Raw genomic sequence first — 142525 nt, forward strand, 5'->3', positions numbered from 1 at the left:
AAATGGTAACTCAGGGCAACATGAGACCCCACCTGGGTGTGGTCCTGGTGGGGGACAACCCGGCCAGTCGGACATATGTGAAGAACAAGACGCGAGCTGCCAGCATCTTGGGTCAGACATCACACATTACTGTGTCATAAATGTGTCTCAGAAAAGACAGATGTGTAAAAGTATGACACACACACACGCGCTCACACGTCTTTGTTTTGACGAGTCGTGTGCGATGTGCATGTGCTCCTCAGGCATTTCCAGCGACACGGTGGTGCGGCCGAGCAACGTGTCCCAGGAAGAGTTGCTCGAGCTGATTGACAAGATGAACCGTGATTGGAGGGTTAGTGGTCTCCTGGTGCAGCTACCGCTTCCTGGTAAGGAAAGACTCCACAGCTGGAGCACATCACTATTCTCTGGCTGTTTTTTAGTGCTCACTTTTTTCAATACATGATTTCCCTCACGGCAGGAGGAACAGAATGAATGGATATGACATTTTCCTTAAATTTCAACTGAAAATAAATAGAAACAGCACAAATAAATGTCTATTCTCTTAACAGTTTCACCAAATTTGAAGCTTTCTAATGAAATTACCTCGAACTAAATGTACAAATACGATATATGAATACGGAAAAAACAAGAGATTTTAAAGCACACATTTTCATCTAACCATTTTTTATCTAACCATTTTTTTAAATGGTTAGATAAAGCATAAATTATACCTAGTATTTATTACTAAGTGTATGTTTTTATTGAAATGATCTGTCTACAGTCTACTCTGGGACTGTTCATCACATTAAAACACGTCCAAACTTTATTCCCTTTTCTTTTACTCATTTCCCTCACCCTGACCGCACAGTCTGTGAATAACTCATTTTATGTGTCTGAGGTGTATTATGTCTGAATAACTTCATTAAATACAACTGTGATAATAATTTTATAATATATCAAGAACTGTAAATGTACCGGTATATGTTTTTGTCACTTTCCCGCTCCAGACCACATCAATGAGCGCGCCGTGTGCAACGCCATCGCTCCAGAGAAAGATGTCGATGGCTTTCATATCGTTAATATTGGGAAACTGTGCCTGGACCAGAGATCCATGGTACCGGCCACGCCTGCAGCTGTGTGGGAGATCATCAAAAGAGCAGGTAACGCCCCGTGTCATCAGATCTGTTCTTTAGATTTGATTTCAGCTTTTTAGGTGCTGCTCACCTGTTGTCCACTAGAGGGTGTTAAAGAGCTAGCTGGATGTAATGTACCTGTAGATCAGGGCTTCTCTAACTTTTTTGGATCCAGGAAGCTCCTTATAGGGGAGAAACACTTTCCAGTACCCCCTTATAATTCTCACGCTTATTAAATACTGCCATTTGTAGCCCTAAATGTGTGGAATAATGTATTGTTTTCACGCTTTAACTTAAATAATTCTGATCTTTGTACTAGAAAAGAACTTAAAGCATACCTGTACTAGAACTGTATATAAACATACAATGTGTTTAATGTTTTACCAATAAACTAAATGTCAATATGTATTTAAAACATTTTTTAAAATACTCTTTTTGCATGATTTTATATCCATTGAGACAGACATCACACTTCACATTAACATATGGAGAGAAAATTGTCTTTTTTTAATGCAATCAAACAAAAAATTGGTTTTGAAATAAAAAAAAAAAAAATTTTAAACAAAATAATGCATTTGAAATTTAAAAAAAAAGATTTGTAAACAAAAATAATGGATTTGTAATAAAAAAAAAATTGTAAACAAAACTGTCATTAATATTTTATTTTTATTTTTATTTTTTAATGCTGGTTTTATTCATAAATTAAGTATTAGCTTTAACGAGACTGCGTTTCCTGAAGTCTTGATTGTGTTTGAACTCCAAGATTGTGGGCGGAGCCTCCTCCGGACGATGTTAGAAGTCTTTTTCACACCGTCGTTCGAAACTGACCCATAAAAAGACTTATGGCCCGGGGGCCAAATCATTGTGTAAATGAAACTCAATAATATTTGCAGGTTCTCAGTTTTCCTGGTGCTTATATCACATGATTAGTCATTTTTAATGTTAAACAGTTTAAAAAAACAAAGCAAATTCTTACAAATTCCTTCAATTTTACTTGTTTAAATATAAATTGCATCAGTTATTGCTTGATATGGTCAGTTTCTAACATATTTAGTATTTTATGTACACGTAGAAGTGCAAACTAGGGAACAATAATGTTGAAATAACTTGTTTTCCCGCATAAAATCTGTGGCCCACTTGAGATCAAACTGCTCGGTATTTGGCCCCTGAACAAGAATGTGTTTGACAGCCTGAGTTAGAGGGAAAAATGTGTATGAAGGTGTTCTCTTCATGGCATCGTTCAAGTTCTTGCTTGTCTCAGTTGTGGAGTAAGAAATCTTATCAAACATGATTGTTTTTTTAAAAACAAACTTCTCCCTCTGGGAAATGTGTCCATCCAGGCATTGAAACTGTGGGAAAAAACGTGTTGGTCGCTGGACGCTCCAAAAATGTCGGAATGCCCATCGCAATGTTGCTGCACACGGATCGCCAGCATGAACGCCCCGGAGGTAAATCTGAGAGTGAGCATGTCAGCTTATTTGTGCAGTCGGTGAGTCAGCGCTGTGAAATGACTGGCTTGTGCACTTCCTCCTAAAGGTAAATGATGTTGCAACATCTTGGCTTTTCCTCAAAATACAAAGCGTTGCTTTGTTGCTCTATCGAAGATGCAAATCAGATGAAATCTTTCTGGACTCATTAACTGTCAATAAACAAAAACATGCTGCAGGAGAAAAAAAAGAAAAAAGCAGGGAGTGTGGAGGGAAAACACTATGTTACAGCAGCGCGTGGTGCTGGTGAACGGATGGACTCCTTATAAGGAGCAGGTAGATGGATGTGGGCAGTTGTTGGTATTAAATGTTAAGATGAAGCAATGACATGAAAGCACTGAGGAAGTGCAGGGTAGGTCAGCACTGACGATAAATGCATGAAAAGAATGTAAATGAAATGGATGAATCATTAAATGAAAATCCTTCAACAAAAATCTAAATTAAAACCAACTTTATTCATTTTAGCAGATGTTTTTGGATCATCTAAAGAGATACGGATCCTTAAAAAGTTTTAAAAGGCATAAAATTAATGAATTCTTCATTGTTTTTACAAACGTGGCCTAAAACCTTTGAAATGTCCTTGTTAGAAGATCTATGCCTAACGAAACACATTATTTTGTACCATATTTGTTTTATTAACTTTAAAAATGGGACTACTTTACCGTTTTCGAGTCTGTGCGCCGCCATGTTGAAACGACGTCATAGATGACACGATTCACCCTTTTCATTCCATTGAGTTCTATATGAGGTGAAGCATTCAGGATCATTTAGCAGCTTTTTCAGTCAAAATGACAACTTGTGCTGCTTTGGGTTGCTCTAAAAATCAGTAAAAGTTAAAAAAAAGTCGGTGAAAACCTCGTGTTTACCGAAATTTGATAAACAAAATCCACGACCCGAAAAAATCTGTGACCGCAGGGGGCGACAGTTACAACTCTGCTGTAAAAACAGTGGTTGATCCCTTTAATTGTCATTAAAATGTCTTAAATCAATGTTTCAAAAGTAGTTTTAACACATAATTATGATTTTATGATTGTAATTAAGCTCACATTTAAAAATAAGTGGTAACATTCATTTTTCTTAAAAAAATTATAATTTACCTTAACATTGCGCAATCATGACAGCGGACTAAGGTGACGTGGTTGCAGCGGGACTCGAAAGTTGCCTGTTCAACGAACACGATTTTTCTTGTGTGATTTTCATTATTTTAGTCTGGTTTTTTTTGGTGTAATTTACTCTCATTTTGTGTATTTTTGTTTTTTTACTTTGGGGATCACCAGTTGCACGTCTGCACTAGACACTGGAAAAAGTGCTTCCTAATCCTATGCGATTGATGTGGCATATTTTTCCTGAAGTTGGTCTTAAATTTTATTTCAAATGGCAATAAAAAAAGTCTTAAAGATTTGATTTAATTTGACTGAACCCAGAGTTAGACTGTTTTCTGTGTGAATGTTATTTGTATGTCCTATTTTATCTGTTTGTTGTCCTTAGGAATGGCCATGCATATATACTATAGTCTGTGATGTGGACCGCAGGAAAACTACTGCTTTAGCAGTATGGCTAATGGGGATGTACATAAAAACAAACAAACTCACTAAAGTCAGGCTCAGCGTTTGTGATGATTATGAAGAGGAAAAGCTGATGTTTTAAAAATTTCTACCATGACTCGCTAAACTTCATGTGCAAGAGACAAAAACTGAAATCCACTTATTCATGAACATTTTGTTGAAACTGCAAATATGTGGGCGAAGTTTTTATTTTCACACAGTAAATCCTAATTTGGACAGTATAAATAATTAAATAAATAAAATTAACACAGATCTGTGTTAAAAGTATGAATCAACCAATCATTTTAATGATTATCAAACAATTAATATATAACTCTGTTTTCCTTGCATCATATACTCACAACCTAAAAAATGGAATCTGAAAAAGCTCAAATATTACGTTAAGCATCTTTTTTTTTTTTTTTAAATCACATCGGATAAAACATAATAATTTTTTTTTTTTTTTTTTCTGTTACATCTTTACTCAAAACAATAGTCATAATGTTTAAATACACAATGTGCAAAAACTTTACTCTTGTTTTTTATGAGGCAGATACAGACTTGATTTGCACAGAAGGCATTTCCTTTTTTTTGGTACAACCTTTCTTTGTTTGTTTTATTCCCTACCTCGAAATAAATAAAGGAATAATTTAAAAAAAAATTAAAATATATATATGTATGTATATATATTCTAAAATGGTATTTTTCTGTAGTTTACAATCCATCCATGTTGTGTAAACAGTTCTTTCAAACCTAAGGCAATATCATAAGTTATCATATTAGTAATCCTCTTTGATTGTAATAAAAAAGTATTTTATTGTATATAAACATCTCTGTTCAGAGTTTTAAAACTGGCAAAACTATAAAGTAGAGGAAATGCAACCTCGTGTTTTTTTAAAGGAAGTCACATATCAAAGACTGGAGATATGATGCCGTGAGTAATCAGAGTACACACCTTCACCTTGCATCAGGTATGAGAGCTGCAGGTTCTCTACGTGCTGGGACTCGCCTTTCCCGTCCTATCCTTCTTGTTCTCCTGTAATGCATTTTTATGTGGTGGACTTTTCATCCAAAGAATGAAGATCTTATCACTGATGTGTGGGACCTTTATTGTGCAAAAATTCAGTTGTAGTTATTACACATTTCACCTGCTTCTTGGTCAACCTTAAACGGTTTTTGAAAAGCTGTGATGCAACAGGACCATCAACAGAGATCCACTCTGACTCTGTGCCTGAGAGGTTTGCATGTTCTCTCTGAGTGCAGCCCTGTTTCTTTAATAGAACACATGAGAATATGTGATTGTGTGATTTTCCATAGAGCGTGTGTTGGCTCAGTGTTTCCTGTTAATGGGATGGGTTCAATCATAAAAATAAGACGGTTTAAATGAATCATAAGAAAATGGCAGAAATCCCAATAATCACCTGCTCGAAAGGATCAGCCTCTAATGTTAGATGTAATGATTCTGATTCTGATGATACAATGATCTCTTTAGGGCAGAAAACATTGACCATCTCTTGATTGTTTTTTGGAAGTTATGAATTGTTTGCAGCAGATCCATAAATGAATATTTGTCTTAGTAAAACTTAACTTTGCTCTCAGAAAGATCAGTGTGTTTGTAACATGACAGAATTTAGAATAAAGGCCATCTTAAGCATTAACACAGGAAAGAATAAAGGGTTTGTGTCATTTTTTAAAAATTATTTCTGTTATTTTGGATAATTTTATCTTATTTAATGTGTTTTTGGAGTCGTTTTTGTTGTCATTTTCTGTATTTTTATCATAATTTTGTTTATTTTCTCATTTAATGTGTTTTTGGAATAATTTTCATGTGTTTTTGTTGTCATTTTGTGGATTTTTATTGTCATTTTGTATAATTTCTCTCATTTAATGTGATTTCTTTGGTTGTTTTGTGTATTTTTGTTGTCATTTAAAATAATTTTCTCATTTAATATGCTTTTGTTGTCTTTTTTGTGTGTTTTTGTTGTCATTTTGTGGATTTTTATTGTAATTTTGAATAATTGTTGTCATTTTGCATATTTTTGTTGTCAATTAAAATCATTTTCTCATTTAATATGCTTTTGTTGTCTGTTTTGCATGTTTTTGTTTTAAGTTATCTATTTTTATTGTCATTTTGGAAAAAAAATTTCATTTAATGTGCTTTTGTTGTCATTTCATGTATTTCTGTTGTCATTTTGGATAACTTACTCTCCTTTAATGTGTTTTTGGAGTCATTTTGTGTTGTTTTCTCTCATATTAAGTGTTTTTTAATAGTTATTTTGTGTTTTTAGAGTTTTGTGGTTTTTTTTGTTGTCATTTGGAGTCATTTTGTTCGTTCATTTAGGGGGCCACACAAAACTAGACTGAGAGCCCTATGTGTGGTCTAAATGATTACCATTTAGGTGACAGATGGAATTTAAAGCATTTGGACGTCGAGCTCCCTTTAGCTTTGATGTTACTTTGCTTTTATTCACACAAACAATCCACTCCTCCCACCACGACTAATGAATTGCACTTTCAATCATGCCTAAGTTTAAACCTACAACTTAAGGACATGCACGTTACGTGCACAAAGTAGTAATTAGAGGTTACTATGTGCAGTCGTGCACTGAGCCGCCTCTAAGAAGGAACTGTTTTCTAAACATTGAAGTGTCTTGTGTCCCAGCCTGTACGTGCCTGGATTTGTTTGTGAAAATAAGTCTGCTCATCTTTTCAGGTGACGCCACAGTGACCATCGCACACAGATGTACACCAAGGGAAAAACTGAAAGAGCTCACCAGCCTGGCTGACATCATTATTGCAGCAGCAGGTAATTCAGCCATGTCTTCAAAACAAGCACCGATCAGCGTCAACCCTGCAGTTTTGGATCCACACTATTATCAGTAGTTTAAAGTCCGTGTTGGATGTTTTTCTCATGCAGAAAATTCTATATTTAATGATTTAATTGAATCGGTTGTAACTTTCTTGCCGTGTTCGCTCCATTTGTGGCAACAGATTACAGCTTTAAAGGGATCCTCCACTGTTTTTACAAATGTGACCAAAAATCTTTGAAATGTCCTTATTAGAAGATCTATGCCTAACAAAACACAGTATTTTGCACCATATTTGTTTTATTAACTTTTAAATATGGGACTACTTCACTGTGTTAAAGCTTGTGTTCACCCATCTTGAAATCATGTGGTTAATGACGTCACATGTCCCCATTTGCCTGTAAACATCCCATTGTTTTCTATAACATTTGGCCTGCTGTCTAGATCATTGAGAAGCTTTTCCTGAGCGCTTGTGGAAATCTACCAAACTCGAGGTCCACAGGCTGCATCTAAGAGACTTCATCTCTTCCTTGAATAATCTGATTAAAGAGACAAGATCAAAATACTTTAACCAGCTAAAGGTGGTATTTGACACTATAAATTATCTGGTGTCCAGTATCCTACCTGCTTCTTCTGTCCCTTGTAAAGCAAATAGCAATGACTTAATGAGCTTTTTTTCTTGAAAAGATCAGAGACATTAAAGGTAAAACCCCAGCACCCTCTTGTTATGGCCCAGCCATCGCTAAACTGCCCCCACAAGTCTGGACTTACAGCTAAAATGAGTCCCACCTCTGCTTGGTTGATGTTCTCCCTTCTCAGCTTTTTGTAAACATTGATTTGATTGAGCCATGGGTCACTAAAATGTGCAATCTGTCTCTTTCTTCTGGGGTGTTTCTCATTTTGTCTCTCATAGTTGAGGTATACTTTTGATGAAAATTACAGGCCCTTCTCATCTTTTTAAGTGGGAGAACTTGCACAATTGGTGCCTGACTAAATACGTTTTTGCCCCACTGTACTGCTTGTTTAAGATCTCAGAAGTCCACAAACTTACCTCTTTAATGGACTTCCTCTCCCATGTAAAAGCAGTGGCTGAGTGAGAACAGTTTCCAATTAAGCTCAGAGAAAACTGAGACACTCATTGTTGCTCGTGACATTGCCATCCCTGGTATTAAGCAACTCCTGGGAGACCTGTCTTTGATAAAGACATGTCTCTAGTGCAGCATTCAAAACGTTATTTAATAACTGATTTTGCAATTGCATAATATTGCCAAGCTGTGTGGTTGGACTATTGTAACGGTCTGTTCACCTGCCTAAATAAGTAGGAACTGACCCGCCTACAGTATGTTAAAAACACTGCAGCGAGGCTCCTGACTTGCACCAACAGGAGATACCATATTACTCCTGTTCTGAAGTCTCTCCATTGGCTTCCTGTTGTCTTCAGAGTGAAATAAATTCTGGTTCTGACTTTCAGGGCACTTAGCGGACAGGCTCCAGATTATTACACTGATCTGATCCAGCCCTACACTTCAGCACAGAGTCTGAGGTCTTCAGGCCAATGGTCCCTCGAACCAGTCACAAAACCCAAGGAGACGGGTCTTTTGAAGCCGTTGTGCCTCGTCTCTGGAATGAACTTCCTCTGTCCTTGTGAAGACTTTCTTTTTAAACTAGCTTTCCAGAGCTAGTGGAGCTGCTTTCATGATTGTGTATTTTGTTGTTTTGAATTTCATTGTGCTATATGAATAAAGTTTACCTAATTACTTTTTGTTCAAAATGCCAACTTGTGCTGCTTTTGGTTGCTCTAAATAAGCGAACTGCATTTTAGTTGAACTAGATTAATATTTGACAAAGTGAAAGTATAGAAATATAGTTGCTTAAGATTGTTTTAATTTAAAAAAAAAAAAAAATACAAATAACATTAAAAAAAATCTAACCCATAACTCTACGCGATCCCTCATGGGGTCCCGACCTCAAGGTTGAAAAATACTGATTTAGTGGCTCCTGAATAGATTATTTCTATAGTTTTTATCATTTCTGGTCATCTCATGCCTCACACCAAGACTGACAATTTATTTGTACATTTTCCATTTCGTGTCTCTCAAGTACCCCTTGTCGTGCCATTGCGTACCCCCATTTGATAAACACTGCTCTAAATAATCAGTAAATGTTAAAGATGCCAATGTAAATCTCTTTAGTTTACCGAAATAGAGTAAAAACAGTTATTACCCGAAAAACATCTGTGACCACAGGGGGCGACAGTTCTAACTCTGTTGTGTGGTAGTAGACAATGAAGCAGAGAAGAAGAGCTCACCTAAGGGGCCTTTACAGTGCACTGACGCACTCTGATGGCTGAAGTTTAGAGCAACTAAAAGTAGCACAAATTGGCATTTTGACCCAAAAAAGCTACTAAATGATCTAAAAAGCAGGCTCCTCTCCAATAGTAAACAATGGGATGTTTACAGGCAGTGGGGCCATGTGACATCAATCACATGATTTTGTGTTGCAGCCACGGTATAATGAAACTGACTAAAGCAGGTCTTTGGGAAGGGCCTGTGACTTTCTTCTACTCCTTTTATCATGTTTCAGTTTCGATGATGACACACTGCTTTTGCACGTTACCATGTAAATACAAATCACTCCACCCTGCACTGTGGAGCTCAGGGTTAAACTGAGCGTTAAATTCATTATTCATCACATTGTCTGCATCCTTGTTAAGTACCACTATGGAGTATCTTAATGGTTCTTGCATTTTTGATGGATAAGATTGGTGTCAAACTCGAGGCCTGTAGGCTGAAGATGGCCCAGACAAATCTTTGACCTGCAGGCAGATTTTTGAAAATTTTTTTTTTTAGAAAATAACAACCAAAGCATGAATTATTGTATAAATCAACATGTGTTTTAGGTCCAGATATCTCAGTCCCTCCAAATTCAAGAAAAATAAAAACAGTGACACTCCCCAATATCTACTGTTTATAGTTACATGATTTGTCGTTTTTACTGGAATCATGTCATTTGAATCGTTTGCGAGAACTCTCACTGTAAAAGAAAACTTGCAAATTCTTAAAGATTATTTTTGAAATTACACTAAAGCATCCTGAAATTACTAATATCTGTGACTTCATGCTTTAACTTTACACCTATGATATATAAGTGAATTATAGACATTTTGTTAAACCAAAAATCCAAACTTAAGTACAAAATGTTAAAATTGCTTGTTTCTCTCCCAAAAAAAATCTGAATTTTTTTGCTCTGCCCCACCTGAGATTAAATGAGGTTGTACGTGTATGTGGCCCCTGAAGTAAAATGAGTTTGACACCCCTGTTTTGAATGATTTTTTTCGAGATTACAGCAAATAATTTTGATGTTTTTTAAAACTTATGTGTTTTGCTGCTGTTTACAGGCGTTCCTGGTCTGATCACTGCAGATATGATCAAAGAAGGGGCCGCAGTCATTGACGTGGGCATCAATCGCATCCCGGACCCAAACACGGGTAAATTACGACTCATCGGTGATGTCGACTTTGAAGGTAAGTAATCAATATGAATATAAACTTGATTTTAATGCATTAAAGCTGCTTAAACACGTATCTAACTTTTTTTTAAGCTCAACTTAATTCATAAAAACAACAGAAATGTCACTTTAGTAGAGTTTCATTTTTGTGGTGAAGTAGATTTATCTGTTGTTCCACAGAACAGAAATTTGAGGAATACATAAATAAGGAATAAATATTGATTTTTAGTGTTTCCATGAACTGTTGGTTGTAGGAGTGAAGACGAAGGCAGGCTTCATCACACCTGTTCCTGGAGGGGTGGGGCCAATGACAGTCGCCATGCTGATGAAGAACACTGTGACTGCTGCTAGAAACGCTCTGATGCATTAAAACACACACACACGCATTTACACTTTAATTTATACATTCATTGCCTCAAGACTCAATACCTGCTGGAAAATCTACTTGATATGTTTATACTGTTTAATTAACTTATTATTTTTTATTTATTTATTTTGAAATTCACTATTTAAGAGGACTATTTTTTCTACTGATGTCAGCCGGGTTACATATTCCAGATTCACTGGAAAAGGACTAAGAAATAAAAAAGTATTCTGTGCCATTAATGCAATCTGATCGTGTTTTTTTTTTTTTTTTTTGCATTCATTTTGACATTATTTTATTGGATGTTCAACACCAAAGACTTACTCATCGGTTGGAATATATTCAGTGAAAGTACAATTTATTGATTTGTTTTAGAGTAAAGCTTTCCTGAACATTAAAAAAAAGTGGTATGGGGACTTCCCTGCAATGGAATGGCACACAGGGCATACCCCCACCTTGGGCTCGCTAAGAGCTGGAGATAAAAACAGATCCTCCACCGGCCAGTCAGGATTGGCAGATTGAAATAAATGCTTCTGAGGAATGCAGACAGAGGTTGCATCCCACAGTGAGACATCTCACTCATATTACTCATAGAACCGGGTTATATACATAACCTAAAGTTTTGTCAGTAGCACAATGGATGGTCTCTGAAAATCTCCAAAATGTCGGGATGAAATGAGTTTCTGTGAATTTTATGGATCAAATGAGCACATGTTGATGTTGTACTTGGTCACATTCTCACTTAAAATGCTTTCAGAACTTTCAAAGGTGGAGAATCAACAGATATTTAGCATTAGTGTTCTTTTGGTTTTTGTCGTAAGTTTGAAATACATCTTAAGAAACTTGGAAGTATACTTCAGTGGGAATGGTCAACATCCCCCATATAGTAGACAGTGCAGTTATTGAGTTTGTAGTGCATAGTACAGAGTGTTTCATTTCAAACAAAGCCTAATGTAAATACCCCCTAATTAGCATAAAGGCCTACTTGTATAACTAGTAACAATTTTTGCTTCACCAGTAAAGTGTACTTGTCCACTAGTTAACAACATTTAAGTTCACTTAGTAGAGCTGAACAATGGTTGATATCACTGATTTATGCTCAAACGGCTTTCTACCGATAGCAGAATTCACCCACATTCACCAATGGGTGCCTAAGACACTTTGAAAGCTCTCGTCGTCCATTGGGAGCAACTTGGTGTTCGGTGTCTTGCTCAAGGACACTTAAGCACATATTCAATCCTCGTCTGATTGAATCAGTAGTTTATAGACCCTGAAATACTTGCAGAAAGCCTTGATTCATAGACGTCTAAGAATGGTGTTGACATATTTCAATGTAATACAGAATAATTACCAAAAGAATTTCATCAAATCATGAGAATGAACTTGTATGACTACCGCTGAGACCTGGCTGAAAGATAAAGAAATGGTATCAACCCCCCCTGGCTGTGGCACTGGGGGCAGGTAGAGGAGTGGCACTAGGTTGTCATCTTCCATTCACTCCTAAAGCCAAACAAATCTACACTTCATGGGAAAACCTGACACTGAGCCTCAATAATCCCAAACCTAAAAAAAACAAAAACATTCTGTTAGTCATAGTAGTCCTGCCCCTTATAATGAGTTTCTGTCTGACTTCTTAGACTTTCTGTCTGATTAACTTATTATAGTCCAATGCTGATTTCGCTTACTTTTTTAATTTTTAATTTTATACAATTGAATATATACTTCCACTGAGCCAAACCATCTTTACATTTTCACCTTTACACAGACGATACGCAGACCTGACATCAGGTTGTCTTGCCTTTAAGACTTAGTCTGGATAAGCTGAAACTTTGTGTTTTGAATGCTGGATTAAAAAAACAAGTTATTTATATGTGGCTTGAAATATCAAAAGGGAATTAAGTTTTTTGAATGCCATAGTCGGCTACTACAGTAACAAACTAAAGAGTTTCAATAATCAAATCTGGCAAACGGCCTTCTTCCACTTACATAATATGTCTAAGATCTTGGCTCAGTGTGACACAGAAAAACAAATCCTGGCACTTTTTAAATTAAAACTAAATTAATATTCTTCACTGTCACGATCAGCATCTCATTAAAAAGTCTCCTCTTGTTCCAAAATAATCTAACAGGCACGAACAAGAGAGAGCATATTTCTCCAGTTTATTGGCTTCCTTTACTGCTGGCCGCCTCAAATTTAAGATTCTTCTTGTTACCAAACTTCAAAACTATTTTACCAGCAGGACACTTTAGAACCACAGCACTGGAAGTTCCTTATCCTATATATACTGTACATTTTCTGATGCATCAATCAGTTCTCTTTGCTTTACTTTCTTTTTGCTAAAATGTAAATGTGTCCGACTCTCTTGCAGGCAATGCTTTCTATCTTTTTACCTCTTACTTTTTTTCCAGACAATTGTTCCTTAGGAAATCCACTTTGATCTCCTGTCATGTTTTGACTGACAACTCCTAGTCTTCATCAAAGGCGTCTGCTGATCACTTTGATGTTTCCTTTGAAGTTTCCTTGACTTCCGTGTAGTAATACCAGCAAAATTCTTTTTTTGTCTTATTTTTTAATGATATGAATAACCGGTCAGGATATCAAAGTAGATTTCCTAAGGAACAGTTGTCTGAATAAATGAAACCTTAAATTATTATTTAAAAATAATCTTGCTGGAATTTTTTTCTTACACAATCGTGGCTTTAGATTTGACTGTTGCTGATCTGTGGTTTCCAGTCATGCCAACTTTGGGATGATTAGTGTGATGTCATCCCTCTAGCCTGTTGTTCCTTTTGCTGCAGAATCACTTTAATCGTTTCAAAATATTTTAGCCGCTGTAGGATTTGTTCACCTGGAAAGTCTGCTTTGTTTGTTCTGGTGTGAACACGCAAGCGAAGTCTAGAGTGAATAAGGAAAGTGAATTGTATGAGTTTTTTTTTTTTGGTCAGACAATTCAATTCACACACCTAAAATAAAGTAAGAATTAAAAAAAAAAGACACCAAAAAATAAAAACAACGGCCAAATGTGTGAAAGTCCCTTTCAAAAAACAGAAAAAAACTTATGTTGCTTAAAATAACCAAATTATCTGCTAACACTATAGCAAAATTAGGCTTAACAGGTTTAACAGAAAAATACTCTTTTGCACAAAAACTATCTGATAGGAAGAAATATATTATTGTTGAAAAATAAGCACTCATACCCTATTTTCAGGTATTTCATCTGATTAAGATGTGACTTTTTGCAGTGAATAGAGGCTGGCATGTGTGGGTGTTTGAAAGAAATCCAAGGAAAAAACCAGGTTTGACCATTTTCAGGGCAGATGACGTTGCTAAGTTTTCCCTGAGCGCTGCCTGCAGGGAGAACAGGATGTGACACACTCAGGAGAAGAGAGTGATTGAGTCACTGATGTGCTTTACCTTCACCCTGTTCTTTTCTCCAGTTAATGTTACGTTATGTTTAGAGTTATAGTTCTGACAATAACTGACAATGTTTTCTCTGTCATTCTGAAATTAATCAAAAAGACTTTGAGCCAAATCCAGGCGATAGAATAATCAGGAGTGAAAACAGTTTGACTCCAACGGTCGAGGCAAATGATCTCACCCTTAAGTCTGGTTTTACTGGAGGTTTCTGTCCGTTAAAGGGATTGCCCAATACTAGCTTTGTGGAATTTTTTTCATTGAAATATAACTCTCTTTTTTTTGTTAGTTTAACTTCTATTGGGCAATAGATCATCCATTTCAGCAAATGATGAAACCGATGTTTAGTAATTGAACCAGTGTGTTGAATTTTGATGGATTAATCAGTAAAAAAGTAATAAACGTACAAAAGTATTGCTGTGAAAATGGTAGTTAGTGATAGAAACTTATGAGAATAGTAGATTTTCTTTAACAGAAGTGTGTGTGTGTGTGTGTGTGTGTTTGGTCCAATGGGAATTTAAAGTCGCAAGTTACACCAACTCACATGTAGTTTAGGTTTTTTTTTTTTTTTTGGGGGGGGGGGGGGGTGGGGGGAGTGGGGGGGGGGGGGGGGGGGGGGCGACAGAAAAATATCCTTGTTAGTAGTGTAGTAGTCGAGACCGGTCTTGGTCTCGAGACCAAATTTTAAAGGTCTCGGACTCGGTCTTGTCTCGGACTCGGGCTGCCCAGACTCGGGATTTTCCCTCAAGACCGTTCGAGACCAGCACTAATTCCTGCTATTTTTACACTTTATTATAATGTGATAATTACAAGGAGAAGACCGGGATAAAACAATCCTTTATTCATTCTTTAATCCACCCCGTATAATGACCGCAACCTTCCTTAATGTGACTGAGTGACGTGTGCGTGTGTGCGCGGTTTCAGTTTGGACTGTGGAGCGGAAGGGAGATAGAAACTAATCACCCGGAAAAATCCCAGTGAAACTCCGGAAAACAATCACCATGAATAAATATTATCTCCCTGGTAAAGACATGAGCTCTAACAACAGGTAAAATGATAAAATGGTGATATTACAGCCTGTGAATGCAGTACGGGGAGGCATTCACTCCGCCTCTGGGTCCTAGTGCCTGCCGTCCATTTACCGAGGTCCGTGTGTGTTTAATAAGTCCGTGTGTGTCTGTGTGAAAGTCTGCATGTTTATGCCTCTGTCCATCCACTCTTTTCATTATATCCATGTCTTTTAAGGCTTTTATTACATAGTGTCGGCTGTAGTCCAGGTCGCCGCCATCTTGGATTATGTTGTCACCAGCGCGTCATCGCCGCAAGTCGTGCAAGCGCAGAATGATTCAAATAACTGTAAAGAGGTCTAATATTAATCTATTTTCTTTTTAAAATGGGGTTTTAAATTACATTTATGAATATAATATGTTCCCTACAATATGAACAGGTTCACAATATAATTGTTTTTATAGTTTCTGTTTCCACTGTATCCAGAATAATAATAATCTTTCTCAACAAGAACTGTTGATTGATTTGTCACATGACTGTTCCAGGGTTTGAGTTTGTTTTATTTACTTTCACCATGTTATTTCTTGGCAGAAATACTTTTAAACACTTGCTGTACATTCAGCTGACATAAAAATCTTGTTTTCAAATATGTACAATAATTGTGAATTTATCAGTAGCAGTAGTAGTTTTAATATTTTAGTTAATTTTTTGCAGGCAACTTTTTTCTCTGTCAAATGTATTTAAAATTAACTAAAATAAACCTTTTTAGCGATATTTGAGTGCTTTTTTCAAAATTCAGGTGTTTCCATTACTCGTTTTTATGGTGCTAATTAGATTTTGCGCATTTCCAAGGGTAATGGAAACGCACCTATTCATAGTTACGCTAAGTAGGATAATTGATCTTTTGCGCAGAGAACAAACAAAAAAAAAGTATCCTGCATTATTAACAAGTTATTACAGATTTTATACATTAAATTAGTTTGTGTGACCACTGCTTGGTTTTTAGATATTAAAGACCAGGAAATGTCAAACCCCAAATTAATCTCCTTCGTCTGCAAAACAAATCTCTGGCTTTCACAACACCTGTAATTACCAGCGAGCCAACATGATGAAATTAAACGAATAAAGTGAAACTCTGGCAAGTGGCCGACGTGGCTTCCTTTTGTGGAATAAAACCGATTTAAACCTCGAGGCAATCACATGACCTCCCCAACACCCTAATCGCTGATCAGACTCTGTCCTTACACGCAGGGAGGTGACGGACATAAAAGTAATGATGCAGGCCTGGAAGGAAATTCTTTCTATTTGAAAAAATAAAAAAAAATTCTGCTTTCTGATTGGCTGAGGAGATGTGGAGTGAACTATATAAGCAGGTGTGCTGCTCGTGGTTGGTCACACTCAGCAGAAGACGAGATGGTTACACAGACACAGAAGCATCTACGAAAGGGTGAGTTAAGAATTTATTCTACACTTTAGAAAAAACAGAACTCACTAGTTGATTGTTCCATGCACTTTTTTTTTAAAAAAAAAATGGTGTTTTGCTGCTTTAAAGTTTGGATGTAATCTAATGGAAGGATTTTCGTATGTTTTCCAGCTCTCCTCTCAGCTGTGGTGGGCTTGTGTCTCCTAATCAATACAGGACAATCTGCAGTACTTACGTCTGCTTCTCCTCTCCAAAATGCAATTTTGACCACGCAGACAAGTGACAGTGAGATATATTTATTCTTACTTTTTAATCTGTTTCCAGTTTTTGCAGAGAAAGAGATACTTCACATCGAGATAGTCACCAATCGTCCTAATACCAACTATTTCCAAATGTCTTATTTAGAGCTTTTCACTTATGTAACAAATTGAAAATTTCTTCTTCTGTTCTTACGTGTACTAGAATCTTGATTATTTATTTTTTTATATGGACCTCAGGAAGATTAGCAACCACCACAGTGGAAGCTAATGGGGATCCAATGAATAAATACACAAATAAACAATCAGAGGCCATTTTAAGTGGATTTGATTGTAATCAACTGTGATTTTCAGATACAACCGGGCAGCTCCGAACTCTGCACTCAAACAGGTCATGCAGAGAAGAACACAAATATTTCTGTGCCAACGGCGCCATATGCAGGTACCCCCAAGACAGCGAGAAACCCTTCTGCATGTAAGCGCACCAACACCGACACCGCTGCCTGCTTCAGTGGCGTTTCCTCACATTTCTCCACATGTTGGATCGCGTTCACCTGTGGAATGCATTAACATACTGTTCGTTTTGTGTTTTGCAGCTGCACGTCCTTGTATCAAGGCCTGCGTTGCATGGTTCCTGTCATCCCCCACTCCTCTCGCACGCTGCCGGAGTCGCAGCAAGTGATCGCCATTAGCATTGGGATTATCATCTTCCTCATTCTTCTGGCTATTGGCATTTACATTTGTGTCTCTAAAAAGTGAGTGAAAAAATGAGGGCTTTCAGGGGGTGCAATACAAAAAAAGGAATATGTTTGTGTAATATAGCTGGTCAATAGGTCTGAGTTTGCATGACTTGTGTTTTTAGATGTTTGTGGAAAAAAGTTGTACTTTGGTTGTTAATGTTTTTTTGTTTTTGTTTTTTTGTCTTCAGGTGTGTAAAGTCATCCCCGCTGATTAAATCAGCACCATCTGAGACTTCAGTTTAATCTCTGCATCATCATCATCATCATCATCATCATCATCATATACACAAATATTTACACCAATCCAGTTTCCAATAACTTTCTTTTATGCTGTGAAAGCCACCGCCTTGTGGCTTTAAAACTGCTGCATATGAAATGTTTCACATTATAACAATTAAGTCTTGTCGAACCATGAAATAGAATCTCCTGATTGCAGTTTTAACTTGGAAAAAAAAGGTCAAATACGAATAATTTAATTGCTTCTTCTTCCTGTCGATGAGTATTTATTGTAATATTAAACTATTTAATTTATTTCGTTTACAATGTATTTAATTTTCTAATAAAATGAGTTTAAAAGAGAGCTGTTCTGATGTTCTGTGAGTAGAAACACACACACACACACACACACACACACACATACACACACACACACACACACAATACCTTGGAGTATTATTGTCAACATATCTATTCATTAGGGGATTTAACAAGAAGTTTTGTAATGATGGGAGTTGGATTGTAAAATTAAGATTGCATCAAGTGGCACCCCTAGCGAACATATACTGTATGGACGAATTGGCCGGGGGCCACATGTGGCTCTTGGTCTAATTGTGTAGGGCCCCAAGAAGTAAATACACAAAATGACGACAAAAACAAACAATTTGACAGAAAAATACACATGCTGATAAAGAAATACACAAACATAACTTAACAAAATACAACACATACTGTACTAACAACAACAAAAAAACACAAACATGTCAAAAAATAAACTGAATCAAGCCAAAAACACACGAAACGACAACACACAACACGAGAGAATTTAAAAAAAAATGATACCAACAACACTCAAACGAAACCAAAAATAGGAATGATATAAACACCAAATGAAATGAAAAACACACAAAATGACTGTAAGAACACAATAAAAAAAAAAGACACACACAAATGACAACAGAAACCCACAACGTGATAGAAAAATGTACTAAATGACAACAGAAACACAGTAAAAACCACAAAAACACCCAAATATGACCAAAAAGTTCTGAATGAAGCCAAAAACACACAAAAACAACAACAAAAACACACAACATCAGAGAAAAATGTACTAAATGATACCAACAACACACAAACAACAAAATACACTGAACAAAAATATAAATGCAACACTTGTTTTTGCTCACTAACACAGATTTGTGAACAATATTTGAGAAAAATTGGTCTTTTGTGTGTTTTAGATCTTGGCCCTTTTCTATGAATCTCGATAATTATATCCTGGATTAATCTCCTTTAGCGGGCTTCAACTAACCAAACATTCCCTTGTCAGAGAGAAGCTGTCTTACGAACAAAAACATTAAATCAACAACAACAACATGATTACAAATCTCCCTCTCAGTCATACGCAGTCAAGAAAAAGAGTGCCTTTAACTTGGATTTAAAAATTGGATTCTAGATAAAGACGCATTCACAGATTTATGCACCAGCAGCAGAACTCGTCTATTCTGAGGCTGACTGGAAGCCAGTGTAAAGTGTAAAGCATTCTGAAGCAGCTGTAGCTGTTTGACCATTACAATAGTCCAGTCTGCTAGAGATAAAAGCATGGACCAGCTTCTCCTGATCTTTCTGAGTCATAAAACATTTCACTCTGAAGATCTTCTTCAGGTGGTAGAACCTGATTTTGTAATGGATTTAATCTGACTGCTGAATGTCAGATCTGAGTCAATCAGAACACCAAGGTTTGGGACTTGGTCTTGAGATCAAGACTCACTTACCTAGCAGTGTACCTTTTCTAAGCAATCACACCTCAATGGGACCATAGTCATCTGGGTTCTGTGATAGATATAGTTGTGTGTCGTCTACTTAGCTCTGATAGTCAACCTTACGGTTCTGTAAAATGTGTCGTAAAGGAAGCATGTAAAGGCCAAACAGAAGGAGTCCAAGAACAGAGCCCTGAGGAACCCCACAGGACATTGGTAATCTGTCGGTTTCAAAGTTTCCAATGTTTACAAAATAACCACGCTCCTCCAAGTATAACTTAAACCAGTGCAGTACTTTTTAGTCCAACCCATGTTTGCAATGTGTGCTACCTTATGTCATTTAGCACTTTGATGGGGTACCCAATGCTGCAATGACTTTTTTTAGTGAGCGGATGTTTAGGAGGTTTAATGCCTGAAAGTATTTAGAAGAGGAAGAGGATTGTATTTTTGTGCTTAGTCATGTTCACACCTTTCTATCTTTATCCTTCTGCAACGACAGCCTTGGATACAGGTTGTACAGTAGAAACCAACCTGTGGTTTTAGCTCATGTTGAATGTAATAACAGTATAAACCATCATAAATATGTCATCTACAGTCATCTCCTTCTAATTTACTTTAGAAAGAGCTGCAGTCCTTGTGATTAATTACATAATAGCTGCAATGTGTCACGTGAGAAATGATGCCAATAATTACTGTATATCCTTCGTGGCTCCAGAAAATTGTGTCATATAAGTTTTTTACCAGCTTCTCTTTGTAGATTCTGTTCATTCATGTGTGCTCTTCAAGCTGTGAACTGATCTGTCACCACACCCAATGCACAGGATGAGCGTACGGTGTGCATGTCTTATCTCCGCCCATCTTTTACCTGGTTGCGTCTCCAAACTGGCTCATTTCTGCGCACACTCCGGCTCTCCTGGCTGCAGAAATGGGAACCAGCAGACCTTTGGCTCTCCTGCCACTCATTGGTAATGTTTGTGCTTGTGTGTTTGTTTTTGTCAGAGATGTAGATTGATGTGTAGATAGTAGGCGGTTAGTCTGTCAGCTTTGAAAACGTGGGTAGGCGACTGCAAACCTGCAATTACTCAACTGTAAACTCTTTTATGGACATAAGAAGTTTACTGAAGCTGTTTTTTTTTACTTTTTCTCCGACACTTTAAGTTGCTGTAAAAACCTTCTCAGTTTAATGGATTCTAATGTTTTCATTTCTTTTCTAAAACATTTAATAATCTCCCCGTATGACAATGTGTGTCAAACATTAAATGTCTCCTGTTGACCTTGACAACATGTCTTTTTATTTAGCACAAATATGAACTAAGGTTTTCCTTTTGAAACCACAAATACTCAAAGGTGACTTGATATTTTTTTATTTTACTTTTATTATTTTATTGGAAATAAGAAAATCTACTCTCCCCACTGACAAGCCAGATCTGGTATGTTTGACACCATTTTAGTGTTTATTGGATTTAATACGTGTACAAGGGTTTCTGGAAATAAGCAGCTCAGCCTCAAATGACAGAAATGGTGTTTGTTATGTTGATAACTGGTGCTTTCCCGTTTTGCTGCAATAGCTGAAATCAAGTGTGAGCAATAAGTGATGACAAGTCTTTAGCATTGCTGTGAAGCAATTTTTTGCAGAATGGTTTTAACTCAGCCATATTTGAGTCTTTTTGAGCATGAACTGCCTGTTTACTGTCACATTGCACCGTCTTCATTGGATAGAATTCCAGACTTTGATCTGGCCTCTTCAAAAACGTCATTTGGTTTTATTTGAGCCATTCAAAGTGCATTTGCTGGTATGTTTTGGTTCATTTTCCTGCTGCACAACCCAAGAGCGCTTGAGCTTTAAGGTACAAACTGATGGCTGGATGTTCACCTTCAGGATTTTCTAGTAGATTGCATAATAAGTTGTTTTAGTGGTCCAGGTCTTCAAACAGTGAAGCAGCTCTATTATCACACTGCCACCACCATGCTTCATTGTTCGTATGATGTTCTTTTTCTGAAATGCTGTTATTTTTACACCAGATGTAATGATTTTTGCGTCATTGCTCCATGTTTCTTGGCTAATGTGAGATGATTCTTTTTTGTCAGCAGTGGTTTTCACATCGGAACTCTCCCGTGGATGTCATTTTTGCCCCGTGTCTTTCCTACGGTTGAGTAGTAACACTGAGCTAAACTGAGGCCAGTGAGACCTGCCTTTCTTTGGATGTCGTTATGGGATCATTGGTGACCTCCTTCATGGTTGGTCAACCACTTTTAGGAAAGTTCACCACTGTTCCCAGTTTTCTCCATTTGTAGATAATGGCTCTAAACGTGGTTGGCTGTAGTCCCAAAGCATCGGAAATGGCTTTGTAAACTAGATTTCAATTACTTTGTTTCTCATCTGTTCTGAAACTTCTTTGGATTCTGTTTCCAATATTACAATTGGTGATTTAAACGTGATAAATATGAAAAAAATCAGGAATCAGGATGGGGGCAAATACTTTTTTACGACACTGTATACGCAGTAGAGTAAAACGTATACAGAAGTGTATATATTAAAAAGTACACAAAGTGATAAATATGAAAAAGAAAAATTAAACACTGCATAATACAAAACAGGATATAATTTCTGCTTTACAATGATAGGAAAAGCTGATACCAAAGGATCAAAAAGCGATGTTTGTAGGCTACTAGGCGCTAACCAGGTTAGCTTGTTACCAGATGTGAAATTAGCCAAATCACTGCTACTGTGCAAAGATATTTATTTATTTAAAGGTTCATTTAGAAGTGACAGAACAATACTCATTATTACAACAACATATGGACAAGTGATCAATTATTCATTGGTCTTATAGCTCCATGCTAGGCTACACATGGAGAAGACAATGAAATACACACATATAGCTTTATATATCTACACAAAATTGTGCAACTTACTGATACATTTCATGATTAAAATAGTCGTTTTTGTATAAAGAATCACATAATATCTAATATCTTTTTATCTTATATAAATATATTAGTTTCATAGTAACACACATTGAGAGACTTTTCCTTATTGATTTATTATTGTTTTAAAAGAAGTAAACATCTTTAAATGTATGTATTTAATTCATATGCAGCTTACAGTCAGTCAGTCTTGTCTTGAATTTTCTCATTTGAGATTAAGCTTTGAAAGCTGGCTCAAAACAACACTTTGATTAATGAGCTGATGCTCATTCTGAGCCCAGTGCCTGCAGGGTTGTGAAGGATGTAGGAAATAAAAGCTTGAAAATATTTTTAGAAAAAAACCCCAACTGTAATCCGTTATTAATTTGTCTTACTGCTTTTGCTCATGTAAAAAATTTGGTAGGTGTCGTTTCCGTATTTTACATTTTTATTTATTTTTATTCATTTGTTTCGAGCTAGACAATAATACAAACACATAAAAAGGTAGTACAAAAAAAAAGAGATATATTCTCTGCAAATCATGTCAGTATCTGGCTCATGAAACAAGATACTAAAATAAAACATGTCCAAAATGGAGTGGGATGAAGTAAAAGTTATAGCTTTGCTTTTTAGCGAAACTAAGAGAAAACTGTGAAAATGATCTTTGATTCAAATTAATTATTGGCGAAATATATAATTTAACTGATTAAATAGTTCTGTATTGTAGTAAAGATGTGTTTATGAGCTACGTCAGAAACAACCCCTAACCTGGGTGGAGATTAAAAACAGAAGTAAATATATTTGCAGCCATGACAACCCACAGAAACAAAGTGAGGTGCAATGACCAGCTTTTACAACCAGACTCTGAACCAGTCGTAGCCTGAACGTGTTCTGCATCCTTTAGCTTCATGTGTTCACTGTCCCTTCACTGGAATGTGGGCGTCTGTGCAGACAAAGCTGGGCAGGCTGCGACAGGAAAGGCCTGTGATGCAGGCGATGCATAGGAACATTCACAGGTCACCTATTTAACACTTCCTAATGGATATGAATGACTTTTTAAAAGAAAAAAAAGTCATGTATGTGCATGTGAGGATGAAAACAGGGGTGAGGAGTCATGTGTGGGATTTCATGCTTTACTTAAAGATCTGACAGTAAGAATGTTCCAGGTTCAAATCCTCTGGCTAATGAGGCCTGGTTGTCTGCATTATTTCCTTTTTCTGTCAGTTTCCCACAAATATATTGTATATGTGAATTTACGTATTGGAATGTGTTTGGCCTTTGAATAGGACATTGTACAGAGGGTAGGGACTGATTTTGGTCACATTCAGCTTTGCTCATTTTAGATGTGCAGTGTTGGGCTGGATACTGAAAAATTGTAACTACCAGGCTAGGTAATTCCAGCAAGTTCATTTTGTCTTCTTTTTTTAATTACTTTGAAGGGAGAACTCAGAAATAACACATGAAAGCGATCAGTAGATGCCTCTGAGGAAGACTGACAATTGGCAGTTGCAACATTTCAAGGAGATCAAAGCAAATTTCAAAGCAAATTGCCTCAAAAAAAAGTTGTCTGAATAAATGAAACCTTAACATATTACTAAGATAGGTATTGGTGTCAGTTTCATCACTAAAGTAATTCAGTTACTTTTCTAAATAGCAATTATTATATTAAAAAGTAATGCGCACTTATACAACATAATAGCCACTTTGCAAAGAAAAACGTTCCAATATTTCAACACTTGTCCTTATGGCCTTCATTTCACTACTGTTACTCTATGTGAAGGAACCCGTTAAAGGTGGGATGATATATATCTTGCAACAGTATATTGCGATAAACGAGTAGTATCACGATATTACTAAAGAATAGAATAGAATATGAAAAGAATAAGACTTTATAGTCATTGCAGAAAAACAATGAAATTGCACATGCCCCTCCTAACAACATTCACTTTAAAAAGTTAATCAGTATAAAAATGCACGAGTACAAGTGCATGAGAATAAAATATTAAAAAAATAAGAGACAAATTAAAAAAGAAAATAAAACATCTCTACTACATCTGTCTTAAGTTCGTGTATTTGCAGGAAACACAGTCAATATCCAAAGGTCTGAATTGTTGCCATTAAATGTAGACATGCTGACATTGTTGGAAAAGAACATGTCTGTATTATAAATATGGGCTGTGTAGATTGTTCTACTTAAATGTTTTTTAAAACCTGTTATGCAAATGTACAGGTTTTAATTAATGCACAGATAAATATTTTTTGAAAAATGTCATAATAATGATAGTTTAATTTTAGACTGGCATGAACTTGCAGTCTTTATTTTTGCATTCTATTTGCAGAGTGGAACTTTTTGCACTTTGAATAGTTTAAAAAAAAAACAAGTCTTATTCAAAAAAAGAAGAAAAAGAATGTTTATAGTGAGTTTAAAATGTCATACCTAAGTAAGTATGTCCAGTGTAAAAGTTCAATAAATGCAGTTATTTTTCCAAGAACAAGGTTTTTGGTCCTTTTTCCCTTTTCAAAACATTGCATCGTATCGTGAACTCTGTGTATCGTCCCACCCCGAGTATTGGATAACTCCATATTTATTTCTATAAATAACTTGCACTGCAGATGAAGTAACTCCTAACAGTCTAATACTTAATGTTTACACATTTGTCATGTTTTTTTCTGCTCCTCAGGTGTTGCACTGATCTGGCCGTGTGTTTTCACTAAAAGTTTCTCTCCCAGACTTCACGCTGCAGACGGCAGCTCTTTATCTGCAGGTAGTCACTATTATTTATGATCACACATGATAACTAAGATGCTTCTGTGATTTCACTATCATACATTTTCCACATGAGGTAAACAAAACAATATTTCATTCTTTGGAACTGAAAAATGTATGTGTAAAAACCTCTGTAATAGGTTAAATATCAAGTTGTGAAGTAAAACTTTCAGTTAAATTTGTGAGAATGTTTTTTTAATTAAAGCCTTTAGTTTAAGTGGATTTGCAATAAAGAAATGTTTTTCTAAACATCAGTTTGCATCTGGTCTTGAAGTGCAGAGTGAAGAGCGCCACCATGTGGTGAAGCGGTCATCTCAACCCTGCAGCGACTCCTTTGACAAATACTGTCTGAACAAAGGCCAGTGCATGTTTTTAGTGGAGGTCAATGAACATCACTGCAAGTAAGTAAGTGTGTATGTGTGTGTGTAAGTATGTGTGTTATGATTAAAATGTGTGATGTGTGTGTATTACAGATGTGAGAGGGGTCACTACGGCCCCAGATGTGAGACTCTAGAACTCGTTGTTCAGCCAATGGGGGAAGAGCAAACTATTGCTATTATCTTCTGTGTGTGTCTCCTGATTGTTGGCGTGGCAGGAGCGTTGTACTTCTGCTGTAAATGGTAAGAATTTACACCTAACGTCTTTGTTTTAGATGCTGATTAACTGTTCTTACAGGTAATGAACACACAATAATGTTAAATAACATCCAGATACTGGAAGTTCAGGTTATCTTGGAAAAATGGGCAAAAGCACTCACTTCTTGAAGGTTTTTTGACAATCCAAAGGCCGTAAAATCTAAATAAATCAAAGCGGCAAAGTTATGTGTCAACAGGCTCTCTTAAACTGATGTAAAATCCTGCAAGTACAAAACAACATTCACAAACTATTGCATTTTGTTTTGCATTTAAGAAAAAACACATATCAACCAGATACAGCATATTTTACACATATGAAGAAACACATCTTAAATTTAAAAGAAAATCCTTAAAGTACAAAAAAATCTATTCTACAACAACAATTAACTGTCATATCACTTTTGGCTCTAATTTTCCGCCTTGCGCATCCACACACAAATGCCAATAAACTGTTTAAAAAATGTCCTATTTTTTAATTTGAAGATTTTTTTTTTTTTGTAATTTAAGACATTCTTTGTATGTGTAAAACACGTTGCATTTGTTTGATAGGTATGTTTCTTATTTGCCAAACAAAATGAATCACTTTGTGAATGATGTTTTGTATTTGTAAGCCACACTGAGTTGTTTGTGTCTCGTTGGGTGTGAGTAAAACATGTTTAATGTATTTGTGAGGCATCCATATTTAACTCTTTAAACTCTGAATGTGTTTTTTAAAAAAAAAAAAAAAGGAAAGAAGTCTACTGTTGTGTTGAGTTTTTGGCATTTTGCAAAACATGTATAAACGCATTGTTTTGTCCTTGCAGGTGTAAGAAGAAAAAGTTCCCAGTTCAGTCGAAGCGTCATGGTTACAAAGGAGTCCAGACAGCTTAGAAAACTCAACCTACCTGGATTGTTTCTGCTTTTTTTTTATATAAAAAAAAAATCCATCAACATTTCATGCTTTTTCCACAGTAGTTTCTTCAGTGATTTAATTCTCATCACAGCAATGACCACAAACATTCGTACTAGTTTTGAAGTTAACAATATTCCCTTATTACAGGTCTAACTCACAGTGATACATAATCACAAAAATGTACATGTGCTCATATGGTGAATATAGAAAGATAAGCCAACCTAACAAACGTATGTCATGTAAACCAAACTAATGTCGATGAGCAGTAAGGATGGGTCCAACTTTAAATTACACATATACCAATCTTTAAAGATGTAAATCAGACATGCATGAGCAAAAGTAAAGGCACAAAATGACCCAAAATATACAAAAATACAGGAAAATGCACAAAAGGACAAAAATACGCAAAAAATATTCCAAAAACATCAAATGACAACAAAAAATACACAAAATGACTCATATTACACACAAAAACAAGAAATGATACAAAATTACTTCATAAGATATTAAACAATAACAACAAAAACACACAAAAAGACAGAAGAATATACAAAATTATAATTAAAAAAAAAAAAAAAACACAAACCCTTTGTTGTTTCCTGTATTTAATTCTCAGATTGTTCATTATTCTAAATGCTGAAAATAACTGTTGATAAAGGATCAGAAAATCACATTTTGTGGCTCTCATGTGAAAAACCCATCTCTGATGTACACCTTGAGATTTAAAACAAGTTGCAATTCATTTTAAGCTTCCATTATTCAACTGCTCACTTTTAACCTGACATCATTTTACACATAGAATTTCTAGCAACATCAATTCATATCAGCCTTTCCACTCATTGAGAAGATTTTCCAAGCATTTAATTGTCTATGAATCGTGAGCAACGATTAGAGTTGAGGGTTGTTTTACTTTGCATTGTGATGTGTTTTTGAGGAAACATTTCATTCAGGTGTTTTACAAAGAAAATTAATGAAAAACCTTTTCTGTCTGTGTTATGAAAACCAAATCTTTAATTTCCATATGAGGCGACGACTGAAAGTGTAGCTGTGATGTAAACACTGTGAGATTTTATATTTAAAATGTTTAAAAGTCTGACAAAGTATTCCTAATCGCATAATTTATTTCAAAGTATTAAGAATTCATATGTAATGTATTTGTTATGGAAATCCTCCTAAAAAAGCAGAAAAAACAGGAGTGGATTTTTTTTTCTTGCCTGTTTTGATGCTTTTCATTACTCAATAATGTGATAAGGAGGGAACTGAAAGTCTTCTAGTTTTTCACATTCCTCACATTTTTCTGCTTTTTTTTGTTTTTCATTAAAAAAAAGAAAAAAAACCTCATATATTGTTTGTTTATTTATTTGAGCAACATAAAAGACACATTTTATGTACAATACATAACACGTATTGAAAGGAGAAAGTGCTCAGAAGAACATACACACACACACACACACACACCCGCACACAAACAGACTGACCAACAATAATTCCAAAAACCGTTTTCATTTTGGAACAGTGTCTCCGTGGAGACGTACGGATCCGATCGACTGTTTTTGAAAGTCGAGCCTGGGTTAATTGAATTTTTTCTTTGTCTGCACATGCTGTCGAAGGTCAACACTACAAGAAGTACAAACTTTTAAAGACAGCAATGCATGTTTTGTTATTGTAATTAAATAAATGAGTTTATATTATTGTATAATTGTGACCATCACCAGCCCTCCCTAAGGAAGGGTAAGAAACACTTTATTATAGGGAGGTTATAAAAAGAGAAGGCAGTGTTACACCAAGGTGAGGGGAAGGGAACCGGGGAGAGGGAGTCAGGGTAGGAAATGGAAAGAGTGGAGAAGAGTTTACTGCTTTTTAGTGAAAGTGAGATTTGATGTTAGGCACATAGGACACAACCATCCTATGTTCAGGTAAAGACATTAAAACTCAAATAGAAACGACGAATGAGGAACTATCAAAAATCCAAACATGGCTCAATGTAAATAAACTAGCCCTAAACGTCAGCAAAACAAAATTCATCAGTTTTGGAAATAAAAAAATAACAGAAAAAATTAGACTGAAACTAGACACGGACATAATTGAACAAGTAAAAGAATATAGAGCACTAGGAGTGTGGATAGATGAGAAACTGACCTGGAAAAAGCACATACAAGTAGTCAAAAACAAAAGTTGCCAAAAGCAGCTACTGTACATCCTATGGAAATTACAACAAATACTACATACCAAATCACTGAAGACAATCTATTCTTCCCTTATTGGGTCACATTTAAATTACTGCTCTGAAATCTGGGGAAACACCTACAAAACGTATCTTGAACCTTTATTTAAACTTAAAAAAAAAAGCAATTAGAATTCTATACAAAGCACCACATAACGCACACACAAACGAACTATTTGAAAAGGCCAAATACCTAAAACTGCCAGAAATAATACACTACAATACACAAATTCTCGCATTTAGGGCCTCACTTAAAATACTCCCATATCAAATACAAAAACGTTTCACATACAAACAAACTGCTTATGTCCTAGTAATGTGTTTATACAAGAAAGGATTAAATCTAACATTGGAAAACACAGCGCTGTAAATAGAGCTATTAACAGCTGGAATAACCTTGATGCAGAGACAAAACAAGCTGCAAACTTGACTTGATATAAAGAAAAAACTCGAACACATTCTTACGCAAATACGAGATCAACACATCAACGAGATGGAACTTATCAACTGGTCGATGAACGCAATCGACTCAATCTTCACGAACAGAAGATCACAACAACACGAATCTGAACATAACAAGGAACTTCGAAAGAAGATGAACTCTTATTTTGAACTGGAGGAACTCCTTTGCTGGGGGTCAGAAGGGACGTGCAACCCGGCCTGTGAGGCGTCGCCTGTCCGGCCCGACCTCGGTCGCCGCGCAGTGGGAGAGCGCCACCAACGCGGTGAGGAAGGCCGAGCGCCAGGACTCCAGCGGCGGTGCCGGCGGCTCCTCTAGACCATACTCCAGCTCATAGACTGCAGCCACGGCGCGAGCCCAGGCCTTAGGGCCCATCCTTATCTCAAAGTTATAGGTCAACTACTGTCTGCATACATAATCAAAAAACGAAGGGAGGCGGGCCCGACTGACTGTCTGTTGATTTTTGCGACAATGCTGCGGCGCTTGTGGCCGCTAGGGGCGCTTACGTGAATGTTACCGGTCTAGCGCCTTTAGTCGCCAAAAGTTACACAGTGTGCCTTTAAGGCTCTAATTTTAGAGAATTTAATGCAAATTCTAAGCTTATTTGGTTTTCGTGGTTATTTTAATGATAAGTGTGTGTGTATCAATACACCTTGATGGTTTCAAGATGATGTTGCTTTGTCTTTGGTTCTTCTTCCACTTCTTGCCGTAAAGATGACATTTAAAATAAAACAAAACAAGAGCACTCAGAGAGAGCAAACCTCCACTAAGTGCATGCAAAACGTGCTCTTAGCCAGGTATATATCTGGATCATTGATTCTGATCATGACACCATGATCATTTACACTTTAAAGACTTGGACTAAATGTATATCTTCATTAATAATGATACAGTAGGTCCAAATGAATATGGGCACCCCCAATTTTAATTGGTATTTGAGGAACCAACCTGACATAACTGAGTCAAATGTTATCATAATATTTCCTATTAAAAAAAATTTTCATCAATCAAAACAAAAATAGTTAAAATATTTCCTTTCAAAATGATCTCATCAATTCAGAAAAGTAAGAAAAATGTTTATTTACTGATTTGTTATTTCAGCAATTCATAAAAACCAAAAAACATTTAAAACAAAAAAGAGGGACATTTTGTTTTATTTATTTATATTTATCTCATTCAGAAAAAAACTTCCCCTTCAGTGAATGCAATAAGCTTCCGTAAAACAACGTCCTGTAGCACAGTTTAACACTCTGTACTCTAATGTGTGACTCACTCAAAGTCAATGAGGCGTTCTAGCGGCTAACTTTAGTGTCTTAGCATGCTCTTTATGCTAATGACCAACAGTGATGAGGGATAAACATTAACTCAGCCTCAGACATGTCCGTCTTAAGGCGTACTTAAAAACACATAAACATGCACCTGCACACCAACACACCCCATCAGTGATGTCCATTGAGTTCTAAATATAAAAACTATTGCATAAATGTGCCGGAAATGTTCCGACCGCAGCACTGTGTTCATTCATCTAAAGCGTGTTTACCTAATTATTGCATAAGTAATAGTAGGCTGCTCGTGGTGAGTAATTTTGCACGTGATAAGCTGCATATCCATCCACATGTAGCGTACAGACAACAAGTAGTTGGACTGAACCAGTGATGGATGTTTGGCAGCCACGGCAACAAAAATACAAATATATGGATTCATTTGGGCTGTTAGAGAAATGAATGAAGGATGCCACATATAAGGCCATCACATACGGGTTTTTACCACGTCAGGCACAATGTATATGTATGTGTAAAATATATCAAACTAAATAATGTTCAATGCTATTGCTGTGCAGTGTTACTGGTAGTGAATAAACGCTCCGACCATAGGCGGAGTTTGAGATTCTCACCAAGGGGGGCAAAAAATATAACTAAATATGTAGACCGCCTCAAGATTGGTGCCAACCACAATGTGTGTAACATATACTCTACAATAATGCAAAAATTATTAGTAACATAATTGATAATGTTGGCAACAAAAGTTTGCGTCAATGTGTCGTTCAATGTTGTAAATTCATGGTAAAATCTGCTTTCATTTTTGCTGCATTATCACACATGAAATGCTGGCCGCAGTGTCGCTTCACTATTTACATTATGAAGAAGAATTACACAGTAGAAGAAGAACCAACCTAAAGTCTCAAAAGTTTGGGATCATTTCACTGAAAGCTTATACTAGTATTTTTAAAATTACAAGAAATGAATTCATATACATTTTGTACTGTCACTGTGTTTTATGGCACTTAAATATTTGTATCTTATTTACAATATATTAAGAATTGTATTTTTTTGAATGAATTTGCCAAAACTGTAATGAAATTTTTTGACTTCTGGGGGCTCCTCATGCTCCCGCGAACTCAGCGTATGGCTCCGACATGAAATCCCTGAAGGCACCATATTTATTTAATTAGGAATTATTGACATTGTGAAAAGAAACATTGTTACATACGGTTTGTATAAGGAAAATGTGGACTGAACCAATTAAACTCAATCAAGAGGAAGGGCTTAAGCGGGGTACACACTTAAGGGTTTTCTAAATCTGAGGAGATCTGTTACAGAGTCCACACATGAAGATAGAAAATCTTCCTCCAAGCCAAAAATATCACTTGATCCAACGCGATCTAACAACGCAATCTAACAGCGTGATCTATTGCAACTCAGGAATTTTCTGACCTCCAACATGAAAAAGTGACTCCAAACTCCCTGAAGTTGGAGCACCTACTCCGTAAAGTCGGGAAAATAGCGGTCAGCCATGTTTGAGATGTTCCGACGTGCTGCTGCTTGACTCGGAGATTGGATTTTTTTAACTTGGAAATGCAGATTTCCAGGTTGCCTGAAACGCAGCATTACGTGTTTCTCAGTCAAATTGTTTCTTGAGCGGCCACCTTCCTTCCACTCACAAATCACAGGGTTTTCCACACACACAAGAGGAGTTTTGGTTTTGAATATTCAACAAGTTTAATATTTACTATTGTCAGCCAATGATTGGGACAAATTCACTCTTAATAATCTGGTGTTTTGCCATCCTTGGTTGGGAAGGTGGAATCAGGACTAAAACAGCCCCGCTTCAGTAAGGGGTTTCACCTTCACTGAATAAGTGTGTAAACAGGGAGGTCACAGGAACAGGTGATTAGCTGTATTAGTCTGCAATTTAACCTTTCAAGCTTCTTTGGAAAAACAGAAGCTTGAAATGGATGATGATTTCTACTTTTTCAAGATCATTTTATTGATATTTAACTGCAAAATATTGCCTTCTTTCACCAGCTTCAACAATGAGCGTCTTCGTGGTAGTTTTGTGAAATAAAATGTTTTTTCTAAGTCAGCTTTAGGCTTGACTCAGGGAAGAGAACACCCCTGCCTTGCATAGACCCGTGGGCTGCACCAATGACACAACCAGGCTTCTCATGATTGGGCATGGGACAGGTGTGCACCAGTGGCTAGGAAAAAAATAACTTCGCTTTGTGGTACAACCACAGAGAACTCCAAAGAAAGAGATCAAAGAACAGACACATCCTTGGGAGAAAAAGGTAGGGCAAAGATGTAGAAGTAATTAAGTGTTAAGTGGCCCAAAGCTGCAGATAGGAGAGAGTGGGAAACAGTGATGGGATGCAAGCTCAGGCTTGATCACCCTGTAGCTGGCCACCTTTGATGAGGATGCCTAGTGTTAAAAGCCCAAAATACCCCCTGATTCAGAATCAGAATAGACGTTATTGTCATTAATGTACAGCTACATACACAAATTTTGTTCTCTGCATTTAACCCATCCCTGAGGGGAGCAGTTAGGGTTAAGGTACTTGTTCAACATTCCACAGTGATGGCCCAGGTGAGATTCAAACCAGTGACCTTAAACACTATGCCACCACTGCCCCGTTCAAAGGAGCACGACTGATGATGCGTCCCAACATTGACATCCTTCTCATATCTGAGACACAGCTCCCACGCCACTCTCAAATGGCACAAAAGACAGTTAAACATCACGTCCCATGTTTTCATTATTGCTGGTTTGCTCACATACTTGTTTTAGAGTTGAAATCAAAGGAAAAACATTGCAATAGGGGAAACATGCAAACTCCACGTGTACTGGCAATGGCCACTGGAGCTCCAAACACTTTGCTTTAAATTTCCTAGGTGAAAAACATAATGGAAGTGGTTCATTGTTAATACGCAGACAAACTTTTACTTGAATGCAGTTACAGTAGCTACATATATGTTTCTTTCTTAACCCACTGTGTTTCTTGCAGTGAATGACTGTGATCAGGAGCTTCTATCCAGGCTTAAGTCCCACGTGTGGATGTCACGCACTCCTGACGCCATTACCTACAAACCAAACTATTTTTTCCCAGGGCCACCGTAAACAAAACACAGCAGCAGCAAGCTCCACGTTGTTGTTGTTGAAGCGCTGCAGTAAGATAGCAAAGTTCCCAGCATTCCTAGCAAGTTTTCGCCAGATTCTGCCTGAAGACAAAGGAGGAGGACGAGTTGTTTCTGCAGACACAACAGACACCAACACACCCTCACCCTGAGCTCACTTCTGGGTTAAAAAAAACTACAACAGCAATAGAATAAATCTTACGAAGACACATTAACCATTTAAAAATGATCTATCTCTATAAAACACATTTTTTGTAACTTTAAAAATTTCTGTAAAAATTTAAACGTAATACCTTTAATGAATGACACGATTATTAATGACACTTTATGAGACTTATTAGGCTTCAATAGTGACTCTGTTTGTTATTGTTACCAAGAGGATGTGTGCATGTTTGTATCTGTTGGAGATGAACTAACTTTATCACACATTTTCTTCATTCATGACCAATCTGAGCATTAATACAGAAAAGACCAAAGTGTTTCGTGTGTTTTCAAACATTTTTTGTTCTTATTTTGTGTATTTTTCTGTAATTTTATGTGTTTATGTTATCATTTTGTCTGTTTTTGTGATCATTTTGTGTATTTCTCTGTAATGTTGTGATTTTTGTTGTTATTTTGTGTATTTTTCTGTAATTTGTGTTTTGTTATTTTGTGTATTTTTCCGTAACTTTGCATGTTCTTGTTATCATTTTGTGTATTTGCCTGTAATTTTGTGTGTACGTGTTGTCATCTTGTATGTTCTGGAGTCATTTGATGTAATTTGGTGGTTTTTGGATGGAGCCTGTGTGCTTTTTTTAATTTATTTTTTTAAATTTAATTATTTATTGTCACATGTGGTCTCTAGGCAGCCAGTTTCCCACGTTTGGCATGAACTCAAGTATCCTGACCACTTTATTGCACACTGGTTCACAAAGCAACACCTTTATTGACCTAAATGAGTAAAACTCGTCATCCAACATCAATAAAATGCATTCCTGAAGGAATGTCACATAAATCATCACAAAGAAGTCAAAGCCTTCTCATAAAAAATCAAAGCTAAAACCTAAAAATCAAGTTCATGTATGTAGCAGAGGTTGATTGCAAAATGTTTTTGGCAATATTGCAAAATTTCAGACAAAAAATCAAGGTCTTTATTTGATTATTTTCAAAATAAAATAATTAACAGATTATTTTTATTTTTTATTTTTATATAGTTAAAACCAATCTTATTTCCTGAAAGAGACGTGCGGAATCAGTAACAGTCCCAGAGGAGTGAGGATTAATCTAATGTCCTAATGGTTAACAAGTGTGCAGTAATCCACCTGCTTTGTACCCAAATGAATTCAGATTTATCCACTCCAAACAGAAACATCACCGTAGGTAAGAACATGAGGTGCACAATGTGTAGCCCAAGGCAGGTTAATCATTACACACACACACACACACACACACACCCTGTATTCTCCCAGGCACAGGCAGGCGTGGGTCTATAAAAGCTGCACCCATAGCAGCTGTATAGAGAGAACCACATATCTGTCAGGGGACAAACACACACTGACACACACACACACACACACACAAACTCAGAATCGTGCACATAGTCACGTACACACACATCTCTCCCTGGGATATGAACCCTCTCGTCCTCACCTGTCTCCTCCTGTGCTTTGGTAAGTCTGGATTTGTTACTTCACATCTTTTGAATGCAGATTGTTGAAATCCGTGAAATGAGGAGGAGAGGAAAGGCAGAGTTTAGGACAAGTGGAGAAGAGAAGAAGAAGAAGAAGTTTCCAGAAAGCTGTAAACCTGCATGTGAGGGCACGTCAGACCCTGAGGGAGGAATTCTGGTGTTTATGAGATAATAAAAAAAAATGTATGTCAGAAGTTTTAAAGTTTGGTTTGTGTTGCTCGTGTCACAACGAATTATGGACCAGGCTTTGGGATGGATCCACAGGTTTTACTGTAAATACCTCGATGTGCTTTGACTAATTCATATTCCACTCAGGTGCAATAGAGTAGTAAATGGAGTGCAATTGTACAGTGTTAACTTCCTGACGAGAAGTTTTCATCAACAAAGTATTTTTAAGTGACTATAACAACAATTTAAAAAAAAAAAGAAAATACTTGTGGACAAAAACTATGATAAAATGTATCCAGTTATGTGTCAACTTTCATCAACAACTCCTCAACAGCTGATAGAACTGAACATGCTTCACCTTCAGCTCCATTCATACTCCCACTGGCACAATACACTTTATAGATAGATTTTTTGATCTACAGTTACTGTATGTACATATATATTTTAATTACATTTTCAGTCATTATCAATTTTGTTTTTATATTTTTCTTTTCCTTGGCTTGTAATCTTTGTGGTATCCAGTGTGGCCAATGGAGTAAGAATTTCATTTTACAGAGAATCATGTTTCCTTGCTGTGCACATGAAACTAAGCACTTTGAAATGAATTGAATTAATAAAAACAAAACTATAATTTTGTCACATGGGACAAAATCCAATCAGAATTCATGTGACTTATTACATCAATTATGTCTAATCCAATATGAGGTTGATCAATGCTGATTTCATCGATACAAAATGTATCAACTATTGTTCTTTATACTCTAGTCGATCTGTAACAAATGCAGTTGACTAGACTAAACGTAACTGAAAAAAGTCATGATGACTAAATCTTGACCTAAACCAAGTTGCGTTTCAATCAGACGACTTTGACTAAAACAAAAGCTAAATTTTGTGTCACATTAACACTGGTGCTGTAGGTGTGATGAAGAGTATGTGGGTCAGTAAGTCTGAATGGCTTCCAGTTAAAACCACCTTAGAGTTATCTCAGATGGCCTCAGTTTGTATAACATTTTTCCGGTTATGAATGTGCATTTCTGATCATTTCCTTCTGTAATGTTCTGTCCCAGTCGTCTGCAGTGCTGCAGGTGCTCAGAAAGCAGAGGCCACAGGTTCCAGTGTAACCACCAACGCAGTGACGGCGGGTCCAGCCTCTGGGGATGGCCTACAGGGTTCTATGAGTGACGATGATGAGCAGGGGGTTGATGAAGAGCCTTCAGGAGGTGACCACGAAAATTTCAGCCTCTACGGTAAGAAAACCAGACAAAGATAGAAGCATATCATCATTCTGTTAGTGTTACTGAAGTAGAAATGAATCGTGCTTCTCAAACAGGGGTCCTAGAACATCAACCACAACCAGAAGCTGTACTCGCTGTGCAGCTTCTGCTAAAGATCCGACAAGAACAGACGATAAATATTTATATTTGTTCATTTTACCAAACTATGTAAAGTCAAAATTCTATTTTAGGAACTTTTAAGTTTAAACTACGACTGCATTTCAGTAAGGCACTCTTTAGTCAAATAGCTTTATTTAGCATGCATTTAGATTTGGTGGTAAGGCTCTGTTCTGTGTGAATATTGTTTTATTTTATATTTAGTATCTAAATCCTTTCGGGGGAAAATGTTGCAAAAATATGGGAAAGGATTATACTCTCAACATGCGATCCCTTTTAAAAATTGATCTTCTGATGATAACTACAGACTACAGATGAAAAATACCCTCCTTGGCTAATTCTGGCTTTTTTATTCATGTTTAATCATGTGTTTTATTAAATTGCACTGTCCCCAATTGAAATAAACTAAACTGAAACTGAAACTTATATCTGAAGCTAATCTCTCCTTCTAAATGTAGCAGCACGTGACTGTTGTTCTCTCTCCATCCAAACAGAGTTGCATTCCACTAAAGATGAGAAGAAGAAGAGAAAAGGCAAAGGCAAGAAGAAAAACAGACACAGGAACAAAAGCACGACTCCCCTCAACACTGCACACCACACAGGCTTCACCAACGGATACACGTCGTCTTTCAACACCACCCAGGACCCCTGCACCTCCGCCTACCTGGGTTACTGCATCCACGGCTACTGCAAGTACATCGAGGGGCTGCAGGAGCCAGTGTGCATGTGAGTCTCAATAGCAAACACCGCAAACTATACTGCTGATACCAGAGTGCTGCTTTTTTGTTTCAAAAACGAAACATGTTATAGTTCCATTTTTTCCAACTAGTGTTTTTCAGGAAAGTTTCCTTTGATCTCCTTGCATGTTTTAACTGTCAACTGCCAGTCTTCTTTGGCGGTATCTGCCGATCGCTTTGATGTGTCCTTGACTTCCGCGTAATAATTCCAGCAAGTTATTTTTGTCTTTCTTTTTTAATAATATGTTCAGGTTTTATTTATATCAGGAAATTGACTTTGATCTCCTCACATTTTTTGAATAGTAAATAGTAAATTTCCTGAAAAACTCGTTGTCTGAATAACAAAAAAAACAACCACATATTATTCAAAAAGAACTTGCTGGAATTATTACGTGGAAGTCAAGGACACATCAAAGCAATCCGCCGATGCCTCTGAGGAAGACTGGCAGTTGACAGTTGAAACATGTCAGGAAATCAAAGTAAATTTCCTGAAAAACTGTTGTGTGAATAAAAGAAAAATATCACATATTATGAAAAAGAACTTTCTGGAATTATTACGCGGAAGTCAAGGACATATCAAAGCGATCGGCAGACGCCTCTGAAGACGACTGCCAGTTGACAGTTGAAACATGTCAGGAAATCAAAGTAAATTTCCTGAAAAATTGTTGTCTGAAATAAAAAAAAAAACCCAAACATATTATTCAAAAAGAACTTGCTGGAATTATTACGCAGAAGTCAAGGACATATCAAAGCAATCAGCAGACGCCTCTGAAGAAGACTGGCAGTTGACAGGAGATTAAAGTGAATTTCCTGAAAAACTGTTGTGTGAATAAAAGACAAATATAACATATTATTCAAAAAGAAGACAAAAAGAACTTGCTCGAATTATTGCTAAATCTTTGTTTGAATCTTCAGATGCATGAAGGGATATGACGGAGAGCGCTGTGGGATCCAAACCCTGGAGACAATTAAAACTCAACCCAACCCAGGAAGCAACACTCAACTGGTGCAAACCATCCTGGTGATCATTGCCGTGGTTCTGTCCGTCATCAGCTGCTCTGCTATCCTGATGATGACCTGCGCTCAGTGAGTCTGACAGATCCAACATTTTTTTAAGAGTGTGATATCAAATCTAAGCAACTATGGGATTATCTTTCTTTCTTTGATGATCTTGTGATATGAAGCAAAGTCATTCACAGATCACACTTTCTTATCAATATGTAACCGAGTGAATGTTGGCCAAAGTCGACAGTCCACACCTCACGGAATAAATCAGTGCAGCCACAAGTCAAACAAAATGTCTAAAGATAAAACAAGTAAAGGAAAGTGAATCTTTTAGGAAGAAGCTGAAACTGTGTCACGTACATCCAAAGGGTTGGGGTTATATTATGGTTAACTTGAATAAAAAAAGAGTTAAACCTTGGAGAGATTACATAGTGGAGCAGATAACACTACATTTATTAATTCATTTCAGAGGAATCTTTCAAATTGTGATACAAGAACAAAAATTGGCACAAATACTCATTAGACCTTACTCTTTTCAAAAAATTCTTGAACTTTAAATTCAAAATGACTGCCATATGCAGTACCAAAATTGTTTTGCAATAAATATGAACAGACTTGGCCAATATGGATGATTCTGACATCAATACCTGACATGGAACCGTGCTAGAAATGGTAGAAAGAAGCCGAGAAGAAGAGTGTTAAGAGTTGAAGTTTTAGCTTTCCCATACACAAAAACCTACTTTTAGACACCAAGAAACAAATTGATCAAAGTGCTGAGATTATGTGTAAAGGGTTTAATGGCATGTAGAGTTGTAGCTACAGATATAGTTTACCTCTGATAGTATGGTTGTGCTGTCATTAGTCAATTGTATGATCAGAACTTGATACTGATGCTTAGCAAAACATACAATGTGCTCGTTTATGGGAGCTAACCTATGCCTTTTGTTTATGTTGGGTGTTGTTTCTATAGTTACAGGTCTCATAAAAACTTCATGGCATCATATCTTGGAACTGGATCAGAGCAGGAGAAGCTACAGAAAACTGTTGAAGGTGTTGTTGTGTGAGGTGGGTGGAGCAAGGACTTTGACCTACTTTTTTATTTATCCATATTTGTTTTTATCAAAGAGTTTACAGCACTTTATGCAGCACCGGATCAAAAGTTATTTTGAGGCCAGAAATTTTCTCTATATACGTTTTACGGGTAATTTAAAACTGATATGTGGAGTTTCTGAGAAACGTCTCGATGTCCAGCCCTAAACCGCTCCACTTCCTCCTACTGCCTCTGCCAATCTACCAGAAGCCACGCCTCGACCTTTCTGCACGCGCATCGTGGAACATAACAAGGTCGCATCGGGTTGCATTGATATAGGTCTATGGGTCAGGTAAGAGCCTAAATCATATTTACGTGTTTGCTGTTGTGACATGTGGCCTAGTTTTCGTGCACAGTTCCACATTCACTTTGATTGACAGTCTCAAAAAACAGGAAGTCGAAGCCTATTGGCTGGGCGATCATGGCGCTCGTTTCCATTTGCATAGGGGTCTGTAGGACGAAGGAGGGACTTATATACATTAATGTTTATGAATGACCACAGGCAGTAGACCATAGTAAAAGACTAGTTAGGTTTTTTTATGCATTTCAAAAAAATGATACATAAACATAGATTTCTCAGAAACTCCAGATATCAGCTTTAAAAAAGCAACAATCAGGTAAAAAGTGGCATTACTTACTTATTACATACTTAGTGATAAGACAGTCCAAAAATCTTACATACAATTCATAGTTTTTAAGGCAACTACATTTCTTACAAATAAAGCAACACAATTTTGTCTCTGAAACACTTTTTCTAACAATCTTGAAACAGACACTGAAGACAGTTTTGCTGTAAAACGATAGCCTCTCAAACCAGATTCATATTTCTACCTCTTGAGCACACAGGACTTCACCAAAACTCAAATATATCACAGTGCATACAATGTTATTATAAACTAGATCATTCAAAGAGAACTGAATATACTCTTGTATCTGGATCAGTGAACATTATCCACTCCAGAATGTAATGGAAACTTCCATGGCTGACAGACAATAAAAACAAATAAATAAACACCAGTGGAAAAATTCTCTCCTGTACGGAGGGAGTTATGAACACGTCATTTAACTTCTTCCTCACGTGGTTCTGAATCCAAACAGGAAGGTGACGGCACAGTTGTTGATAATGCACTCGGTTGCATCACGTGATGTAGAATTCCTAATGGAGGAATTCTTTGGGATTAGCGTTTCCTAATGGTGTGTGTGTGGACACACACACACACACACACACACACACACACACACACACACACACACACACACACACACACACACACACCATCCCCATCCATTCACCTGCATGTCCAAACCAACCCAGCACTGACACAGATCGTACACGTGACGCCTTCACTGTAAGCCCTTAATGAGCTGTGGTTGGATCTCACTGACTGTGTCATTCACAAATGTGTGCAAACATAATGTTAATGTGCATCGAGATGTTCCCTTCTGGGATTCCCCTTGTGTACTGTGTAAAAGTTGGAGGCAAGCAGGGGTTCTCAACCTCGGGGTCAGGACCCCATTTTGGGTTGCAAGACACTGGCCTTCAAGCCTTTAAGAAACTAAGAACATTTTATGGACAATTTGTGCCCCTTTTTACTTATTTTTACCCTTTTTCTGCACTTACACCAAACATGCCATATTTTAACCTATTTTCATCACTTTTTCTCACCATATTTTTGCTCCTTTTAATGCATTTTTGCTACATTACTCCCATTTCTGCCACTTCTCCATCAAATTTCAATATCTTGTCTGCAGATTTCTTTCAACTTTAAAGACATTTTTCAGCACCATTTCCAACCTAATGTTGCGCATGTTGACACAATATTGTCACTTTTTTTACCTTTTTTCACCACATTTTAAGTTTATTTTTGCCAATTTAACCACATTTATGATTTTCCTGTTTAAATTAATTTTCGCTACATTTTTAAATTCCACGACCCACACTTTGCAACTTTTAAACAGTATCCGTGTATTCTAAAATCCCATTTCACCACCTTTTCTGCCATTTTTGGTCACTTTTAACACATTTTCTTACTGATTAAAACAAGGATTTATATCTTTAAGATGACTATATACTCTGGCGCAACTAATAATAAACTTCCGGGATAACAGTGGATATTATTCAGATAAATAAATAAATGTGGTTTTCACAGATTCATAGAACAATGGACCATCATTTTGCTGACTTTATGGATGGACCCCAAGACTCTCTCCCCTTTATTCCCACTTATAGATGGCCCTGTGTCTCCACATGACTGTTGTTTAATGTTCATGTCTGTGTTTAACCACCTTCAGGTACAGTGGGGGTCCCTGATCTATGGAACCTTTATTTTAGCTATGGCGTAGAGTAGGGGTGTCAAACTCATTCTAATTATTAATTATTAAGTTATTTCAACATTATTGTGCCCTATTTTATATTTCCACCTGCAACTAATATGATAAGTATGCAAGACACCGACAAAATACACGCAATAAGTGACAGAAATCAGTCCCTGTAGGATCTTCACTTAAACTTCCTTCATTTTGTGACCAATTTTAATTTAATTTGGGGAAATTTTGTTGAATAATTTCAGACGAAATTGTAGGATTTTGAAAAATTTTAGTTCTTGCACCAATTTATGATTGAAAATGACTGCCGTCATGTGATATAAGCTTGGGAAGTATTGTGGAGTTTTGTTTAATTTATGTATTTGGAAAGGCTGAGAAATCTACAACTGAATTATTTGGTGATTTACACAATTATCCATTTTTTCCCCCCACGTGATTTTTAGTATACACGACTTTTGTTTTTGTTTGTCCGCAGGGGGCTGCATCATCATCATCATCATCATCATCATCATCATCATCATCATCATCATCATCATCTACAGACTACAGGCAGAGAAGAAAAAGATGACATCAACACACGCCGTATAAAAGCACTTATTAGAACCGTAATTTATTTAGATTACACTTATTTATTACCTTTTCTGTGTTGTAATGCTATGATATAAGCTTTGTGCGAACGTTGAGCGTTCGTCCTATTGATGCTCCCTAAGTTTAGTTGTATTTATTGCACTGCTTTGTTATAGGTCAGAGACAGAAGCATCACCTCACTGTGTGAAAAGAGATTAAATTTCTTTAACAATGAAGTATCTCTGTGTTATGTGAAGGTTTCTTTTTTTGTTGTTGTTTACATTCTTGCCTCAGCTCCACTTTGTTTAGGTATCTACTCACTGATTAAACAGATAGTGACTGTTTGTGAGACAAATTTCTTTGGAATTTTGAAGCTTTAGAATAGTTTTCGTGCATGTGTGGCTTCACATTTATGGCATTACAACCTCGATCCGATTACTCACGTTAACCTTTCAGGTTCTACTTTGAGCACTCACGTGACACATTGTTCCACAGTTTGATGAGGTCAATAAATAAGGGTGTAGTTGTTTTGTATGAGATATTTTTAGAATGTTTGAGTCAAACAGCTCAAACAAAAGACCTGAACACAAAGAAGTCTAAACTTAGACTGTCTAGAACAGTGTTATCAACCTAGGGGTCGGAATCTCACGTGGGGTCACTTGGAATTAAAATGGGGTCGCCTGAAATGTCTAGTAAATGGTGTGAAAAAAAAAAAAAATGATTAAAATGTTAACATTTTTTTAATAATTATTCTTTTTCAAATGCATCACACACAATATATACCCTAACCTTTCTCAAATATAACATTTCTGAGGTGGCTATTGTTTGTAACACACTTTAATAAACTTGATCGAAAACTAATTCTAAGAGAAAAAAAAAAGTCTCTATATCAAAATGGGGTCATGACCCAAAAAAGGTTTGGAACCTCTGGTTTAGAAGCATAGGTCAGCATATAGTGAGACTCTGGTGTCAGTTGTTCCTACCTTTATTCTTACTTTATGTTTTATCACAAAAATCAAATGAACAACTTGAAAAAATATCTTTAAACAAGTATGTTCAAAGGCTGAGTCACCATTAATCTGCATACAAACCTGCCTTGGTTTCACCCTCACCTTAAAAAGTTTATTGTACAAACGTGATTATATTGTAGTGTCTTCAGGACAGTTCATAGGAACGATGCAGTAATAACGCCACTTTATCCGCTGTCATAATTATAATGTTATGTAATACTTGTTCCCGTTTGACCCTGATACATGCAGTTCAAAGTTGTGTCATTAGATGCCATTACATTAAACAAGGCTGGCACAGATTATTCCAAACATGATTGATGTTTGTGACAGATATGGAGGCTCACCTTGCTCTTACTCACATGTTTTTCTCCAGTCCTGCTTGGGTGAATTTTTGGAGAGTTGATTTTGATACAATGTCCAAGGTATCGTCAAAAACCGTTGTTATCGCGGCACACATTGGTATTTTTGGTCATTTGCTATTTTGCTAAGTAATAGCCTTCACCTCTGTCAGAATCAGAATCAGAAAAAAAGTTTATTACTCCCTGAGAGGTAATTAGAAATTCTAAATATGGTTGTTAAATGTCAACTTTTTATTAACTGAAAACCTGTCACGGCTGCTTCCAGTACACAGTGGATTAATGAGGTTATGTACTGTTTATAGGATATTGAAGAAGGGGAAATGTTAAGAAATTCTACAATGAATGGCAAAGGTTTATGGATTTAAAAAAATGTATTTATGCAGCAATATTTTTTATTTTATTTTATTTTTTGTTCTTTTTCTTTGTTTCTCTTCTTTTTCTTCTTTTTTGTTTCTTTCTTTTCAATTTCCTTCTCTTTTTTTTGTTTTTCTTTTTTTTCTAAAAATGAAAAAAATTAAAGAATTATGCATCAATATAACCGCCTTTGCCCCCCTCCCTCTTTTTTTTTTTTATTTAAATAATGTATCTAATATTTTTTATTTTTTATTAATATTTGTTTTTGGTGTACGGTATTTGTTTCTTTAAGTATTCTAACATCTAACATCTAAACTGGATGGTGTGTCCATTAAAAGATCTAAACAAATGCCTTGTTTCTCTTGTGTACGCTTCAATAAAAAATCTGCATATCATGCTTCTGTGTATGATCCATTTTTATTTAGAAAGTGTTTATTTGTACGGTTGCCTTACGTACAACCCCCGGTGCTATAGGTACGGTTACCGAAGTACAACTATGTAGCGTCTTAGGGTTAGGTTTAGGTTTAGGGTTAGGGTTAGGGTTAGGGTTAGGTTATAACCCAATATCGCAACACTTTTTAGGGTTAGGGTTAGGTTTAGGGTTAGGGTTAGGGTTAGGTTTAGGGTTAGGATTAGGTTTAGGGTTAGGTTTAGGGTAAAGTCTAAATTGACCAATGACTGACCTGACACAGATAGCCACTGCCTTTTTATTTGCACAAAGTATCCCTTTAACATCACTCATTAAGAGCAATAACTGCTGATATACACTGATAGAGCTTTTGCTCCATTAGTCGTCAATCAATCAGAAAAGACTCGTGAATCCTGATGTTTACGTATTTCCTTCCTCAGTTTCTGGTTTCCTGAGAACAAAGACGACCTCATGTGGAAAAGGATGTTTATTAATCAGCCTCGTACGTCTCTGACTCACAGTCAGATACAATAGATAAGTCTTCAAGAACTCATTCACACGTTTCATTCTGGGTTTGTGATATCAACGTTGCGTCATCGCAGACGGAAAGGTGAGGCAAGGTGGGAGGGTCATCATAGTTCGGGTAAACATTGACTGCCTTGCTGTTTGAACGCTGCGTAACCCATTCATCAACACAAGTCTATTCATCTGATGGACTAAATCAGTTTATATGGGTGTGGTGAGGGTTGATAGTTTCGCTGCGACAAAGGTATGTCCTTTAGCTTTTGTGGGTGACCATGGTAACGGAGTAAACACACAGTCAGATGCTGGTCAGCTCAAATAAAGGACATGTTGGAATTTCATGGGTGTGGAGACATGATTTATTTGTTTATGTTTTATTTTACCTTCACAAGGCAGTCGGGTCATAGCCAAGCAAAGCTATTTTTATTTTCTTTGGTTTTTATGTGTCATTTATAACTTTAAGACCTTCATCAAGAATCATTTATATGTTAAGTGTTTGAAAATATGCGATTTGATGCAGGGCCAGCAGAATATTAAAATAAAATAAATATAAATATGGGCAGAAGATTAGCAGGTATAGTTACAGATTTGTAATATTAATATTCAGTTAAGACAAAACATGTAGAGTGATTGTAAAGGGTGTGTTTCACGTTTATTATACCTTTTTTATTATGAAAAATATCAAAAATTCCACATTTTAAGACGTGAGTTTACAAGTTGATCATTTCTGATACTGTTTCAGAGTGAAAACAACAACAGCAACAATAACAGACATTGTTTGCAATGCATTTTCCTTGTTAAAGAAGAAAAAAATGCAGACATTATAGTTACTGTATTGGAACAATATTGATTTTCCATTTTCCATCATTCATTTTTCTCTTACTTTAACATTTAATCAATTCCGTTTGTGGGTAATTCTTTCTCTTTTCTTACAAATCAGTGGAAATCATGGTGGTGTGTATCCAACGGAGCTGTTTTTCTGTAAGAAAAGAGTAAACTCCAGGTTTTTTCGTGTAACCGCATGTGCCACCAAAAGCTGTGACGCCGACTAAACCTCCGTTGCACAGCAGCGGCCCTCCAGAATCCCCCTTTAGAGTAAACAACACAATATTAGTTACTTTCAGGTGCAATCACCCTAGTTAGGTTGGTGAAATAAGTGAATGGCAAAGTCTCTCCATGCTTACTCTGCAGGTGTCGGCTGATATGATGCCATGAGAAAAAGAACCAGCACAGACCAGGCTACGGCCAATGAAGGGTTTCCACTTGTATAGCATGTTGCACTTCATTCTGTCCATCACAGTCACGTTGACAGAACGTAGAACGTCAGACATTTTAAACACCGTAGGATTCTTGGTGGTTTCTCCCCATCCAGCAACCAGACAAGAGGTACCAGGTAGAGGATCTTCAACGGCTCTCCCCAGTCTGAGACACTCCACTGTACTGGTTTGCATTGCTGGTTTGTTAAGCTACAATTTACAAACAAACAAGGATTCAGCATAAATATATATATATAAATAAAAATATACAAAGTGCAAATTATATGCAAAGGATACATCTAACTTAGTCATAGGTGTCAAACTACAGGCCTGTGGGCCAAATTTGGTCTGCAAGAATATCTATTCCGGCCTGCGAGTGAAAATTACAACAAACACTACTCTTTATAAATCACCAAAAAAAGTTGTCGACGTAGTTATAGTTCATTTCAATAAAACTCAACCAAAATACAATGTGGCTTTATTAGTAAATTGACTCCACAGCAACATCATTCATCCGAGAGAGACAAAAAAGGCCCAGCCATCCGCCTACCAAACCAGAAGCTGGACAGCTAGCCATGGCCCAGGATTGGAAGATGCTGGTCGATATAGCATCCATTTCCCTCAGGCCAGACTTGGTACTCTGGCCCCCCTCACTGAAGACTGTTTACCTCATGGAACTTACAGTACCATGGGAGATCTTGGCTGAAGAATTGTGGTACACAGAATTGGCAGCAGACGCTCAACAACGAGGATGGAACGCAAAAGTCTATCAAGTTGAAGTGGGATGCAGAGGTTTTGTGGTTTCCACCACCAGTAGGCTGCTGAAAGCCCTTTGCATACATGGTCGAGCTCTGCAACATGTAATTAAATCAGCCTCTGATGTGAACAGAAGAAGCAGCCAGTGGATATGGACCAAGCAGAGGGACACGAGCTGGGCTCAAAGACCATCATGTCAAGGTATGCGGTCAGCTTTAGGCTTGACTCAGGGAAGAGGACGCCCCTGCCTTGCATAGTCCTGTGGGCTGCGCCAATGAAGCAACCAGGCTTCTCATAATTAGGAATGGAACAGGTGTGCACCAGTCGGTGAGGGAATGACATCACTTAGGAGGCAGATCAAACAGCAGCTAAAGAGAACTCCAAAAGAATAGGGCACAGACCGAGAGTGAAGTGTAGCAGAAAGCTGCAAATTGGAGAGCATGGGAAACAGTTGTGGGACGCAAGCTCAGGCTTGATCGCCCTGTAGCTGACCACCTTTGATGAGGATGTCGAGTGTTAAAAAAGCCAAAACACCCCTTTATTCAAAGGAACACAACTGATGATATGTCCCAAATTACATCCCTCCCATATCTGAGACACCACTCCCACGCCACTCTCAAATGGTAAACCTCATGAGACTAGCATCTTTTGGCACAAAGGACAGTTTAACTCACGTCACATGTTTAATGTTTCTGATTTTTAGCAGTAATATGGAATCACAAACCCAGAAAATTCTAGTAAATTATCCAACAGAATTCTGGCAAATTACATTGCACATTTTGAGTGAATTAGTTGCTTATTCAAGGATCTCTGAGCATTTGCTTGACTTCTAGGCAAGGCAAGGCAAGGCAAATGTATTTGTATAGCACATTTCATACACAAGGCAACTCAATGTGCGTTACATGATCAAAAATTGCAACAGAGAACAGCTTAAAATGAATAAGAACATTTAAAATCATCAGTAAAATCAATTAAAATCATCAACAAACACATTACATCAACATGATCAAAAATCTCCCTCTCAGTCATAAGCAGGAGAGAAAAAGAGTGCTTTTAACTTCAATATTCTAGAATATTGAAGTATCTTACAATATTTCTTATAAGTGAAAGAGCAAACTGGAGAACCACATTTTTTAGTTTTTGCATTTTTTCCATCACAAAAAACATGGATTTTTCTGATTCATTACTGAGTTAAAATGTATTAGATTATAATCACGCTATGAAATGAGCAAAAAAAATAGGTTGATGTTATTACTGTTTTTCCTCCTGTTATTATTACCTTGCTGCTCACTTTTAAATCCCTTCTCTGGTTATTAATACTTTTTTTTAATGTTATTTTTAATGGTATAATAACAATTAGTATTTTAGGCAGAAAAAAATGTATACATATCATTTATATACTTTAGGTCATTTACCTGATTCTCAGACTATACTCTTTACAATGTCATTGTTTCTAGACACAAAGTGATCCTGAGTACATATTTTCTTTTCATGCGTAATAAATAAAGCAAAGAAAGCGATGTTTAATCTGTGAGCACTTTAATCTCACATACCTTCAACAGCATGAGGTCGTTGACCCGTTCAACGTCATCATAACAAGGATGAGGAACACTTTTTACTACTTTTCTTAGCTGCCACTCCTTTTCCTTCATTTTAGTATTGTGCACTCCCAGCACCACATTCAGTCTGCTGCAGAGAAAAAAAAACAGAACAGAATTTTAAGACAATTTGACAATTATTTCTGTGCTGTCGCTACTAATACTAATCTAATAAGAGCACTCAGAGAGCACAGACCTGCACCAAGTGCCAAAAACTGACGAAACTAAGTCAGATTGAGTTGCTTGGCGGAGGTCTGAGCTCTTCGAGTGCTTTTCTTGTTCTGTATATTTTTCTCTTATTTTGCATAATATGGTTGTCGTTTTTGTGTGTTGTTGGTATTATTTCAATTATTCTATCTCAGTGTGCGTGTTTTTGGTGTCATTTGGTTGTTTCTTATGTCGTTTAGTATGTTGCTGGTAATATTCAGTAATATTATAATTTTTAAACTCCATAAAAACTCTCAAGTAGTGCTATCGTGTACCCCAAGGACAGGGGTCTACAACCTGTGGCTCTGGAGTCTAATGTGGTTCTTTGATTCTTATGCAATGTCTCCTTATAAACCGGCCAATAAGGGGCGCTGTGTATGGATAGAATGTCGGTATATTGATACAGCAACCGTACGGATTGCCACTGTATAGAATTTATTACAATGTATTGTCTTCATTGAGAAGGTATTTTCCGGCGAGATGAGGCAAAATGGCTCCTTTGAGAGTAAAGGTTGCAGACCCCTGCCCTAGGAGTACACATACCCCCATTTGAAAAACACTGGTTCAGAGAATAATCTGAGCTACAATCATGTGCTTTAGGTTCTTCTTACTCAGAACAATGGGCCGCGGTCAGAACCCATAGTGGATCGATCAGAATCCCACCACAGTCCGGTTCAAGAAAAGCCATGAAACGCAACGTGTGAGATTCCACTTCTTCTCCACCAAAGATGTCAGAACCATGACCTGAATCAACACGGAATGAAGCCAGTGTTTCTGTCAACAACTGATGAAGTTATACACTGTGTAATCATGTGTAGGTATTGTAAGTGTTACTCACCAAAGCCAACAAGGAAAAGAACACAGAAGCTCTTCAAGCAGGACATTTTTCATGTGAGCAGATGTTAGTGAAGAAAGAGTGTAGCAGCTCTCTGTTATAAAGGCCCATTTAAAGGATGTGGTCTGGTCTGACCACAAACTGTCTCAACTAAACTGAGTATGAAAAAAATCATTTTTCTAATGGTTATGACTGAGAGGGAGATTTTTAATAATTTAATTGTTGATTCAAACACCGGTTAATAATGTTCTCACTGATTTTTTTTTTTTTAACCCTGATTAATGTTTCCTTGTACCTTCATATAAAGCACTATCCCAAGAAGTAATAATTCAATACACACTGTATTTTTTTTTTAAAGTTTGATCAGATAAATACTTGCATGCAGTTATGGGACAATGAAAAGAGTAAAAAAAAAAAGAAAAGCATTTTTTCCGATTTTAAAAGACTGACAACCAGGAACCACTGCATATATGCAACGAATCATTAGTGACATGAACAGTTTATGTACACACTGTAGCTTAAAGCTGATCAAATTACAGAAAGCTGAGACATATACAAAGTTGTTTACTGAAGGCCCAAACATGTTGGAGCCGGAAAACCCGACCAACTTTTTTCCAATTTTAAGGGGCTAGCGTGTCCACCATGTACTGTATAGGAGATCTATTTGTAAATTCTGAGTCTGAGAGAGTAGGTGGAACTGTACTACTATACCAAATGTCAATTTTCTTTGTGGTGTAATTTCTTAGATATTGGAAGCTGAAAAATTAAGAAAAACAAGGATGCACGAAAATGGACACATACCCCCCACACACCAAAATGTCCATATCTCGAAAAGTTTTCATCCAATTAAATTAAAAATGTACAGTGTGCCTATTGAATAATCACGGAACAATTTGTAAAAACTAAAAAAAAAATTAGTCTGAGGTGTGTGGGCCTTTTGTGAAATGTCATGGAATGAGCCATAGGAAAATTTGCCATGACTTTACAGTTTTTTTTTTTCCACCGTACTTGAGTCTGAATGGAAATTCTCTGGTTTGTATCATATCACATATGCAGAACGTTTTGACACATTTGAATTTTGACTACTGTGAATGACTGAATACCGGAGATGGGCACCAGCAGACCCCTACAAAAGTGATGAATTTTAGTTATTCGTAATAACGTTTATTAAATTAATAAATGATAAATGTGCATGAAGGCTTTAGTATTTTATTTAATGAATCAAGAAAACTGCTTACATTTTACTTACAGAAACAGCCGATTTATCAAAAACATTTCACATTAATTAACACTAGTACAGTGCCCGTCGGAAGTATGTATTGCGATAGAAAAGTGGGAGGGTAAGCAGCTTTTTCATGGATGGCCAAATGAGGTTATAGAGAGCTACCACTGTAGAGAGCTAGGACTGATGGCATCATCACTGAGTCCGTTGACTCAGGAAGTGGGGTGGTTGCACTCCCCGTGAACCAAGCAGCAGCCATGTTGAAACTCTCAGGTCAGTTTCATCCTGATCCGCAGTGATATTTGAGGAACACACACACAGACAGAGACTCCTTGTTTTTATAGAGATATATTAGAGCTCAACATACTGAGTGAAGATGAGGGTCCAGATCTCTTGCAGCACCCAACCAAGTTATTACCATTGTATTTATATTCAAAGCATCATTGAATAAAAATGTGACAATACACATTATTTCTAAATTAATTTCCCAAGTTAATCACAGAAAAAGCATATACCATATACAAGCATATACAAGTTATACTTTAGCAATTGACACATTTCATATGCTGGCCTATTTCTGAATACAATGTGATATTCAACAAGTTTTTTAGGCTTAAAAAAATTCATATAAATCAAACAAACAAAAAAAAGGTGCAACACTGCACTGATACGAGAATACAATTTAATCAAAACAAGTCTAACATTTCAGGCACAAAATAAAAAATAAAAAAAACTAAAAACTAAAAAAACATGGATCTAAAGGAAAACTATTTACTCAAACCAATATTGACGTCAATATTTAATTTGAAGTCTAAAAGAAGTTATATATATATACAATAAGCTTCTTGGAGCATATAACAAAAAACAGCTCTTATTAACAATTACACAGGGTCAATCCACAATATGGTTCAATACATTGAGGATTATTTAATTGTCTTTTTGATCCATGTGAGTGTTTTAGCTGAAAGAAAAGCGTAAACTCCAGGTTTATCGATTATGCCACATTTTCGCCCAAAAGAAGTAATTCCGACCAAGGCGTTGTTGCACAGTAACGGCCCTCCTGAATCCCCCTACAGAGAAAAAGACACACCATCCATTTATATATGACAGTGGATGAATCATGATTGAAATGTTAAAGTTCTTCTACGGACTAACCTGACACGTATCGCCTATGTTTTTACCATCACCTCCGGCACACACCATGTCAGAGGTGATGACTGGGCGATGATTGTAGAAATCAGGAGAGTTGCATTTTTTTCTGTCCACCACAGTCACTTTCGTCGACATTAGGACGTCTGACCATTCCGTGGAATCGCTGGCGGTTTTCCCCCATCCAGCCACCACACATCTGGTCCTCGCGACTGGATCTTTGATGGTCTTACCAAGGGGCAACCAATTCACTGCCTTGGTTTTGTTGGCCGGTTTATCCAGCTTAATATATAAACAAAAATAAATAGATAAATAAAAGGAAAGCATAGATAATCATTAATCAGCCATATTTTTTCTGTGAAAAATTTATTTTTTATTTCCAATGGGCACGCCCATTCTCTATTGCAACAACGCATCATCAATAGGGTAAAACTAACCTTTATAAAACTAATTTAAATCCACTCTACAAACTTCAGAAAAAAACCTTAAGATTTGTTCATATTGTAGGATTTAGGGATCAAACAAATGCGCTGTTTTCAACATCTCACTCAATGAAAATTCAAGAATTTAAATAAATTTAAAAATCTTGTTGGGGTTCTAATGGAATCTTCCAAGGTATAAAGTCAATATTTGGTTAAAAAAAATTGTCAAAATTTGCTAACTATTTCTGATGTAATAAATAAAAAAAAAAAGATAAACGCCAATGAAAATATTACCTTTGTCACTACCTTACTTTAAAGCCAAAAGTTATTTTTGCATTGGTGAAGGGTCCTGATGAATGTAGTTAGAGTTACTCATGCTTGGTATAGGTACAGATAAACATCACAAGCAACTTCTATGCTGCCACACACGAGCGGTTGAAGCTTCACTGTTTAAATTGGACGGTGATTATGGTTACCATGAGGAGGGTGCAGACAGCCAACATCGGGGGCAGCCAAGTGGCTGCAGGGATCCTCAGGTAAAAACGGGAGCATCCGAGCAAATCGCCGGTCATAAATAGACAGTGCAGCGGCCGATGTATGTGTTTCTCAGTTTTGCAGATAAAAAAGAAAACACGTGCGCACCTGGGAGCCCCTTTTGTGTCCAAGTGTTAAACAACTATTACAACGGTACTGATTAAAAAAGGAAAAAAACTACAGAAAAGCCCCCTACACTGGTTGAAACACAGCGTAGGGGGCAACATCACACCGTAGGGAAATCAAAATCACAACATTGCAGGTCCCTACGCTCAACACCGCTGGCAAAAACCCTGGTCTGCGTTTCATTCCTACTAAGAAGCTTTTCCCAGATTTTCAAAATCCGTTATTTACCTTAAGCAACATGAAGTCATTGACTTCTTTTTAGCATCGTACGAGGGATGAGGAACTCGCTTTTTCACACTTATCTTCTGTCTGAAGTTCTCCTCTTTACTGATGGAATGTACCCCGAGAAGCACCTCCTGATGCTGAGAGAGAAAAATCACGCCACACTTTATCACAGTTCACATACTGGGTGTGAAATAGAGCATATTATGTTGTTAAGAGAGGATGTGGTAACAAGGCACTCGGTTGGTTTCAGTAGTAACACATGAGTTAAAATACTGCTCTGACTTAGAGGTGAACATTAAAGATCATTTAAAGTTGTTGTAAATCTGCTAAATACTGGACACTTGTATTACTGTACTCCTTCAAAAAGAAATCACCAATAGATTATATTCCAATAATAAATAAGATGTTTGATAATTAGTCTACTATTATTTTAACCCATCAGGGTTAGGGAAAACATGCAAACTCCACTGAGACCATGGCCTTAGTTGTAGTCTTTTGACTAAAATGCAACTTAGTTTTAGTCAAAATGTATTCATCAACACCATTTCAGTTATCGTCTAGTTTTAGTCAACTAAATGACATTAAGATTTTAGACTAAACATGTTACAGATATAGTTGACGAAAATATAAAGCACGAGTGTTTAAGCAATTTTTGAAGATTCAACAACCATTGATCAACCTGATATTTGATGGTATTAATGTTTGTAAAAACACACAGATTCAATGCAAATCATTACGTAAAACCACATCACGATCATGAGTTCTGATCTGATTCCGTCCCATGTCACAAATATAGTGTCTTTTTTTACTAGTCGACAAAAATATAATTATATTTTGATATAGTTTTCGTACACATGTTGTCTCTTTAATTAGTCCATAGTCTAGTTATTGTGAATTAAAAAATAAAAGTGTTTATTTGTACGGACAACCCCTGGTGCTATTGGTACGGTTACCGAAGTACAAGTACATAGCTTCTTAGGGTTAGGGTTAAGGTTAGGTTATAACCCAATATCACCACAATTTTTAGGATTAGGGTAGGTTTAGGGTAAGATTTAGTATTAGTCACGTGACCTGAACTGGCCAAATAGGGGGGACTGCGTACCGATAGAACGTTGGTATGTTGATACGGCAACCCTACGGATAGCCACTGCCTAAAAAATATTTATTCCATAAAAATTAGGCCGGACATTTTTAGTCAATATAATTAACATTAGCTTAGCTTCAGGGCAATGAACTTACAATCTCTTTCTTACGCTCGCCTCTATTCTAACCACCGACCAATTTCCAGATGTGAATTACAGTACTCCCGTTACTGTAATTGACTTGCTTTTATGGGTATTTTTTGAGTATATTCTAAATCTGTAATTTTACTTGTACGTTTTAAATAAGTAAAGTAATTCATTACATATATATATATATATATAGTCACATTGAACGTAATCCATATGTTCTTATGTGCCATTTTTGATCAAGCCCAGCCACTTTTTTTTCATTCAGGTTGTGGTTTCTACCTATGTTCCTTTCACAGTGGGCAGCAGTCAGCACCCATCTTGGATCAATCAGAAACGCCCCCACAGACGGGTTCTCTGGTCACCAGTAGAGCCATGTATGGCAGCGAGTGAGCTTTCACTTCATTTTCCTCCAATTATCTCTGATCCATGGCCTGAAACAAAACCAAGACACATAAGACATAGAGTGGACCCCTTGTTTTATCAAACAAAAAAATGATTCTTTAACAAGTGTCTCACTTGAGTGGAGCAGCAGAAGAAGCCCCATGAGAGGAAAGCCTTCACATCTTTAAGACAAGTCATCTTGTCTTCTTAGATCTAATGAACAATTGTTATGACACCTTTGATGAACACAGATGCTTATATTCTGTCCGACGGCCTCAGAGGATGTGGTCTACCATGGAATTGCATAAGTGCAGCAAATTGTCTACAGATAACACATGAACGGATGAATGCATTTCTCTGAAGACTGTGGTGACATTACAAGCATTCGTGAGAATGTGGCTGTGCAGACGAGTTTTTTTTTCCACAACAAAATTCACATTATGACAGGATTAGGTAGAATTAACTTTAAGGGTGGGAGTTTAATTCATTTCATTAGTGACACATTCAGGACAGTACATGAGCAAAGGGAAAAGCGTCGTCAACAAAACATGAGAATCAAAACGACTGTGCAATGTATTCTACAATAAAGGCAAACATAACTTCTTTTAATATGGGGGGCCGATTGTAAAGTTGTGCATGCTAAAATAAAGTGCAAACTGTTAGCAACGAACCACGTTTAAAAAACATAGGTGATTTTTTTTTTATGTTACATTTGACCAGATTTACAGAAGTATTTGTGAAATTTGTAATATTCATTTTTCTTGTAAAAATATGTCAATGTTAATGTACATTTTAAATGTTGAATCAAACATTTAAACATTTACATTTAAGATTTATATTCAACAATTCGACATCTTGAAATTTATACTGAACATCTAACATTTAACTACAAAGTGATGTGTTACACTGCCCTCTCTTTTTATATCCTTCCCTGAATAAAGTCTAGCTTATGTGACGGTTAAAGTTATGCAACATAATAAATGTATTTATTATTTATTTTTTCAACAATGAAAGAGGCACAGTTGTTGCAAAAATCGCAAGATCGTGTTAACCTATGACAGCATATGCAGACATGGTGAAAAAACAAACACACAAAAAAAAACTACAAAGTGCATAAAACATTGAGGAATGACATTCTTTCACTTTGCCAACACTAATAATAAAAACTATTGAGGAAAAGATAAACGACAACTAGGTCACACATGCAGAAAATGTTTAAACAATCATAGAATGCACAGAAAATCACATTAAAAACTATTTAAAAAAATACTGTATTTAACTTTATTTAAAGTCCTGCAATATGAAAAACAGCTTACATCAAGATCACTTTTTAAATGAAGAAAGAAAAAAAAAAAACAAACAAACATGAAGCATTCAACCACAACCAATCGTCCTAAAGTGTGAAGAATAAGAAGGCTAGTTTGTCAGAGGAATGTTTTTATTGTGAAAACATGTCAACATACTAAATGTAAGAAAATATACAATAGGTTGAGCATGATGAAGTAAATTACTCCTAAAAGAAAGACACGATGATGAGCAATAAGATTAGATTTTTCACAATTCATGTATGACTGATCAGTGCAACTCAGAAATTCTGCTTTATTTTCAGTTTTCATACCAGGGAAACAGGTCAGCGAATAGCGTGCATGACAGGAGGTAAGAAATCGTTGGTTTTGTCTTTTGGTGAGAACGACTGCAGTGAGGTCAGAAGAAGTATATACTGTGTGTGATTCTCAAGAATCAGACAACCACAGTGTGAAATATACACATGTAGAAACACACACACACGCACACACACACACACACAGAAGGGTGAGACCAAATGTGCTTCGAGATTACCGTCAACACAAACTACAAGTCCCAAATGTGAAAGCACTGGTCTGCTCCCACTGAGTAGATTTGATCCTTGTTCTGATTTACAGCCACATGGAGGACCCGCTGAGAATGACCTGGAACACAAAAACCCTTCTTAAATCATTTCAGAGCTTTATTTTTAATAAAAGGAATAGCACTGGGAGGTACAACTAAACTAAGCAACCTCTGCATAAGTTTAACAAGGATTATTGCGCTAAATTCCTACAATAACTATGTTAAACACTCACTGAAAAAGTCATAAAAGTTTAAATATTGTTAAGAATTTATTTATGATAATTTCATCACAATTCATAAGTTTTGTGTTAGTTCAAGAGTACAATTTAAGGATATGTACATGGCAAAAACTTTGTTATGACGTCACCGCTAACTCATTACTAAAGAACTGCATTTAGGTGTTTATAAGATACTAGTACAGTGCCCGTCGGAAGTATGCATTCATATAGTGGTAGGAGTAGAGTTGTCAATTATGGCCCAAATGAGTATGTGTTTGAAGGTTGGATGTACAAAGACGTGTACATACTCAGTACTCTGTAGTGTTATAAAGGGGTATATTTGCGGGTGCAAAATAAAATAGCGTGTGCTATTTCCCTGGTTTAAATCGATGGGACATGCGGATGATAAATGTGTTTGTTTGGTTTTTTTTTTACTCATTTCTATATTTTTGTCATTCGGTGTATTTTTCTGTAATGTATGTTTTTTGGAGTCATTATGTGTATTTTTGTATCTTTCTGTTGTCTTTTGTGCATTTTTTGGACATTTGTTTTTTGTTGTCATTTTAGTGTGATTCTGGAGTCATTTTGTGTATTTTTGTTTCTTTTTTGGTGTAGTTTTGTGCATTTCTGTTGTCATTTTTGTCTATTTTTGAATAAATGTTTAGGTTTTTTTGTTTTATTTTACTAATTTAGTATATTTTTTATTATAAACAGATTTGTGGTGAGGGCGTGTTTTGAGATGTATGTGTGTCCGTGTATGTGTGTGTACCTTCCTGTAGCGCCACACACACGGGAGAGGTGAAGACGAAAGTAATGTGAGTGAGATTTTTGTTACTTATGCTCATCACTATTAACTCATAATACAAGCTAAAATACATTACCTTGTAGAGGCTCCAACTCCTCCTCCACAGCTCAGAGGCCCCTCCCCTCTCTCATGTCCCATCCCGTCGAACCCGCCAAAATAAAATGAAAACGTTTTGAAACATAATCACCAAATAATCACTAAAATAATGGATGCACACACTCGGGCTATGGGCAAGCTGCGCTCCACACATACACATGCACACAGAAGTTTTCTTGCGTTTATAGATATATGGACACCTTTATACATTGAAAACAAATCTAGTGGTTACGTACACTCCTTTGCAACCTTAATGGACAACTTCTTGCCCCCATATGAAATGAGAGGATTATTTATATTTGTAAAAGATGATGAATGTTATTCCACAGACGAGCCCGATGATATTTATCACCTTGGCGTTCCTCGATGCATATTGTACATTAATGCTGCTAGGTAGGAATATAGCCACTCCCAGGCTCATTTTTAAGATGTGTCAACAATAAAGTATCAATAGAATATTGTTTACCTAATCAGCTTTATCTCATTAACTGTTTAAAGTATGTAAATACCAAACTCACACAGCGTCCAAGGTAGAGATTTTATTTTGGAGGGGTCATAGAAGAGAAAAACAACACTGTAAACAACACAGCCAGTTCATAATATTTTGTGAGATGTCTCACTATGGGATGCACATTATAGTGATTGAGGCATCTCACTCATATTACTCATAGAATTGGGGTTATGTAAATAACCTAAAGTTTTCTCCTGAAACATTTCACACGTATGTTTTGAGTTTTACCATTTGAATCTCTGGGTGCCCCTCAGGCCCTGATTGGAGGAGTTGCACAAACGCACATGGACATGTGGGGGTGAAAATAGTAACAAAAGCTTTGACGAGATTCCAGTGTCTCCTCTGCCTATCGTGTTGGCACCTGGGATCACTGAGTAGCGGTGACAGCAATGTAAATGATGATGAATGTTATTCCACAGACGAGCCCGATGATATTTATCACCTTGGCGTTCCTCGATGCATCTTCTGCGCTTGTTGAGTCTCCAACAGCATTGGCATTCTCTGCCTGTAAGAGAGTTATTAAAAATAAATGTACACTATAATGCTTCTTCATGCACAAGAGGAAACAACATTTGTACCGTGTTGATAAATCACAAGGGTATTGTTTTAAAACTTTAAAAGAAATGTAAATGCATTTAAAATGAAACATAGACGAGGTGGCAGAAATAATGTGGAATCAAAATCCTACATCGAAGTAATCTAGTTATTTGTATGTTCATAATACCATTTGTTGTTATTTAGAAAATATGTTGCATATAAAAACAAGAAATAGGTCTTGAATGCTTTCTTGTAATTGGGTGTGGCCTGAATGCATACAGCAAGAGGTTTTGTAAAACAATGAGATTGCTAGAGTAGCTCAAAATACTTAAATAAGTGACTTACTCTGCAGGAGCAAACAAGGGCTGCAATCCCGAGAGGAAGACAGCAACAAAATGTGGTGAAGATGGACCAAAGGAGGTGCGATGGGGCAGCTGAACGAGTCCTGACCTGCTTCCATAATGTCACTGAGTCCTGCTTCTTGTGAAGTCTGGCTTTTAGGGCAGTGACGGGTATCTTTACGCTCACTTGTATTCTTCGAGGGGGTGGTTTCAATCTGTCCAACAACAGGAAGAGTTTCCAACTTCAAAGGCAATCATGACTGTTTTCTGTTCCTTTTTTGACACTACTAGTGCAGTTCCCATAGCATGTATGTTGCTATAGAAAGTGGGAGGTTAAGTAGCTTTATCATGGATGGTTTACATTAGAGCTTTAATTCCTCTTTAATTCAGAAGTAAAGCTAAATCCTCTTTAAACTGGCCTTGTAAACACTCAATTCCTAATGCAAATATAATTCTGAATTACACTCACACACACACACACACACACGTACGATTTTTAAACGTATCCTGAGTTACCCATGACTACCTGTCAACATTGAGCTGTTCTGCAAAGCTTCATTTCATATAATAATTCATGAACGGTATCATTGCAGTCCAAACAAAGTCCATGTTGCATACCCTTGAACCAAGCAACAACCATGTTGAAGGTCTCAAGTCAGTCTGATCCTTGAGGAAACACACACACAGACAGACACACAGACAGACAGACAGAGGTTATTTGTTTTATAGATAGAAGATAGATGTTAAGGTTTCATTTATTCAGGCAAGTTCTTTTCAGGAGGTTTACTTTGATCTCCAGACATGTTTCGACTGCTGAACTGCAGTCTTCCTCAGAGGCGTCTGCTGATTGCTTTGATGTATCCTCCATTCCAATTATTGTTGCATTGTCCCAGTCTGTGACGTGATTCTACATTTCTTGCAGTTTATCACTATTGTAGGCATGCATGAGTTGGTTAAGGAAATGTGTTGAAATACATCCAAACAAAACAGAACGGATGCTGTTTGGTGCCTTTTGGTGACTTCTTTTTTACTATTTTTCCAAGTGTGTGGTGGATGGGGTATGAAAGATGATGGTGAAATATACAAACCAGTGAGGCTGTGGACAGAGCTGAGGGAGGGACAGTCCCAGTTCCAGTGGGTCAGCTGGTGATGAGGACTTCCATGTCCTGTAATCAGACATCTCTTCTTTTCAACCCATCGTAGGGCGCAAATCTGCAAAAGGGGAGTCTCCATGAGAGGCCGACCCTGTGTTGTGTCCTCATTATGAATATCTCACTGGTTGTTACAAACACCTGAGAATTTGTGTTGACAGAATTCACACAACGACCTGATTGTGTTTCCCAGACTCTCAGCTCTCCATCCTGCCACCCTCCTCCTGTGGCGACTACCGTACGCTGCCACGGACACCATCCCATCGCCTGAGAACAAAAATAACGAAACTTTCACATGATTGAAATTTTCAAGATTATCCATGCCTTTTTTTTTTTTATATCACTTTAGTATTTCAGCAGTTGTTGAATTAAATCAGAGTATAGAGCAGGGGTCACCAACATGGTGCCCACGTCACCAATGAGCTCCAATTAAAATCTGATTTACTGGCCAGGCTTCAAACCCACAAAGATAAAAACAGATGACAGATGTCGGTCCCTTAGTACATACTGATGCATTTTATACGTTTTTGTATTAAATTAACATCTTTTAATTTGGTATATGGGTTGTGATATGTGTTTAAATAATAACGCAAAGTGGATCTTCGAAAAACATTACATAATGGTGGTTAAACGCACAACATGTTTTACGATTATTTAAAATGGTTAGTGGCTAGTGAAATAGGAACATGAGTATTTTCTGTGAAATGTAATGAAAATGAAAACAATTGCATAAATTAGGAGAAATTAAACTTAAAGTGAAAACATGAAATGTATTGTTTAATAAGTGCTTTTTAAACTGGTAGCCATTTGGACTATTCAATAGCTTTGAAGTAGCTCGCAGTTTCAGAAAAGTTGGTGACTCCACAGCTTAGAGTGAGTTTTAATTCAGGTTTCTGCTTTAGATAAGACAGTCTACAGCCTGCTAGTGGTTTCCCCGTGATGCGTTCTGATGTCAAGTGTCTCAGCTTTCTTTAGAATTTCTCTTTGGTATAAAGTGGTGTGTTGATTGATTATTGTCCAACTCTTGACATTTAAGTCAAAGTATTTGGCGTAATTTGACTGCCCTCCATGGAATGAAATGCAGCTATTAAATCGAATTTTGCTTACTTGTCACCAGACTGGCTTGACTACGCAACACAATAAGCACAATATACACAACTATAACATCACATCTCACTATCACTTCAAAACAGTCAACTCTTCCCCACCCCTTCCATTTCCTACCCTGACTCCCTCTTCCCTATTCCCTCCCCCCTCAGCTAGATGTAACACTGCCCTCTCCTTTTATATCCTCCCTTTAATAAAGTGTTTCTTACCCTTCCTTGGGGAGGGCTGGTGATGGTCACAATCATACAATAAATAAATTCAATTATTTAATTGCAATAACAAAACATGAATTGCTTGTCTTAAAAAGATTGCACTTCATGTAGTGGTGACCTTCGACAGCATGTGCAGACAAAAAAAATAAATACATTTGCTATTGGCTGACATTTTGGTGGCTTCTTATGTCACAAACAACCACTGTAAGCCCCACCCCTCTTATCAAAAATAGTGCAGTCTGTTGGGAGCAGGTGTGATTGAGATAATTTAGAATAGACAGGTATAGTGAGTGTTGAGTAGGTAGCATAGATTGATCTTTGGAGATTTTATAGTAAAGGCTGGGTGTATTTTAACTGGTCCAGAATCCCATTTTTTGAACATCCAGCCTAGACGCACTCAGCCAAAACCTCAGGATTCTGTTACTCTTTAAATCTTTCTTATTAAATTAATTTCTGATACACTCAAGTTCACGTGAAGGCTTTTTTAATGCGTTTTTCATAAGAAGACTTGACGATTCCACCAACCTTAACAGCGCTGGGCTGTTTCATGGAGGCGATTGGTTGTTGCGGCCGCGTCAACCCTGTGATGTTACCATCCCAGATATGAAGGAAAGCCATCTGCGGAGCCACTGGCCAGCCTTTCCTCTCCTGGGGACCACTGCAGGCTGCAGATCCCCTCCTTTTGGACACTGGCAGCGACCAAAGGTTGAGAAGCACGAGGATCCACGTGGTGGATGTGTCCCAAGAACAGAACCGCTGTGAGACACGGGTTCAATTACATTTTAATTACTATTACATCTTCAATTATCCATGTTCAATTACAACTCAATTTTGATTACGGTGACCGGCAATTCCAACTCCAAAATTTCCAAAATTTATTACAATTACGTTCTCAATTACTAAAGTCCAAATTCAATTAATCACAATTACCAAACCTGAAATAAATGAGCCTATAAAACGTAACCTTCCTCTGTGTTAGCTTTCTGTTAGCATCTCTTGTGATAACGGGTTAGTTTTGATCCGTGTCTTAAATCAGCTGTAAAATACACAAAAAAATATAATAAATTTTGTTTTTCATCTCTTGGTTGTCTTGCTAGGCTTCCTTATCAATGAAAAGATTAGTATTAATATTCTTGGTGTGGGCTCTGAGCCTTTTTTGTCTCAGTATACCCCAGAGTTCAATTTTTTTTTTTAATGGTAGAATTATCCTGAAGACAACTGACAGGTAGAAAATTGATATGAAACATATTTTAATAATTGTTAACTACATATGTGCAAGTCATGGAACTGTAACATGGTTCCAAAGGTTTGCATTTAATTAAATGTAATTGACAGTTTATACAGAATTTCCATGTCAATTCCAAGTACAAAGTCAATTATACAACTCAATTACAATTCAATTACGATTAAAACAGTAACAGATTATTTTTCAATTACAATTACAATTATAATCATAATTGTGAATAATTAGAAGATTTGTAGATTAAAATTCAAATTGACCCCAACCCTGAGACAGGGACCACCATTAACTCTATAAACACTGCAGTTAGATAGACTTTAGGTGACAGAAAATGTTTAAGTTGTTCACATTCAGGCAGTTTTTTCAACATGGGGGCAGGATCCCATGTGGGGTCGCCTGAAATTTCTGAAAAATGAACAAAAAAAATTCTTAAACAACTGTATTTCTATGCTTTCACTTTGTGAAATATAAATCTAGTTCAACTAAAAATGGAGTAAAGAAAAAAAAAAAAAGACTCAAACATGATTGAAAGCAAATTCTAGAAATAAAAGTCTTTGCGGTCGGTTGATGTCAAAATTGGGTCTTGACCCAAAAAAATGTGTAGAAGCACTGCTTTAAGGGAAACTTTTGTCAGGTGAGATCTTAAAAAAAAGAGGTTTTCGCTTTAGTACCTGCTGAATAGTTGCTGTTTGCAGGAAACGGCCCCGACCACAGACCAGTGTGAAGGTATATGTCTCATATTCTGCTGGTATTCAACATCCCACAACTGAAGTTTCAAAAAACAAAAGACCCCACAAACCGTCATCCTCCAGTGTCACAAGTTTACACTTCCTCTCGTCGACCACAAGCTGTGGTACACATTTTCCATCTTTTGTACTGATTTATAATAAGTTCACTATACCTGAACTTCCCCTTGTCTGGTCCCAATGCAGAGTGCTGTGCCGTCCCTGCTCCAGCACAGGCACGTGATGGAGTGCATGTGATGGCGTTGCAAACCTGGATGTGGATCCAAATGCCCCTCCAGGGTACGGGTTTCTGAATTCCAAAGATACACAGACGAGCCCAATGCTAGAGCAACCGTACCATTACAACTGCAGTCCAGGAGATTGGTGTCTGAAAAATAAAAAAGATGACAAAATACAGGACGATTCAGGCACTGTATTATTGATCATGTTTAAATAAACAGACTCAGATCAAGAAATAAAAATGACATGAGTGTTGTTTGTTCCTACAGACTAAATATGTTTATCCTCCACACAATTGAGAATGCAATAAACTCACAGTAGTCATTCAGCAACCTTCCCTGGAGACATAAAGCGCTTTTATTCAGAGCTTCAAATGGCAGAGAATCACATCTTCTCTCTTCATAAGCTGCAATGACACAAACACATAAACACCACAGAACTGTGCACTTAATAGTAAAAAATAAAGTTCAATTAATTACAAAATGTGTAGATTGGAGTTATACAGTAAAAGTTAAATATATCAATTGTTCAAAATGCTAAAAAAAACAATCAGAAAAGACATTAGTCTGCTGTTCAGAAGAGCAAAGCCTGTGTTTTACCTGCCTGTATTGTTCCTGCTGCAGTTTTCCCACACCCATCTCTGCAAAAAAGTGATTTAAAAATGTATATATATTATAATTTTATAATCAACCCTTGATTAATAATAGCAACCTAGTAAAATCAACCCTTAAATCCTCGTCATGGTAAAATTACTGTACATCCTGCTAAGTGAGAAATCTAAATGTACAAGGACAGGTTACGATATGGATTAATGCAGGGGTTCTCAACCTTAGGGTCATGACCCCATTTGGGGTCACAAGACATGAGGAGGGGGTCGCCAGATGCCTTCAAGAATCTATGAATATTTTTTGAACAATTTGAGACAATTTTTGCTTATTATTTATCATTTCTCTGCCACTACACCAAACTTGCCATATTTTAACCTATTTTCATCACTTTTTCTTGCCATATTTTTGCTTCTTTTAAAACATTTTTGCTACATTACTCTTATTTCTGCCACTTCTTCATAAAATTTCAATGCCTTTTCTGCACATTTTTTCACTTCAAGACATTTTCAGCACTTATAACCCCATTTCACCACTTTTCCCACCTAATGTTGCATATGTTGAGCCATTGTTGTCACTTTTAACCTTTTTTTCCCCCATATTTCATGCTTATTTTTGACAATTTAACATTTACCATTTTTCATGCCCATTATAAACCAGTATATCCAATATATTACCTCTTTTTCTGTCTTTTTTGGCCACTCTTGCAACTTTTAACCAATTTCTGTGGTTTTTAAAATCACAATTTTGCCACATATTCCATAATTCTTGGTCACTTTTAACCAATTTTATTTCTGATTAAAACAAATATTACAGCTTTACAATAACTATATACTATGGCGCAATGATCATGAACTTCCTGGATAACAATGGATATTATTCAGATAAATAAATAAATGGGCTTTCCACAGATTCATAGAACAATGAACCATCATTTTGCTGACTTTATGGATGGACCCCAAAAATCTCTCCCATGTATCCCCCTTATAGATGGCCCTGTCTCCACATGACTATTCTTCATAGTTCATGTCTGTGTTCATCCACCTTCAGGTACAGTGGGGGTCCCTGATCCTTTATTTTGGGGGCCGTGGGCTGAAAAGGTTGAGAACCACTGGTCTAATGAATAAAGAAGATCACGTTTAGCTCAGTTTTTGAAGCTTGGACCCCCACATTCCTGAACAACTTTTGTTAACATGATTCACTTCTTGAGTGGGGGTGTGATGTGGTGAGGTGGGCAAAATGTTTATGAACCAACCTGTTCACCTGTCGCATTGTCACTGGGAGCCACTGGGCTCAGTGGTTCGAGCGGCTCATGGTGGTTTCCTGATAACGACAAGCCTGAATAAGAATAATGCTTTACGCTCATGTGCTTCAGTGATGACAAGTTTGAACCAATAATACACAATGTTATATTTTGTTGTAATGTCCAGTATTTGTGCATGCCTACTGTATTTCTGATGCTGAACTATGTTATTAAATATAATGTATAACGTAGTAAAAGTTAAAAAAAAAAAAAAGCAGCAGCTTACTGAGTGTATCTCCTGCAGGACCTGCTGAGGTTCTTCATGGGGACTGGGTGGTGGTGAGTCCAGATCCAGCCTCTGACAAACAGAGTCAAACTCAAAGCTGGGCTCACACTGCCATCCAGGGCCACTGCAGGGACCGGTGTACTGGCAGCAGCAGGGGCCCCCCTTATGCTCTGCTTAATGATCCATCTCCTGAAACGTTTGTAAGTCACTTGGAAGGTGTTGATTTCTCCCTGAGAAAATCATAGCAAATAATTGAAACATTTCAAATGTACCTCAAAGAAGGCATTTTTTAATGCATTTGATTAAAAAAAAAATAGAATAAAAAATAAAGTTCAATGAAAACACATTTGTCAAATTAGCTATAAACTTATTACTGTATATTATTTTAAAGAAGCACTTTTGAAGAGTCAAATTTTTCTGTAAAGCGTGGTTTGGAAATCAGTCACATAGACTTGTACATACATTTATTTCACCATAACCAAATGCTAATTCTTGTAACTATCAAAAAGTTTGAGGTCAGTTTTGTTTGCAGAGCTCCAAGTTATGTTACCATGTAGTTACTAGGTCATCCTGTGTGTTAATGACTAACTGTGAGTAGTTACTATGGCGCTAATGTGGGGCGGTTACCATTGTTTGTTTCTTCATTGTGAGGGACAATAGCACAAGTAATACGATATCTATAGGTTGTCTTTTTACTGCCAAAGAAAACACTAATGCATCTACTTTTTGTCTTGCTGTACAATTGTATTAATGTTTGGATTTTATTTTACCAGGAAGTCTGTTGAGATTTAATTTCTTTTGTGAGGGAGACCAAGGTCAATAAATAGGCTGAACACAGGAATTAAACACATTTGAGCAGAAATGAAATACTTAATCATTACTATCATTTTCAACTGAATGCCTTGCTCTAGATGATGCTCTAATAGTAATAAAATAATAAATTTTATTTTTTTCACGGCATACCCAAGTTCACCAAAGAAGAATTGTTAAACAAGTTAAAAACAAAAAAACATACAATAAATAAATAAATACCATTCACAATGAAAATGAGCTGAATAATAATAATAATAATTATTATTATTATTATTATTATTATTATTATTATTATTATTATTATTATTATTATATGATAATGATAGAAGAAGAAAGAAAGAAGAAGAAGAAGAAGAGAAGAAGAAAGAAGAAGAAGAAGAAGAAGAAAGAAGAAGAAGAAAAGAAGAAGAAAGAAGAAGAGAAGAAGAAGAGAAGAAGACGAAAGAAAGAAAAGACGAAGAAAGAAGAAAGAAAAAAGAAGAAAAGAAGAAAAGAAGAGAAGAGAAGAAGAGAAGAAGAGAGAGAGAGAAGAAGAAGAGAGAAGAAGTTAAGCACACTAATTATTATCAATATTTTTCATATTAGGGGTAACAAAAATACTAAATAGGAAATTGGGCATTAATTAACATTAAATAATTATAAAACTAGTTTATAAACATTGTTCTCGATTCAGCATTTCTAACCAACAATCAAAGCACCTTCAATTAAAAAATACCAAAAAAAAGTGTTAGATTAAGGAATAAAAATACTTGAATATTTCTTTTTAAAAACTAAAACTAAAATCATGTTATTGTTTTAATCTGAAACCTGTAGTGTGTTGGATTTATTTTGTTTAATTTTTGAAGCCCCTCCTCAAACTTCCGGTGTAACGGTTACCAAACGCTCCTCCAACATGGAGGCCTAGGGGGCTACCCCAGCAAGTCCTCCCAACCCGAAGGTGAAAAAGTTGGGGGTCCTGTTGAGTATGACGGTGGGTGTTGGCTGTTTGTTCCTGCTACAGACCCAGATGATTAAACCCAGGAAACCAAAGGACTTTTATTCATACGAGGTCAAAGACGCGAAGGGCAGGATTCAGTCTCTGGAGAAGTACCGAGGAAAAGTAAGTAACCATCTCCAACGCTGCTTTAATGCTTAGTAAATCTGTTCAGGATGTGTTCATACCATCCCGTATGAGTAGTGTGTGTTTAAATCTGAGCTTTAACAGCTTGTTCTGAGCTGTTTTTTCTCACATTAAAGGCGTCCCTGGTTGTAAACGTGGCGAGTCACAGCGAGCGGACGGAGGAGAACTACAGGTTCCTGCAGGACCTGCACCGGGAACTGGGCACGTCCCACTTCAACGTGCTGGCCTTCCCCTGCGGACAGTTCGGGGACACGGAGAGAGGGGACAGCCGGGACATCGAGGCTTTCGCTAAGGCCACTTACAGCATCACCTTCCCCTTCTTCAGCAAGATCAAAATAATGGGAACAGAAGCTGAGCCTGCCTTCAAATTCATCACAGGTTAGCACAGGGGTTTTCAACCTTGGGGTCTTGACCCCATGTGGGGTCGCCTGGAATGTCTAGTAAATAATTGATTCAAAACATATTTCTAAAAAAAGTCAGTTAATAAATTATGGTATTATTATCTATTAATCTATATATGTTTTTTAAATCTTTTAGTGCTACAAGATGACTATTGTTGTAATTAGCACTATATAAATAAAATTGAATTGAATAATTTTTCAATTATTTTTACAATTTTATTTTTTTTATTTATTTATTCAGTTTATTTCCGACAATAAAAATACAACACACACCTGAAAACAACTGTGTTCTATACTTTCACTTTCCCAAATATAAATTCGGAAATTGTAGACAATAATTTCGGGCATATCAAGAATAAGCCGAAATGACGAGATTAAAGTCGAAAAGACAAGGTTAAAGTCAAGATTTCAAAAATAAACTCAAAATGAATTGTGATAAAGCTGGAAGCTGACGAGGGGCTGATTCATATACTGTATATACTGTATGACACCAAACAGTAGATCGTGGCTGTCTACAAAATGCTGTGTATCGATTAATGCGTTAAACTATACTTCAAAGTTGGGTTTAGTAACAAAGAGATTCTTTGACTTTCATTTCATAAACACGGTTTTGTAATGTCTTTAAGGACAGACATTGAAAAGATATTGCCAAAAAACGTATTCTGTTCAAAAGGAACAAGTTCTGATGAACTGCGGCCGGGCCCGCAAAACGTCTTCGCGCCGAATAGCACGTACCACCTTCCCAAGAATTCAGTAGGACGTGGGCCCCCTGACCCCATACACTATTTCAAAAGGTGCCCCCGTGACACATACGGCATAATTGGTCCCATTTATATATTGGTATGTGCCAATGATTCAGTACCACTACCCGTTGTAATATTTGACTCGCAAATAAATGAGAAATTGACTGGGTTTTTTTTTCTTTTCAAAAATTGGGCTCTGAGCGTTGATGCGCACATATCCATGGATTATAGCTACCAAATTTCAGCCTGATCCATTCACGAATAAAAGAGGAGTAGCGATTTTAACTAGTGTACACAACAAGAAGAAGAAAACAAAGTGAGTGGCGTTTTAAGTCTGGTAGCCTGGCCTAAAAACCGGTAAAGTTTGGAAGAAGTGGCCACAACTGTACGGAAACAGATTAGAGCCAGTTTTGATTAACCACATTCACGATTTTTCATGCTCATTTGGCAGTTTAAACTAATTGTTCCGACTACTGGTAATTTTCCCAATATTGAAACTTTAAACCCTTTTTTACACTTTTTTCTGTCGGCCACTCTAATTTGCAACTTTTAACCAATTTCTGTGGTTTTTAAAATCCCATTTCACCACCTTTTCCACCATTTTTTGTCACTTTTAACCCCATTTATTTCTGATTAAAACAAGGATTTACATCTTTGAGATGACGATATACTGTGGCGCAAATAATAACAAACGGTCCTGGATAACAGTGGATATTATTCAGATAGATAAATAAATAAATGTGGTTATCACAGATTCATAGAACAATGGACCATCATTTTGCTGACTTTATGGACGGACCCCAAAAAACTCTCCCCTTTATTCCCCCTTATACAGTAAATGACCCTGTCTCCAAATGACTGTTCTTCAATGTTCATGTCTGTGTTCAAACACCTTCAGGTACAGTGGGGGTCTCTAGTCTCTGGAACCTTTATTTTTGGGGGTCACAGGCTGAAAAAGGTTGAGAACCACTGGTTTACTGCATTTGACTTTACTGGCTATTAAACTTCCTGAAATCACCAATTAAATAGGATGAACTGCTGTTATTAATTTTACGTTTTATATGCATCAGATGATTTACAAAATAGGGATGGTTACGCTGAAATCCTGCAAGGTTGCGACGTTTGCCACACTAGACTCTCAGCCACCTGTTTAACGTGAAAAAATACCATGGAAATACATATATATATACTGTATATTTGACTTTTAGCCTGCCTCTTACTTTCCTTTTGTTCATAAAGCAAATAAATAAACAAAGGTTTTGTAGAAGTAAACAACAGTCTGCTGATTTTCTGTTTTTAGATTCTGTACAGAAACTCCCAAAGTGGAACTTCTGGAAGTTTCTGGTGAACCCTGAAGGAAAAGTGGTTCGATTCTGGCGAACGAACGAGTCCATGGAGAATGTCCGACAGGAAGTCACTGCCCTGGTGCGAGAAATCATCATAAAGAAGAGGATGGAGCTTTGATGGCGTTGTGTCGATAGATTACAGAATAAACTCTGTAAATCAGCAGTGACTGAACTATTGGGACGCCCTAAAGGAGAACCATGTATGTGTGTGTGTGTGTGTGTGTTGGGACCATCCTGTGGATATGAACCTGTTCTTTGTAACATCTTTTTTTTATGTTTACTGTACATTCCTTTTTAATTAAATGAAGCAAACAATATCAGACCTTTGTGACTGCTCATTAACACATGATGGATTGTAGAGTTATTTAGACAAGACTAATGTTTGATAGCTCTGTTGTTGAGTTATTCATTTTTATTGTCTTCCATCCATTTTCTACTTTCGTATCCTCTTCAGATGCTTGAATCTATTTCCAGCAAAGGGTAAAAAGCAAAGAAACATTTATTTCTGTTTCGAGACTCCTCATTAAGCTTTTGGAACATTGATTATCTTCATATACTGTACCTCTTAAGAGGTCACTCGGATATCATTTGGCATGTATTTTAAGAAATCTCCGGTAATATTTTTGTTTCTACAGGTTCACATCCTAGTTTATTCATGGTGTTATATATTTTACTTAGAAAAGATTAAATGGGTCAATGACACGATATCTAAGTATTCTGTCCAATTGCATTTCTTTCAGTTAAAAAAAGGTTTAAAAAATATAAAAAGATACAAAATATGTAGTAACTTAGTATATATGCACTCAACTTTGATTTTTTTTTTTTATGTTTACTTAATTACCTTTTGTAATATATTCCTTTTAATCAAAGTGTCAAAAATATCATGTGGTGCGACTGTCTGCCATGACTGCTGTTTTGGAAAAAAATCTTAAAATTATTAAATCTATAAAAAATAATTTTCTGCCCTATTTTAGTTGTATTATAGTCCTCTATAAGATTTTAAATTTGTATTTCTATCATAATATTCATTGCCCGATGATGCCCTTTTTATGAATACCATGCATGGAAATCCTTATACTTTAAGTTTAAATGCATAAAACGATACGAAACATGTAACTTAATATACAGTATGTGCTCCCCTTGATTTTTGTATTTTTTTAAAAAATGTTGATACTAAAATACTTTTTTAATATATTCAAAAGTTATTCAAAGTGTCAAAATATCATGTGGTTGTCACGGTCTGGCCATGACTGCTGTTTGGAAAAAATCTTTAAAGGATTCTAAATGTATTCCAATTTATTTTCTACCCTGTTTTAGTTGTATTTTAGTCTGTATAAGATTTCAAAGTATTTCTATTTTTTATTTTCCATGATAATATTCATGCAAACCTTGCATATGATGCTCATTTTATGGAATATCATGCGTCATTAACCCATATAACAACCTCAGCACAAAAATATAACTGCATGAATATCAAGAGAAATAAGTAGCATATGTTTGTGTGCAATAAGTGAACAGTCAGAGGGCAGCAGCAGGTAAGCTGGTACATGAAGAGCCAATCAGCTAACAAGACACTGCCTCCCAGCCATTCAGTAGAAACCAGTTCGAAACCATCCCTGTATTGATATTTACTCTATGAATTAGCTTGATTTGTGTATTAACCTATTGGTTATACTTGAATATTGATCATGTACCCGTGCATGAGTGGATGCGGTAAAGTGTAACTGTTAAGGTAGCAGAGAAGTGTGAGCTGGCACAAACAGCACGTCAGCTAACATTACACTGCCTCCTGACCAGTTACAGATAATATTATTAAGCACAAGCTGCGAAGCAGAGATTCACATGAGCATATGAGGATGTCTCCTCTTACCTGAACATGACGGTTGTCTTCTCTTTCCAAGAAAATCTGTCTGCATCTTCCTGACTGTGTGGGATAAAAACAGCTCATCATAATGATCAATGACAGAAGTGCCATTTCTGCAACTCAATTTTATATTATAACAGTATTGTAGGGGACCATTCTTATTGCTTTTTTAAGCCATTCCCCGATGGTCCATTGATCCTTCTAATCCTCAAAATCTGATTTTTTCACGTGATGAAGGTAAAATGATACAGATAAAATGTTTAACTTTAATGAGGTCTGTATACCGGGATTTTGTCCAAATAAATTACTAAAGCATAATTTAACATATCTATTTAGAATTTCATTTAATTAGAGGTGGGAGAAATAATCTATGCATCATCATTCAGACATTATTCAATGCATATACATTTCCAATATTTATTCATTTAAATGCTGTTACACTAAAGGATATTATCATGCATTAATTGATGTTTTAAAAGCACTAGAAATGTTGCTGTTTATTTAGTTTATTATATATAATGAATTGAATATGATATCATTTAGAACAGTTCTTTTTGTTCCTTGTCAAAGGTAAAAGGTAAATGTGTCACATGTCTAAATGGAATTGCTTTGTTAATAGCAATTCATCAAACAAAAGAAATGCTGTGAAAAAAGTGCATCGAGATGCGTCGATTCATAATTAAATCGCAGTCCTGATAATCGTATTTTCGAATCGTGAGATCCTGTATTTGACACGTAATTCTGTCTTTTTGTCTATTTTTGTTTTGTTTTTATGGTTTTCTGCTCATTCTCTCTGGATCTGAAAAGTTACATTCCTGTTTTTTTATTGAAAAATTGAAAGAAAAGAAAGAGAAAAGGGGGAAAATATAGCCAATAACTGCCCGGGGATGTTATTGTATTTTTTCTTCTGTGTATGTTTATATATAGAAAAATATTATTTGACATCAGTGTGGAAAGGAAAAATTATCTATTTCTTGCAATAGGTTTATTCTTAGTGCAGGAGATGATCTGTATATATAGTTATTGTCTGTAATGCATTTCTGCATCTACCCAAAAAAAAAAGAAAGATTATATATATCCTTGGAAACAAAGAGGAATTTTGTTTAGTGTAAAGAAGGTTCCATGGCAGCAGCAGATCATAAACATTACCCTAAACTATCTGGGTAAATATTGCCTAATTTCAGAGGTGTTAAGAGTACTGATATATCCTACTCAAGTAGAAGTACTGTTACTTGAATAAAATTGTATTCAAGTACAAGTACAAGTAAGTCATACATAAAATACACAAGTACAAGTAGAAAGTAGCTCAACTAAATAGTATTCAAAGTAAAAGTTACTAGTTACTTTCACCACATATACGTTTATTTTTGGTAATAAATCTTGCCATGGTTCCCTTGCATACAGTAAACATATCATGTATAAAATTAAAAAGGAAGAGACCAAATCTTGCACAATTGGAACTAAATATATTTTCCCAAAAGGCACCTGTATAAATAAAAGGTTTGTCAAAAAGGTACAATGGTTTTTTTAAATAAAAGTCAAATCTATAAAATAAATAAATAAAAAAAACCTCAGGCTTTCAGTATAGTTCATTTATCAACCTTAAAACAGTGCCAACAAGAACATATGGATTATGTTCAATGTGCCTTCATAAACTGCTGACCTGTCAGTACAGTAGTACTGTGGTTTAAGGTACCAATTTATTTATTTTTTTTTTTATTTTTTTTTTATTTATAATATACTCAGTAACGGTTGGATGTACAAATGTAATACTTTACTTCTTTTAAAACGTACTTAAGCACATGTAAAATGAGTTGTTTAATAAGCACTCAGACAAGCACAAATACCCATAAAATCTACTCAGTTACAGTAACTTGAGTACTTCTCTGCCTATTTTAAAAAGTAATAATATCAATGTTGGGATACTGACCTGTTAGTTAGTGTGTCCTATGGGGAGGTTGCACATCTCTCCATGTCTGCTGCACCTGTCCTCTCCCCTAAATAGTGTCCCCTGGGCGGCCAGCAGAGCGGGAAGCCCCGTCCCCTGCGTCTCCATTGGATCCTGTGTTTGTTTAAGGAGGCTTTAGACCATGAGTGCTTCTGTCTGCGTCCCAGTTTCTACTGGAAACACATGCACAAAGTGTGAGAGGCGCTAAAGAGTGAAAGATGGAGGCGGCAGATCCAACATCGACTCACCTCTGAACAGTCAGTTGTTCACCATGTCAGTTTGTCCAGCTGTATACAGACAGTCTGTGGTCTGAACGCTCCTTTTACAGTCAGAAGATGATTGTCAGTTGATTTTCCCACCAAGCGATTATGAGCAAAGTTTTGTTGACAGGAGCATTTATTTAATAGTTGCGCAAAAAGTAAATGTATGCTGTAATGTATGGCGATAGATTTTATTGTTCAATTAAAAACAAAAAAACAAAAAAAAACACTTCAATCAAAAAAAAAAAAAAAAACTTTTAGCCAAATTTTTTTATACTTCAATCAAAAATAAATGTTTCCAATCATAAAAAAAAAAAAAAAAAAAAAAAAAAAAAAAAAAGGGTTCAATGCAATTATTTGGGATCAAATGATTGAATAATAAAGCGTAAGAACACAAATCTATCTCCATAGTATGGGGAATTCATGAAAGCGTAAGAAAAACATCAGAAAGCCTATTGTAATATTATTTTTGCATCACAAGGCTATGATACTATTATTCTATTATTATTATTATTATTATTATTATTATTATTATTATTATATTATTATTAGTTATATATTATTAATTATTATTATTCTGTTGTTATTCTTATTCTTATTCTTATTCTTATTCTTATTCTTATTATAAAATATCTCCACAATAAATATTTTAAAAAAGACACTCCCTCGCTGCAGCTGACAGGACCTTCGGAGTGTATTTTTTTTCTTCTTCTTTTTTTATTTAATTTCAATGACCTTTGGTGTGTAACAAATTATGACCTCGTCCTTCATCCTTATGACGTCACTGAGCACCGGGTCGTAGTGGCGCTAAACGGGCGGAGCGGCGGGAGCTGCACCTGCCACCTCCATCTGTGTCCACGCCCTTAACTGTGGGACATGTGCTTCATCACCACCACCACCACCACCATCATCATCATCATCATCATCACCATCAGCATGAGCTAAGCGGGGTGTGCAGACCTCACAGTCCTGCTGATGCTTTATTAATAACATGAGGCTTTTCAAACAGGCCCGAGGCCTAATCCAGGTTGTAAGAAAGAAAGAAAAAATCACAGAAAGTGTGAAGTCATTCATTGTAATCTTGTCTTTTAAAGCCCATGTGTTATCGAATGACTCTCTATTCATCGGCCTCTATAATAAACGACTCTGATTATTGTATCTTTCATTTTAGACATTTAAAAAATAACAATAAATAATAACAAAGCTATAAAAATAAAATGAAATCCAAAGAATTAAATACATCCACATTAATCTTTTTTAAGTTTGTAAAATTAACTGTAAAATTAGCCCGAGCATATAGTCTGACAAACATTTCAAATGTTCTCTACAAACCACAAGCTACAGTGGAAAAAATATAAAAACACAAACCACCGCTTTTTTTTATTTTATTTTGACAAACACCTCATTTCCAGTTCCTGCTCCCCAGAGATTCCCGCTGCTCTCCGTCTGGTTCGCATCTACCTCCAGGTTTGCCTTTGGTCTCCATAGAAACTCATTGTCTTTTATTTTTTTCTTTCCCCCTCGTTCTGTCAGGTTGGCGGTAATTTCACCTTTAATAAAACCAGCTCAAACAAAGCTCGGGTTGTTGCTGCTTGTCCCTAAAAGTTACTAATATTGACCTTTATCTGAATCACAGGTTACTTTATCTGCTAAAAAATAAAAAAAACACCAAAGGACAAGTAAAAATATGAAGGCACACCAATTCTGTGAAATAGAATTTACAACACGTGTTATCACTCTTATTATATAACTGTAAATGTGCAGAATTATTTTCTAATGCCAAAGAAAACTATATTACTCGTGAAATATTTAATAACAAAATATTTCAAAAAAATGTTTTAGGTATAGAGTTTGCCTTTGTATTATGAAATTAGTTCATACAAAGTAGTATTTTTGTGTAATTGTATACTGTATGTGTTGTATAATTGTATAAATAAATGTATGGTTGTCACTAAACAGCGCAGTAGCTATTGTATTTCATATACTAAATAGGCTAATCAAAACATTAACATATGAGCTGTCAAAAGACAACCTTCAAAATATGCTATTAATTAAATTAACATTTCCACATCATGGTGTATGTAGAATTATTTTATTAATATTATGATATTATTATATCATTTTTGTGTTGTCTGACATCTTCACTTATAACATTACCTCCACAAGGAGGTACTATTTTACTATTTGTTTGTTTGTTTGTCTGTCAAGCAGGATTAGGTCAAAAGTACAGGTTTTGACCCAAATTTGAACCAAATATAGATGTTACGTCATGAAAGATTCCATTGAATTTTGGAGGGGATCCGGATCAATATAATGATTCTGGCTCCAGTTAGAAAAATTTAAAAATCCCCATCTCTCATTTATTTATTAAAAATAATTAAATCCATATCTTGATTTGTAGTTGACTGCTGTCTGGTTGTTTGCCGAGTATCATCCGGATTGGTTTCTGATTGTGCATTTAATCAAGATTTATTTCTTATTTTATATTGGTGCCCATACATTTGGACCTTTATGGTTATTAATGGGGATAGACGTTTTTTTTCCTCACTATAGTGTCAATGATCATGGTGCCATGATCAGAATTATGATCCAGATAACTGAATATCTGGAAAAGAGGACATTTGGGCCCTTGATCGGGGTTTGCTTTCTCTGAATTTGCTTGTTTTATACAAGTTTATATCTTTTTTTCCCTAATCAAGCTTTTATTGTCGCTGATTTTGAGGATATTTACATTTTTAATCTTGTTTAATTATTGAATTGTTGTTTTGAACAGGGTTAACCTCAATTTTGCAATCCTGACAAATGGGGAAAAAAAAAACATTTAAATTTCCAAAAAGGATGCAAACAAGGATGTTAGCTGCAGTTTTTCCGCAGACCACATAGTCATTCAGAAGGAGACAAAAGGAAAGGAAGTCATGCTTCTCAATACGGGTCAGGGGGTTACATTTGTTTCACTGCTCAAACAAAGAAAGTTCACACTGGAATTAGTTTTTGTTACCCTTTAGTTCAAACAAGCACATTTAGGTTCAAAAACAACACCTCCAAATTAGCGGTAATCCACAATTCATGTTGTTGTAAAATATCTTTATTTTCATTTCTTATAAAATGCATTCATTTCATGACAATAATGCGACCTCTTAAAGTCTGTAAACAGAAACAAAATGTAAACAACTCGGGCAGTATTATTTCCTCCCACGCTACCTGAGGATTCTGTAATAATTTACCGCTATCCACACAGATTATTGGTTAAGCATTAACAGTCACTGCCCACCCACTATAGTCCTTCCAGACTTGAACATGGCACCTTATCATTCATTAGAACCAACAAATCACTTAAAATTCATAATTTATAATCACTGATTGGAGACGTGGTTGGGAACCCAGCGAAAGCGATATCCTCCTTCTTGAGTCCTTGAGGTAAAGGCATGTCCATGAGGAAACACCTGAGTCCTGATGGTGCAGTGCTCTTTAATGGGGGTTATAAAGGATGAGACGCTCTCCCCGGTCTCAGACCTGAATTCAGACTTCTGCAGACCATGGAAGGAGCCGTGCATCTTTATAGTTTCTGCTTGTTGTTGTTGTGTTCCAGCAGTGCGGCTCTGCAGGACTGCATTACAGCGTGTGCTTATGTCCCTCAGTATGTCCTCTACTGATTCAGAGCCCTCTGTTTCATATCCTTCATCCAGTCGTTGCCGCTTACAGGAGCTTAGTGATGTTTTCACTGTACTGTGCAACTCAGATACTCTTAGGTTTGGCTCTTTGTCCGTCATCAGTTTCTGTGAGACATAAACAGAGAGAAATAGAAATTATCACTTGAAAAGAAATGGTTTAAAGCCACAGGTGACAATTTATTTTATTAGATAATGACATAGTGTAGGCTTCATAGATCAATACACAAAAGATCATTTTTAAAAGGTTGAAATTGACGCTTGAAAGTTTGGTTTTGGTCTCCACTTCAAACACTCTTATTGACATTGTCAGAAAAGTTTTGCGCATTGCATTGTGGGATGTGGAGTCCTGTAAACGGATGCATAGAAGTAGCTTTACTTCATTCTTACAGTGATTTATTGTGTTTCTTCACCAGACAAGTAACACAGTGATTTGCGTGACATTCATTTTCGGCTTTTTTTTACACAGACCAGATCGGTCTGTGTAAAAAAAAGCATCCGCCAGTGCTTTTCAGTATCTTTTTGTGAAAATCCCAAAAATGTGTTTGGATGTCACTTTGGCAGAGTTTGTGGGGGCAGACACAAGAAATCACAAAGATGCGTTCACACCAACTAGATTACATTCAAAATCAATGTAAATGATGCGACGTCAAGCAACGCGACTCGTGAGATTCCAGTGACTCAATAACGCAATCTGAGTCACTGGAAGTCGCTCAAATTTTGAACTTTTCAAGGAACTTTGAGTGACGTTGTGTCGTGACATCCAGTCGGCAATGAGTTTCTCCCCCTGGCCGTCACGTCACTTGGGTACATGAAGCGAGCAAAAAGCGCGACTATGTTCGGCAACTCATGGGCGATTTAAGCAACTACCGTCACTGAAGTCACGTTTGGTGTGAACGCACCTTCAGAATGAAGTAAAAACACTTCCATGGGACTCCACATCCCACAATGCAATGCACGAAGCTTTCCCAACAAAGTCAATAAACCGAGATCAAAACAAACTTTTGAGCGGAAAATGCAATTATGTGTTTAAATGTAACTCAGAAATTATGTTTGTTTTTGTAATTGTGGCATCCATCCTGTACTTACTTCAAGCACTGAGGCCAAGTGTTTTGCCTGACTAGCAAGTTGTCTAAGGTGATGGTTTTTCTCTTCCAGAGAGTTGATTTCTTCCTGTTGTCTGTGCAACGTGTTATGGATCTGCAGAGTTAAAAATGTACAAAAACAAACCTTTTCATTCTTTTCTACACCAGTTTAACTTTGGCAGCATCAAACCAGGTGGGAGACAGACAGGGTTCAATCTCTGTCATCTATTCAAAGTGTTAGTAAAAACATGTATCATTACAATCTGCATTTTAGATTTAAATTCTAACACTTTTGAAAATACACAAGTTGGTTTGACATCTTGTGGTAGTCTACATCAGGTAACCACTGAGGTATCAATACATGTGATCATAATCCTGAGACTCTACCTGGTTGTTGACATCTATTGAATGACCCAAGGCCCATCTTTGACAGTCCGCCAGCTCAGCCCAGGCAGCTTCATTTTGGGCTGGTGGGTTGCTTGTTTCCGTAGAGGAGTCCACCATGCTGATGTCCTCTGGAAAAATGTCCCGGTTTGGGGTGAGAGGAGGAATGACACATCCCTGAAAAGGGACCAGCTCGATCGGAGACAGCCTGCTCTCCATTGTGGAGGAGAAATCTGACAGAGGAGAAGATTTCAGCTTCGTCAGGACTGTGATGCCAATATACATGGTGACATTGGAGATGTTGTGTCACAGCATGTCTCCTACTCACCTGATATGAAATCAAAACCATAATTTCCAAAGTCTGCTTCCTCTCCATTGGATCCATTCTGTGGGAATAAAGAGAATTAGCACAAGAAGAAGTGATACAAGTTGATCATCAGCTGATGGAAATGAATAAATCTAACCACCTGAGGAGCCAAGCAGGACCAAAAATGGCAGTAAGCCTGCGTCATTTCACTATCAAAACCCTGCTGTGCGTAAAGAGCGCGCGGTGATGTGCATGTGCCAAAACCGGAGAAAACCTGTGAGGTCTGACCAATTAGCGGTCTTTGTGACATAAGGGAACTACTACACACCGCTATTTGTGGAGGAATCCGGCAGCGTGTCAAACATTAACAGAGTGATGCAAACATGCTGATCAGCACACGTGCTACCAAAAAGCCCTACCTGAGAGTCGAGGTCGTCCCGTCCAGCCTCTGATTCCCTCTCCTCCAGATCATCCCATGCAATTGTTGAAAATGCTGCACAGAAACGCGTTAGATTGCATGCATTGGTATGAATTATAAGTTTTGACTCACCTTGTTCTGTAATAGAAGGGAGTTCAACGTACACGGTTACAGGGCTGCTGCTCCTCGGCACCAACGCTTTATCCTGCAGAATCAGATGGAGCCTTTAGTTTAACACATTGACATTTATTGTCCAAAACTGTAGGGAAAGGTTGCCCTTACTTTATTGTAGAACACAGTTTTCATTGCTCCACTTCCCATTTGGTTAGTAAGTAATTTAATATCTCTCTGCATCACTTCTTCAGCTCGGTGTGCAAAGCAGGAAAAGAAAAGTGGCAGGGCTTTGATATACTGGACATTCTCCCGGTCTGAGTCTCTCCATGCCGCGGTTTTTAACATCTAACCCAATCAAATGCATTTGTTGGGTCTCCAGGGAGGAACGGCGTCCTGTGGGATTAACCTCGTGCAGTTTAACGGTTTTTCTGGTGTGAAGTGGCTGAAGTGGGGCCGCGCGTAACGGCGCATTTACAGCGGGTGCGCTTGATCTTCCACACGCCCTCCCCGCACCTGCTGCAGTGCGAATTTTATCCTTGTATCATTACCCTTTACACTACAAGACTAAACTGTCCAAAATATGACTGGAGTTTTTTTACGGTAACATTCTTTTTTTTTTTTTTTTTTTTGTAATTTTATGGTGATATGTCCTCCTAAATCAATCATGATCACATTTATTTAACGCAAGTGGGGAAAAGGCTTATTACAGCAGACAGCTCAGTAAACAAAGTGGGGAGAAGTGGGGCCGCGCGTAAAAGCGCATTTACAGCGGGTGCGCTTTATCCATCCATGCGCCCTCCCTGCACCTGCTGCAGTGCCAAATATTCCTGTATCACTATCCTTTAAACTAAAAGATACTCTAAAAGACTAAACTGTCCAAAATACGAATGGAGTTTTTTTTTTTTTGTTTTGTTTTTTTTACAGTAACATTTTATTCTAATTTTATGGTGATATGTCCTCCTAAATCAAACCTTATCACATGCATTTAATGCAAGTGAAAAAGGAAAAAAAGGAAAAGGCTCATTACAGCAGACAGCTCAGTAAACACATCGTGACAAATGCCTGTGGTAAACAAACACAAGTACTTGAATGCACATGTGTGGTCGACACTGTGTCAGCAGGGCGAGCTGCCACGCGTAATGGATTATCAGATAACGATCCTCAATGGGCCAGACTGTGTTGGCACAGTTCGGTTCCACTTAATAATACAACCAACCGTCGACAAAAGGCGTGGATAAAGTGACCTTGAGGCATCCGGGCACAATAAGGGGAACTACTTTGGGAAACGTATTTACTTCAGTTGTCATCCGGTGGGACGTAAAGTCTCATTTACAGCATCCTAAAGCCCCTTAGAGTTAATTATTCCACTCATATGAATGTTCTTACAACCTGATACTAACACAAAACTATCTAGTAAAAACAAGCAATATATGAGGAAAAAGCTTTAATTCAGTTTGTATTTAAGTCCCTCTACCTATTTTCCAGGTTCACCTGGTGTCAAACCCGAGGCCCGCGGGCAAAATCCAGCCCACACGAGCATCCATTTCAGCCCCCAGGAGTATTTTGCTCAAAGTGAAAATTACATTCAAAACATTATTTTTGAAGTGGTAAACTCGTGTTTATGTCAAAAGCAACATTCAACCAAGTCTGAAATCAAATGGACCAAACAAGATGAATACAAGTATTTTTCATTTGCAAGGAAATAACAATAATTTTACCAGAATCGTGCCTACATTGTCAGTAATTATTATAAATGACAATACTTAAACATTAAAAAATACATACGTACTTTTTTCATTCAGGATTTTACTTCATAATTACTGTTTTCCAAGTCATTTTCTCTTTCAAATTAACAAACTTAGATGCTATGATGGGTAAAAAATGGAGGCAGGCTTTGATTATGAGACGTGCGTTAGTCATTTGGTAAATTAACATGAAGCTTAGGTCCAAATATATTTAACTGCATTCACCTTAAGAAATGTTTATTGAGTTTTTTCAGTCCTGGTTTGGCCCACTTTAGCCTGAGTTTGACACCCCTGGTCTATAACACACAGGGTTAGACAATGCTGGCCAAGATGTGTCAGTATCTTATTTATTGTCTTGTATTATTGCCATAATTTAAAAAATGAATAAATAAATAAATAAATAAATGTACCTCAACACTCCCAATCATAAACCACCACAAAAAACACATTTGGCATCATTCATTTCATTTATTTTTCCAAAAACAATCATTACATTTGAGCAGTATTTATCAGAAATCTTTCATTCATATACAAAAAGGTGACATACATGTAGCATTGCGCATATTGTACAAATACGATCCACAGATAAGGTGTAAGAAAAGTTAGATAAATCTATTTCAAGTTTTGTTTTAATTTTGAGTGACATTGCAGCAGAAAAACACAATCAACAATACAAGGTTAAAAATAACAATAGCTTGATTTATTATGACAATAAATAAGGTATAAACAGGGTCAAAAACTGAGCTCAAATCAACTTCATCTTGTATTAACAGAATCAAATATTTCCCTTTGAGTAAACTTTATACAGTTACAAGGACCATGGACGCAAGTTTTTTTTTTAGTGTGTTTGTAAAATTTAGTTTAACCCTCCTATTGAAATATGACCAACACATTTGACTCTTGGGGTCAATTTGACCCCAGACATATTTGCCTCCAGAAATATATTTTCAAAAAATAGTTGAACAGCTTTTTGTGTCAGACACTTTTTTTTATTTGTTGAATACATAAATAACCCTTTGATAATGAAACCTTGACCTGTTCTCCTGCGCCACCATCAGGCCAAACTTTTAAATTATGTCATGAATCAACTCAAAAATGTGCACACATTGACAACTTTTACACAGCTAAAACAGCTTGGGGTCAAATTGACCCCAGAGGAACACCAATGTGTGCAATATGTGTTCAGCACATTGGAAAAAATGTAATCATAATATTTTCATGCTTAATCAATTGCACCCATCAAATTAGGAAAAGTTGTGAAACTATTATTTTTTGAATGATAAACATTGAATGGGGTCAAATTGACCCCAAGGATAATATGAGGGTTTAAAAATAAATAATGTAAACTTTATGGCACTTTGCTGAGTCTCACAAACATGATAATTATTTTACCGATTTAATTAAAAAATTAAAAATATTACAAACATTATATAACACCCCCCTCGACTGACAGCTCATATATTACTACTAAGTTCTAATGTCTCCAGGTTAAGTGACACCAATAACTTCAGGTCTTTTTTGCAATCTTGAGCCAAATTGTGTTTGTAGGAGTCGTACGCTGCCTGAGAAAACTGTGGGCTGCTACTTCTGCTGCTGCTAGTGTGACCAAACCCTGGTTGTGGAAACGGTTCAGTGAGGAAACTGTCCCATTGCTCCTCCAACCGCCCAACTCTATGCAGAGAAAACTCCGTCTTTTGCAACTCACTTGACAACGTGAGTGCACAGCAGGCAGTGAGTGACGGTGCGTATTTGTTGAACGCATAGTCAGCAAGAGTCAACTCACATATTCTTTGTGCAAGCTTTGTGCACTGACTGGGCTTTTTAGTGTTTGATTTCACTGTTGATAACGTGTCACAGTTGGTACTTTCTTCAGATTCAAGACAGTTGGAGTAGAAGTCTAGAAAAAAGGCCAAAGTCGGTGCAGCGAGACGGAAGTTGAGACGGACGAGGATGAGACACTCGAGGTTGCAAAGTTGCTCCTTTGAAAAAGCATCGCAGCATAAAGACAGAAGGTGAGAAATAGATGGTGAACACACCTCGACCTGCAGGAGAAACAAAAGACAAGAACATATTCAGACAATATATTAATAATAACACAAAGTGACTGATTCACAAATTTAGTGTAGGCTAGTAATCCTCCTATTATCCTTGGGGTCAATTTCACCCCATTCCATGTTAACATTATCATTTTTTGCTTCATATTTCATGACTTTTTCTAATTTGATGGGTACAATTGATAAAGCCTAAAATTATCATGATGTGATGAACACACATTGGTGTTTCTCTGGGGTCAATTTGACCCCAAGCTGTTTTAGCAGCATAGGTAAAACTTGTCTGTGTGAGACCTATGAGGTGTGGCCTTACATCCCCACACCTGCAGGTGCAGAGTGGATACCTTTGAGTCGATACATCAATCAATGTGGTTCATTCATGAACGTTCACCCCAAATTAGAAAATGAATGATAGATTTTTAAAATACACTAAAGCAAAAACTGAAAGTTTGATCAAATGGTGGCGCTGCAGGAAAGGTCATATCATCACCACAAACAATACAAGGTTCATACTGTTATGGTCATTAATGTTGTCAGTACATTTGAGAAGATTTGGATGAAAGCTATTCAAGATAAATTAATTGTAATTTAAAAGTTTGACCTGGTGGTGGCGCTAGAGAACAGGTCACGGTTTCTTTATCAAGGGGTTATTTACTGTATGTATTCAAGAAAAAAAAAAAACAAAAAAAAACTTGTCTGACACAAAAACTTGCTCAACAATTTTCTGAAAATCATTTTCTGGAGGCAAATATCCATGGGGTCAGATTGACCCCATGGGTAAAATGTGTGATGTTTAAGGATAATATAGGGTTAAATCTGGACCTGTTTAGTGGCCAGGAGGAGTGCAGAGATTCCCAGGAGCTGGAAGCAATCAGCAGCGACTGGTGTGGAGGCCAGAAACCTGTCCATGATGTTCACAGCCAGGCAGCAGCACTCGAAGGACACGCGTAAGTGCTTGTGCACGGAAATGAGCCAGCTGACCAGTTCACACCGTGCCTCTGCAGACAGCTGAAAAGAAAACACATCCATATGAACATGAAGTCTATGCACCCCATGGATCAAACATTGTCTGCTGAACCAAAAACAAAGGCAGTGTGAGGGTGGGAATAGAAAATGACCTGCTTTTCTTTTATTTTTGTTGTTACATAGATATTGTCAATTTTTTTTTAAATAAAATAGTTATTAATGTAATCATCTACCACACACACACACACACACACACTTAATGCCTTTTTACATCTTGGCCAGGGGACTACAGATGAAAAATAGCCTCCTGGCTAATTCTGGCTTTTTTTAACCATGTTTTTTATAGGTTATATGAATTTGCACTGTCCCCTTTCAAATAAACCAATACAATACAATACACTATATACACTATATATATATATTTTATTTTATTTTATTTTAGTTTAGTTTTTGGCAGGTTTGGTATTGGTATAATAATATCATAAATAAAACTGTTCAAATTGTTGTTATTCTTTTTAAAATGAAAAGCTGCCATCTTCTAAATGTTGTCCAAATTATATCAACAGACATAAAGGCTATATATACTACATTGTGGCAAAGAAACAAAGGCATGAATGAATGAATGAATGAATGAATGAATGAATGAATGAATGTATAAGTCAGTGAAGTGTCCTCCTACTTGTGGCTGGTGTGCCAGACTTTTGCAGGGATGAAAGTGCGCCTCTTTCTCCCTCTGGATCCTGAAGCCAACATCTCCATACTGCAGATACCAGTTGGAAAGATGGTTTTCCACTGGTTGCAGTGAGTCACACACATCTGTCCCAACCGGTGAGGACGACAAATAATCTTCAAAACCCGAGTCACCCAGTTTGGACATGAATTTATGTTTCCTTTGCGTCTTTGCTGGAAAAAAAACAAAAACAAAAAAACACGCACCGTCCGAGCGTGTCCTCTGGAAAACAATCCCTGGTACGCGAGACGTCTTCCGTCTCTATGGGGTTGGTTTGGTTTGGTGACGTCACTTTTATTTTCCCGGGGTCTCCCCCGCTCGCGCGGCTCACCTCTGCCGTCGCCACAGGCAACCACACCTATACTATAGCCTGCACGTGACCCTTTAAAAAGAAATAACAATTAGGCTGAACCTTAAACCATATGTCACACATCTGGTAGACTCCCCCATAATCCCCAATTAAGTGTGGGGCACCGATTGTAAGGTTGCACATGCAAAATAAACAGCAAATTTTCGAAACATTTAGCAACAATCAATGTTTTTTTTTTGTTACTTCTGACCAGATTTACAGATTTGTGAAATTTAATTTTTTCGTAAAAATACAATGTCAATCTTAAATCTAAATGTCAAAACTAAATCTAAATAATAAATCTAAATGTTAAATCTAAATCTAAATGTTAAATCTAAATCTAAATGTTAAATATTCAATCTAAATCTTAAATGTTTTTTTTAATATTTAGATTTAGCTTTAACGTTTAGAATCAAATGTAACATTTAGATTTAATACTTAACATTTAGATTTTTAAAAAATGTATGTGATTTTTTTTGTTACTTTAGACCACATTTACAGCAACATTTGTGATATTCTTATGATTTCTTGTACAATTACAATGCCAATATTAAATCTAAATGTTAAATAATAAATCCACATTGCCTAGTATGAATGTAGTGTGTGAGTGAGTGCTGGTGGTGGTAGGAGGGGCCGATGGCGCACTATGGCAGCCTTGCTTCTGTCAGTCTGCCCCAGGGCAGCTGTGGCTACTATAGTAGCTTACCACCACTAAGTGTGGTGTGAAAGAATAATGCCATGTAAAGCGTTTTGAGTCACCAAAATAAAGCGCTATATAAATCCAATGCATTATTATTATTATTATTATTATTATTATTATTATTATTATTATTATTATCTTAAATGCTTAGTTTTTAAATTTAGATTTAGATGGAAATATAACATTTGGATTTATATTTAAACACTTAACATTTAGATTTTAATAAAAAAAAAAAATTACATTACCTTTGACCATATTTACAGCAAAAAATTGTGATATTTGCTTTTGGCAAGCAAAGATTATGTCAATGTTAAATCTAAATCTAATTGTTAACTTTTAAATATAAATATAAATGCAAAATGTTAAATTTATTTATTAAATGTACATCTTCAATGCTTAATTTTAACATTTACATTTAGATTTAACAGTGACATTAATTATATTTTTGCTGTAACTCTGGTAAAAATTACAATGTTTGTATAATATTCTATCATGTTTGTACAATACTATTGTCCATACAATATACGTATATTGTTCGTACAATAGAAGTTTAATGTTTGTACAATATAATATCACTTTTGTACTATATACGTATATTGTTCGTACAGTGATGTAAAATATGTATTTATTTCCCTCTGGCAGCTCTACGCTAAGTTAAATATTATTTCATTGAAAACATTTGAAATGTGTTGAGGTAAATCATTGTTATTACATTTCTATGAGTGAGTAATAACTATGACAACAGTTAAAAAGGTCAACAACAGTGGAATCGTATCAGCCTTATTTTCAAACACATGAAACCAAACAAAGTCCGTGTTCGATCCGTGTGAGACGAGGCAGTGGATTGTTTCTGGTGTGAACGAGCAGAGAACATTGAGACACGGACAGTGTGAATTGAATGTGTACCCTTCCTTCAGCGGATCTGTAAGAGTAGCGATCAGTCCAAGTCAGCTTTGAGCACCGAGACGCATCTGTAGCCGCCATAAGGTACTTTAACACACTCGGTCAACGTTGTTTACTTCTGACTGTACTATATTCATCATTTAGTGATGTAGTTTGAAGAAAAAAACATGGAAACTGTGCGAGTACTAGCTGTTTGCTAACTGTTCAGCTAGCTACTCACGTCAGGTGCTCCAGCTAACAGGCTACACACGAGAAGCTAACATCAGGTCTGCTTTGTTTACATTGTTCCTGGAGGTAATGCCAAATATAACTCGATGTTTACTGTCATTTTGTTACTCGCGGAGGTAGTTTTATTACAATGCTAAAACATAGGGAAGCGGAAGAAAGAGCGTTTGAGGCAAATGGACAAACTAATGAGCTAGCCGATGCTAACTAACAGCATGTCTCAGCAGACTCTCATAATCAGAGCTGGGAACTTTCAATAAACCCTTAGAGTAAGATTCAGCAGGATCGACCACAATTGTGTCGTTTAGGTCTACACATTAAAAATTGTGATATTTTAAAAGTTATTTGCCAGAGCAGTGTTTTTCAACCAAGGGTACCTGTACCCCTAGGGGTCCTTAAACACCTTGCAGGGGGTACTTGGAAATATTTATGAATTCCAGACTGTGCTCACAAAATATTGAAGCAAATATATCCATCAATTTAATTACATTTTTAATTGGCGCACTTTAAAAAACAACAAAACATAATATTATCAACAGTGGACAGAGATGAACAGAAATCATTACACTATAGAGACATGACACACAGCAAACGTCAAGACACACAGCAAAACTTTTAAAAGGATCAGAAAACAGGAAAAAAGGAAAACATTAACATAAAAAGCAAGCCAAAAAAAACAGAACAACACACTCCCCCCAGTGCACGGACACACACAGTTAGCTGTGCTGCTTCCTCCGTGTTAGTGACTGTCTGTCAGAGGCTCAGTGCAGATGTCTGCCTGTCCTGTTAAATTGCATCAGTTCTAAGTGTTGAAGCACTGAAATATGTTTGAGAAAACACTGCATGTGTTTCTCTTCTATAACTAACTCTGTCGCTGTGCTGTAGCAGAGATCTGCTGCCCTAGCTAACGGGGCTGTTTACATATTCTTAAAGAGACAGTGTCCTGAATGTGATTTACTTTAAAAACTACTTTCAACAATTCAGAGCTGCCCTGAAAAAAGCAACACTACAGAATTTAATCACATTTCAGCCTTAATGAAGGAAAAAGTCAAAAGTGACACAAAATGTTGTTATTGGGCTGCTAGTGATTAATAAAAGGGTCTTTGTGGCTCCACTGACTTTGACCCATTATTGTTTTTCTTGTAAAACTATTGATAAAAAAATAAATGGTTTATAACGCCTATTGCCATTTTGAGGAAAAATATAAAGATATGAATATTAAAAAAATTGTGATCGTGATTTCACAAAGAAAAAATCGTGATATGATGTTTTTCCCATATCGCCCACCCCTAGTAAGGGGTAAAACAAATATGTTGACATGTGAGTTACTATTATGTTGTTCCAGCTGCAAAAGAGCCTTCAGAGGAGCCTAGCATCATGTTAAAATGTTTCCAAACACCGTTAAAACATCTCATTCTTAGGTTTTAGCATCAAAAAATCATGGATAACTCAAGCAGAACCAAATGGCCTAAGAAAGGCAATAAAGACAGAAGAAGAGGAGGCCCAAATAAAGAAGATGAACGGGCTTTTAAAGACGGCGTCGGAGGACAAAACTACAGCTCAGAAGATGGTGAACCGAGCAAGAAGAACCCGGCGAGGCAAGGTGGGCCATACTCCAAAAGAGGTGGAAAGGCGCCGCAGAGTTACAACGCTTTTGGAAGAAAAGATAGTAAGAGTTCCACGTTGATGGATAAGTTTTCGATGTTTTTATGAACTGAAAACAGTTTTGAGAGTCAGGAAGAAAGCTGGATACCAAGAAATACTCAGGGAGTTGGTCATAGAAAGAAGGATGCTAATGATGATAGTAATAACAGGACCGGTGAGGGGAATTCCTTAATGGAACAAGTAGATTATTATGTGGGTATGCTACAAAGCTAGAAATTATATCCTGGATTTATCACCTAACCAAACATTCCCTGTCAGAGAGAAGCTGTCCTATGAAGGTCAATAACAACATGCTAATTTAAACCAAGTGATTTCAGCCTCGTTACGTGCGCGCTCCCATAAAAGGGGTGGAGATTGCAGCTTCTGACCAATCACTACAATGGAGAAACCTGGCAAAGCAAGCTTTTTTACAACGGAGGAACAGCTTATGATCTTGAACAAATATAATTAATTGAAAGCCATGATGACAGAAAAGCAACAGTTTTAGTGCAGCGTGCACCATTTGGGATTGGTTAGGAGGCGGAGCTTTTATACTCGCTCAGATCTGATCCACTTCCTAACTTGGTCTACAGTTAAACTATATTACAGCACGCACGTGTTTCTATTCAGGTGGACCTCTATTTATCACACACTGAGATGAGAGCTGTAGTATATTCCTGCTGATGCTGTCAGCCTCACTGTAGCGTATGAATGAATGAACAAATGACTTCACTCGTCTGCACATACAGAGACATAGGCTTCATCAGCTGACTGTAGATCAGTCCATCAGATATGAATGAGGGCTTTAGCACCTGCTCAGAACAAAACCTGGTCCCGAGCAGGTTAGTTGTTCAGCCTAAGTTACCATGGTGATTTAGCTCCGTAAGACGTTAGCGAGCTTCGTAGGACAGCACACACTGATCAAATCCCGGAAGTTAGCGCGATAAGAGGTAATCTGGCTTTGTAGCATAACCGTTTAAGGTCTAGCACTGATGACAAAATTTAAAGTTTAGGCTTTTTTCAGTTTTTGAGAGGAGAATTTCAGAGTTTTAATAAAATAGAATATTTATTAAGTTCAAATTTAGCCATGAGGACTTTTTCTACTTCATCATATATATGCAGTATATTGATACGTTATATCAATGATGATAAAATGAAATATAATAAAATGATAAAATAATACACTATTTTATTTAATCTTTTAAACAGCATACAGATACTATTTTGTTATTTTTTTAATAATTATAGTAAGGACTCTACTGTTTATGTTTTGTCTTTCGAAAATGTCTTCTTTGAAATTTGAATAGCAAGAGAAGTGTTTAGTAAACTTTTTTTTTTTTCATTTTTTAGGAGAAAAACCAAAAACCAAAAACAAGAACCAATCTCCTGTGGAGGGTTTTGTTTCAGAAGAGGCCGTGATCTCTCCCAACGAAAAGTTAGAACTTCTCCAGGCAGAGCAGCGACTTAAGCAGGAGAGCATATACAGCCTTAAAAAGGTAAACTTCTTAGGGTGCTGCTCGGGTTGATGAATATTATTTAGACCAGGGGTTCTCAATCTTGGGGTCAGGAGACACTGGGAGGGGGTCAATTGGAGCCCATTTTTGCTTATTTTTCTGCAACTAAACTGAACTTGCCATATTTTAACCTATTTTCATCACTTTTTCTTGTCATGTTTTTGCTCCATTTAATGCATTTTTGCTCCAAATTCTGTCATTTCGCCATAAAATATAAATGCCTTTTCTGCACTTTTTATTTCTACTTTTAAGACATTTTTTGCACTGTTTCCAATGCTTTTAATAAATTATTTTTATCGATTCGTTGTTGCAGCTTTAGTAGTAACCGTAAATGCCGAGTGATGTCAGTCAATTGCCAGTATTTAAATTGAATATTTTATATTTTCTACGGTTTAGAAGTCTCTATACACCTGCACTCTTTGCAACATCATCCTGGAATCTGTACCTCACGCTGAGAAGCACATCAAAGACAGAAGGCACCGCAAACGGGCCAGGGTGAGAATTGGTTTTGTGGTTAACAATGATTGACTCTGCAGTTAGAATGCACTTGTAGTTTTCACATATTTATATATTTGCTGATGAAAACACTCTATGTTACAGGAGATGTTAAAACAGGAGATCCTGACTGAGATGCAGCCTCCGAGTGCAGAGCAGATTAACGGAGTCTGTGCTGCACTGGAGGCTGTTGTTCTGGAACACGGTATAAATGACCAGGATGTTGAGACGAGACAAAGTGTCGTCTCCGTCATGCAAGACTTCCTCATCTCCGTCCTGCCTGGTGAGATGCCTAGGAGTGACTCATCGGAAATTACTGTCAGCTTACTTTTCTCCCGTTATAATTCAGTGTCTTTTTCTCCGTAGAAATCCGACTCAGGCTCTATGGATCATCTCGCACTAAATTTGGATTTAAGGATTCAGACGTCAATATTGACATTCAGTATCCACCTCATGTGAGTGGTGCAATGTGAAATTGTGTCTATATACACATTTACTTTATTGTTTCTAAGCAAATGTATGCTGAAGAAGATCCAGATTTAATTTGAAGTAGGTTTACCTCTAATGGTAAGAAGAATAAGTGTGAAATGTAGGAATATATCACTTGAAACATCTGTTTTGTTATCTAATCAAATGGCAGCATTAACGTATATTTCACCATGTAATTTGCCTGTTTTATATTGTATTAATGTTGTGTAAAGGCTTTTAAATGGAATGTATTCACAGATGAACCTACCAGATGTACTTTTGTTGGTCAAGAAGAGCCTCTCTGTGAGCGGTGAGTGACCTCCTAGTCAATATTTTGTTAATTATACATTATTTTACCATACATTTAATGAAGAGCTATACTTTCACTGAAAGTTCACACCAAATATGTCCTGTTTTTTTTGTTCTTTTTTTCCCTTCAGGACTCTTTGTGGATGTGGAGGGGGATTTTCATGCCACTGTGCCAGTGGTCGTCTGCAAAGACAAACAGAGGTTAGTATCTTCCAAGTGTCTGGAATATAGATATATTTCTTTAAAAATAATTTTTATTACACATTTTTGGCACTCAATGAACAAAGATTTCCACATTTGGTACAGTAATGATGTGCATAAAAACAACAAAAGAAGAGCTGATAATAATAACCGTAACAATGATAGTCGTTTTAGGAATAATAGCAACAATAGTGTTAAACTAAGCAAAGTAATAGATATTGTAATATTGGATATCCATAAGATTAAAAAGAAACACAAAATTAGAATTTACGCGCACACTTATATATACAGTATATATATATATATATATATATATATATAGAGAGAGAGAGAGAGGGAGACATACACACACACACCCATAGATATAAACACGAATACATGAATAAATAAAATGAACACAATTTTCCAAATACCGGTAAATTGAAAGTAAATAATACGTACGATAGACACCAATCAAAACATATTTATAAGACCAACCAAAACGACAAACCACTGTCTTCCTAGACTTAGAGTGTCTGGAATATTTGACATTTTGCTAGTAAATGTCGGGGCTCAGGTTTTTCATTTCAGAATCTCTTTATTTTAGGGTTTACCCATTTCCAACTTTTAAATAAAACAAGAGACGAAAAAAAAAATTGCTTTCTTGGTTTCAACATGTGTTTTTTCTGTTTTCCACAATCACAGAAAATCGGAGGCTTTATAAATGACATAAATCAAAGCATTTAGAAGATGCTATTAAAACGTTATCATCCTACATGCAATTAGCAGTGATTAATTATTAATCTGTGTAATGTATGTTTTTGTACAGTGGTCTGGTGTGTAAAGTGAGTGCTGGGAATGAAAATGCGTTCCAAACCAGCTGTTATCTCTCTGAGATGGTTCGTACGGAGCCTCTCCTCCTCCCACTGGTTCTGGGCTTCAGACGCTGGGCCAAGGTATGACTTTTCATTAAAAGTGATTCCAACATGTTTCTCTGTTTGCTTACATCACAATGATTCTTTTTGCAATTTAGATCTGTGACATTGATCATGCGGAGGAAGGAGGCCTGGCCCCGTATATCTTCGCCCTGCTGGTGATTTACTTCCTACAGAAACGCAGAGTGTCTCTCCTGCCTACCTACCTCAACCAGGAGGTTGGTTTCTCTTTTTTCCAACATGAAAATCAAATTTAATATACATGAATTTAAAATGCCCTCATCAGCTTGATCTAAATGACCTCTAATGAAACCCATTGATTGTCTTCAGATTAAGGTGTTTTCACTCAGCAGACTGTCAGACTTCAGTCTCACGCATGTGAAGGATGGATTCATACACTGGGCCTATACACCTTCCACCAATGGATCATCACAGATGACAGAGGGCTCATCTCATAAGGGGAAGGTAATGATGGAGATGCATTTTTTTTTTTTTTTTACTTTATTCATGATACGATACAATACACTTATTTGTCTCCGTAGGGAAATTTAGAGGACCTAGAGAGATTAACATGCAGAAAATGAATAAAAATAAAATACAGCAAGATAAGAAAAACACATAAAATAGAAGGAATAAAAAGATAAGATTACATAACATAAAACACCATGGCATTATTGCGCAGTCCGGCTACATTTTTAGGAGGCACCGTTCAAAACCCTAATTAGGTCGGAACAAAGGAATTTTTATAGAGTGTGAGTTTCCACTTCGGGGCTCTGTATCGCCTGCCAGACGGATGGAGTTCATACTCAGGGTAGATGATGAGAGGGGTCAGATAAAATGTGTTATGCTCGTCTGAGAATGCACTGTTCATACATGGACCACAGGGAGAGTTTTAAGTCTCTCCTACAACCTTCATTTTGACCTCAACTGGACAGAGAGATTACCGTACCACGCTGGCATTTTGTCACGAATAATGCTTTCTAAAACAGCCTGATAAATCAAAAACACGATTGACACCAAACACTCGTTAGTCTGCGTAAAAAATGCAACCTTTGTTGTAAACGGGAACACACATTATTGACGTGTTTCCCAGTTAAATTTCTATAACCGTTTGTAGACAAAACAAAACAAAACAATTTATCGTGATGAAAGAATAAAAAGCGGGATACTAGTCGGTTTATACATAAATGGCTCAACGATTAATTTTCACTTACATACACAATCAATTTTTCCCAATTAGTGTAACATTTACTCATCTGGTTCCACGTTGGAAAGTTTTGTTTCCAACTGTATAAACTAAAAATAAATCATTTTAAAGTTAACATTTGTAGAGACAGTGACAATTTTTCAATTGTGGGAGAATCACTATCTTCATATGTTGTGTGTTTGTTCTCAGGTACCACTGGCATTTCAGTCCCTACACCCACCAGTGGACGTTGGACTTCTCTGGATTGAGATGCTTCGCTTCTATTCACTTGAGTTCAACATTGCTGATAATGTAATAAGCGTGCGCACTGGTGTCGTGCTCTCTCGGTCCATGAAAGATTGGCCAAAGAGACGAATCGCTGTGGAAGGTCAGTGGAATTTGACGCCAACCTTTTGGTGTGTGTGTGTGTGTGTTTTTTTTTTTGCATGTCCTGTACTCACTCCTCTGTCTGTGTCATTTTGTCTGTTTCAGATCCATTTTCTGTGAAGAGAAACGTAGCTCGCACCTTGAAGAACCAGCAAATGTACGACTACGTCATGCACTGCCTGAAAACCACATACATGTACTTTGGTTCTCCACTTCATGCTCACAATGTAGAGATGGGGAAAGGTCCCACTCAGCGGGCAAATGCTGGTGAAGATGTTTCAGGCCTGTCTGACTTTTACCTGCTCAACCTCAAGCCTGAATTTGACCTGCTCAGCCTCAAGCCTGAATTCACAAGTCAGCCTGAAGCTTTAGAAAACGGGCCCGAAGACTCTGATTGTATCATTGAGGAGGAAGTTGAAGAATTCAGTGACTCCAACGATGATGTCGACAAAGGAGAACTGGATCAGGGTAGAAACTGTGTCTCAGAGGAGGAGGATGAGGTGCTGATTGAAGAGGTTTTCAGTGACGTGGGTCGAAGCCACTTGGACAGTTTCACCACGGAGGATGAAGAGGTTTTAATTGGGGATCAGGTTTCTGGGGAAGAGCTTTTGTCAGATGACGAGGGTCCAGATGTGGACACACCTGGCTCGTTGGATGAGGATGAGACACATCCTACAAACACATCAAATAAAAACGAAAACAAGAGCGGCAAACGAAGCAGATATGTTTATAAGTTCTCAAGACAGGCTTTCACTGCAGGAAAGGTAAACGCCACATCACGTCTCAGTGGTTGGATGAAATTATTTTATAGGATCATAGATTATTTTACCTTTTCTTTATCATTTAGACACACATGGTGGTGTGCAGCTTGTGCAAATGTGATGGCCATCAGAAGAAAGACTGTCCTGATGATTTAAAGAAGGTACAGCTCGACCCTTTGCCCTCCATGACTCCAAAGTTCCTCCAAATGATCAACAAAGTTTGTGAGCAGTGTTTCGGTGAGTATTTTTCTTCAAAGTCAGCTGCTCATTAATAAATGGATAAATGCTCAGCAACACCAAAAACATAACACTTCTCATTAAAACTTTTGTTTTGTTGACCAAAAATCAAATGATAAGTAAGCATTTTTGGAAATTTTAACATTTAATTTGTGGCAAAGATTTGACCAAAGTGCTGAAATGGCAGAAAATTAGTGTATTTGTGATCATAATATTTATGAATTCTTTTGTTTAATTTTGTTTGTATTTAATTGTCACGTTGGACACAATCAGGTTTATTTTGGTAAAATGTTCTCATTTAATAAACGACCAGCAAACGGGTCCTTGCATGAAACAAATACATTTTAAAAGGGTTAAACAATAAGTTTTTAGTTTAACTAAAAAGTATACTGTAAGTTAAAAAAATTAAATAAAATGATACTTGAAACACCTTTATCAGTAAGTTTTGTTTGTTTTGGCCAACAATTTGAGAATTGGAAAAATATCTTATTTTATTTTACATTCTCTTCTTTTTAGCTGACTTTGCTCTTGTTGAGCATGAAGCCGATGTGCGTGAGTACATCCTTAAAGACCTTGAGACTTTCATCAGGAACCATTTTCCGGGTAAGTTACACCAACACTTCCCTTCAGAACAATGAAGGCTTTTCAAACTAAAATGATCTACAAAACAAGAGTCTATAATTCTGGCTTTGTTTTTTGACAAACAGAGGCTAAACTACAGCTCTTTGGGTCTTCCAAAAATGGCTTTGGCTTCAGACAGAGTGACCTTGACATCTGTATGGTTCTGGAGGGGAAGGAAACTGTTGATGTGAGTTTGTAAAATCACCAACCAATTTTTATAGAAAAGTTGAAGGGATATATGATTTTTAAGAGGCATTTAATCATGTTGGTGGAACCTAAAAATGTTTTCTTATGACAGGACGTTGACGTCATCGTGAGGCTGGAGAGAATGCTGAGGAAATATTCAGGTAAAACAAAGCAGATTATGCACAGTTTGGTTCAGGGGCAGCTTTTCTGTCAGGTTTTTGTTTATATTATAAAATGTTGGCTGTTCTAAATTCACAAATAGAAAGGTTTGCTTTCAACACTTGATTTTTAAGAAAATAAATCTGTTTCTGATAGTTGCTGTGTAGGGGTGTTGAAACAACTTGATAATTGATAAATTGCACGTTTATCATTGATTATGAATCGATACATTTCTAAAGATCAATCATTTACATTTTACAGATTGTATTAAAAACAGGCGAGTCGTCCTTATTTGGATAATCAAACTGGAGTAGAGAGGAAATGGAGAAGTCAAATAATTCAGCTGCTGACTCATCAATTTTTGTTAATAATCAAAAATATAATCAGAATCAAAAAGGTTTTATTCGCCAAGTACAGTTTAAAAGATAATACAAGAAATCATACTTGGTGGATGGTGCAAAAAATAAAAAACAAACCATAAACGCTATAATAATAATAAATATAAAGGATGGATATATTCAAGTACACGGAATTTACGACAAAATGATGCAAACAAACACACCGAAGCAGCCATACGCGGCGCCATCTTGAAAAGCTGATAATTATTAATAGTAGAAAAAAGGTTTTTAGTTAAATCAAAACTTTAATAATCAGAATTCAATCAGCAAATTAGGCTGATTAACCCCTACAGATGTGACATTTCTCTAAAATTGAAACAGTTTTGTTGTTACTTTGTTAATAAATGCAACAAATCTTACAAATGATTTTCACTAAACGTGTTTCCACATGTGTTTTTTTTTTTTATTAGAACTGAAGAACATAACAGCCATCACAACAGCTAAAGTGCCCATTGTGAAGTTCTGCCACGTGCACACTGGCTTAGAGGGAGACATCAGCCTTTACAACACACTGGTAGGACTTTTTTCCCTATGTCAATAAATACAAACCACTGGATTACACTTTGTCTTGTTTATGGGTAAAGCCTTGTTCTCTTTTTCAGGCCCTTCACAACACACGTCTGCTCGCCTCGTACGCTGCCATCGACAGAAGAGTCAAGGTTCTATGTTACGTCATGAAGGTGTTTGCCAAGGTCAGCATTGTCTTCAAAACCACGGCCAAGGCATTCAAATCAAATGGTGTTTCCTGTCCCTAAAGAGTAGTCTTATTGTGTTTGTTCTGTTACAGATGTGTGACATCGGGGAGGCTTCACGTGGAAGTCTTTCGTCCTATGCCTACACTCTCATGGTGCTGTTCTTCCTCCAACAGAGGAACCCTCCAGTTATCCCTGTGCTCCAGGAGGTGAAAATTACCTGCTTCTTAAAACAGAAAAAACTCATAGAAAGTCAATGTTGCAGCTTTATCCAACAATTTTTGACTCCTCGCAATGATATAGAACAGTGGTGTCAAACTCGTTTTAGTTCAGGGGCCAAATACGTAGCATTTTGATCTCAAGTGGGCCACAGATTTTATTTGGTAAAACAAGTAATTCCAACATTATTGTTCCCCAGTTTGTTTGCATTTCTACGTATACGTAAAATATAAGAAACCAACAATATCCAAGCAATAAGTGATAAAAAATCCCAACAGAATCTTCACTTTAAATTTCCTAGATTTTTTGACCAATTTCTATTTAATTATGCGAAACAGTATCTAATATTTTGATTAAAAGAGATTTAATAGTATTTTCTTAACTCTCTCACTAGCAGATTCATCTAGGAGACATTTAGAAGTCAATTCTCTTATTTTTATCATTTGTTTCAGATCTATGATGGAGAGAAGAAGCCAGAAGTCCTAGTTGATGGCTGGAATGTGTATTTCTTTGATGACCTAAAAAACCTTGTGAGTATTTAGTTTAGTGATTGGTAATAAGACATTGTCTCACTGTGTTTAGTTTACACACTGTTATTGATGATCACCTGCAGCCCAGTCGCTGGCCCATGTGTGGTAAGAACACTGAGACTGTGGGGGAGCTGTGGCTCGGCCTGCTTCGCTTCTACACTGAAGAATTTGACTTCAGGGAGCACATCGTGTGCGTGCGACAGCGAGCTCGTATCACCACCTTCAGAAAGCAGTGGACGACCAAACCGATATGCATCGAAGGTCAGATTGTTTGGCTTGCATTGTTAAAGCTGCAATACGTAATATTTTTTTGATGTTTTTTGTTCAAAAATTCATAATCATCTTTGAGCATATTGTAATCCAAAGTGTTCTGAGTGGACAGTAAATCTCTTCTCCTTCTCCTGGCCCTGTAAATGCCAGCCAATCAGAGATCTTTTTACCAACAGGGCGATCCCATGAGCTGTTTTAAGCATTACTATTGGCTGTTTGCGATCTGAGAATAGGGACAGTTCCACTGCATTATATTCAAGCGGAAGTCTCTAACATGGCTTTTAGCACAGCGGTTACACGGCAAAGCAAGAGGAAAAAGGAAGACCGAGGTGGAGAAGCAACAGAATAAAGGCTCAAACGTGTGTAGGAGGAATGGCTGACTCCGTGGACGTCCCTCTGACTCGGTGTGTGTGGCAGGTATACCAAGTCAGAGAGAGAGTGTGATAACAAATGGGATAAATAGCTCGTAAAACTAAAAGAAACATCATCTAAGGTGAAAATAACAGACACAATTCATCTGCAGTCTGGATGTGTGTGTGTCTGTTCTGATCAGCTGGGATCAGCTGCAGCTTGTGTGTGAGGAGTAGCTGTGACTCTGAGAATCTTACTGTTCTCACAGCATTGAGTGATACGTGCTTTCATGTTTCTAAAACATCAGAAAACTCTTGAATAACACAAGATAAAGTCCTTACCTTTGTTACTGGACTCTATGGAGAAAACAGTCGCAATGAGTTCTACAGTTGTGCATGTGCACACAGGCTTTCCCTAGAAGACCAGTGAGGTTCATTCAGGAGGAGAGGGGGGAGCATGGCGCGCCTCACGATTCTACAAACTGCAGCTTTAAAGACACCTAGGAAAAAAATGGAACATTTATTGTATTTTCCGGGCTATAGAGCCGCATTCCAAGAATGTAGGCATTTTCCAAGAAAATGCACGTAAAAGCCGCATCGTTACATTGGCCGCGCTCTATTGGCTGATTAGAGTGTCTTTCAAACAACTCAGCCAATCAGAACGGGCAGGTAGGCGGGCTGTTATACTTTTGCCTGACAATAACGGAAATTTCTGTTTAATTCCGTATATTCTGATCAGTTTCACCTGATAAGTTTCCATCTCCACATGAAGTCTCCTCCTCACTGCTCCACGTTTGCATATCAGTCCATTTATAGCTTTTTATGGTCAGTTTTTACTGGATCCAGACTAATTCTCCGCTCCCTCTGTCTGTTCTTCTTACCGTGCACCATCGCCTCAGAAGTATCAAGTCCTGGCTCTGAGTCAGTCAATCCTGTACAAACCTAATGTGGTGATTTGACTATTACAAACTGACTGATGTATCTTACATTTTAAACCCTATTGTACTTATTATACACTCTTCCCACCATAATTGCATACGCGCTAGCACCGCTCCCCGGTTGGGAAACTTCCATTTATTACCTATATTCGCTTTTTATTCAAGCAAATGTCTTTTTTTAGGCACAGAAAATAAAAACAAATTATCAACAGATGCATGACTTCTACAGTCACTCGCTCACACGCAATTTCCCTCCACTTGGGCGTCGTCCTGCACACGGACCACGACGCATCCGTCCTGTTATTAAAGCTTTGAGTGCTTTCCCTTTTCCCACATTATTTGATGCTCATTTTTGAATGTTCAGTTCACAGTGTTATTCAGTGGTTGTTAAGTTCAGTCATTCTGCTGTAGGGGTGACTGTCAGTAAATTTTAAACATAGTGTCCTATACACCAGAAAACATGGTACTTTAGTCCATCGATTGATGCAAAGCTAATAAATTGTTTATTCATCTTGTTTATGTTTCCCTTCACAGATCCATTTGACTTGAATCATAATTTGGGCGTTGGCCTATCGAGGAAAAGTAGGATTTATTTTTTCCCCTATTTATTTATTAATTTATTTATTTTGTTCTCATGTTCACGTGTTTTTCTTTTCTCATTTCACTAGTGGCTAATTTCATCATGAAGGCTTTCATCAATGGCAGGAAGGTGTTTGGCACACCAGTCAAAAGCTTTCCTCCTGGGTACCCCAATCACATGGTTTGTAACCATTGTACAAGCACACTTTTAATAATGTCTGAAACTGTTTTTTAAATAGTTGTATGAATTCTGATCTCTGCATTCATCTCAGGAGTATTTCTTGGATCCTCAACTTTTAACTGAAGGCGAATCTGCTCCCAACGATCGCTGCTGCCCCATTTGTGGCCGGATTGGCCACTTCTTTAGGGAGTGTCCCCTGCGTAGAAAGTAGGACCACCACCTGGTGCAAATTTAAGTAAAAATTGATCATCTTGGTTGTTAAAAATTATTGGGGTTTTTTTCCTATTTTTTTACTCAGGTCCAGGCAAAAAAGGGACTCTGAAAAGAGATTTGAGCGTTTTCGTGACGTGATGGATTCACCTGAGGGTGGAAACCAGGGTCAGTTCAGACACAGGAATGAACACTGGAGGAAAAAGGATGCAGTGGACACTCGATGCTGCTTCCTCTGTGGCTCGAATACCCACATCAAGAAGAACTGTGAGCTAAACAGAAACTTCCCAGGTTTGCACCAGCATTTACATTTAATACACAACACACACACACACACACACTGTGACATTGGGATGTTTTTGCTCAGGTACTGCAAGGATAGAAAACTTTGCCTCTTCTCCACCTGCACGATTCAAGCATTTGACAGAGAAAGAAAAACAGGTTTGTTTCCAGACAGACGATACGGTGCTTTAAACAGTCTCTGTGACCTTTGACTTTTACACATGATTCTGTATTTTTTCTCCCACCAGGCTCTGCCTTTCCAAGAACCAAAGACAAAGACAAGGAAACAAAAGCAGCAAAATGTGACATTGGGTCCACAAGAAGGTATTGACCTTTCTTTTTCTACATTTCAATCTTTACATGTGTTACAGTCAAACATGTACTGTATGCATAAAATGTAAGACTGTAAACCGGTGTCATGTACTGAGTGTGCATCGTACTGAGATTGTATATGCAGATTCGTGCACATGAGCCCTACCGGAAAATGAATTTTTGCTTAAAAAAAAAAAAAAAAATGAAATGCATTTTTGTTTTTTTTTTGTTTTCAAAGTGAACGGACCTGTGTTTTATTTGTTTATTGGATTATGTCATGGTTATAATCTCAGTACAGAGGTAAACTCAGTACGCGACACCGGCGTTTTTCAACCTTGGGGTTGCCTGAAATGTCTAATAACAATAAAATAAATGTAGTGGTTCCAGCTCATTCACATTCATCTTTCATCCCCACAACTCCGGATTTTACGCTTGCTGACCTCTTGTCCGACATGCGTCGTGTTGGTTAATCTATTAATTGTTATTTTACATGTGGTTCTAGGTCTCATTCTGTGGCTTTATCCTTCAATTTTTGATAATTTCTTTGCTAATAATATAGCATTTCATCAATCAGTTGACTGTTATTGGTCTTTTTTCATTATTTAACTTATTTTGAGTAACTGCTATAAAAGCGATTTATTTCTGGTGTCTTTCAGGAAGCTTATCCCACCGCAGTTTGGGTCAAAGATGGAACCCCATGGAATGAGCAGCTGCTGCGGGATTAAATCATGAGATTTTCCTCTTGCGAAGGCAGACAGGAAGCCAAAGTCATCATGAAAAGTCAAAAATCCCGCACTCCTCGACTTGAATTAAACCAATCTACTTTGTTTTTGTTTTTGTTTTTTTATTCACTCTGAAGTTTTTTTTAAACTTTCAAACAAAAACAAACAATCTTTCATCATACATCTACATCATGTATTTGTTTACACTTCTTTTGTTTAAAAAGTTGACATTTTAGGTGACGTAATTGGATGTTTATTTAAAGTCTGTCGTAGCTTATAAGTGTGAAGCTTTCAGATGTGCTTTTGTGATGAAAGCTTCGTTTCCATAGTAGCACATGTTAGTTTTTGTCTCATACTTGACTTTTAGAATCTGTACTGATTCAATTGCCCTCAGTGTGATAATTTAGTGATATTTAGGCTGCATTTTGAGATTTAACACAGATGTCAGTGTTAGTTTGAGCTCCAGTCGACTTTTCATTTTTAGCTTATGGATTTTTACAGATTTATTTGAATAATTCAGTTGTTTTTTTCTTCTTTTTTTTAAGTTTTAAAGGGTCTCGCCTGTTGATGTTGTTGGTCAGAGTCAGTTATGTTGTATCTGCTTTTATTTGGTAATCCTGCCTTTTGAGTGCCTTTGCACATGATTTAAAAAGTGATGTGATGGTTTGAAAGTTGGGTAAAACCTGGTGCTTATGTTTGGTAAAATTTAAAATAAGTGCTACAGCCTGCTCTGCTCGCTAACTCCTAAACTAGAGGCAAACTCAGTTCATAGGGGAGACAAATATATTTATTTGCCTTACAGAATTTGCTGAAAAGTTGTGTTGCAGTACGTTGGCTGCACTGAGAGACATGGCACCTTTGAATTTTGTTGCTGCTAATTCAGTTATGTCATGTTTTTCCATCTTTTATCAAGAGCTCTACAGTTTTATTTTAGTGTTTCAAGAATAAATCCATTTTTGCGAGTGCATCTCCCTGTGTGATGCATCAACACAGTCCCAACCAAGAAATGGGCTTTATGTTTATTCAAAGCTTATATTTTAAACATTTTAGATTTGATCCAAATTTTAAAGAAATAGAACATAACTATGCCCTAATTTAATTTAGACAGAAATGCTGTTACTGTTCTATCACACAGGAATCTGCAGCCTCTGGGTGGATTATTTCAAACATTTGCTCATTTTTCAACATTCTTGTTTTAAAGTCAGTCTGCTTGTATTTATTTCACTGGACTGATATGAAGATTGATCATGCAAAAAAAAAATGAAGTTGTGATTCTTTTTTTTTTGGTCTCAAAAGAATTGCTCCATACCAATAAATGTATTTATTCCCAAAAATCTTGCGTGCACTGAGCCCCTGTTTGTGTTTCACTTTCGCTTGTTAGCCGTGCGCTGATCTGATGTTCACATTTTCAGTTGTTTGTTAATAAAATCGATGCTTACCACGAAAACAAATGTAAATATATAATTTCTTTAAGAACAAAATGAGGTTGCCCGTACTGCGCGGCTCTGGCCGTCTACTGGGTGTGGGCCTTGGCTCCTCGGGTAGGGGGCTCTCTGGCCCTCCCCTCGGAGGGTTGGGTGGGGGTCATGGGGTGGATGTTGGTGGGGGGCCTTGGGGTTGGTGGCTGGATGCGCTGGGTCCTCGGCTCTTTGGTGCTTTCTCGGGTGTGTGTGTGGGGCGGTGGCTGCCCCTCGGCTTGGGGTCTTAGGGGTGTCTGGAGGGCTGCTCGGCCTTGGGGGGTCTGGGGCAGCGCTTGGGTTTGCAGTAGCGGTTCTTACACATACATCTGTCTACGATGCACTGGCATGTCTTGGACTGTGGGATAAAACTCAAACTGAGCTTAACTTTAGACACATTGATCCCAAATACCTATTTTAGGTATTACCACTCACCCTCTGTCCACAGCAACCACCATTATACCTACACTTCACACTTATCACCAGACTGGCTTGATTACACAACACAATATGCACAACTACAACTATTTTACACAGAAGTCTATTGCTGTGCGGTGTGTCGTGTAGTACACAGAGCTGTGTGAAGAGTACAAGATTAGTGAATACTATGGTGTGTAAGTTAAAATTAAGACATAACAGCATTAATGACTGGAATGTGAGAATAATTTGGGGGTACAGAAATTAAGGTAAAGGTTTTGCCTTTAATGGTTTTTGGCTTCCTGTATCCACTTCAATCTGTCTGCATATATCTATGCATTACAACATCTGCTCCTTTGATTTCATCTTGCATTTTTCACTTCAAAGAAAGAGTGAGATTCCAGTCAAAAATGAATTCAAGAAAATAAAAGTGATTGTAAATGACTTTTGGCCATTGGCCAAATCCACTTCTAAACCTTTACTTTGCTACTAATTGTAATTTATTGCCGTCTGTGTAACAGATTCAATACCCTTTTCGTTTTGTTTGATATAAAAGAGGGAAAAAAGTTTTATACCAGATAAATACTTCTGAAAGTTTATTATTAATCTTAATGGCTTTGTTCGACTTGCACGAATTGGTAGATTTATTTGTGATTTTAGAAATGAACCAAACAGTAAAAGTTTTTTCTTCTAATTTTCTATATGGAGACATTAATTATTAGCAGTATTACTACAGAAGTAAAACGTTTCTTCTTTGTAACATAACCTTTAAGGAAGACTCTTGTATGTTATCATAACACCGGGCTCTTACGCAACAGCTATGACGTCAGATTGTTTTTGTAGAATTTTCTCGTTAACGCTATTGGCTGCCTCGTCTGTCCGTCAAGGCGATAGCCAATAGCTGCGTCGTTTCGCTAATTGGAGGTGTTGACCATTTTCCTGCACGCATGCGCAGTTTTCTGCTGTCATTTCGAGTTAAATCCAGAAACATGTCTGCCTCCATAGTTCGAGCAACCGTCCGAGCGGTCAGCAAAAGGAAAATACTTCCCACAAGAGCCGCATTAATACTGGTAAGTCTTCTTTTTGTTGTATTCTCACTGTAATGTTTCTCTGCGCAGTGAGAGCCGCGTGGGCCACATTAATAAGACCTTTAAGGAGGTTCAGGTTGCGTAAAGTGTCAAAGCTAGCTAGTAGCTAACCAGCTGTGAACTCATAACATCCCGGCTCATGTTTCAGCTTCACTGAACTGCAGTCAATCAAACTGCAGAGTTTGATCATTTATATGATCACATATGAGAAACGAAAATAAACAAGTGAATATTTTTCCGAAAATATATGTTGGTATAACTGTTGGTTAACATGTTGACATGGAACAGAGGTATAAACCCAAACTCATCTGGTCCAGGGATTAACCAGATTAGAACGTTAAACAAATAATTACAACAGGTGAGGTGAGGTTTTTTTTGTATGTTTATTTACATGTGGACATATATTTAAATATTTGAATTTTAACAAAAGGGGCTGAAATCCAGAACCGTAGAGTTGTTTGTACATGATAGCCAAACACTAAGTAAATCCCTTAAAATGCTAAATAATAATAATATTGATAAAACAATCAGTAACTTAAATCTGTATTCTAGAATTTAATTATCCCCTTTAAACTTCCTTGTATGCATATTTATTTATTATTATATGTTTCTTTATTTGTGTGGTGTTTTTTTTTTTTTTTGTCTCTTTATTCTGTTCCTTGAAATTGAATGTGTGGTTGTATTTTAATATTGTATATGGCATTTACGTGCCTTGTTATCATACTGTGTACTTTTGCTCAATAAATAAAACATACTAAATGGTATGTTTCCGGGTTTAGGGAGAACATGTAAACCCTGCACAGAGACTAGCAATGTGTGGTTAATTCTGATAAGTAGTTAATCTGTATAAGACATGTGAATAAAAAGTAAATAACATCCTGCCAATAGAAATAACACGTGAATTGATGGAAATATGGATAAGTGTGTCAGTGTTGAGTCATGTTTAGTTTTAGACCATGAGTTCTGTCAGATGTGCCTTTTTAAGATAACACATCAGAACGCTGGTTTGCATTGATAACGGTGGATGAACTGTGGCTTTCCTGAGCTTTGAGAAAGGCTAATGTTGCTATTAGGGCCTAAAAATAAAATCTTTGATTTTCTCACACAAAAATCATTTACAATTTTTCTTTTTTCAGATTTTTTTTTCCATACTTTTGAAAGAAAGCAAAAAAATACAAATGACAGAGATGTCTCAAAACATGTTTTGATTTTATTTGATCAAACTTTAACTAAATTAACCCCTGTTTACCTCCTGGAATTAAAGTGCCAGCTGTTATTTTTTTAGTTTGAAAGGAGACTGAATTGTTAACATTTACATTAATTGCTGCACCATTTTCAAAAACATTAACAAGGAACTCTCATAATACTTAAACTGAAGAAAAATGTAAAATAATGAAATAGTTTTTCAAACAATGCCAAAACTTACTTGGCATGGCATGAACATGCAGTGCACTGCATCTTACTCTTAGCAAAACTATTTTTTTTTTTATTGCTCTCAGAATCAGAATCCTTTTATTTGTCATTACTCAAAAGCACAACAACATTTTTTTTTTTAAATTGCAGCTCATAAACAGTGCAAAGACAGTGTGTTTAAAAGAAAGAAAGAAATAAAGAATACAATATATATAACAGCTAATATAAAATAAAAACGGAAAGGGATTGGATGGATTGACATGAATATTTACATATGAAATAAAATAAATATTGCACAGTGATAGCCCTCTAGTAGCTATGCTATATATTGCACTTTGTTAAAAAATAAATTAAAAATATATATAAATGAAGATACTCCTCAGGGAGGAAAAACCTCTGTCTTGAATAAATTACCTCTGTAAACAAAAATGTAGCGTAGCACATCATGCAAATAAATAGTAAATCAACTTCCAAATTTAATACTTTTGTTAAACTTTGTTTTAAAAGATAAACAGTGCCACTTGCATCCCTGCACAAAACAAGAGGATGTCGCGATACAACCTCTTAACTTCCGATACAATACCGATATTGCAGCCCTGGGTATTGGCTGATATCGATTCGATACGATATCAGCATCAATCATAAATACTTTGATTACTTATTTTGTAGTGTGGAATGTTAGAAAAGGCCTGATGAAGTGATGTTACTCAAACAGAGAACAATAGTCAGCAATTCAAGGTGGTGGGAACAACTGAGGGCGGGGACAAAAACAACAAAAACTTATCGGAGCACTTTTATCGGAGATTTTAGATGCAGTTCGATAAAATCCGATATTTGTTTTCTGGCTGATATCGGACCAATATCTGATATCAATATCGGCTCGGGACACCCCTACAAAACAAGCGTCACTTTTTGGTTGAATATAAGCTCTGCACCGTAGCAAGAGAAGCGAAAAATAGAATTACCAAATTGTCCGCAACAAAGAAAACTCGAAGTAATCGAAAAAAATGTATACAGGTGCTGGTCCCATAATTAGAATATCATGAAAAAGTTGATTTATTTCTGGAATTCTAGTCTCCAGTCTAGTTCTGTAGGCTGACAGTTGTCCAAAAGACAACCATTGACACCTTGCACAAGGAGGGCAAGACACAAAAGGTCATGGCTAAAGTGACTGGCTGTTCACAGAGCTCTGTGTTCAAGCACAGTGGAAGGAAAAGATGTGGTAGAAAAAAGTATACAAGAAATAGAGATAACCCCACCCTGGAGAGGATTGTGAAACAAAACCCATTCAAAAATGTGGGGGACATTCACAAAGAGTAGACTGCAACTGGAGTCAGAGCTTCAAGAACCACCATGCACAGACATTTGTAAGACATGGGTTTCAGCTGTCACATTCCTTGTGTCAAGCCACTCTTGAACAAGAGACAGCGTCAGAAGCGTCTCGCCTGGGCTAAAGACAAAAAGGACTGGACTGCTGCTGAGTGGTCCAAAGTTATGTTCTCTGATGAAAGTACATTTTGCATGTCCTTTGGAAATCAAGGTCCAAGAGTCTGGAGGAAGAGAGAAGAGGCACAGAATCCACGTTGCTTGAGGTTGAGTGTAAAGTTTCCACAGTCAGTGATGGTTTGGGGTGCCATGTCATGTGCTGGTGTGGTCCACTGTGTTTCCTTAGGTCCAAGGTCAACGCAGCCGTCTACCAGGAAGTTTTAGAGCACTTCATGCTTCCTGTTGCTGACCAACTTTATGGAGCTGCAGATTTCATTTTTCAACAGGACTTGGCACCTGCACACAGTGCCAAAGCTACCATTACCTGGTTTAAGGACCATGGTATCCCTGTTCTTGATTGGCCAGCATATGTGCCTGACCTTAACCCCATAGAAAATCTATGAGGTATTGTGAAGAGGAAGATGCGAGACGGCAGACCCAACAATGCAGAAGAGCTGAAGGCCACTATCAGAGCAACCTGGGCTCTCATGACACCTGAGCAGTGCCACAGACTGATGGACTCCATGCCACGCCTCATTGCTGCAGTAATTCAGGCAAAAAGAGCCCCAACTAAGTATTGAGTGCTGTACATGCTCACACCTTTCAGTTGGCCATTATTTCTAGAAATCTTTTTTTTTGTATTGGTCTGAAGTATTATTCTAATTTTTTGAGATACTGAATTTGGGATTTTCATTAGTTGTCAGTTATAATCATCAAAATTAAAATAAATAAACATCTGAAATATATTGGTCTGTGTGTAATGAATGAATATAATATACAAGTTTCACTTTTTCAATGGATTTACTGAAATAAATCAAACTTTTTCATGATATTCTACTTATATGACCAGCACCTGTATAACGCCCAGGCTCAGTTGCTACTAATGGTGACCATTTTATTCTGTCTTTTTTTTTTTCACTATTTAAAAAAATATTGAAAATCTATCATCTTTTACAAATGAATTGTAGAAGTTTCTAGCAAGAAAAACAATTCCCTACTGGAAAAAGTTCAGACTGATCCAGTTCATGCTTTGAGCCCTAAAATATTAGCAGCCAGTGATTATTATTAATACCCAATCCATCAATTCATAGTGAAAATCTCAGTCTAATTGATTCCTTTGGTTTCCAGTCAGATGTATGATGGGAGGAGGTCTTAGTCGCTCTATCCCAGTGTTTCCATTCTCTGCTTATTTTTATTGTACTTTTAACAAAATAATCTCTGATTCTTCCATAGACTCCAGCAGCTGTGAATAGAATCAAGTTGTTGCTGCAAGACAAACCAGAATATGTGAGTATCTGATTTAACTGCCATTCATCTATATATGTATATATATTTTTAACTAGTTTAAATAGTTTGTAAAATTATTTTTTTTTGGTAAATGTGTAAGTAAATTAGGGTAGACAGTTTATTTTGTTTAATCTACTTATATACACCGATTTATACGTGTGACTTTATACTTTGACATTAAAGTCTTTACGAGCTTAATTTTTCAGCAGCTCATCATGACCACGTGTCTGTTGTGTGAATAATTTTGTTTACAGATTGGTTTGAAGGTTGGGGTGAGAACCCGCGGCTGTAACGGGCTGACCTACACGTTGGATTATACGAAAGAAAAAGAAAAATCTGATGAGGAAGTGATGCAGGATGGTGAGTTGGACCATAGTGTTTTAAAGGCCAAAACATGTTTTCTTTCTTCATTATAAACACCTGGATGATAACACTTATAGGGAACTGAAATGTAACTGTTAAACACAGAAAGTGACATAATGTGAATGAAACAGTCATTGTAAAGCAAAGGACGTTTGTCCAGGGACACAAACTTGGTAGCTTCTAATACTTTACAATATTCTGCCCACTAATGGTAAAATAACTAATATATCCTTGCGTCCATTTATTTTGTCTAATCATTACTGTCTGGAATGATGTCATGAGGATAATTTAAATTAGGTTAATTTAAACTAAGTTAATCAATGAACCTGATCAGATTCAGTAAACCATTGATCGACATTAATGCTGCTCTCATACATCTTCTTATGACTAATTAAAAATAAAAATCCATGTCAGTACAACTTATATCTACATTTTAATTGTAGGTTACACATGGTTTTATATCATGTTTTTATTTTGATGCATATTTTTGTTTAGTAAAAGCTCTAATGTACTTTCTTTTTTCTTTCTTTCTGTTGTATTATGTTTATATTGCGCTGTATTTTGGATAATATTTCTTTTATTGTCTGCTGCTGGCCCTGAGAAACAAATTTAGTGTTTATGGAAACATGAAAATGACAATAAACCTTGAACTTTGTTTAATTGTATTTTTTTTTCTTTTTAGATTTTTCTGTTCCTCACAGGTGTTGAAAACCAATATTTTTTGAAAAAATGTATGAAATATTTCTGGAAAAATTTGTTTTCTCAATTGTAACGAGGATTAGAATGATTTCCACACTACTTCATACCCCCCCCCCCCTACACACACACTTTGTTTATAAATAATAATAATAATAATAATAATAATAATAATTGTTTAGAAATAAAAATAATAATAAAATAAAATCACATATAAAAAAGCAAGTGATCATAGATAGGAAGGAATATACAGAAAATAAATAAATTAGTAAAATAAAAATCTAATTTAATTATTAATTAATATTAAAAAAAAATTAAGAAAAAAGAAAGAGTAAAATGTAACTAGAGAAGTAAAATAGCAAATCACAGGCTTTCTTGTTAAGATGATTGTCCTTGTCTAGTCGCACGCAATTTTTTGGTCATCCATAAAGTGTAAGAAAGGAGTCCACATCTCATAAAATTTTTCAGCTTTGCCTCTGACTATATTAGTCAGTTTTTCTAACGCTAGATTGCAGGACATTTCCTTAATCCACTGACCGTAGATGAGCCTTCAGGGTAAAAATGGAGTAAACATAAGTACTTGATGCTTTAGGTTATTCTTGATGGCAAATAAAAAAGAACATTTATTGTGTTTATTTTGTTGCATAAAATCATTACAATTACCTATTTGTTTTACCTTGTATTTTATTGTCTTCTAATGCACCTGTTGTTGTATTGTCTGAAATCGCCATTAGAAATGACATTATATTATATTATTGTTTGAGATACTTTTACTTGTAGCTTTTAATGAGGTTTGACACTTATTCTTTATTGTTTGTCTCAAACTTCATGACAGAATCAACATCAAAACAATAAAAACTAAACATAGAATACATAATGTATGTTCTAATCACTACTGTACAATGAAAAAACAGTATGACTCAAGCAGAATTAGTTTGTATTGTTTTTTTTTTCACTAAGTTTTTACAAGATTTCAAATTATAATCAAGTTTGTTCCATAATTTTATACCACAAACAGAAGTGCGGCAAGGTTTTTGAAGTTGTTTGGCCTTCTCAGTGAATAAAGTGAAGTTCTCTCCATAAATTGTACCCATTATCTCTTGCTTTGAACAGTTTTTGTAGATCATTTGGTCGTATGTAGAGCACAGCGTTGTGAACTCCGTTTTAAAAGATGGAAATGGAAACTTTTTAAGAGTTGTGATTTTTTTGATTTTTTTTTTTTAAAAGAGGATTTGTGTGGTCTCTATAACCCACTGAGATGAAATCTGTGACTCTTTTCTTCAGGTGTGAGGGTGATTATAGAGAAGAAAGCCCAGCTGACTCTGCTGGGAACTGAAATGGATTTTGTGGAGTCGAAGCTGTCCAGTGAATTTGTTTTCAACAATCCCAACATAAAAGGCACGTGTGGCTGTGGAGAAAGCTTCAACATCTGAGTTTAGTGCCCCGCCCACTTCCTCTTTCCTCCTCCTATTCTCCCGACGACCTGGAGCCACAGAGACTGAGTGCCTGCTGATGAGGGCGGAGGACAGATGTGTGAATGCTGGCCGTCCTGCTGACCTGTAACCTCCACATCCTCTGAAAACCTTTGCTTTAGAAGACAATACTAATACAGGAAACGTGTGAACAGCCTTTTTTCAAATTTGTTTGCTTTGCTTCCAAAATCCATAGGACCCAAATGCACTGTTTAGTTTTAGCTTTTTCACGCAAATAGGCACATTAATACACACACACGAGGAGTAGGCAGAACATAAAGATCGCCACATCTGTGTGAGGCCAACATCTGCTGTTTGATACACACTATCACAGTGTCGTACCGACAGCAAGCACGGGAGGAAAAACATGTGTCTTGAAACTGTTTAATCAGTTTGTATTTTTTATTTTATTTTAAATGAATAAAAACATGTATATATTTATCTTTGCGTGTACATATACAGAATGTAAATCCCTTCATTAACAAAATGCGCACAAAAAATCCCACAAACCTGAACCAGAAGATGTTTCCATGGTATCCGAGTGCACAGTGTTTGCATTTGATCAGAGCTTTGTGTTTGTATACATAGAGAAAGAGCTGCTCTTAAAATGTGTAACTTGTGTAATACGTCTGTACATGAGATAATAAATGACTAAAGTCTGTCCTTGTGTTTTTTTTCCTTCTTTTTTTTTTAATCTGTTTAGAAGTTAATGGTTGTTACCAAGTGGCCAAGATATTACCTTTTTTTTTTTTTTTTTTAAATCTTTGAAGAAATGTAATTTTTGACTCCAATCACAGAGGCAGGACTTTAAAGTTAATTCCATTTTATTTATTATTTGTTGCGACAGATACTTGGAGTTTCCTCATAACTTTCTGTTGGCAATAAACTAAAATAAGATACAACAAAATAAAATTAATGTACAGTAAAAATGTTCATGGTTTGAGGAGTGACGCTTGAGCCAACATTGTTTAAGATGCCGCATCGACTGCTGCCGCCCACTAGAGCGGTGCGTCAACATGGCGGCCATCTTGGACAGGTGGCAATCGCTCCAACACTGCATTACATCTATAGAGGAAAGATGGACTTAGTCAATTAAAGTTGTCATAAATCGCTCAATTCTCAAGCAATTTTCACGGGGTCTGTTTGTAACAAACGTCAGACATGATAGATACATAGACATAAATAGAACAAAAGGAACCTAGAAAACGTTCAGATGTGCTCAGGTTTTTTTTGACAACATTGTTTAAGGCTATACATTGCATTTGACAATTATTTCATCATTGCTAACTACTGTATTATTGTTATTGCTATTCTTATAAATACTATTTTTTTCTTGGTAGTTGGTGCACAAAACAAACAACAACAAAAAATTAAAAACAATCCAGCAACAATAATAATAATGATAAATATAAAGGATGAGGGATAAATAAAGGATAGATAGAGAATAAAGGATATATATATATATATACACTGCAGCAGTATTATAATTATCAATAAATATTGTTTATTATTAAAATGGTTTTTATTGTTGTATTATAGTTACTGGATTCTTATTATATTTGTTGTTGTTATTATTATAACCATTACTATTATATCGTCATAAATTATTGTAGCCAAAGAACTGAAATATTCAAGGATGTTGGGGTGGAGATTAAGTGTTGAGTGGTAAAACCAGCATTTTAAATATATTCAAGCACCTTGTATCATAGCTACATCTGTGACGTTTTTTAAAAAATGTAACAGTTTGGAAATCGGTTCAAAATTAAACGAATAAATCACCAAGAAATTGAGAAATATCTCTTTCTTTCGTAATGTCCATGCACCGCTACCTTCAACAGCACCGGTCCAAGATGGCGGCGCTTGTTGTCGTGTCCCTCCACCGTCGATGCAGCGTCTACGTATATAATGTCTATGCTTGGGCCAATCAGTGCAGCCCTCTACTCAATATCAACCAATGATCATTAAGGCCCTTAATTTAAGTGCCCTGTGATGCCTTCACAAAACCATGGAAAAGTAGTTACCAGGTTAGCAAGAAGTTGGTCTCAAGTCAACAAAATCAGACAAAAAATAAAAATAATTACGTGGAGTTTTTTCGTTACAGCCACTAAAATTGCTCCAATAAGGGTCCATTCCTACTCTAACCATTTCATACTGTAACTGCAACACAACTTTAATATCATAGTGACAAAGAATGTGTTTCACCCCAAAATTACCTAAAAAACATTCATACTATGTTTATCTCATCATATACGCCATCAATGAAACCTTTCTATAAATAAAAATGTTTAATTTTAGTGGCTGTGACAAAAAAAAACTAAATTTTGACATCATTTGCGGGTGGTTTCTAAAAGTAAATGTTTGCGTTTACAAGGGGTCCGTGAACGCAGCAGTGTAGCAGCATAGACGAGGTAGAACGCAGATTTATCGACTAACCGAGCACAGAATCATCGACCGCGCTGACTCAGCCTCTCTCCCCCACATTCAGCAGCGGCTTCACTCCGACTCTTCTCATAAAAACATGGACAAACAGAAACAAATCATTAACTTTGGAGCCGGACCCGCCAAACTGCCACAATCTGTGAGTTAATTTTTACACATTTGATTCAGTGACGCTGAAACATCAGCGCGAAATGCCATTTAAAATCAGATGTTAAGTTGCTTTAGGTCTGCAGCGTGTATTTTCTGACACTATGAGGAATATTTAGTAGTGCGTTGTCTGTGTGTCTGTCGCATTGTTCACATGGACGCACTGAAAACTGTGCGACGAGTTGCATCAGCCTCAATTATTCATGCGGAAACCTGTTTTTGGTCGGTGGCTCGTTCTAGCGCAGTGCTCTGAGAGGCCGCTAGGTGGCAGCAAAAACAAGCTGGCAATTGTTCTATAAAACATAAGACAAACATAATTGCTTCATATATTAAGAGCAAACTTTTATTTATATTTGACCCACTGGACTCCCAAATCAACTAAAAATCACTGTTAATTCCCATTTGTGAAGACTAAGATAATATGTTTTTTAGGTATGCATACACAGTATTATTATTATACCAATTGCTTGTGTTTTACAAATAAATGTTATGTTTATTAACATTTCTTACACTGCATAATTATTGAATTCGAGCTGGTATAGAAGATGCTTTAGATGTTGGATCGGACATTGGCAACGTTTATCAAACATGTAAAGGCGAAAGCCGCAATTTAATTAAATTAATGTTATTATTTCTGATTCTGATCCAAGGGCCATATTATCAACATTCATGACCAATCTGAGCATTAATACAGGTATCAACAAAGGGTTTGTGTTTTCATTGTCATTTTGTGTATTTTTATTATTTATTTATTTATTTATTTATTTATTTATTTATTTATTTATTTATTTCTACACACACACACACACACAAAAGATAAGCACCCCTGCACTAAGAAATATTAAGTGCTAAATAAATAGTTTTATTTGTACGAATTTAAGTGTCTTTTATCAGATTTTACCCAAACCGCAGCTGCAGCCAAAGTCTCACTCTGAACTGGGACTATAGTAAACAACGTTATAATAATAATAATAATAATACATTTTATTTGTAATGTACTTTACATTTGATGCCAAATCTCAAAGTGCTACAGGATTAAAAATAAATAAATAAATAAATAAAACACAACATATATTAAAAGACAGGATTAAAAGAGGCATTAACTGTTAAAACAAGTTTCTGTAAAAAGGTGATATTTGTTTTTTCTTAAAAATGTCCACCGTTTGTGGGGCCTTGAGGTGGTCTGGGAGGGCATTCCACAGGCGGGGGGCAGTGGCTTCAAAGGCCCTGTCGCCCATTGTTTTGAGGCGTGTCCTGGGCGTGACCAGACCACGTTGTGACATTGAGTCGATGCATCAGTCGATCAGTGGAAACCTCGTCTAATATTTGATCCGATCTGTTTCAGGTGTTGATTCAGGCACAGAAGGAGCTGCTGGATTACAACGGTGTTGGTGTCAGTGTTCTGGGTGAGTGTGTGAGAGTCTTTGGTTTTATTTCCTCAGGCTGATCCCAGGCAATGATACTTTCTTCATTTACCTGAGCTGAAACACTTTTTAAACCATGTTTTTCTCCAAAGGCCGATTGATTTATTTTTGTCTTGTTTTTTTTTTTTCTCTCAATAGAAATGAGCCATCGATCGTCAGACTTCATCAAAATCATTAACAAGACAGAGAATATCCTGAGAGAGCTGCTGTGAGTGGATTTCATCCTACTTTTTGAACATGTATGAGTATGTAAATAATATATAGAAATAGTTAATTCCCCCTCTACCATTTGTGATTAGCTGTTCACTTTTAAAGTTTAAAATTAAAATATTGACAGATTTTTCATAGAACCTGACATGAGACGTGTTTCATTCATGAAAAAGTTCCAACAGAGGTCGATCAGTTGATGGATTGATGCGAGTTAAGGCTTGATTTAGGTTAAGTGACCAAAGGGAAACCTCTTTTTAAGCACAATAGCAAGCATGGGCAATTAATTGTGTGGGTCCCCCAAAGTAAACACCCAAAATCACTCCAAAATGACACAAATTGACTCTATAAAAACATACGAAATTACAGAAAGATACACGCAATTACAGAAAAATGAACACAATAAACAGAAATACACAGAATAACATAAAATTATCCAAAAAAGGTAACAAAAATATTCAACATTAGGTTGTAAAAATGTACAAAATTACAGAAAAATAAAAAAAATACATGAAAACTATAATCTCTAAAATTCATCCAGAGAACACAGAAGATGCCTTCAAAAAAACACAAAATAACAGAAAAATATACATCACAACAAAAATAGAAAAAATGAGAACAGAAATACACCGAATAATAATAAATTATACAAAATGTACAAGACAACTAAAATAAACAAAGTTACTCCAAAATCACAAGATGATGACAAAAATACACATAAAATTATGGAAATTAAACAAAACAACAATGAAAACACACAAAACAACAAAAAGTAGGGAAAATTACTTAAACCACACACAACAAACATACAAATGAGAAATAGGCTACTGGTAATATACAAAACAGCAACAAAAATATACCTAATCACATTATAAATACACAAAACTACCACAAAAACAGACAAAATTACAGAAAAGCAATAGATTATGCAAAATGGAAACAATATACAAAATGACTTAAAACACACAAAAAACAACAATCATACAGAAAATGACTTGTAAAAACACAAAATAAGAAATGATATACAAAACATCAACAAAAATACACACATATACTCGAAAAAGCAGACAAAAACCTTTGTTCTGTCCTGTGTTAAAGCTCAGATCAATCATTTTTCTAACATGAATATTGATAATGTAGCCGTTGGAATAGATAATCACGTTTGCTGTGATAACAGTAGCCTGTCTGCAGTGACACTGCAGTGAGAAACAGAGCTGGGAAAGGGCATCTACTGACACTTTAAACTGTTACATGTAGGTTGAGGAAACAGAGGTCAGTTTAATATCAATAATCTCTGCAATGCAAACAGTTGCTTTCATAACACCCTCATGTGTTGCTCATTCTTCAGATCATCACATTGGTTCTATTTTCTGCGAGCATGTCGCTCACAGCGTTTAACCCAACGTCTCCCGTCTCCACAGAAATATACCGACCAACTACAAGGTGATGTTTCTGCAGGGCGGAGGCACAGGGCAGTTCAGTGCCGTCCCCCTCAATCTGATTGGTCTAAAAGAGGATCGGTGTGCGGATTACTTGGTGACGGGCACGTGGTCACAGAAAGCTGCGGAAGAAGCCGAGAAATATGGCAAAGTCAACATCGTTCACCCAAAACTGGACACCTACACAAGTAAGTATGTGTGAGAGTGTGACAATATCTCGTTACGGCGATATATCGTGATATTTTTTCGCATGATCGATTATCGATATGCTCGCGCTAAGTATCGATTTTCTTTATATTAAAAAAAAAAAAAAATAATATATATATATATATATATATATATTCTTTTTTTCTTAAAAACGTTTCTGCTTTTTCACTAAAATGTGCAGGTCAGTCTTCATAGAAATGTTGTCATTGTTGAAGGAACCAATATATTATTTACTGGAACATTGCACTATAATGGTGTCACTGGTAAGAAAGACCCTATTTTTTGTTTACAGAAAGCAATATTGGAGATACTTATTCATTTACATTGGTATGTTGACACTTATTTACAGAAATGTTGCACTAAAATAGTGTCACTGTTCATAGGACACTTTTTCAATTCGTCACATCGTGAGGTAATCGTTGTTGTGAGCTTTGTATCGTGTATCGTATCGTAAGGTACCCAGAGGTTCCCACCTTTACAAGTAAGTGTGCACGAGGAAGTGATGCACAAGGGAGCTTTTCAAAGTAAAAGTGCAGAAAGAGTAATTTAGCGAAAAAGATCTTGGATTACTTGTTTTTCCTATCTCTGGGACACAGTTCAGTTTAAGTGTTAATATAGTTAGTGGTTCATAGTTATTCAGGCTGCTTTAGCGCCGCCTTCTATGAACTTTGTGTCCAGTCTGTTGCATAATGAACTTTAGAGCTGACAGAGGAATGTGAGCTGTATGTTCCACTTGGTTGTGTCTGATGGAGGTTTGTTTGTAGGACTCTGTTAGATTCCTGTATTAGGAGGCACTTTAGACATGTTTAAAGTTAGAGTGTAAGAAAAAATACATTCGGCGCTATATCATGATATTTCCCTCCACGATTATTTTGTTGATCCAAAAAATGTCCAAATTGTTTTTTTAATGACGATAAACACCAGGTCACTATGTGTCAGTGAAGCACATCAGACCTTGTTAAACTACTTCACTCCTCAATGCATTTTAGTTTGGAAGATGATTGCACTTTATTTTCATAACATATACTTGGGACTTTTATCGATGTATGTGGTTACTTTAAAAATAATTTAAGAACCTAACAGAATCAGAATCTGTTGTAGAAACAAAAGTTAAACTGTTTTGAAAAATGGAATTTGACAGTTTAGTAATCATACCACTTGTTTTTGATATTGGTACATGAATTACAGTTAATTACCATTTACTTTGTCTCGCAAGTTTAAAAATTAAATAAATACATTTTTATTTCATATAATTTTATACTTCTAAAGGTAAAATTTGTAATTATTAATATCGTGATGTATATCGTATTGTCTAGTATCGGGATATATCATATCTTGACCTGCAAATCGTGAATCGTATCGTATTGTCTGATTCATAATGCATATCTCTAGTTTAAAGTGACATTAGCTATTGGTTCCTGTGCTCTGTTGGATGATTCAATTTAACTTTATTTATATACGCAAATTACAACAATAGTTATCTTGAAGTGCTATCAAAATGTCAAAGAAAAAAACCAACAAATCCACGTCAACAAGCATCAGCGACAGTGATGAGAAACAATAGGCAGGCAAAGCACTTAGATGAAGTTTGATGGGTTACCACTAGAGGGCACTAAAGCCTCTTTTCTAACTGTCATGGTTGACGTGATTAAACACATCAGTTTAACATTGTGTTAAAACAAACTCCTCAAAGGCAAAAGTTATTGAGACAGTGTAGTGTGCTGTAATAATAACAAGCCCAGTTTAACTTTTAAACTGCATGTGTCAAAGTCAAGGCCCCGGGGGCAAAATCCAGCCCTTTAGAGCATCCGATTTGGCCCACAGAAGAGAGTAAAAATGATAGAGAAAACATGAATCATTTTGTAAATGACCAAATAGTTCATTTGTAGATATTTCAAATTCACAAATTCGGTGGAACTCAACAATTTTTTTATGGGCTGGATAGGAAGTTTTCCCATGCTTATATCACATGAATGCAGTCTTTTTTTATCGCAAATTATGGAAAGAAATTAAACTTTTTTTTTCTTTTTTTTTTTTTTTAAATCTTGCAATTTCTCACAAATAGTTCCACAAATTCCACAAAAATTGGTTACAAATAGGGATCTACCGATATGGATTTTTTTAGGGCCAATGCCGATAACGATTTTTTTCCATCAGCCTCAGCCGATGACCGATACGGACTGCCAATTTTCTTGAGCCGACATTTGGAGCCGATACTATTTTTGCTCCCTCAATTTACATCATTAAAATTACACAATGATGATAACTAATGCTACAAGTCTCAATTAAAAAAAAGGAACATTTTTTTAAATTAACAAAGGTGAGGTAGAATGACACCAAGTAAAAATATTTAACAAATGATAGAAACAGGTGATGTAGAACAAGTAAAAAATAGTCAGACATCTCATGAAATATTTTGAAAGAGAACTGTTCGCCCTTGTCCTGAAAATAGCTTTTACAAAAGTTGGCCTGACTGAAGATATATTTTATTAAAGGATTATTGAGTATAGATATATATAATTATTAGTATTAAACACAAAAAGAAACCATGAATAATAGTCCATTCTAACACAACCCCAGAACATAAAATAGCAGAGAAAAATAATGTGATGTCAGATGTGCATTAAACAAACTGTTTAAGTTTCTGTTCTAAATTCCATCAACATTAACAGGAATAAATATTCAAAAAAAAGTAGTGAACTGCTTCTCAGAGTTTTAAAAACTTCTTCTCAGCACAGCGCTGAGTGAGAAGCAGAGAGAGAGAGAGAGAAAAAAACACACACACACACACACAAAACCAAACCTCCAGCCAGCTGCTCGTTAAATACAACTGCGTCACAACACGGAACCACGGAACAACAGCTAAGTTAAACAGTTAAAAGATGCTTTGAAAATTTAAAACTTGCCTTTGGGGTTGAAGAGCTTCCGTCACACTCTGCTAGTGGGGGGAGGGGCTCTGCAAATTCCGCAAACGCACATTGGCCGATGCCGATACACTCAAAAATCTGGCCGATGAATTGGTCAATCACTAGTTACAAAATCAAGAATTTTTGAAGTGAAGATCCTGCAGGGACTGATATGGAAAACTAGAGCACAATAATGTTAAAATTGCTCCTTTTACCCCCACCTAAAATATGTGTCCCACTTGAGATCAAACTGGTCCATATTTGGCCCCTGAACTAAAACTAGTTTGATACCAGTGTTCTAAACTGTGTTATTGAACAGATGTGGGTAGTGGTTTGTTCCCAGTATAACTCGATGTATCACAAAGTGACTGAAGGTAAAGGCTGAGGGAACAGTTTGAGAATGGGTGGATCGTCTCCACAAATATGTCTAATGAAGCTGAATCTAATCCACCTCATTCATTCCTGGGCTTCATTCATCCACTTCATAGACAATAAACTCCATGTTGTTCCCAATTAAGACTGAAAGCCTGGAGTTAGTGCGTCATCATCATTATTGTTGTAGTTGTATAACAGTGTGTGTGTGTGTTTGTGTGAAGTGATTTGACGATACAAAGAGCATCCAAAACAAAGAAGGTCACATGTCGTTCAAACCCTTTCAGAAATCCCGGACCCCAGCAGCTGGACCCTGAACCCGTCTGCGTCCTACGTTTACTACTGCTGCAACGAGACGGTTCACGGTGTGGAGTACAACTTCATCCCAGAAACCAACGGGGTGGTTCTGGTTAGCGACATGTCTTCCAACTTCCTGTCCCGCCCTGTGGATGTGTCAAAGGTGAGTACATGGAAGGAAGAGAAAAAATCATCATCATCTAGGCCAGAGGTTCCCAACTTTGTTCTGGTCGTGACCCCATTTTGATATAACAAATGTCTGGAGACCGAAGAGACTTTTTTAATTTTCTAGAATGAGTTTTTGGTCATGTTTATTAAAGTGTGTTAAAAATACAGATTAGCCAGGATTAGTGCACAAAGTGACAAGTGTGCCACCTTAGATATTTTTATACCGCATTTTATTTTTTTATTATTGTTTTTTTTCCCTTTTTTTTCAGCATTATATTTGAACTAGATTTATATTTGAGAATGTTTTAGTACAGGATACAGTTATAGTGATATTTGTGTGCGATGTGTATTTGAAAAATACAAATGTTTCAAAAAAATTGAAAAAATAAGTTTTTACCTAACTTTTTTTTTTTTTTTAAACCAATTACTAGACATTTCAGGTGACCCCACATGGGGTCCAGTCCCCAAGGTTGAAAAACACTGTGCCACGCTATAATTGAAACAATTGCTGTGCCATGAAAGTAGAACCACCAAAGTGCTAGTAGCTACACAGCGAGCTAAAGCTAACTTCATCTTTTATAAAGTCAAACAACTCATGGTAATGTAGAGTTTACTTTATCTGAATCACAGCAGTAAAAACTGGTGATTACACACAACATCAGACAATCAGTGTTGCTATAAAGTTTAATAATGTAAAGGAGTTTATCAATAAAGCTTCGCTTTTGATTATGCCTTTTGGCAGCCTTTTTAAAATGTAATGTAGCTGTTAAGGTTTTAATATCCAATTTAATCTGTGCTTACACAAAACAACCATTAGTTACCATTATTTTAAAACGGATTTATTTGTTTTCACATTGTATACGATACATAACGGCATCATTTCCTGTCTCATTCTGCTGTGGTTCCTCCTATAGTTGGACGTTGTTGCCTGACATGCTAATAGTTTTATTTCATCTTGTCATTATTGTCTCCTTTTACCCTGGTATCATGCAGTTTGGCCTCATTTTTGCCGGCGCTCAGAAGAACGTGGGCTGTGCCGGTGTTACCGTGGTCATTGTGCGTGAAGACTTATTAGGCCACGCCCTCAAAGAGTGTCCTATAGTCCTGGACTACAAGGTTCAGGTTAAATCGAACTCCCTCTACAACACGCCACCATGTTACAGGTACAGACGGCAAGATTCTACATTTTAGATCAAGTTGTTTTTCATCAGATTCAGGCTTGTTCTAATGCTTTCCATCAACGTCATTTATATTAATAGAGTTTGGATTAAATAAGTTCACAAGTTGTTTGTTTTTCATTGGTTGGAAGATCAGTTCGGAATGACGGCTAAAGGTTAGCAACATAGATCAGGGATGGGCAACTTTTATCACAGCAAGAGCCACAAAATGTGATTGTCTGATCCAAGGGTCACATGATCAATATTCATGTCAACATTTAGAATAATGACTAGTCATTAATACAGGAAAGACAAAGGGTTTGTGTTGTTGTCACTTTGTATAGTTTTCTGTCATTGTGTGTGTTTTTGGAGTCCTCATGATCGTTTGTAAGTAAATTTGTGCACTTTTGTTGTCATATTGTGTTTTTGAAGTAATTTTGTCATTTTATGTTTGTAGTATTATTATTGTTAAGTATTATTGTTGTCGTTTGGTATATTTTTCTGTCATTTTGTGTACTTGTTGAGTCGTCTGGTGTGTTTTGCGATCAAATCTCTGCACTTTGGTTGTCATATTGTGTTTTTGGAGTCATTTTTTACATATTTTAGTTGTCATTTTTTGCAATTTGTGTGTTTTTGTTGTTGTAATGTGTGTTTTTGGAGTCGTCTTATGTGCTTGTGAAGTAAGTTTGTTGTTTTGTATATTTTTTTGTCATTGAGTTTTCTTGTGTGCTTTGCGAAGAAGTTTGTGTGCTTTTGTTGTCATATTGTGTATTTGGAGTCATTTGTTGCATTTACTTTGGGGGCCACACAGGTTGCCTTTTCGCAGAATACTGACTGACTTTTCAATGAAGACAATAAAACAGATTTATTCCAATTATAATAAAACTACGTGAAGTATTTCAGCTGCATTCACTACATTTTGTGTGACTTTTCTGTCTCTCTCTTTGGTTTTGGTCCAGCATCTACATCATGGGGATGGTGCTGGAGTGGATTAAGAATAATGGAGGCAGTGCTGCTATGGAGACGCTTAACAAGCAGAAGTCCTCCATGATTTATGATATCATCAACAATTCAAATGGATTTTATGTGTAAGTAAACATGTCTGTGGTGGTGTGCAGGTGCAGCCCTTCACTTTTTTAAACTCACAAAATAATCAACAATAGTGATCGTTGTCAGCAGGATGTGATTGTTGACATGTTTGCTTCTTTCTCCAGGTGTCCTGTAGACGTGGACTGTAGAAGCCACATGAATGTGCCATTCCGCATCGGGAAGAAAGAAGGAGACGAAACCTTGGAAAAGGAGTTTTTGGATGGAGCGTCCAAACGTGGGATGATTTCCTTAAAAGGACACAGGTGGGATAAACGTGTGTTCTGTGTATTTGACGGTTAGAAACCATCAGTGCTGGAACTGCTGATTATTTACATCCATAACTAACCTAAGTATAGCAACTGTTTACTCACCTAAAGGTGACAAACTACACAGTTTAGCTGCATTGACCTATTGTGTGTTGGTGTGATAAACGTGAGTGTGTCGACCCTCTGCAGGTCAGTTGGAGGAATCCGTGCTTCTCTGTACAATGCGGTGACGCTGGAGGACACAGAAGCTCTGGCTGACTACATGAAGGAGTTCCTCAAAGAGCACGTGTGAATCCAGCTGTGCTCACATTCCTCTACTAACATTAGTACCTCTACTGTTACATTTTCTATGTCTTCAGTTGATAAGCTTAAAATGCTACGTCTTACGTAATGTACTGTAGATCTCCTTCTCAGATGTTTACCAACATTTTTGATGTACATAGTTAGTGATTCTTGGTGAAAATGTTTTACACTCCAGTAAATTTTTATTTGCAGTACAAACTGTTGTGTTGTTTGTTTTATGTCTTTGAATTCAGTCTTTAATATGTAATAGTGACTAGTTTTAGAGGGAGGCATCACTGATTTTTTTTTTTTTTGCATTTATTTTTTAAAAGCTTTATTTAACCTGGAGACTCATTGAGATTAAGAATGTCTTTTTCAAGAGAGTCCTCGAAACAGTTAGAGGGACTTGCTCGGCCCCTCAGTGGTTTCAAACCAGCGCTTACAAGCCCGATACCTTAAGCTTCCTTCCACCACATTTTCACATATTTACATGCTAATAATAATAATAATAATAAGGAAAAAAAACAAAACAAATGCAGTGCATGTATCAAATTTATTGATTTCAGGAACTTTTTGCACATGTTCTGATGCTTTGCAACATCAGGCAGGAGATTATTATTCCCCGTGATGTCACTTCACTCTGCAGACATTTAATCATCACTGATTTTAGGTCTTTCTGTGTAATCTGAAGAAAAACATCTACAATTGTTTTGCTGTAACTTTCAGTGACTTTTGGGCAAACACAAAAATCTGCATGTTTCTATGGAACTCCATATCCCACAATGCAATGCGCCAAACTTTTCTGACAACATCAATAAGAAAGTGTTTAAAGTAGAGTTCAAAACAAATTTTGGAATGACAATTTCAACCTTTTACATCTTATTTCCTCTTATTATATATGACCTTATATTTATTGATCTATGAGGCCTACACTAAGGAGATTCACTTAAGGTTTAGGGGTATTAAAACGTTTTAACCTAAACCTTTATCTGATAAAGCAGCTTTAATGTTGTGCTGAACACATAAATATTCCAATTTCTTGACATCTTTGCATGTGTTTTTTTTAAATGTTGAGATTTTTTTACTTTGATGAAAAGCAAATGAGTAAAACACATTTTAAATAAAAAAATAACCATGTCCCCAAGAAACTGGACTATCATTACATAGGTTTGACCCCTAGGTGGCAGTGTTTCATTACCCTGTGGGCTGCACAGTTCTCTTAATATCTAGATGAATAAATAAAAGGCCAAATATTAATTAACAAGGAACAAATAAGAGCACTATGATGTAGTTTAAAAACAACTACAGCATACACATAATCTAATCTTATTCCTGAAGAAAATAGTTTAATTGTACAGTTTATTAATATTTATCAGATAAACACTAACATGCTCTGCTTCAAATGTGGTCGAAAACCAGAAGTTTCTACTTATTCCTGGGGCTGCTACTTCCTGTTTGTGGAAAAAACATGTGTGACTAAATGATACAAATAGGGAACATTTTAATAGCTCTTGATAAAAGCTGAGTATAGATAAAAAGTGTTTGGTTTTGAAGGATTTTCTTTGCATTGGAGGGTTCACGGCTCTTCAAATTGAAAGACCAATACGTTCCCTCTGAATATGTTGAATAATCAGTGAGAAAGTATGAATATTTCTCGGTGAGGAACTATTTCTACTACCTCACACTTCTATCAACTCACAATTTCCTTTGCCTCTAAAAGTGACTCTATCCTCGCTAGCGACAGCAGAAAAGAAGAAAAAAAAACGCATCATGCCATTTTCTTAGTTTCATTTTGAAATGTAATGAAACATAAGGTCAAGTTGATCCAGGAGTTATTATTATTTCATCATGACATCCCAGATGATTCTTTCCCAAAAAGTAATTTTGGCTGTTAGCAAATATCAAGAACCAAAAACCTGCAGGGCTGGGCCGGGCCAGGCCAGGATGCTGCTGCTGTTTACTCTGCTTTTCTCCTGTGGGTGGAAGATGTTGGAGATGGTTGTGTGTGTTCACACGTGGAACAAACGTTAGACAGTGTCTGCGTTACGTACACGTGGAGATTCATTCCCTTATTAATTCTTTACAGTCTTTCTATCTGACAGAGAAGTAAATACTAGGGCTGTACATTGCATGAGTCTGATGATACGGTACGATTCACAAATTGCATGTCACGATACGATATAACCAGATACTAAACGATACAATATACATCGCGATATCAATAATTACAAATTTCATTTTTACAAGTACAAAATGGTATGAAATAAAATTTATTTCATATTTTTTTTACCTACAAGCGCAAGTAAATCAGAGGTTTTCAACCTTTTTTGGGTTGTGACCCCATTTTGATATCAGAAATTGTCCGGCGACCCCAGAGACTTTTTTTTTTCTCGATTTAGTTTTTGACCATGTTTAATAAAGTGTGTCACAAATACAGAGTAGCCAGGATTAGTGCACAGAGTGAGAAGATGTTTTTATACCGCATTTTATTTGAATTTGTGAAAGTTTAAGTATAGAATACCGAAACTTTTCTTTTGACAGGCATGCTGTGAATGTTGCACAGCAAAACATATAGATTTATGTTTTAATAAAGATTATTTATGCATGTTTTCAACAGCTATCTTTGAAAAAAAACTAAGTATGGATGGTTGAATTAAAGAAAAAATGTAAAAAGTGGGTCGCGATTTGATGACCAAGGCAAAATGTGGGTCCCAGGGTGAGACGAGTTGAGAACCCCTGCTTGAGAGCATGAAATCTCAGCCCCTCCCAAAACAAAAATTCTATTAAAATCCATAATATTTGTCATTTTTAATCTCACATTTTTGAAGGAAGTCTCAATTTTTCAGATAATCTGTCAGATTTTCCTCAAAACGCAGTTTCCCCAAATCAGGGAAATTTAAGTGAAGTTCCTACAGGGACTGATGTACTTAAACACTTTATCATTTATATGTAGAAGTGCAAACCAGGACACATTAATGATGAATTTGCTCTTTTTCCCATGAAATCTGTGGCCCACATAAGCTCAAACTGGTCTGTATTTGACCCCTGGTTCACTGACACCTAGTGACCAGGCACTTACATGCTATACATACTGTATGTTAGCGCAATTAAGTGTTTTTTTAATTCAAAAACTTGATGAGAAAAATCTTTTTGGATATTTTTTGGATCGATACGATAATCACGTGGTGGAATATCGCGATATATCACCAAGTCGATGTTTTCTTACGGCAGGTCTCTCAGATCTTTGGACACAGGTCAGATAGTGGAGCCCAGAGTTCACAGTAAACATGGTGATGCTGCTTTTAGTTGTTATGCTGCAAAGAAGTGGAACAAACCAATGTGAACATTTTTACAACAAAGTTAAAGGCATATGATGGAGGGGGAGATTTTTGGTCATGTTGTTGATGATATAATGTGTTTGTTGACGATTTTAAATGTTTTTTCCTGCCGATTTGAATGTTTTTATTGATTTTAAGCTGTTGAATATTTTGTGTTGCACTTTTTGATCATGTAAAGCACATTGAGTCACCTCTACAAACACATTTGCCTTGCCTTGCACCCTTAGTTAATACAAAGCTCTGATGATAGCAGACCTTTACAGACGTATTCAGAGTGAAGGTGAAGCTCTTGTGCAGTTCAGCAGAAATACATTTAAAGGAAATATAAAAATCCTCCTTGTGTGGGCTGCACCAGGTGAGCAGATCAATACGGGTCATGGACTTACTGGAACATTCCAGTTCACGTCTTTGTAGATACAGTATTGTGTTGCTGCAGCTAGTGGCTGTGAAATAAACTGACTGACTTTATATTCTGACAGAAGTGTCATCAAGGGCTGGAAACAGACTTTACTCCATCAGAACTTTCAAACCCTGCGTTTATCTGTCCGTCTGTTAGCAAGATAACGCATTTGGATGAAAATTTCAGGAAAATAGATAAATGGGACAAGGAACAGGTGATGTTCTGTCTACCAAAAGGAAATATATAGATAAATACACTACCGGTCAAAAGTTTTAGAACGCCACACTTTTTTCAGTTTCTTACTGAAAATGAATCAGTTTATTGTGTCATTGCACTCTGAAATGAAAACATAGAACAAATAAGCAAATTGAGTTGAAAAAGAAATCATGGAATTCATGAACAATACTGTTGAGCTGATGATCATGAGGGTCTGGTACCACATTCATTTTCCCATCCACACTGTGGAACTTCTGTAGAATTTTGACATCATCACTGTTGATGATGTCATCAGTCATACCAATACAGTGATGACACTTGTATGTCGACATGCGACACAAGCTTCGTAGCCTCGGCACATCTCCTAACATCACTACTGTACTCCTCTGACCACTTAAAGCAAGACCACAACACCGTTAAGATGACCAGAACACCTTCACCCTGTACGCTCCCAACAACAAACATTCCAGAAGAGACTGAAATATGAGAAAAATGAATGCTTATTGTGGTAAGATATGCCTAAATCTAATGCTAATGCTAATGCTAGGGTAGTGCTGACACTAGGCTAATGCTAATGCTAATGGTAGGCTAGTGCTGACACTAGGCTAATGCTAATGCTAACATGAGACTAATGCTAACGCTAGGTTATTGCTAAAGCTAGGCTAATTCTAAGCTAATGCAGTGCGACGCGGGCAGCACCTGCTTGTATTTTCTTCAGGAAATGCAAAGATTCTCTCTCTCTCTCTCTCTCTCTCTCTCTCTATATATATATATATATATATATATATATATATATATGGGTAAGTGTGTTGGCTTCTGGGTAATGTAATAGTGGTAGGGAAGTGCATTGTGCGTATGTCCCTCCCGGTACTGGTGCTGTACTTGGCGGAGGTCTGCGCTCTCTGAGTGCTTCAGTTATTATTATTATTATTATTATTATTATTATTATTATTATTATTATTATTATTATTATTATTATCATTGTTATTAGTAGTAGTAGTATATTATATTGTTTCTGGTTTGTTAAAATTATTTGTATTGTCTAAAAACTATTGGCAATAAAACCGATTCTGACTCTGAAATAGGTTTAACATTATTATTATTATTATTGTTATTTTCATATAAATATATAGAATGTGACCTAAAATTCCATTAAGGGGGGAGTAGGTCTATGTGTTTGTTGGTATTATCAGAGGAAATTTAGTATTGGACAATATCGGGATATCAGCAAAAAGCTAATATGGGACATTGCTAATATATATTCATATACATATATATATAGTGATGTTTTACACTGCTGTATGTTTAGATTCAACCCCTCACTCATTTTCCTAAAAAATATAGTCAATGAAACACCAGCAGATCCGGCTGAAACTAGAAAAGCATCAGTGAACAACAAGAGGAGGAAGAGGGGCTTTAAAATGTGAGCAGGGTACCATCAGAGACATGAGGCTGCGGCAGGATTTCCTGGTGATTCTTGTCCCGTCTAGCCCACTAATGTCAGGGTAATGCCACCAGCAGCACACAGTAAGACGGTGATAATGAAAAACACCGGGGAAGACAATATCAAATGGCTCCTCTACATCCTAGGGTGGAGATTAGCTGGTGGAGGAGTGTAGGGTGGCAGAGGCAGAGGTGGGCTTTAGTGTTGCTGATTGAGTCTCATGTCAAGAGCTGAATGTTAGAAACAGGAAAAGTCCCTGTGACTGACATTAGATATTCAGTCTGAGACATATACACATGCACAGGAGGTGCTGCTGTGTCTGTTTTTATACTGTAAATACTGAATGGATAGAAATTAAACTATAGCCATTCATATCCTCTGCTCAGTGATGAGCATCATTTACATTTAAAGCACATAATGAGTGTTTACGTGAAAAAATCCAAAGCAGCTAACAGACAAACTAGTTCAGACATAATGTCCCCCCCCCTTAAAAAACAAGTTCCCCCAATATTGTTATTCAAGAAGTTCATTTGACACATGTGAGAAAAACATAAAATCAAATCAAATCAAATAACGAGGCAGAAAAACACACAAAATAGTTTTGTGATGACAAAATAATGCAAAATAGCTGAAAACACCAAATTTTAACTAAAACACATGAAATAACTCTTAAAATAAAATGAAACGACAATAAAAATGCACAAAATAACACAAACACCAGGTGACTCAAAAACACACACATGATAATACTCAAAACTAGAACAAAATACACTTAACAACACAAGCACAAAGTAGCTAAAAAACACACAAAATGACTTTAATAATACACATAACAACAATAAAAATGCACAAAATGAACAAAAATACACAAATATAAGACTAAAAACACTCAAAATCACCAAAAACACACACAATGACTTAATACACAAAACAACAACAAAATTGCATGACAGTTGAAACACAGAAAAACAAACACAGTTTGTGTAGTTCTGTCGGATATACGTTCATGCTGGAATTATTTAATTCCACCACATCCCAGAAGACAATTAAGCGGAAATCTGGTTTCTCTCTTTTTTAACAACAAATTATTGGCCCTAAACTTTAATCCTACTTTGCTTTTTGTCACTAGTAACTAGTAAAGCCACTAGAGGTCACTATATGTCAAAGATGGGTCATGTTTGCATTTATTCCACGTGTGTCAAACTCAAGGCCTGGGGGCCAAATCTGGCCCTTTTCATCAAATTCGGCTCGCTTGAGAACGTAAAAATGATACAAAGAAAACATGAAATATTTTGTAAATGACAAACTAACGCAGTAGATATCTCACCCCTTCCAAATAAAAAAAAAATCACAGCAATCCACAATATTTTCAGAGCTCCGTTTTCCAGTTTTCTTGTATCACATGACGGCAGTCATGTTTCATCTCAAATTGTTAAAACACCTCAACATTTTTTCCAGAATCTAGCCAATTTTCATCAAATTATTTCATGAAATTTCCCCAAATTAGGGAAATTTCAGTGACGTTCCTGCAGGCACTGATAATACTATTTATTATTTATACATGGGAATGCAAACCAGGGAATATTACTGTTGAATTTGCTCTTTTTACCATCTAAAATCCCTGGCCCACTTAAGGTCAAACTGGTCTGTATTTGGCCCCTGAACTGAAATTAGTTTGACACCCCTGATTTATTCTCTTTGGGGCCAGTTATTAAAGCAGAACCATGTGGATGAGAAAAAGCACCAAAACAACATTGATAAGATGCTGTTTATTAGCCATTCAACGCGTGTGACTCTAATCTATGTCAGCATGTTGATTTGCTTTTATTTCATCACAAATCACAACCCTGAGAACAAATGATAATTCGTAATAAACTCTAATAAACACCTGTGTGCTTTATTCTGAACACTCATTATTTACTATATAAACTCATAGTTTCTCACTTACAGAGCTGATGGTTTCTTTTGTGCGTCTGTTATTTTACAATGAGCTCATAAAAGCGAGAGTCTCTGAGTTCATTTGAAGGGCAGTGCTGTAATAAATTGATAAATAGGAGTTTTAAATCATGGGGACATTTTCCCTCTTTTTATTGTTTGCCTCTCCTTATCTTTCAGCCTCCCCTCCTCTTCATTGCTGATGTATTCTTCTATTTTTTAAAAGCACAAGTCATTTTCATCTCTCCTCTTATTTCCAACATTTTGTAACGTTTGATTCCTCCTAGCTAAAGTTTCCTTCTCTGCGTCTCTCGTAAACCCAGTGCACCGTGAGGCTAATCTTGTTAGCACCAAATGCACCATGTTCCCCTGGCTCCTCTTAATTGCCGTTGTGTTACTAATGAGTGAGGAGCGAGGAAATCACTCCTAATTAGCTTGTCTCGTTCAGCAGGCATCTCCACTGAAGCACAAACACACCAGGGATAATTAAAGCACTTCACTTGTCGAAGTATTTATCCAAACCAAAGAGCAACAAGCCGTTCCTGCAATTAGCCTTGTCATTCATTAGCAGTTGAGTACCATTCATTGGAGCGTCATGCTGTCATTTCGCCATTCACTCTCTTGGCACCCCAGTGCTACGTTTGTGTGTTGTGTTTTTAGCGACGTGTCACCGACTGTCGAATCCGACAGTAGCAATGAATCCGTTGTTTTTTTTTTTAAATCACTCTTAGCAGGGAATGCATTCACACTTCTTATTTATTTCATTTTTTTTAGCAAACCCCCATGACCTTGAAAAAAAGGAACAAGCGGGTAAAAAAATGGATGGATGGATGGTTTACTCTACAACTTTTCCAAACTAATAGGTTTTTTAAATAAATGTAATCATGTTTGAAGACATAGAAAGCCAAGGTTCAAATTCTCTATTACTACAAATGTAACAGGGTAAGGTTGGGCAGCTACTGCTGTGTCTTGTTTTCTTAAAGAATCCGTGCACCCTTTGTTCTTTGGTTATTTCATTTTAAAACCAAATCAAAATAACAAATAAATGGAGTGGTTATTTTGTTTTACTGACATAAAACCAAAACAGAAATACATAAAAACCAAAAATCAGATAAGCAGCGTTTTTCGGTTTCAAAATTAAACGTTGTTCTGTTTGTGTGACTTTTACTCCTGGAGAAAAAAGGAGCAATAAGTTACATTACTGATGAACTGGTGAATTAAAACGTTATCAATAAATTAATAAATCAAAGCAAAAAAAAAGTATGTTACGTAAAACATGCACGATATGTGATTAAAGAAAACAGATGGGGTGTAATGAATCTACTGGTGCTCCTCGTTTCTTGTGATCAACTTTTGTATGTGTTGACGGCTGCCGTTAGTGGCTAGCGGTATTTATAACGTGCAAAATAAACATTTTCACTGCCCTAAAGAAAGCTGTGTAATTGTTTTTGCAAAAGTGTGAAATAGTAGAAGTTGTAACATCTACTGTTCTTCACACCAGCCTCACAGTCGATACTGTTTGGACGGTCACACCGTAAAACAAAACTTCAGCGCGAGCAGCTTTTCACGAGCTAAAACATCCACAGACTGCATGAAAACAGGAGCAGAACCAGAAAATGGCTGAAATAATTCCTCAACAGTCGTATTGTTTGAGGAGACCTGGTCCAAGGCCTGGGGAGGGAAACGAGTTGCAGCAGACTTCAACTCTCGCTTACGCCAACTCATACATATGCATGAAGGCCCAAAAAACAGACTGTTTTTAGGAGCGCTCTGAAAGTGGCTTTACGGGGGGCTAAAACCTTCAGAAAACAACCAAGTTTGGGAAAATAAACCTCAAATTCTATGATGTTGGGGTTTTAAGAACAAATGGCGATGGGTGAAAAATTGCATAATACTGGACCTTTAAGCGAAATGTGCTGCTGCTTTCAGGGTCTTTTCTGTCAGCGGCAACACTTGGTCATTTCTTAATAAACGTAACAAACGGTACTGGACTTGTGAAAAATCTGGACCTATCAATGGTTTGGGGGAAATCACCCGGACACGGAACGTAACTCTGACAATCGGGACATCTGGTCACCCCACCTTACAATTATTATTTCAAAATAAAAGTGTCGTTTGTTGGTTATTGGTGTGTTGCAACCAACTTGAAGAGGTGCATATCGCCACCTACTGTACTGGAGTGTGTAAATCATGGTGCCATGTAAAAATATAAGTGTTTTTAGCTGTTCTTCATTTTATAACTAAACACAGTTCAACAAAAAAAGGTATGTAGAAGAATAGACACATTTTTTTAAAGCTTTGCCTTGATCTCTTTATGTTATTCAAAATCCTTTTAATTTCTATTAAAAAAAAAAAACCCAACATACAGCATTGATTAAGTCACTCTTTAACCTTGATTGCAACGATCTGTCTTTGATGCTTCTCTCTTTTATCAAGAATATGGGCACCTATAAACATTTGGGAATCTCATTTCCAGCCTGGCTCCATGTTTCCAAAGATGTTGTAAATTGGTCAATAGTTATTCACCCTGAGGGGAAAACAAAATCACCTTGAGTGTCTGAAAATGCTGCAGATTTATTGTAGCAGCACCTGCGTTCAACCTTTCTCAGTGGGAAATGTAATAAAATGTGTGATGGTTGTTTTCAGTGTATACAGTGTGTATGTGTGCGTAAGTGTGTGTGCGTCTGTTTGTGTGCGTGACCCTGCCCTGTGACAGTACACAGACACAAATTTAATTTTCACCTGCAGCCTCAGTGGGACGAGGAAAGGAGCTCTTATGGGGCACGACTAATTGCTGCCTGGGGATGTGTTTCAGTGTGTGTGTGTGTGTGTGTGTGTGTGTGTGTGTGCACGTTCCTCCCGGCTGTCTCTTTGCCACTATAAACTGTTTACTGAATATTTAATATGCATGTTTATCTGCACGCGCCTGTCACTGTGTGATAACAGAATGTCAGCAAAGACAGAAGAGTTAATGAGGCCTTCACTACCACCACGAGTGAACTGAACCATGTGCACGTAACACGTAAGTTCACTGTGTAATAATGGCCATGATGAGGAATAGAACAGCCTCAGAGCTCAGTGTTAGAATGGGTGTTTAAATGTATCTGTAGGTTAAGGAAAGTCTTGACATTTTTGTTAGATTATTACCTCAGGCCAAGAGGCGTTTATGTGCTTGTTCGTTTGTCTGTTAGCAGAATTATGTCAAAAGTACTCAACGGATTTTGACAACATTTTAACTAAAGATAGACTTTATGCCATGAAAGATTCCATTAAACTTTGGACAGGATCCAGATCAATATAGGGATTCTGGATGAGTTTGAAAAATCTAAAAATCCTTATGTCTCACAATTGGCGAAATTCAAAAAAATGTATATCTTGCTCCGTAATCGACCAATCTTTATGAAATTATGTCGGGTTGATTCCTCAAGTACCCCAAGTTTCATCCAGGTGAAATACGGATTCCGCATTTTATCACAATTTCTCTAAAAAAAAATGTGGGTGTCCATACATTTGTGTTGTTATTAGTGGGGATAGAAATGTCTTATAAGCCTTAAAAGCAGAAATTCTCAAACTTTTTCTGTTGCATTCCCTTTTGAAGAATGAAAAATCTTCAATCAAATACTTTAAAACAGTAATAATAAAATTTTTTGATTGCAAAGAAAAAATACTTTTCTAATTTTCATGCTCAGCGTTTAGCAATGACGTCCTGTATTTAGTCTCATTATGCTTCAGGTTTTTGTTGTTGTAGGTTTGAAATGCATCTTGGGAAACTTGGAAGTATACTTCAGTGGGAACTGAATCCTTCTAACCATACTTATATAGAATGTAATAGACAGTACATACTCATACTGTGGTGCATAGTGCAGATAATGCCATTTCGAACACAGCCTTGGTTTTGACTCGGCCATAACTCCCAAATGTCTTGGTTTTTGCCCTGTTCTTGGTTACGTCTTGGTCTTGGATCGTGTGGTCTTAAGTAAACACTACATTGCTGATTACTTATTTATGTTTGGCATTAATGTTAAGAAGATACAGTAGATAGCATCCTGAACCATTCACTTGTTGTTTTAATTCATAATTGTCATTAACAACTTGCTTTTCACTAATCATCAGTTTGTAAAAGTGATCCTAAAGCTCCTTATTACTAGTAGGAGGAATACATGCAAGACGTTACACATCAATATTCCCATTTTTCCATTTTAAAAACACATTCTGTTTTTTAATAAAGTGCCTATGAATTTTGATCTGTGAGTGATAACAGGATGTTTTTCAGTTCCTGGCTGATACTATTTAATTCGCTCCATGGAGGAAGTACTATGAGACAATGTCTTGTGTTTGTATTTCTGAGGGAAAAGTGCTGTCAGGGGTACAAATATCTTTTTCTGTTGTAATCTCCTCTGATGTCGCGCTGCGGCGTTTCTCCTGCCTCTGCTTCGTTCATGTCCTCAGCAGGCAGGCTCATAAATTGGGCAGCTAAGCCTTTCATAAAGTTTAATAAAGCGCTGTTTGGTGGCTCGGGGGAGCTGGTATTAGTGCCGAGAGCCACTGCTGCCATTGCTGCAAATCACATCATCATAATGAGGCTGTAGTACGGGAGCAAGACGCCTCCCTCACCAGCCGCCCCCTCTGTTTTCTTTAACCCTCCTCTGACACAATATGATGTCTTCACTTCAGTGCATTTTCCAAAGGGAATTTGTGGATAGCGCTGTTCAAACGCTGCAGCTAGCGCGGACGATCCGAGGTTATTTCTCATTTAGTAAAGATCACAGGAGCCGTAAATGCTCAGGCGGCGTGCCATGAGTGATTGGCAGCTCGACGGTGGCGGCAGCATTTGCATGGCATTTAGCCGGGCAGGTGATGGCCACCCCCTAACACCAAGGAGGGTAAATAAGATGACTTCCTTGTTCACACACTATACACACACACAGACACACATACTCAGGCATGCAATCCCACTCCCTTGACAACCCCCGACTACCTCGGCCTGCCAAACCCCGAGCCACTCATAATTGTGTGGCATTTAGGGAAGAAGCAGAGGGACATCCAGTCATGTGGGCGAGAAGAACGCCAAAAAATGTGAGCCGCTCAGCTTTGAAAATAAGGGCCTTATTTAGGAACGAACAAACACTGTGGAAATGTTCCTATGCACAGAAAAGTGGAAAGTTAAATCTAACTTGTTTTTAGCTCACACACTTTTTGATTAATTGCTTTTTTTTGTTAAATGTCAGATTTTGAAAGAGATCATGCAATGGTTTTGAGAAACTAATCAGTCAATAGCTGTGTTTCCATTACAGATTTTTGCAAAATAAAAGAGATATTCCTAAATGTCAATAAAGTATAATTGCGCTTTAAACGCGTTTCCATTGAAGGTTGTTTTGGGGAGACTTCGCTGCAGAAAGACGAATGCTCAGAACTTCATTATAACACTTTGTATTTCTTTAATGTTTCACGTCTAATGTGACAGTAATAATTCTAAAGTATAATGCTAAGAAATCTCTTGTCTCCTCTTTTGTCCACACGTACTGTCATGTTTTCTTGTAGAGAAGTGGTGAAATTCCTCCTCTTAGCCTAAAAACTTTTTTGCAATATTTGAGTGTTGTTTTTTTTTTTTTAATTCAGGTGTTTCCATTGCCAAGGGTAATGGAAACCCAGCTATTGATATTTGTTACTATTTAGAAGCCTTTACATCTTTCCTCTGTGGTTATTGTGCAATATAATATCATATTTATGACATCTGAAATGGTATTTTAAAGGGTACCTGTAGTGTAAATGTATAACAAAAAACGTGTTTAATGTATTACCCGGCAACAGATAAGTGGAAGAAAATGGATGGATGGATGGATGGATGGTATTACCAATAAAGAAAATATGTGCACCTTTTTATTAAAAAAAAAAAAAAAACATAGTAAAAGGACTTTTTAGAACTATTTTATACCCTGGGGCATAAACTATGGAGAGCCGCCATTTTGGTCAGGATATGATGCACGTTCGCTGATTGGCATGGCCTGTCGCTTTAAAGAAATGGTGCATTGTGGGAGGTAGAAGCTTAACAGGTCTGTTTACCTCGTGGGAAGTGAAGTTTTTCTGTTAGCTGTTGGCGCCAAGCAGCTCCCTTAGTGCTAATGCTAATATTGGGCAGTAGCTACTGGATATACGTATATAAGTTGCGATGAAAAGATATGTCTTTTTTTAAATAAAATAAATGCTTTGTAATTGAGCAACTACAACAGATCATCGAATCTGAGGTCGATCAGTTCAAATGATTAACTCTTTTTGATTCTTGTCAGGTTAGTCACCACTTAGCATATCCTAATTCCCTTTTAGATACATACAATTCCTTGCTTTTACAGTGGCTTCAATAAGTCCAGCCAATCTTTAATGTACGATTGAAATCTTGAGTCCAGAGTCCCCATTTATGCCACTTAAGTTTGTGTTTATTTAAAGCAAAATATGGTCCATTTGTGTGTAACAAATAATGTTTGAAGAGTTGGAAAGGACACTTTCCTTATTCTCACCTTTAGTCATTCTGTGCCTGCAGCACCACTATAGACAGGTTTTATGAAAACAGTTGAATAATTTAAGATCACTTAGGTTATTTGGAGCTGCTGTCACGGATGTTTTATTAAGTATGTAATAAAGGTGTTGTTTTGGTTTTCATCCATGTCATTCAAAGGAAAAGTGAGACTTAGACATAAAACAATGTTTTCTATCATTTTAAATACTCATGAATTGATTTTTTTTGTCTTATTCCTCAGAGCGGATGCTTTGTTTTTCGGTGCCAGGAGTCACATTAACCTCCCCAGTCATCTCCGTTGCTGACGTTTAATCCTCATTTTCTTCATTTCCAAAAAATGAATGTGGAATTGACATTACCTGTGACAGCCAGGCAATAACAAAAAGTCCAAAAAGTTCTTTTGAAAAACAATAAATCAATAAGCCTTGCCAACATATCCGGCGATGTTCCCAACGCCTTGACACACAAAGCTCATTAAACACAGCCTGATGTCAACTTAGGAGAAGGAGAGTACACAGAGGCTCGCCTTCTCAAAGCCTATCACAGTAAGAGCTACTGAGCAACCTTGATATATTGTATATACTAGAAATAAATATGATTGTCTTTTAATCTGATTTTATTATACTGGGGAGTCCCACTGGCGGATCTACTGAGGGGTGATAGCCTGTGATGTTATTGCAAGGGAGCGCCTTGTATTTCATATCCCCTTCTTGATGGTGTTTTATCACGTCAGGACTATTATTGTTTCTATTGGTGTGTGTGTTCCCCATTTATACGCAATGGTGTATATAACATAATAAATTCAGTTTTTATTGCACACGCTTCCCTGTTTGTTTGCATATATATATATATATACATACGGAGGTGAAAGTAGCAGATTACAAGTACTCATGTTACTGTAATTGAGTTGCTTTTATGGGTACTGGTACTTTTTTGAGTACATTTCTCAATCAGTAATTGTAAAGTAATTTGTTACATTTGTTAGTTTGTAAGTTTGTAAGTGTAAGCATTTCAACCGCCCCTCTATGAACGTCCCAGGTGAAATCAACAATCCTCAAGATCACCAGCATATATTACCAACCGATGAATGCTGTAGATGTTGACAAAGCCCTCCCTCAGCAAAGGAAATAAAATGGATTGTGAAGAGCCTGAAAAATGGCAAATGTTTAGGGTCTGATGGATTGGTTGCCGAGCAAGTCAAGTATAACTCCTTGACGAAGCTAGTCTCCCTGCTGTACACCTTAATGACTATCATTTGGTCAACTTTCACTGTACCCAAGTCGTGGCTTCTCTCTCTAATCACGTGCCTGTACAAGAATAAAGGAGATAAGATGGATCCTTATTCCTAATAACTACAGTGGTCCATCTATCACTGCTACATGCTCCAAGATCTTTGTTGCAACAATAGTAGAGCGGCTAAGACCGATTTATGAAGTATTCCTGCTGGCAACCCAGTTTAGCTTTAGAGCAAACAAGTCCACTAATGATGCAACTTTTGTTGTGAAAAATGTTATCGACAACCATGAGGGCGACCTCGACTGCTGTTTTTATCGATTTAAAAGCAGCGTACGACTGGATTGACCGAAATACTCTTTTCAAGATCCTAGAGTTACGCACTGGAGCAAAAAATGCTTATCAAACTACTGAAATGCATATACAATAAGACAACAGCAGCAATCAAACACTCAACATCAGCTTTTGAAACAATATCTGGCTGCAGACCATTGTATTTTTAACACCTTCTTTGACTTTGTTCTGCGACGTATTCCTGACCGAGTAGATCGAGAACTCCCTGATCCCAGTGTCCTCATAAAGTATGCAATCCCAATTACCTGCACTTATAGAAGCCAATGAAGGGATCACCCTTGTAATGGACTTACTCGCCTTAGCCAAGTCAGCTATGCAGATGACATTGTCATGTTTTGTAAGAGCACGACTGAACGGAAACATGCTGAGGATATTTGATGAAGAGTTTACTCGGTTTGAGCTAACAAAGTCCGTAGCAAGAATGAAGACAATGTGTTTCAATGTGACACAAGAGGAAAAAGATCTGAGGTCCATTGTTAAGATAAAGGAGATACATGTTGAGAATGTTACCAGCTTCACATACCTTTGCCATGTCATATTAAATGTGGATGGTTGTTCTGTATTTACTGTCCAGCGTATTGCTTCAGCTCATAAGAATTGGAATGAGATAAAAACCGTGCTCACAGATCGTCGGATAAAGCTGTCCACCCGGGTAAAGTTTCTAACGACGTGTGTACGCAGCCATCTTACGTACAGTACCCAAGCCTGTCATCTTAATGCCTCACAGCTGGCAAAATTGGACTCCACATGGATTCGTTTTCTTAGAAAACTTGTCCAAAATGAGTTGGAACGTGTCAATGCACCACCAAGACAAAGAGATAAAACGCCATTGTTAGAAGAAGACAACGTAAACTGGTGCTTCAAATATACCAATCTCAACATACTCCGCCTCACCCACTCTACACCGATCCGTAACTTCTGTCTTGTCCAACACCTTTAGTACATTGCTCATATAACTAAACTTCCTAAATCAGCTCCGCAGAAACAAATTCTGTTACGCTCTAATAATAAACACTATATCCGTGACGTATTGAAAAACTACGATAAACGTACAGGCCTTTCTTCTCTTCAACTCCAACGGGAAATGCAAGATAAGTCAAGGTTCTTGCCTCTGGTGGAGCGAATGACTTACTTGTACTTCAGTACAATTTGAATCAAGTAACAGTACTTCTACTTGAGTATTATATATATCAGTACTCTTTACTCCTCTGAATTCTTGCTGGTTGGTAGGTGGTCAAATACTTATTTTATGCAATAAAATGTAAATTAATTAGATTCTGTTGAAGTGTACCTACAATGAAAATTACATAACCTCTCCAGTCTTTGGAAGTAGGAAAACTTGCAAAATTGGCAGTGTATCAAATACATGTATATATATATATATACAGTATATATATATACATATACAGTATATATATATATATTGCTGCTTTGTT

General features: G+C 36.7%; 13 protein-coding genes across 16 annotated transcripts in view; 8 read left to right on the plus strand and 5 right to left on the minus strand.

Moving 5' to 3' along the window:
• LOC114469775 (probable bifunctional methylenetetrahydrofolate dehydrogenase/cyclohydrolase 2) overlaps positions 1 to 11063 on the plus strand; it is a 13220-nt gene extending 2157 nt beyond the window's left edge. The window contains exons 2-8 of one of the 2 annotated variants that reach the window (XM_028457577.1): positions 1 to 111; positions 243 to 365; positions 987 to 1139; positions 2453 to 2560; positions 6857 to 6949; positions 10348 to 10473; positions 10712 to 11063. The exon at positions 1 to 111 is cut by the window's left edge and continues 74 nt beyond it. In XM_028457577.1, the coding sequence (XP_028313378.1) occupies positions 1 to 111; positions 243 to 365; positions 987 to 1139; positions 2453 to 2560; positions 6857 to 6949; positions 10348 to 10473; positions 10712 to 10827 (830 nt within the window). In that variant the 3' untranslated portion in view covers positions 10828 to 11063. Of the gene's footprint in view, positions 112 to 242; positions 366 to 986; positions 1140 to 2452; positions 2561 to 6856; positions 6950 to 8421; positions 8525 to 10347; positions 10474 to 10711 lie in introns of those variants that run through there. The other variant, XM_028457576.1, reaches the window with a different exon arrangement.
• Positions 11064 to 16569: 5506 nt separating this feature from the next.
• Positions 16570 to 18244, plus strand: epgn (epithelial mitogen homolog (mouse)). The gene is made up of 5 exons (XM_028458082.1): positions 16570 to 16691; positions 16839 to 16952; positions 17279 to 17399; positions 17521 to 17679; positions 17853 to 18244. The coding sequence occupies exons 1-5, from the start codon at positions 16658 to 16660 to the stop codon at positions 17905 to 17907; spliced, it is 483 nt and encodes a 160-aa protein (XP_028313883.1). The 5' UTR covers positions 16570 to 16657; the 3' UTR covers positions 17908 to 18244.
• Positions 18245 to 20509: 2265 nt separating this feature from the next.
• Positions 20510 to 26884, plus strand: LOC114470035 (proepiregulin-like). The gene is made up of 5 exons (XM_028458025.1): positions 20510 to 20605; positions 25229 to 25312; positions 25589 to 25715; positions 25788 to 25934; positions 26753 to 26884. The coding sequence occupies exons 1-5, from the start codon at positions 20566 to 20568 to the stop codon at positions 26817 to 26819; spliced, it is 465 nt and encodes a 154-aa protein (XP_028313826.1). The 5' UTR covers positions 20510 to 20565; the 3' UTR covers positions 26820 to 26884.
• An 8541-nt stretch (positions 26885 to 35425) lies between these two features.
• On the plus strand, positions 35426 to 43128 carry areg (amphiregulin). The gene is made up of 6 exons (XM_028457659.1): positions 35426 to 35586; positions 36842 to 37021; positions 37660 to 37891; positions 38818 to 38988; positions 39878 to 39972; positions 42798 to 43128. Exons 1-5 carry the CDS (start codon positions 35547 to 35549, stop codon positions 39969 to 39971), a joined length of 717 nt encoding a protein of 238 aa, XP_028313460.1. The 5' UTR covers positions 35426 to 35546; the 3' UTR covers position 39972; positions 42798 to 43128.
• A 3283-nt stretch (positions 43129 to 46411) lies between these two features.
• LOC114470016 (granzyme A-like) lies at positions 46412 to 50257 on the minus strand. The gene is made up of 5 exons (XM_028457995.1): positions 50199 to 50257; positions 49972 to 50104; positions 49109 to 49244; positions 46728 to 47009; positions 46412 to 46631 (listed from the first exon to the last, which is right to left on the minus strand). Exons 1-5 carry the CDS (start codon positions 50242 to 50244, stop codon positions 46473 to 46475), a joined length of 756 nt encoding a protein of 251 aa, XP_028313796.1. The 5' UTR covers positions 50245 to 50257; the 3' UTR covers positions 46412 to 46472.
• Positions 50258 to 51390: 1133 nt separating this feature from the next.
• LOC114469400 (granzyme K-like) lies at positions 51391 to 55699 on the minus strand. The gene is given in 7 exon segments (XM_028456904.1): positions 51391 to 52487; positions 52573 to 52877; positions 55385 to 55436; positions 55438 to 55506; positions 55508 to 55536; positions 55622 to 55648; positions 55651 to 55699. Coding segments are annotated over 7 exon segments (663 nt in total). The 5' UTR covers positions 55685 to 55699; the 3' UTR covers positions 51391 to 52340.
• Positions 55700 to 57010: 1311 nt separating this feature from the next.
• Positions 57011 to 66787, minus strand: LOC114469401 (cell division cycle protein 20 homolog B-like). Its single transcript, XM_028456905.1, is given in 13 exon segments — positions 57011 to 57435; positions 60952 to 61075; positions 61156 to 61281; positions 62859 to 62945; positions 62947 to 63078; positions 63080 to 63089; positions 64245 to 64339; positions 64475 to 64686; positions 64855 to 64944; positions 65142 to 65178; positions 66399 to 66466; positions 66673 to 66704; positions 66780 to 66787. Coding segments are annotated over 13 exon segments (1119 nt in total). The 3' UTR covers positions 57011 to 57337.
• Positions 66788 to 68338: 1551 nt separating this feature from the next.
• gpx8 (glutathione peroxidase 8 (putative)) lies at positions 68339 to 71410 on the plus strand. The gene is made up of 3 exons (XM_028458603.1): positions 68339 to 68584; positions 68722 to 68983; positions 71050 to 71410. Exons 1-3 carry the CDS (start codon positions 68450 to 68452, stop codon positions 71211 to 71213), a joined length of 561 nt encoding a protein of 186 aa, XP_028314404.1. The 5' UTR covers positions 68339 to 68449; the 3' UTR covers positions 71214 to 71410.
• Positions 71411 to 78520: 7110 nt separating this feature from the next.
• Positions 78521 to 81440, minus strand: mcidas (multiciliate differentiation and DNA synthesis associated cell cycle protein). The gene is made up of 8 exons (XM_028456906.1): positions 81312 to 81440; positions 81162 to 81234; positions 81031 to 81104; positions 80769 to 80771; positions 80633 to 80690; positions 80308 to 80537; positions 79925 to 80035; positions 78521 to 78943 (listed from the first exon to the last, which is right to left on the minus strand). Exons 1-8 carry the CDS (start codon positions 81381 to 81383, stop codon positions 78521 to 78523), a joined length of 1044 nt encoding a protein of 347 aa, XP_028312707.1. The 5' UTR covers positions 81384 to 81440.
• Positions 81441 to 84342: 2902 nt separating this feature from the next.
• ccno (cyclin O) lies at positions 84343 to 87085 on the minus strand. The gene is made up of 5 exons (XM_028456908.1): positions 87067 to 87085; positions 86967 to 87017; positions 86585 to 86808; positions 85762 to 85947; positions 84343 to 84930 (listed from the first exon to the last, which is right to left on the minus strand). Exons 1-5 carry the CDS (start codon positions 87083 to 87085, stop codon positions 84343 to 84345), a joined length of 1068 nt encoding a protein of 355 aa, XP_028312709.1.
• Positions 87086 to 88415: 1330 nt separating this feature from the next.
• Positions 88416 to 104739, plus strand: tut7 (terminal uridylyl transferase 7). 3 transcript variants are annotated; one of them, XM_028457720.1, is made up of 29 exons: positions 88416 to 88671; positions 90234 to 90481; positions 91807 to 91952; positions 92367 to 92465; positions 92571 to 92748; positions 92832 to 92920; positions 93192 to 93243; positions 93374 to 93443; positions 94252 to 94378; positions 94456 to 94575; positions 94688 to 94822; positions 95754 to 95931; positions 96036 to 96694; positions 96778 to 96928; positions 97445 to 97531; positions 97636 to 97736; positions 97848 to 97896; positions 98703 to 98806; positions 98895 to 98984; positions 99080 to 99193; positions 99656 to 99733; positions 99817 to 99994; positions 101826 to 101873; positions 101960 to 102051; positions 102143 to 102258; positions 102350 to 102528; positions 102629 to 102702; positions 102792 to 102867; positions 103512 to 104739. In XM_028457720.1, exons 2-29 carry the CDS (start codon positions 90253 to 90255, stop codon positions 103559 to 103561), a joined length of 3669 nt encoding a protein of 1222 aa, XP_028313521.1. In that variant the 5' UTR covers positions 88416 to 88671; positions 90234 to 90252; the 3' UTR covers positions 103562 to 104739. The 3 variants fall into 3 exon arrangements, with proteins under 3 accessions (XP_028313521.1, XP_028313522.1, XP_028313520.1); XM_028457721.1 differs by having other exon boundaries at positions 88418 to 88671; positions 90234 to 90415; positions 102350 to 102552; XM_028457719.1 differs by having other exon boundaries at positions 88418 to 88671; positions 102350 to 102552; positions 103512 to 104738.
• Positions 104740 to 106399: 1660 nt separating this feature from the next.
• isca1 (iron-sulfur cluster assembly 1) lies at positions 106400 to 113918 on the plus strand. The gene is made up of 4 exons (XM_028457722.1): positions 106400 to 106521; positions 110671 to 110724; positions 110979 to 111084; positions 113068 to 113918. The coding sequence occupies exons 1-4, from the start codon at positions 106441 to 106443 to the stop codon at positions 113214 to 113216; spliced, it is 390 nt and encodes a 129-aa protein (XP_028313523.1). The 5' UTR covers positions 106400 to 106440; the 3' UTR covers positions 113217 to 113918.
• Positions 113919 to 115639: 1721 nt separating this feature from the next.
• psat1 (phosphoserine aminotransferase 1) lies at positions 115640 to 125874 on the plus strand. The gene is made up of 9 exons (XM_028457643.1): positions 115640 to 115833; positions 117187 to 117247; positions 117404 to 117473; positions 118894 to 119099; positions 122684 to 122856; positions 123855 to 124024; positions 124978 to 125106; positions 125233 to 125370; positions 125563 to 125874. The coding sequence occupies exons 1-9, from the start codon at positions 115774 to 115776 to the stop codon at positions 125663 to 125665; spliced, it is 1110 nt and encodes a 369-aa protein (XP_028313444.1). The 5' UTR covers positions 115640 to 115773; the 3' UTR covers positions 125666 to 125874.
• The last annotated feature ends 16651 nt before the right edge of the window (positions 125875 to 142525 follow it).

Source organism: Gouania willdenowi, chromosome 9 (assembly GCF_900634775.1).
Source record: "Gouania willdenowi chromosome 9, fGouWil2.1, whole genome shotgun sequence".
NCBI lineage: Eukaryota > Metazoa > Chordata > Actinopteri > Blenniiformes > Gobiesocidae > Gouania > Gouania willdenowi.

Bases quoted from the DNA above. Each gene is read 5' to 3' on its own strand.
- epgn (XM_028458082.1), top strand. From the start codon at position 16,658: ATGGTTACACAGACACAGAAGCATCTACGAAAGG. The intron at 16,953-17,278 runs GTGAGATATATT...TGTGATTTTCAG, and splicing joins GACCACGCAGACAAGTGACA to ATACAACCGGGCAGCTCCGA. The intron at 17,400-17,520 runs GTAAGCGCACCA...TGTGTTTTGCAG, and splicing joins AGCGAGAAACCCTTCTGCAT to CTGCACGTCCTTGTATCAAG.
- LOC114470035 (XM_028458025.1), top strand. From the start codon at position 20,566: ATGGGAACCAGCAGACCTTTGGCTCTCCTGCCACTCATTG. The intron at 20,606-25,228 runs GTAATGTTTGTG...TCTGCTCCTCAG, and splicing joins GGCTCTCCTGCCACTCATTG to GTGTTGCACTGATCTGGCCG. The intron at 25,935-26,752 runs GTAAGAATTTAC...TTGTCCTTGCAG, and splicing joins TTGTACTTCTGCTGTAAATG to GTGTAAGAAGAAAAAGTTCC.
- areg (XM_028457659.1), top strand. From the start codon at position 35,547: ATGAACCCTCTCGTCCTCACCTGTCTCCTCCTGTGCTTTG. The intron at 37,892-38,817 runs GTGAGTCTCAAT...TTGAATCTTCAG, and splicing joins CTGCAGGAGCCAGTGTGCAT to ATGCATGAAGGGATATGACG. The intron at 38,989-39,877 runs GTGAGTCTGACA...TTGTTTCTATAG, and splicing joins CTGATGATGACCTGCGCTCA to TTACAGGTCTCATAAAAACT.
- LOC114470016 (XM_028457995.1), bottom strand. From the start codon at position 50,244: ATGTCCTGCTTGAAGAGCTTCTGTGTTCTTTTCCTTGTTGGCTTTG. The intron at 49,245-49,971 runs GTAAGAAGAACC...TTTTCTCTGCAG, and splicing joins ACCGCGGCCCATTGTTCTGA to CAGACTGAATGTGGTGCTGG. The intron at 47,010-49,108 runs GTATGTGAGATT...TGTAAATTGTAG, and splicing joins ACGACCTCATGCTGTTGAAG to CTTAACAAACCAGCAATGCA.
- gpx8 (XM_028458603.1), top strand. From the start codon at position 68,450: ATGACGGTGGGTGTTGGCTGTTTGTTCCTGCTACAGACCCAGATGATT. The intron at 68,585-68,721 runs GTAAGTAACCAT...CTCACATTAAAG, and splicing joins TGGAGAAGTACCGAGGAAAA to GCGTCCCTGGTTGTAAACGT. The intron at 68,984-71,049 runs GTTAGCACAGGG...TTCTGTTTTTAG, and splicing joins TGCCTTCAAATTCATCACAG to ATTCTGTACAGAAACTCCCA.
- mcidas (XM_028456906.1), bottom strand. From the start codon at position 81,383: ATGCAGAGAGATATTAAATTACTTACTAACCAAATGGGAAGTGGAGCA. The intron at 81,105-81,161 runs GTGAGTCAAAAC...GTTTCTGTGCAG, and splicing joins CCCTTCTATTACAGAACAAG to CATTTTCAACAATTGCATGG. The intron at 78,944-79,924 runs GTAAGTACAGGA...TATGTCTCACAG, and splicing joins ACTTGGCCTCAGTGCTTGAA to AAACTGATGACGGACAAAGA.
- ccno (XM_028456908.1), bottom strand. The intron at 85,948-86,584 runs GTAGGAGGACAC...TTTTCTTTTCAG, and splicing joins GTCTGGCACACCAGCCACAA to CTGTCTGCAGAGGCACGGTG. The intron at 84,931-85,761 runs GTCCAGATTTAA...TTTCTCCTGCAG, and splicing joins TCCTCCTGGCCACTAAACAG to GTCGAGGTGTGTTCACCATC.
- tut7 (XM_028457719.1), top strand. From the start codon at position 90,253: ATGGATAACTCAAGCAGAACCAAATGGCCTAAGAAAGGCAATAAAGAC. The intron at 102,052-102,142 runs GTTTGTAACCAT...CATTCATCTCAG, and splicing joins CTGGGTACCCCAATCACATG to GAGTATTTCTTGGATCCTCA. The intron at 102,868-103,511 runs GTATTGACCTTT...GGTGTCTTTCAG, and splicing joins GACATTGGGTCCACAAGAAG to GAAGCTTATCCCACCGCAGT.
- isca1 (XM_028457722.1), top strand. From the start codon at position 106,441: ATGTCTGCCTCCATAGTTCGAGCAACCGTCCGAGCGGTCAGCAAAAGG. The intron at 110,725-110,978 runs GTGAGTATCTGA...TTTTGTTTACAG, and splicing joins TGCAAGACAAACCAGAATAT to ATTGGTTTGAAGGTTGGGGT. The intron at 111,085-113,067 runs GTGAGTTGGACC...TCTTTTCTTCAG, and splicing joins TGAGGAAGTGATGCAGGATG to GTGTGAGGGTGATTATAGAG.
- psat1 (XM_028457643.1), top strand. From the start codon at position 115,774: ATGGACAAACAGAAACAAATCATTAACTTTGGAGCCGGACCCGCCAAA. The intron at 117,248-117,403 runs GTGAGTGTGTGA...TTCTCTCAATAG, and splicing joins TGTTGGTGTCAGTGTTCTGG to AAATGAGCCATCGATCGTCA. The intron at 125,107-125,232 runs GTAAGTAAACAT...TTCTTTCTCCAG, and splicing joins AATTCAAATGGATTTTATGT to GTGTCCTGTAGACGTGGACT.